We start from the raw sequence: 124,646 nt of genomic DNA, 5'->3' as shown, positions 1-124,646 counted from the left end.
GTGGTCCCCAGTTTGAGGATGCACGATAGCCCGGATGCCATACCTCCCCAGGTAGCGGGTGTAAGTGGCCGTTACCCCATTGTGTTAGAGACCCTGTACTAAATTATCTCCATATATATAAGGCAAAGTTGTAAATATGTGTGTCTGTTAAAAATGTTTAGCGTACGTCCCGATATGCAACAAACTTGAAATTTGCCATGTGGGTACTTTCCAGACTGTACACCATGCAACAATTATGAAAATACACTTTAGTTTTTTTTGGGGGGGGGAGCTCAATGTATATATTTTTTGCACAGCAAGTGAGCTATGACGTCACATCTGTCATGTGACCCGCGCACGTGGAAGCGTAACGCATTGTCGTGTAGCGGTTAGCGCACCGCGCTACGAACCCGGCGACCCGAGTTCGATTCCCGCTCATGGCCACCACTGGTGACGATTATTTCAACCGGCCCTGGGCCTCCCCTAGGTCGACTCAGCCTCAAACGAGTAACTGGTGTGGTGTGTGAACATCGCCACTGGGGAGACAAATGCAGCCGGGCGTGGTGGATCCAAGTCCCGGGCGAAGCCGGGTAGTACAGCTAGTCTGTTGAATAAAAGTGTTGCCTCAAGTACCGGCTCTCCCTCGTCTTTGGGCTCACTACAATAGTGACGGAACTAGGCATCAGCAAACTAAGCAACGTTTAAGGGCCCAAGCAGCTGAAGGGGCTGCTGGAGATTTATGAAATCAAGCAAGAAAAACCATGCATATGCATGGGTTTTAGAACGTTTTTCAACATGCGTTTTTCTTCGAAAGTGTTCACAGTTTAAAGGATTGTATATTGCATAATACCTGCTATGATCATACAAAAAAATGAACATTAACGAAGAAAATGGAGAGTGTGGTACAGAATATGAAAATGTATGAACTGGCTTGTGTTAGAAGTTGGCATCATGTTCTGGGATGTGACCTAATGGATTCATTTCTCTGTTGTAATAACTTTTTTGCTGTGTGTGCGTGTCTTTTGTTTGGCTGCTATTAATTTATTCATTTATATTTTCTGAGGGATTTAATTTGCTTGGTCGTTGATATATATAGGATCTGGCCCTTATATAATTAATGTACAGCGTGTTAGGCGTGCAATTAGCATGAACGACGCCGAATAAAATTAGATCATTTTTAAGGCAGCATGCAGCGGAGCATGTCTGTAATGATGTTGCGAGACAGAGGAATGCCTCGATTAGGGAACATGCACAGGTTAATGGCATCGATCAACCTTAAGAAAAGTGAGCGGGCTCGGGCAGGCCACAAGTCACTACTATGAGGGATGATGGCCGGTGATCAACAACAACGATGGGGTGGCGACCAAGGAACGGAACGGCGCCATAAAAGGACGAGGAGATGGAGCGATAAAAGCCATTCGATTGTGAGAGGTGGTGGTTGCTTTCAGAAGATACCAGCAGTGGATTGACCCTGGTGATGATTATGGTGATGATGATGATGAAAGGAAACAGAGTTTAACACTCTTTTGAGTGAATTTTCAATATGTTGTTTTTTTCACGTGTCAGTGACAGTTTTCCCATAAAATTACTTGGGGCCCATCCTTCTAAAGGATAACATACCCGGCGGAGTCCTAGTATTCAGGATGCGAGCCTCGCTCCACATCCTCTTCCTGTGGTGTGTGCTTCGGGTCAAAGTGTCTCTCACACAATGGAACGCTCGGGATTGTTCTGCGTATCCTCCCGTCGTACTTATTTCTGGAGTAATATCTCAGGCCAGCCACTCGGTGAATGAGCAGTAAAAGTTACAAACTTAAAGATTCCTTTACCTTAAAAGTATGGAATCTGTGCACTCCCACTGTTGCCAGATTGAATCCCGGGCACGGCTAACATTAGTGATGGATGATGTGGCAAATAAGGAATGGACCACTCTTTTAAGCATTTCCTCGTGCAGCAATCGAGTAAAGTGTGGTTTTGTGAAGGTCCGTATGTGCTGTGCCAGTACATCACTGCACTTGTGTACTCCAAACTGCGATACTAAGTCGGGCCTGTAGGTGGCTGGCAGGGTTATTGAGTAACCTGACCAGTCATATGGTTAATGGCGACTCAGTTGAAAATTGCTGTGTGACACACGTGCTGTTTTACAGATTACCACAATCAACATGTTTGCTCTCGATTTGGAGCACCTACCCATGTCCTTCATTTCGAGTGTGCAACAGTGATATCTGCTTCGTATGTATGTTGAACTTCTTTCGCACCGTGCGGAGCCAACCTCCCTCACCAACGCCATACTGGTTAAGAGGGATTGGGCCTCCTCGCTCTGCCAACTCGGCTCTTTGCCTGCATCATGAGTGGAGCATGAGGCCCCGGTAACTGTACGGGTCAGGACTTCAGCAAAACAACTGGAAAAAAAAGGCCAGGCACATGCTGTGAAGAAGGACCTTTGCCCAAAACCTATTAATCATCTTGTTTATTTTAAGACAGCGTTATTGACGAATGTGTTGTGTTTTGGTTTTGTTATTTGTGCATGTACACCACTGTCAAAGCAGCATAAAAAATGTTTTTCTTTAATGAGAAAATAAGGTACATGGGGAGGCTATTAAGAATGTCTTGGCAGGTGAAGTTTGGAATAGAGTGTGAAGACAGCATTGCAGATGTAACTGTTCATGACGGGTCGTCACAACACGCCACTGAGTCGACATCAGCAACACCGTTACAAAAGCCGTTGCCATGCCTGCACCGTCGCTCAAGGGCCTGCAATGCTACGGTGGTGTCAACGATTTAGAGACAGAGTTTATAGGAGGCGCTTTCTTTATTAACATCTTCCACAGTCTCGTCCGCACACTCTCCACAGTAGCTCGGCCTAGCCTGTACATTCACTAGCCGTCTAACACTGACGGCGCTGACTGAGATAGCAAACTACTATCCTTCGTAGCGCAATATCTAGTGGAGACGTTTAGCAATGACGGCGATGAGACGACAGCCCTGTGAGCCGAGGCTCTTGACTCGGGTGCAACCGCAACGACGAGACGAGTCCATTCCAAGAACCGGCAGCCCTGAGCCCCCCGCTCTCGGCTCCTTTTATGTTCCCAGTGCGGCCTGGCTCCGCTCTGACCGCTCCTCCAATCTCGAACCCGCTAGCAGGTTCCAGGGACCTCCAGATGGGATCCTCCGTGACCCTATCCTAGTTCCTCCTCTCTGCCAACACACCGTGCACACCCTGACCGGTGTGTGTCCTGTCTGTCCAACACAGTTGCCACTGCTGTCCACCAGCCACCGCGATTACACTACACTACAATTAATTATAGCAATAATGTCAACTTGTGACGTGCATTCGCTCACTCTGGTAGAGACAGCACGACTCAGGTGGGCAATTAATCGCAGACAAGCGGGAAGGCAGCCGCACAATTAGCCGGTGCCAACAATTTCCCAAGCCCTGTGGTCCTCTCTAAATTGAGGTGTTATCAGCCAATTAATGAGCGTTTATATGTGGGAGGAAACCGGAGCACTCGAAGAAAACCCACGCAGTCGGAACAGATGGGGTCACAGATGGGGCCCACATTTTGCTATAACGCCTTCTCGAAATCTAGGGTAAAGGAGCTCGACGCCCACGGGAAGTTTTGCAACATCAGCACGATCCACCACCCACTATCGCCTCCACAGTGCTGAATTAAAGGCGTGTGTAGCCACCACCGCCCGGCTAAATTAATTTAATCCACGGGGTCGCAACCTACGGCTCCAGGAGCCGCACGCGGCTTTTCTTAAGGACTGTTCCGCGAGACGTTATTCATCAAGGACCACCATCTCGTATTCACGTGCGTTGTGGCTCTTGAAATATTTATCTTTTTACCGAGTTGGAATTTTTTTTTCTCTACCTGTTATTTTGGTTGCCGACCCCTGAGCTAATCCAAGCACTCGAAGCTAATGTCATTTCTCCACTCTGCTCTCACCACTACAATACATTATCAGTGGGTTCCCCAGCCATTTTTATTCTATTGTGTTATTGCCCTTCCGCCAATCTCCAGCAGCTATTTTGTTCGTGCTGCATATCACTTTTACGCAGCTCCACGATTCGATCCGCGGCTCCACGATCCTTTCGGTAACTCCACGATGTAAATGCTCAGCTGAGGTCACATTTCAAAGAGAAGCCGGGAGACTCTTAGAAATATGCAGCACTTAAAACAACAACAACAAAACCTCCATGAAAATCAGAGTGAAATTATAATGATGATAATTTATTGACACTACCGACGTGGAAAGCAGCCGATGAGTGAGAGGAATTGAAAACCACGGGTAATCCACCTCTCCGGGGGAGTTTGAAAATTATTGGAAGGTGGATTTTTGCATTTTAAGAAGGTCCTACGCGAGCAACAAATAGCGGGCACTGGGAACCACCCCAATTGATCCTGAAATCAAGAGAGGAAACAAAAGGCCCAGGCCATGAGTATTTTTTTACTCTTTTTTTTATAGATGATTGAGGCAAATTAAGTAACGTTTTACAAAGATATATGTGTGGATATTATCGTATTGTGTACAGGACCCTGAAAGAGTGTACTGTTATAATTACTTCTGTCTAATCAAATACAATCACTCGTCAGAACCCACCGCATATGTTTCTTTTTAGTTTGCTAATTGTGTGATGTGTCCGGCATTATGGAGTCCATTTGTGTTTCCGTAAAGTCGAGAAAGAATAGAGGAACACATTTATAGAAGCAGTTCGTGGTTACGAAAATTGAAAACACCGCGTGGTTTGGAGGAAAAAACAACCATAGTACCGAACGTCAAAACACTTCCTTATCTGCTCTGTCCCCCTGCACTGGCTCAACTTGGGAATTCTCCTCCAATTGTGTGGTGCTCATATCCTGCTTACGGCCCTCAGCCACTGGTGGAAATTCCACGGTTCTATGGCGGGGGCGAGTCTTATACGTAGCACAGAAACCGTTTGACTTCCCCCACGAAGTGGTACTTAATTTATCAACCCCAGACGCTGTCTTCCCGACAGACCTGTTCTTCACCTGAGGACGGCTGCTTGCGTTGTGGCCGAAACGTCGTGAGAATTTTTTTATTATGTTTTATTTTTATTATTTTCCATCTACGTGACTTTACCGAAAGAACAAAGAAGATGAACCCCAGAGGAATTATGGGTAAAGTCAAAGTTTTATAACCCTGTTGAATTCAAAACTATTATTTTAGAAAGTAATACTTCTGCTTGTTGCTGGTAGTTTGGCGTTTTTAGCCTATGCTCAATACCCGTTTTTTACGATAACCTAACACGATATTACTGCTATAATAATAAAATTGTCACTCGCACTGCATTCATTACCACGTCCCAGTGTATTATTGTTTAATCTGGATTTCAATTAACCACGTCCATATTCGCCGAGATGACAGTGCGGCATTCGTTATAAGTTTGTGTTCTGGTAACACGAACACACGAAACAGCTGGGCCGCGAGAAGGCTCGCATCTACTACTTGCAAGTCTGTGGACCACACGGTAAACCTCTGGAGTCTGCACTCCTTCAACGGAAGAGGAATATCAAAACCACCAACTCTCTCCTGAAGCCCTCTCGTTGGCCACCGGATCTCAACGTTGGCATTCAGCTCTACGGCATGTGTGCACAGTATGTTGAACTTCTTTCACGCCGTACGTAGCCGACCGTGCTAATCGTAGCTCCTGAACTTCGTGCCATAACTGTTGCTTTTCTCATTTGACCTTTTATATGTCATTCTGGCACGCGTTTTGAAGTTACATGAAATCGAAAGCATTTATAAAAAGGAAAGGGGATGTATGGACTGGCGTTTGTGCTTGTGCTCTGTGCCTTTTTAAATAAATAGGTTTTGCGTTGTCAGCCAAGTTACATTGTTGAGTATAAATGGAAGGGAAAAAATGCATTTCCTCTCAGCTTCTTGTAAAACATCAATCTGGGAATAGCCTCTGAGAGGAGAAAAAACGAAATGAGGGGATTTCCTGAGAAGCCTGCAGTGTGATAGTTGCCTCGCTGCACTGCTCGAAATCGTAATCAGGAAATTCCAACCTGGGGTCATTGCAGCCACCGGCACTCCAGATTGCTTCGAGACGAGTAGAAGGTCCCAGCTCTTCGTTCTGCTCATATTTTACATTCAATTTGAGAAATTGCTGCTGTGGTTTGTTTTGTTTTATATATTATATGAGAACAGATTTGACCATCATCATCATCAAGCATGGATTTTTACGTTACCCACTGTCTTCTTCTTATCGTCGTGATTTTGGGTAAGGAATATGTATTCACTGTCACATTGCTTGATGGAAAATGTCAAAACAGTTTAAAGCTCTTGATTCGATCATGTGCACGCGACTTAAAAGTATAACCTAGGCTCGTTAAATGGTTTGTTCAGCTGACTTGTTGAAACTTGTTGAGAGTGAGATTACGAATCAGCGTCGCACAATCAAGTCGTACAAGATGAGCTTTTAAAATGAGCTTAACGTAATATTGGTGTGAATAATCATCAGATAGGTTTTGGTAACAAATAATATTGTGACTATAACAGCTGCATTAGACAGACGATAGTGGTTACTTTTTCACAGCCCTTCATAAATCCACATCCCAGCACGTCAGTTAGGGGGGTTGTTTTTACCATACTTCACCATGCTGGCCAATGTGGGTAGGGGCGCCCCAGAGGCGAGATGTTAACTACCTCACCGGGTGTGCAGGAGGTCGTGGGTTTGATCCCGACCCTGACGCCTGTATTTTTGGAGTTTGCACGTTCGCATGAATTTTTCGTCAGACCCTCTGGTTTTTCCCTGCACATTTAGAACCAAAGTTCGTTTAGAGTATTTGGCTGCTATACATTGAAACACACGAACAGCCACTTCGTTGAGCTATCATTTGTGATAGCCAGGTCGCGTGTGAAAAACAGCTATATAGCTCAGTGGGCCTTAACTGGTAAATTAAAAGTTTCGTTTAATTTGTTAGTTAGGAGAAGGAAGGCAGGAAACAGGGCAGAACCGTCTCAGATATGACTCGGCTTTTGATGCCAGCCTTGGGCGAGATTCGAATTCAGGTCGCCGTATTCGTATCGCACTGGTTATAAGCTGACATTCGGGGATCCCCTAGGCTAAAACAATGTGCTCTGAGACATTTAATTAATTTACGGACGTAGTATTAATGCAAGTAGTATTATTATTATTTTGGAATGATAACTTTAGGCTGGCGGTCATATGAACGTTGCTCTTGCGTCATTGTGTTTCAACTTATACTGTGTATTGTATAACATTGAACATTTACAAACTTATACTGTGTAAAGTATAACATTGAACATTTACAAACTTATACTGTGTACTGTATAACATTGAACATTTATAAACTATCATACATGCAGTGTTTTCCAAAACGAGGTGTGACCATATGAAATTAAGAAACACGACATTTCATATTTTGTTGTTGTTATCATTTTGGTGGTCAAGCGATTAAATGGCAATAATAATTATCAATCGAACGTGAGCGCTCACACAATGCAGCCTCTTCTCCAATAACGCCGCGTGTTATTTTCACGACACAAATGGGATATAACGCGATCAAGTGAACGGAGCTACATCGCGCGAGTAGGAATAAGCGGTTGTGTAGCATCATCATCGCCTAAGGCGGGATGCTGCTGGATTATTCTAGTTGCTACCCACGCGCCTCAGCATTTGTTCAGCCTGCGTACGCATCTCACGCGTTATCGCGGACTGCGCTTTACCCTATATTATATATAATTTATTAGAACGCGATTTTTCCATAACGCGGTGTTCTTAAGGTACTCAGCGACCGCGTTATTGGGGGAAGAGACCGCACAGGCGTTGATAAGTGTGTGTGTGCGCGCTGTCGCGTCATGTGTTCACAGTCAGAGACGCTGTCACCTCGACCCTGAGTGTCACTGTGCCACCGCTGGTGGAAACTAAGCTGGGCGGTGACATCAAAATCCCATGCGATTGGAGACTTGCAGATGGTGAACACCTGGACCAGTCGAAAATCACCTTGACGTGGTATTGCGTGAGTACTCGCTGTACACCGAGAAGCTGCTTGCCTCTGTTTGAGCCACGCCTGGTGGCAAATTCAATTGTATGAACACTTTTGCAGATGGTCAGTACAATTAAGGAGAAATTCCACTCCAACGAAAACATCATTCTTTCAGGAGTTCAGTCATATTCAACCATCAGCAGCTCCTTGTGAATTTGAAGACTGATCCGCGCCTTGGCAATCAGTTGCATACAACTTGGTTGCATGCAACTTGGTTTGCTTAAGGCAATGATCCATGAGGACAATTTTATGGTAATTATTGCTGGCAACCATCAACATATGAACAACGATCGACTATGGTAACTCGGTGGGCAACAGAATGGATTGACAGAGTTCACTCTTGCCAATCAGCATGTCTGCTTATCAATGCTGGGTCTACACTGTAAATTAGTCTATGGCTGACATTAATCTTTTGAAATGCCTAAAAGGCTCATCACACATCTCACCAAACACTCACACGATCTGACCAGACAATCTCACAAAAGAGTCACAGGATGTCACCACACCATCTCGCTTGCACCGTGACATCCACATCCCGCTCAATTTGAAGTAGCTATTTCTCAAACGCGGATGGCTCAATGCCAGGCAGTCCCGTTACCTCTGTGATCCGACTTTAATTTGAAGTTGCAGTTTTGCACGAGTGGTCGCTGGGATCAGATTTGTTCAGATTTTGGCGAACAGGATTTTTTTTACAATGATAATCGGTACCGATTTCCGAGAAGAATTGCCCTAAAGTTGCTACATTGGATCATTGCCTACACTTAGCAGCCGCAACCAGTTGCTTACGGTGGAGGCAAACTTTACTTTCAAGGCTCACATTATCTAGTGATACCGTGTTGGCAGTGCTGCGCAAGTACAATTCACAATGAACTCGGCACATTCGTCAATAACACTCGGGCCTTCAAAAAAAATATATAAATAGATTAAATATTAACTTTTCGGGCAATGGCCCTTGTTCATATCACATCAACTTGACCGTTTAACAAGCTATCTGTTATTCGATTTGCAGCGACACATTTAATCAGTTCAACACGTGCACACATTTGTGAACTACGGCTGGTCGTCACGATCCTCAGGACGTCGTTGAATTGCTTTCTTGCTCAATATCTCGCTCATGACGTGGGGCAAAGTGGTTGCAGGCGATTTGAGTTGCGCGATTATTTTGAGAGATTTTTGGTTGTGCAACCGTTCGGGCAAATACATGTCAAGCATAAACCCCACCGCCCTAAACCCTCAGTGGCCACTCTATCAGCATCCATGCTGTCTGTTCGGTTTGTAAGCAAATGCTAGTTTGCTGTGAGCAAGTTGAATTAATTCTATCAATATGAATAATGCGGCTGCTGGAAACAAGGTACATTTTTTTTACTTCGGCTCATGATGCCTATTTACAAACTGTATTAAAGAATGGCACTGTTGCTGATGGAGTAGCCAATGGGGGACTTGATAAGGAAGATTTAAACAGGCTTCACTGATTACAATCGTCTGAAATAGGAGTCAGTTTGATTGTGTAGTGGGTATTGTTAGCGTTACACGCGGTTACCACTACTCACCTGGTGTAGCGTCAGCCATTGGTCAACAGGGGGCAACGGCGAGTATGGCCTGTATCAAGTAACGCCGCTAGGCCACGGAACCCAGAGGGTGTTGGGAACCGGAGATACACACCCCAGGCCCCCGGTGGGCGCTGGGGGATTACGCAATAGTCCTGGTCCCTCCAGAAGGTTCTAGAGAGTAGGCGTGGCCATGGGCGGAGTGACCCTGGGAGCTGTAAATAAGGCGGGACCCCTGAACAGGTTTGCCAGTCGTCGTCAAGCTGAAGAACCGAAGAGCCAGCCTAGAATAGGACCCTGGGAACCCCCGGACCCGGCGTCCTTCTAAGGGCCGGGACTAAGTGGGCCAGTGGCCGGGACCCAAGGACCTTAGCTGGGTCGGGTCAGCTAGCCTCCCCTAGGTCCCCCTAGCCGGAGGGCTGATATATAGAGGAAATGGTCCCAATGAGTAGGACACACTAGCGCGGAGGCTATACCTCCCCAGGGTATTGGGTGGAGGGGCCGTTTCAACCTTGTGTCAGGGACCCTGTACTGTTATAGTTATTGTGTAAATAAACTTGTTGCCTCCAGAAGAAGGCTGTGTCTCCATCATCACCACTACAATTGCGCTGAATCCTAAAATGTCTCTGGGTAGTTATATTTAAACGGGAGGGCCATTTTTTGGTGTTGTTGGCAGTGGTAGGAGCTGTTAACAAGGTTATTTCCTCCTCAAATGAGCATTGAGGTCTGTTTACAGCCCTGAGCCAGTGGTGGAAACTCCACATTCCTCTGCCCTAGGTTATTCTATTGGCCCCAGATTCAACCCTTAAACAGGATGACAAACTCGCAATCTTTCCCAATGCCAGACGCTCGCTCTGCCGCCGAGCCACCTGACCAGTTGGTAGGAACTAGTTTCAAACAGCCGCGGAGGAATGCATCTTGAGACGCGGTGACATTTAGATAACACTCTGTACATTCGACGAACTTAGACAGATACGTGTCATTAAACCGTGTCTGTTTTGCAAACAATAACACGTGGGTGAATGGAGATATTTTGTGGTCTTTTGCCTCTTTATAGATTGCATTTGGTCTGAATAGGTAGGTTTCGGGGTATGTGAATCATTTATCAATGGTCTTTCGTCCAAATTTGTCAGATTTTAAAATTTACTTGCATATTACTGATTTCGGATTGCATATTGCAACGGTGTCCCCCTGCTGGGAAACTTCTGCAGACTCTGTGAAACATAAGCCCCTTTGTGTCGTGGAATTCCTTGCGCCGTAAGAATGACGTGAATACCGAACGAACTACGTCATCATTATTAATTACTATCTTTCAGTTGACGAATGTCACAGCTACAAATAAAGCTTAATAATATTTTGTCTGTCATCAACAGGTGAAAGACCAGAAACCTGCAACCAGATTATGTTACAGGCAAGGCCCCATAAAATTATTTGAAAATCGCCATATTTTATCTTTTGATGTTGACAAAGATTTCACCCTCATCATCAAGAGTGTGAGGTTTGATGATGAAATGAAGTTCACCTGCAAGGTCAGTTCTGGCAAGTTTGGAATATCGGAAGCCACTGCACAAGTCAAGGTGTTTGGTAAGTGAATTTAATGTAAACTATTTTATTTTACCAGGTAAGGCCCACTGAGCTAAAAAGCTCTTTTTCAGAAGCGACCTGGCCACAAACGATAGCTCAACTAAGTGGCTTATGGCGTGGAAATCTAGCAGCCGAATACTCTAAACGCACGTTTCTAAATGTGGAGGGAAAAACCGAAGGACCCGTAGAATAATCCACGGGACCACGGGGAGAGCATGCAAGCTCCAAATATACAGGCGTCAGGGTCGGGATTGAACCCAATAACTCCCGTATACCAGGCGAGGAAGTTAACATCTCGCCACTGTTATTCGTTCTAAGTTAAACAGCGGCTCTTTTTAAATCCTTTATATTAAGTTCACTTGCTTGCTTGCTTGCGCGCTTACGACCGTGCAAATCTTTCGGTCGTTTTTTAACCCACTTCCCGTCATCCAATTGAGCTGACATTTTGCACACAGACTCGTTGTGCGTGACAATTTATTTTCGTTAAAATTTTTTTCCAAAATTTGACACTTATTAGGAATTTTTTTTTTATATTTAATTACCAATTGCTTAATGGTGGCAGGCAACCATCTGACCCATAAGTGGCAGCCATCTCAAGCCAGAGGACGAGAGGACTCTAGCCGCCACGCATATAAAGGATTTATAGTGAAAAACTTTGATTTTACGGGTTAATTTTTTCATATTTTTGGATATTGTGACCCTCAATGGAGACCATTGGTCACTGCCCCCTCCCCCACACCCCCTCTTCTCCCCCCCCCGCCCCCATGTTACTAAGACCATGATACACAAATAGATCACGACTATCGTCAATGCATTGTCAGCCAGGCATTTGTTTCATGTGTATGAGTGTTTTTTTTTTTTGCAACCGCAATGCGGCAATGAAGATCCTTGCGAACATTTTACATTTCTCCTGCAAGGTATCCATGCCGCAGCCTGTGCCCCCCCCCCCTCCACAAAAGTCTGTCACGTGCCCCTGGATGGGGAGCAACACACGGGCTTGAGGACCACCAATGTAGAACATAACCATCATCCAAATCCTCATCATTTGAAACCCACTGATATCCAGTGTATGCCATATAGATGTAGATTTTTTTTTGGAGTGCATGTTAAAAAATAAATGTAACCCCCTATCCGGTTTCATTCTACACTTGGCTAAGGATTGATTCACTCGTTCTCAGATAAAATAATTACTTATCCAGAGAGAGTGAACTAATCCCGCTGAAATTGTGCGCTCTCACGAGGCCCTTGTGGTTTGTCGGGACATGCTTGTGTATTTTTTTATGCGGAGGGTCAAATATATGAAGGAGATATGTTAGGAATAGGGTTTTCCCCTTTAATCTGGCAACAAAACAGGTGTTAATTTGTTAAAACACCAAACTGAAACCTTTTACAAGGAATCATGTCTGCATTAACCACAATACTTGTGGTCAAAATGCAAAAAAACCTCAGATAATATACGCCTTTTGAGCCTCGTCTCAAACGGTGTTAGACCAGAGGACGCCAAAAGGTTTCGGTTTGGTGTTTTAACTACTTAACACAACTGTTTTGTTGCCAGATAAATGGGGGAAAAACTATTCTCATATTTTGGTACTGGCAAAGGAGGTCCCTTGATGAAGGAGATATATTGTCTGCTCGTTAATTTTGTTACTTATATTCTCCAAAGTGATGCTAATGATTGATGTTGTGTTATGAAGTAGATTAACAAGACGCTAGTAGTAAGAGTGCTTCCTTACATGAACAAACACGCTCCCTGTTTCGCAACCACACTCTGGTTCTCGTCTATTTTTGACTGGCAATGCTCTCATGTGACACTTGGTCGCATGAATGCCTTGTAAATTTTGAGCCTTATTTGACCCTGGCCCAAAACAACATTGTTTCCTCGAGTCCAGATGGGTTTCAGTCTGCCACTTACCTCACCCTAGGGTTTGCTGTCTGGGTTTGATCCGAACGGTCTGGGAAATTGGCACCTGTCTTCCAAAGCGGAGCTGAAATTGAGTTGTGTGCCACCGAGATCTGGATATCGGTTTTGTCTTGAATTTAGTTTATTATTTTTTTATCAATTAAACAAGAACCCGGTACAGAGCACGAGGGAAGGGGAGAGAGAGGGAGGGAGGTACAGAGCACGAAGAAAAGGGGAGAGAGAGCGAGGGGGTACAGGTGTTCCACGGACGACAAGCCAAAGGCCAGGGCAAGAGAAAGGGAAGGTGGTTGGGCTCACTGCTCTACTAACGTAGAGGCAATGGGTCGGGTAACGTGGTCTTGTTAAGGGAGAGGGGGTGAGGGGGGGGATTGTGTTGAACGTTATTACACTCTGTTCTGCTGTAAGGCGTGTTGTTTTCGTGACGCGAATCCCATATAACGCGATGAATGTATTGGGGAACACTTGTTTTTTTTTTATATAAAGCGGATGCGAATTGGATACAGCGCAGATGCAAAGTGGATATAACGAGATCGAGTTAACAGAACGACGTCGCCCGAGTAGCAATAAGCGGTCGTTCGGCTGCCTCGGCGTAGCGTCGCACAAGGCATTGGGATGCTGCTGGATGCTTCTAGATGCTACCCACGCGCACTCAGTCTTTGTTCGGCCTGCGGACGCATCTCACGTGTTATCGCGGACTGTGCCTTTACCCCGTATTATATATCATTCATTCTCGCGCGATTTTTCCATAACGCGTTGTTCGTCAGGAACGCAACTACGAGTTTTCGGAGAACGGACTCTGCTGTACATTTTTACGTGGAACAGGTGGGCAGCATCTACCTCGCCACGTGACTCGCAATTGCTGTCTCCTGAATGCTCTAATCAAATCCGTGCCTTCGCGTGCAGCCGAACCAGAATTTGAACACGAGGTGTCGGACCAAGTCGTTGACCTGACGCAGCTCGAGGCCAACGACAGCGTGGAGGTACCGCACGCGATGGCACGAAGATCCATCGCTCCCCGCGGCTTGCGACGGCACATTTTGGCCCAACGAGACGCCTACTTTATTCAGACATCGTCAAAGTAAACCGTCTGCAGTGGATCCTAAAAAAAATATTTTTTTAGTGTGCCGTGGTATAATAAATACCTCCTCACACGTGAGCCAGACAAGGTGACACACTTTCGCCGAAGATAATTATAATAACGCTGGAGGATGTTTTCCCAAAACTGTATTTGAGAAACAATGGCTCAATATAATTACCGGGGATTAATTTGTCTTCTTTTGAGAACAATGACAACCTTGCAAGGCAAACAATGCAAACAATTTATGGCATGTTTCCCTTCATCGTTCTTTGCAATTTTAACAAGCCTTTTGTGTTGTTTTAGGATAAGGATTTTGCATTTATAAGGGCACTTAATTGCTCAGCAGCTTAGAGTGCCCACGTCACATCTCAACCACCCCATTGCGCTGCGGCAGTCTTGCAAAGGGGCCCCCCCAGTGGCAGTTGTTCCTCTGCAGCAGCATCGGGCTGCAATGTGAAGGAGTCTGCTACGTAGTTTTCCACAATTAAGCAAACGTGCAAGTAACGTGCCAACTTTTTGGCAAATATGAACTGCAAGGCCAGAGCACATGGCTTCATCCATTTTGAATAACGTCGCAAAATATATTTTAGGTCCACTGCAAAGTAGACGACGGACATTCGTGTTTCACGCACCCCGATTAACCAGGGTGGCCGCGAGGTTTGAACTGCAAACCTCTGCCATAAGCAGCAAACGCGATTCCCCTCAGCCGTGCCACTGCCCTGAGCTGAGCAGCATAATAAGTGAAGTCAGATTTACGTAAAGCAGCTGTAGAACTTGGTAACATTGATGGCTTTATATTGCATTATCCAAAATAGCCTACCCTGCTCCTGGACACGTTTATTGTAGTAGGTACAGTATAGATTGTTGTAGATGCACAGTGTGTTTACATCATACCAATACTAATGCAACGTTGTAAAAGTATATTTATATACGTACTTTATATTATGTGGACACAAAGATAGATGGACACTGTAGTCTGTGATAGGTGGGCACAGCAAGGCCTCAAACTGTGACAGCCTCACATCGGTTCTCTGCTGTCCGCCCCCTCGGTGTGGAACTCTCAAATCCCTTTGCACGTCCGCAGCATCAAATGCACTCTGACTTTTAAGAAACATCTAAAGGCCTCTCTCTATCTGTTTGGTCAGGCTTTCGAGCAGCCCTGAGTTTGGCTCCAAACCTCTCGTCTGCTAAATCTGGCGCGTTACAAAGGTCATCATTATTATTTGGAAAACTTTAACAGCTCCTCCTGCGCTTTCATTTACAGATTGGGACATGCGTTTTGAAGAATGGCCACCCCAAGCCATCATCAGTGACCTGGTACAAGAGTGAAATCCCCATTCTGCACGGTGAGGCAATTCTATTTCTGTTTTGCTTGTACTACAACCAAATAACCCAAAACCTAATCTCTTATTCATTGAAGTAAACACGAGGTCGCACGTAGAAGAAGACAACCTGATGATGCAGGTAGTGGCGAAAAGGAAATTGGCACTATTTGGACACGTTATGTAGGATGGACAAGAACAGGAATATTGAAAAAGTGTGTTGTTCGGAAAAATGGAAGGAACCGGACAGAGAGGAAGAACCTAACAGGGAATGGCATGACGACGACACAAGAAATGATTGGTGCCAGCACGATGTGGCCACGACTTGAGCATGTTGGCACAAGACAGAGGAAGGTGGAGAACAAATGACGAAATGTGCAGTGGAGACCTACGGGCTATCTGCCCATGAATCATGATGATGATCTCATTGATGATTAAATTGTACAAGAAGTGGGTAAAGTCTATTGCTATTTTCAGGGTTCGTACAGCCACTGTGTAATGGTCAGCACAATGGACATGCAATCCAAAGGTTACTGGGTCGATTCAATCTCGCCGGCCTGGGCAGCTGAAACAATGGAGCAAGTTTCTTAGATCCTACCTCCGCGGTCTCTCAATGGGCACACGGCAGTTATGTGATTGTCATTTCGCGTGTGGTCGGGTAAATTGTGGGCACTCCTACCTCTTCCAAGATGTTTGGACCAGCGTGGAAGAGTAGGCCAATACACCATTTAGATCAGGGTTTTCAACCCAAACGACAAGAAGAGCCATTCATTTTCGAATTCGGTAAAACAATATTTCAAGCTCCGCAATGCATGTGATGACGAGACGGTGGGTTCTTAATAACTAACGTCTCACGAAGCAGGCCTTAATGAGCAGCATGCGGCTCCGGTGCCGCAGGTTGTCGACCCCTGCCCAATGGTGAACTGGGCTCCCACGGTAAACGGGACTTCCGTGGTCAGGGGTCTGCAGCCAAAGTAACAGGTCGTGCCATGTGTTTTGTTTAATTTCAAAAGCCGCGTTGCAGCCCTTAAAGAGCCACGTGGGGCTCCTGAGTTCCCGGTTTGCCAACTCCTGGTATAGAAGGAGCTCATGCGAGATCTCTAGAGCACCCTTTAGTGGTGGCCTTTCTGCAATCAGCGGTGCAAGCAAGAAATTGCAGGGCTGCACCTTCACCTTTTTTGCTGACAAACAGATGGCGTGTGGTGATTAATTCCCGCACTCAATCGCAAGTCACCAGTATGCCACGAGTTGTGATTGTCACACTGTTTAAGTTGGACTTAATTACGCGTAACTTTAATGCATCGCATTCTTGTTTTCTCCTTTGTCGTTTAGAGAATATCACTGAAATCGTGACCGAGGATTCTGGCAAGTGGACCGTCCGATCTACCTTGAGATACAAACCGAGAATATACGATCATGGATCGCACTTCTTCTGCAAGGCGTCGTACCAAATTCCTGGGGAGTCAATCTCCATGATGTCTTCCAAAGCGACTCTGACTCTGATGTGTAGGTGGCTCTGATGTGCATTCATGTTCCGCGTTGATTTGCGTGCGGGCACGCTACGTGTAAATCGGCGTGCGCTCATTTACACGAGGGTACGCCGTTTACACGGTTGGCTACGTAACAGGGCAAAATAGGTTAAAAATACATACATACATTCTTGGGGTGTAGTTTAGTGTGTGTATGGGCTTCTGAATAAAAAAAATACTAAATAGTTTCTGTTGATACTGAGTTCAGCGGCTGCACTAGACAGAAGCGAACCAAACATACGCTTTAAGCCCCAAGTAGCTCAAGGAGCCCTGGATATATGCAAAATATGGATGCAATAGATATCAGCTGAAATTGTAATAAATATGAAATTCATATTAACGTAAAAATACAATGAATCTCTCTTATCTATATCTTATCTGCATCGCAGGTCTCTCATCTCACCACATCGTTTTGTTGTTGTTTACTTCCTCTTATTTCGCTACATATTTTATCTCTTGTCTCTATCTCTTCTGTCATCTCACAAGGAATTTGATAAGTTAAAAGGGGCGTGGCAAGAGGGGGGTGGGACCAAATCTTCCAGGGGGTCTAGGCCCCCCCCCCCTCCACCCAGAAAAAAAAAAATCGAAATTTGAAAACAAATTTCCTGCCTCAAATATTTACAAAATTCACTAACACATGGGATGGACTTCTTATTCATTTTTTTACAATAAACAGTAATCTATGCATTGTTATATGAAGATAAATCCAGATATTGTGGCCAAGGTTTAGACATTTTTTTTTTTACATAGCATAAAAAAAAAATGTTTATAGCAATATATTTGGGGGGGGGGGCGTTTTGAGCATATTTGAATATTGGGGGAGATGTGTGTCCCCCCCAATATATATGATAATTACGGCCTTGGTTCCGGTTGCAATACAATTGGGAGACCAAGAGCGGACAGGCTTTGGGTGTTCGGTAGTGAACTGTTCACCAGCTGAGTATTCTAGCAAAGGGACGCAAATCGAGAGGTGTGGTGGCAATCTTGAATTCAAATGCGTTTTCTCGTTTTGTTTTATCAGATCCTCCAGCGAATGTGTTCATGGCAGTGGAGCCTCAACGCGGGAATGTTCAGGAGGATGGAAACGCCACGCTCACATGCAACGCCAACGCAAACCCTCCGCCCAGCTACACATTTTACAAGGTGAGCTCACACGTGGTCCGAGCCACGAGCCGGCAATGCTGAGGTCATGGGTTCGCAGCCAGTGATGAAACCCCGTTCCTCAAGTGTAGACGTTGTCTCAGCCTGATCGCCATTGACTGCACACATCAAAAAACACATCACATTCATTTCGGTTCTGCGATTTGGCTAAATTCGGATTGTCATGCAACGTACCACACTCCATATGCACAGCGAATGGGAAGTGCTGCCCTCTGCTGTGCATGGACTAGACATCACTTGAAGGCATCTCAGAGGTTTTACACTAAACTACTTTTTATTTTACCAGGTAAGGCCCACTGAGCTATATGGCTCTTTTTCAGAAGGGACCAGGCCACAAACGATAGCTCAACAACGTGGCTTTAATCACGTGGAAATTTATATCAGCCAAATACTCTCAACGCATGTTTCTAAATGTGGAGGAAAATACCGGAGGGTCCCGGAGAAAAATCCACGCGACCACGGGGAGAACATGCAAACTCCACATATACAGGCGTCAGGGTCGGGATCGCACCGACAACCTCCTGCATACCAGGCCAAGGAGTTAACATCTCGCCACCACAGCGCCCAAATCTACCTCCGTGGACCTTCATCCACTCACTGGTGGATTGACCATTTCTGACCATAATGATCATTCCAAAAGATGTGCATTCCACAAATGTGATGCGGAAAGTTCTCAATGGGGAGCTCAGTGATGCTGAAGCTGCTGCTGCTGTTGTTGATACAGATGCCGGATACAAACAAGCCGATTACAAAGGGCGTGAATGGAAGTCGGCTCCACCTGGCTGGCATCACGAGGTCACAGAGTGGCAAATACAGATGCCAGGTGACATGGCGAGATAGGACCATGACCAACCTGGAACCAGGCACTGCGTCCATCACTGTGTCCTGTGAGTACTTATATTAACGGTCTTCGCTTTTCTAACTAGATCTAACCGGTTGGTATATATATTATTGGTTCTTTCGGTAAAGTCACGTAGAAGGGAAATAATAAAATAATATAAATATAAAACAATAAAAATTATCACGACGTTTCGACTGCAACACAAGCAATCATCATCAGGTGTGAAATCCACAGCAATAATATGTTTTGGTATATGTTGCAGGCTGGTTGACACTGTGGTTACACGAAATACAGTCTGACTAGTTGGTGCTGTTGTAATGACTGGAAAATGACCCCATGCCAATGTGCAGCCTGACGGCTCTTCAAAGATAAACCAAGGTCTCCGATTGGCAGAAAGATACCTCCACAGGAATTGGTCGGGAGGCAGACTTTGGAGTGATGGAGAAAATGGTTGGAATGAGAATAGGCGGGAACCACGAGTGGAACCCAGAGGTCAGAGGTGACGGTTGGGATCTGTTAGAGGAGAAGGACAGGGATTGGCTCAGGGAAATGCAGTGAGGGGACAGTCGAGAAAGGGGACTGGAGCGATATGAAAGGGCAGCAGCACAAGGGGAGGGGACGTTCGAGGAATAGTCAATAAAGTGGCTCCGAGTACTTCTGTAGTGACACAGCGCCGACTGCTGTCCAGCGGCGGCAACTGCGGTGGACAGTTACCGCACACGCCATCGAGCACATACACGGCTGTGTGCCGGCAGGGCAGAGGAACTGGGACAAGGGTCACGGAAGACCCCATTGGGAAGCCCCTGGAACCCGCTAGTGGGTTCGAGAAGGGCAGCTCGGCCAGGGCAGAGCCAGGCCGCGCCGAGTAGAATAAAAGCAGCGGAGAGCGGGAGCTCCGGGCTGCCGGCGCTGGGAGTGGACTCGTCTCGTCGTCGCTGTCGTCTTCGCCGCCCACGTCGCAGCCGCCCTCGTGTGATCATTGCGCAGCCGGACATTAGTTGGGTGTCTCGGTCGACGCCGTCGGTGCAACGCGATCAGGGTTGTGTCTAGGCCGGGTTGTACGGCAACGTGGTCGAGAGAGGAGGCGATCTTGTGAGTGTGAACGGCCGAAGAGAGTTACAAATAAAGATGGAAGGTGCCTCCCGCAACTGCCTCGTCTCCGACTTGTGCTAGACTACACTTCGTCGTCCGAGTCGTTACACTGTGATTGGAGCGGTCAACTCTATATTGGAAATGTGCAGTTAAAATCCCGGTTGGGTGTTGACTCAGCTAATCATGTCGATGAAGTGAATAGAAGTGGGTTCCACTTTGTGTATATTCAACTATTCAACAATTATTGACCTGTGGAGAAAGAAAACACATGTACATGTACAGGCCGTTGTAAATTCACTGCTGGATGAATGCCTCCCCATGCAATGCAGATCATGGGGGTTAATTGACCACATTTCACCACGCTGGTCAGTGTGGGTTTTTGAAGGTGGGGAACAGAGACGTGTGAGCATAGAAGTACAGTACAGTAGTGGATTTAGTTGCACTGCTCTCTGCTGCCTCTCGCGGGACTTATAATAACCTATTTTGTGCATGGTGGTTACCCATCCAAGCACTATCTGGACTCAACTCTCCTTAGCTTCCCAGAGTTTATTAGATTGGGTACATTCTGGGTGAAATAGACACCGGTCACCCAAAATAAGAATGTGAAATTTCGATTTAAAGCTTTCGTGACTGCAGGGATTCATCTTCTTGGTTCTTTCGGTAAAGTCACGAAACCAAGAAGAAGAATGTGAAATTTGAAACCACAGGCTCTGGGATATTTCTTTGGGTAGGATTATTTTTTTCGTAGCTAAAGGGGAAAACCACCATTGTTGGAGTCTTCTAAAACTTGCTGTGTGTTCGAAGTCCTCATGTTTGCACTGCTGATGTTCTTTTTCAGACCAGCCGGTGGTCACTTTGAAAAATGAATCCACCGTTATGAACGGTTGGAAGCGTTTCTCTTGCACGGCCGTGGGACATCCCAGACCTACCATCGAGTGGAATCCCTCCAAAGAAACGGTAAAGTGTGAAGTCGTCTTTTTAAATCCTTTTTATTAAGTTCGCGTGCTTGCTTGCTTAGGACCGTGCAAATCTTTCGGTCGTTTTTTAACCCACTTCCCGTGATCCAATCGAGCTGACATTTTCCACACAGACTCGTTGCGCGTGACAATTGATATTCGTGAAAAAAAATTCCAAAATTTTACACTTTTTAGGACAAAAATATTATATTTAATTACCAATTGCTTACTGGTGCAATGCAATCATCTGACCCATAGGTGGCAGCCATCTCATCCCAGAGGACGAGAGGACTCTAGCCGCCACGCATATAAAGGATTTATAGTGAAAAACTTTGTTTTTACGGGTTATACTTGTTAAAATTCTCTTCGGCAGGAGTCTACTGTGGTCATGTGCACGTGTAAATCAGGGTTGCCACATGGCTGAGGCTGACCCGGAATATCCATGAATCGGCATCTGTGTGTTCAGGCAGCAGGAATCGATTGGTTCTGATACCGGTATTGTGGTGAACTTTATTCCAGTGCACTGCACAGTTTCGATAGACTTGGCCTGACTGAGAAATGTGTCTAGGCTTGACCCCTGAAAAAGATGCAACTTTCGAGTCAATTCCATATGTACTCGTTATCCCATTACTTTTTCCTTTTCAAATCAAGGCTGCTGATCACACAGGCCCAAAGGCCCAAATCACCAAGCTTCCAGCAGCGAACGGTCATGCTCAAGTGTTAATTGACAAAGAGTTAATGCATTTCTTCAATCGAGCAAGGTTACAAGACTTTGGGAAAATTTATTTTGGGTGGGGAATTCCATCGCAGGACAAAAAAAGAAGAAGAGAGGAGTGTTTTGACCTGCCTTGTGGTGGTCGGACACGGTGTGGGTGGGACGAGTCCTCACCAAAGGTGGCGAGATGTTAACTACCTCACCTGGTATACAGGAGGTCGCGGGTTCGATCCCGATCCTGACACATGTATATTAGGAGTTTGCATGTTCTCCCCGTTGTCGCTTGGATTTTTCTCCAGGACCTCCGGTTTTTACCTCCACATTTAATAATTTATATTTATTTGTAGAAGCAACGTCACACGTATAGAGTAATTGGCTGCTAGAAATGTCCACGTGACAAGCCGCTTCGTTTAGCTGTCTTTTGTGGCCAAGTCACTTCTGAACAAAAGCCATCTTGCTCAGTGGGCCTTATTTGGCCAAATTATAGCATAGTTTAGTTTGAGTTTTTAGCTTAACGAGTGAAGTTAATAGGAACATTAATCATGGAAATAGCAATAGAAGAGTGATGAGGAGACGATGTCAGCCCGTATACAACGTACCGGTGGTCAGGTGTCAACACAAATACGCCGTAACAAATATGCCGTATATGCACAACACTGCATTTAAATACACTGGTCAACATACTTTTTTCTGGCATAAGGTATTCCAACGGTTTTAAGGTAATTTTGGGGTGCTGATTCCAAATCTGGCATCAGTTTTTGTCTATCACATCAGGTTTTTGAGATATCAAATATTGCATTTTCAATAAAAACTGCAGAAGAAAAATATTAAATAAATTTGGATATCTACATAAAATGATATTATAAACACACTATCCTAAAAATACAGCACCAAATTTTAACACTAAAGCAGTCACTGACTCGCAACAACTTGCAATCATAAGTGACAGAGTTAATTTCGGGTAAAATGAATGAAAATGGGGTATGCCGATAGCATAAAATTTGATGTGATAGAGCAAATCTGAGATCAGATTTGGAATCAGCACCCTGAAATTAGTCTAAAACAGCTGCAAAAGTCCAGGCCAGAAAAAAATGTAATTTTTTTGTTGGCCAGTGTTATTGAACGAATTGGGGACTGCTCTGATAGTGGTAAAACCGATTCCCTGCTGGGTGACGGCCTCCCCACGTTGGTGCAATCCCCCGCGCCCCATCTCGCTTCTGCGCGTGAGCTGATTTCGATAATCCACGTCCGCGGCGGTTGTCCTCTGGGGCACGTCCCTCTCATTCGGCTGCCATTCTGTCACCGGTCTTGTCCACCGGTCGTCACCCCTCGTGCACGGTTTAGCATTTCACTGTTGTGTTTTGTTTGTCGTGCACCATTGCGTCTTCTGTGTTTGGTCTGCGATCGCTTCCTTACTGAGTAGTTATCTTAAAGACCCCTTGTCCTGGTGCCTCGAGATACTGCATGGGAGGTGCGGTATAATAAAGCAGTACATGATGATGATGATTGCGATGATGATAAAGAGGACTCGTTAAATTGATTGCGTGAGACTGGAGGGTCATCAGAGAACCTGTGAGCTAAGATACAATGCTCTCCGCATATACAGACAACGGCTAAAGTGATCAATGAAACGACGGTCATGGATACAATCGTGATTTCGGAATCAGCAGAGAGTGCAGGAGTCACTGCTTGCATCGCGAGGAACTCCATTGGGACAGCAAAAGGCCTTATCTTCCAAAAACGTAAGTCCACCATTATAATTACCTTGGCAGCATTTCCATTGTTAACACATGTGATCATATTATTGATTTTTTCGGTAAAGTCACGTAGAAGGGAAATAATAAAAGAATATTAATATGCAACAATAAAAATTTTCTTTCTGTGGATTTCACACCTGATGATGATTTCTTGTGTTGCAGTCGAAACGTCGTGAGAATTTTTATTGTTTAATATTTATATTATTTCCCTTCTACGTGACTTTACCGAAAGAACAAAGAATATGAATCCCTGCAGTCACGAAAGCTTTAAATCAAAATTCATATGATCATGTTCTTTGCACCTATCTATGTGACTTTACCGAAAGACCCAAAGAGTATGAATTCCTGCAGTCACGAAAGCTTTAAGTCAAGATTTAACACGTGATAATGGTGACAATTTAGATTGTGTAACATGCACAGTATTCGTTCACTCTCAGAAAGAGAAAGATGATGATTCAGACTGGCACTGAAAACTCACAGACAAGCGGAAAGGCGGCCAGCACTGATAACAACGATTACCCAAGCTCTGTGGACCTATATTGGGATGCTTGGCCCAACCCCATTTAACACATTCCTGCGGAGGGAGCTGGTAGGAACGTTGGGTTGCTCGGTCAATGGCCAGGGTCAACAGCGGCGTGGTGTATTCCGAAAATATGGCCGACTGTGAGGGCGGGCACAAGCCGGCGTGAGTAGGTTAAACGTTTAAGGGCATCACGGGGTAACCAGCCGCTCCCCACCCAGCCCCACCCCTCCCACCCCCCACCCAGCCCCACTCTCCCCACCCAGCCCCTCCCCACCCTCCCCTCCCCATCCAGCCCCTCCCCACCCTCCCTACCCAGCCCCTCCCCACCCTCCCCTCTCCACCCAGCCCCACCCCTCCCATTTTTGGATGCACGACGCACGGACGGACGGACAGAATAATCCCCTGTGGGCTGGTGTAACCAGGAGGTTCCTACCTACAATGAGTACAGCATTTAACATTCACATAGCTCCAGCCTTTGTTCACTTCATTTGCGTCATCTGCTGAGGACACGGACATCTCTGGCAGTTCTGGGCTTTGTCTGTTAGAATTAATTAAATTTAATTTCCGTGTAATCTCTGGGGCTTTCTCTTCCTCCAAATGCGTTTTTATTTTCAGAATCAGTGGATCGTTTGTCTTGGCTGAAAGATATGTGGAAAGAAGCATCAGCTATTGCCGGGGGAGCACTCATTGTTTTGGTGGCTTCCATCATAATCGCCGTCGTCTGCTGCAAAAAATGCTCTCGGAAAAAAAGCTCGGAAGCTGCTTCAACAATGTAAGTTAATCAATAAAGTCAAAGTCTTTAGTCGGACTATAGAATCCTCGCGCAGCGTTTTCTAGTGAAATGGACAAAGAATTACCGATGCACGGTTTGAATTGTGACCTTATTTTATGCACAGGTTCTCCCATATTTCATCTCTACTGTCCCTCTCTGTGCCTCCCTCGCTCTGCACCCAGTCTCATTATCTCGTTCCTTCTCCCTTCTAGCTCCCCTTCACCGGAACCAACTCCCACTGCAGCATACAGAGCAAGCATCTTCACCATAGCCTGTTGCCGTGCCTCCCTTACAATCCATCTCTTCGCCCGATATCCATCCCGCTGCTACTCCCTGCCCCCACCTTGCAGCTACGACCAGTCCTACCACAACCCCTATCACTACCCCTGTCGCTACCCCTATAACTATCACTACCCCAGCCCCTGTCACTATCCCAACTCATACCCCAACCCCTATCACTACCCCAACCCCTACCACTACCCCTATCACTACAGAAACCCCAACCACTACCCCAAACCCTACCACTACCCCAACCCCTATCACTACCCCAACCCCTATCACTACCCCTGTCGCTACCCCTATAACTATCACTACCCCAGCCCCTGTCACTACCCCAACCCCTATCACTACCCCAACCCCTACCACTACCCCTATCACTACAGAAACCCCAACCACTACCCCAACCCCTACCACTACCCCAACCCCTATCACTACCCCAACCCCAATCACTACCCCAACCCCTATCACTACCCCTGTCGCTACCCCTGTCGCTACACCTATAACTATCACTACCCCAACCACTACCCCTATCTCTACCCCAACCCCTATCACTACCCCCACCCCTATCACTACCCCAACCCTTATCACTACCCCAGCCCCTGTCACTACCCTCACCCCTATCACTACCCCAACCCCTATCACTACCCCAGCCCCTGTCACTACCCCAACCCCTATCACTTACCCCAACCCCTATCACTACCCCAGCCCCTGTCACTACCCCAACCCCTATCTCTACCGCAACCCCTATCACTACCCCCACCCCTATCACTACCCCAACCCCTATCACTACCCCAGCCCCTGTCACTACCCCAACCCCCTATCACTACCCTAACCCCTATCACTACCCCAACCCCTACCACTACCCCAACCCCTACCACTACCCCAACCCCTATCACTACCCCAACCCCTATCGCTACCCCAACCCCTATCGCTACCCCAACCCCTATCGCTACCCCAACCCCTACCACTACCCCTACCCTAACCACTCCCACCTGTTCTCCTGTCACCACAACTACACCACCACTTTTATTCACTCCACTCTTTAGCTCAACCACTACCCACAATCTTACGTGCAACGTTCTAATCGGTGTAAAGCGCTTTGTTCCAAGGCGCTTTATAAATCTGTATAAGATACGATGAGATATTTTTGATAACAAAAAAGAACACACGCACACGCACGCACATAAGCGTGGCTCTTTTTTCACGCGTTTCTATTTTCCGTAGGCACGAAGTGAAACCCGAAAGCAGCAACGGCAAGGAGGCTGCTGGGAACGGCGTCGCGGTGAACATCCCTCAAGACCACGAGCACTAAACAGCGGCAAGCGTCATCGTTGGGCCTTCGATGACTCGCTCGTCGTTACAATTCAGGGGCGTACGTTTCTTTGGAATAATTCATCATGAGTGTGCGCATTGCGACGCCTAAACTAGGCCGCGTGGGTGATTTAGAACTTAGACACAAAATAAACAACAATCGATGGTCAACACGCTTGATTCCACGCGTGCTTCGTGGGCGTAAGGGTCGATTTTAATCGGCGATTCGATGCTTCGTTATGCACCCGATGCAATGCATCGTCGTGGTGAAACAAACAACCACGTTTTGCCCCAAAAATTTGAAAACCTCAATTTGATAAAACCATCAGAGGAGCAGCAGCAGCAGTCATCACCCTCCTGCCGTGAAAACCTCGCATAGGGGTCGGCAACCAAAATAACGGCAAGAGACATTCATTTCTAATTCGGTAAATAAAAAAACCCTCAATATTTCAAGAGCCACAATGCACTGCGTGGTGACCACGAGTCGGTGGCCTCCTCCTCCATAAACGACGGCCACGAGGCAAAGTCCTTGAGGAGGCACACCGCGTGCGACTGCAGAGTAGCAAGTTGACGACTCCCTGACCTGGCAAGGACCCTCCTGGGGGGATAAGAAAAGAACCAGTTTGAGACTCAGTGAGGCATTTCTGGGTGAACAAGCGTGCTAATAAGGACAATTGACTGCCATCAAGGTGGGCCTGACAAAAATACAAACAACATCCCCACGGCACTGAAGGAGGGCCACCTTTTCTGCTCGTATTGCTGTGACATTCGCGAGACACAATTTGCTTGTGGTGGCCACATTCTGCAATCGTCAACGAGGTGTGGTGACACTTGGAAGGCGACGTTTTGCTGGTGTCTGTGCCGAGCACACGGGACTTCCACGGTAGAGGTTTTATTGGGAGGGGGTGAGATCGCGTAAATATATAAATGTGTCGTCAGACCCGCCACCACCCGACACAGCCAACTATTAAGGGTTGTCGCGTAAACAGAAGGTGGCCAATTCGTCACTAGTACAGCACGCCGGTGTGTTGGTCGCGAAAGCCTACATGTCACACCGGACTTGCAGTCTAGACGTCGCCGGTTCGTACGGTCTGTATGTGTGTCGGTGTTCTTCACGATATTTCAGAGTGCCGGATTATCCGAGTAGCAAAAGTAGCTACATGTGTAGTAGCTACGAGCCCCGCACTTTCAAGGGCTCCGCGCTAAATGCTTTCAAGCTATCAATTTCGGTTCACTGATTCTGCACTTGCTCTATTACTATAGTACTATACCGCCTGCAACTTTTATGAACGACTGGGTGTTTAAGGTTAGCGATTTGTCGTATTATCTGGCTGTATAGCAAATGAAAAAATACAATGACTTTACGATGCAAGTTACAAAAATGTATGTGTTTTAATATTTACGTGTTTTATTTTATTTAGGGACCCTTTATAAAAAAAAACGCTACAGGCCCCGCACTAGCTTCATCCGACACTGGTGGTGGGTGTTGACTTTCGTTGAAAGACATCGAAAGTGCGAGGTCGGCCACACCATTTGAAACCATTGGGGTTTGTGACAGATTGATGATGATGACGACGGTGGTGGTGGTGGTGGCGTTGTGTTGTCGTGGGGAGCGGTAGTGTAGCAGTTAGCGCGCTGCCCTACGAAACCGGCAATCCGGGTTCGATTCCCGCTCACGGCCAACACCAGTGACGATTATCTGAACCGGTCCTGGGCCTCCCCTAGGTCGACTCAGCCTCAAATTGAGTACCTGGTGCGGTGTGTAAACATCGCCACTGGGGAGACAAAGGCGGCCGGGCGTGGTGTTGGCCACCCACCCCCCTGTGCGCCGTGCCGGCCTTCATAGGTGCTCGCTAACAGCACTTGCCCCTACAGTCTGTTAAGGCTATACGGGGGATCTTTGTCTTTGGGGTGTGTTGTCACGTGTTGTGTACTGTCAGGGGCCGCACTTAAGGCCACTAGGGGCCGCACGGTGGCCTTGCAATGAAGGACTTCTTTCGCGCCGTACCTAAGCCAACCGTGCTAATCGGGGGATGTGCGGTCGATCTCGGGGCGCGGCAGTTGCAACTATGGGAACGTTTCTTGAATCCCTGCTCCCTCCCTCCCCGCCTCTCTGTTTAGCCAGGAGTGTAAATGAGTACAACCACAATCGATGGGCAGGTCGAGTGTGGTGGGGTAAAGTGTGGGTACCCTTACATCTTCCAAGACATCCGGTGCGTTTGTTGTGCTTTTGCCAGGAATAATTGCCATTGTAAGACTGTACATACTGTGTTCCTTATTCTATTTTTGTTGTTTTAAATTAATGTTTGCGATACTTGAGTACAATGAAATACTCAACATTGGCAGTAGGCATTTGCGTGTGTGTCTGTGCATGTAACAGAGGTCGCAAACGGTACGGGTAGCCGGGTATCGGGTAGGGTACGGGTATCGGGTACCTGATTGCGACCTCTGGCATGTGACCAGATTGGTATAATTTTATTGAACAGGGCATAAGCCTGGGGTGCGTCTTACTCTCCGTCTCCGGAGCATAATATGTCTCATCATCATACCGGATTTGACTGCTCATGTCTTAAAATTACCATCACCGGTGTTGGGCACCAGCACCATTAACGTGAGCAGATTCACAATATTTTGCTCGTACTGCTATTCACTTAGAATTGCTTTGTCATTTTCTAACCTATTCCGTGCGCCGTGTAACTGCGGCTGCACCGTTGGCCGTGGGTTCACGTGGTTGTGCTGTGCAGGTCTCCGATGTGCGTTTTCGGGTCGTGCCGCGCATTTGATTTGCTCGGCACGATGTCCGACGTTTCGCTGCACGTGCTAGGAGCTTCTTCAGGACGAAGCTGGGAGAGAGGCTCCCAGCACGTGGAGCGAAACGTCGGTTATCGATAATAGAGGTTAATGTTTCGTTAAAGCCGCCACCGCCCAATACAGCAGTAGTTAATAAGCTTTGTGACGAAAACAAAACATGCCTATTAGTCACTACTTCAGCACAACGGTTTGTTGGAGAGTAAATCCACAACATTTACAATTCGAGTGCGACGTTCATTCATTTCGGGTTTCACGACGCATTTATATTTACGCCATTATAACCCTCGGAAAAAAGCAACCCTTATTACGGATAATATTGGTTCGCGAAAGCCTACGCGGCAAGTTGGACATGTTGCCTGACAACGCGCGGTACGACGCGAAATCCACAAATATGGACAAATATGGAGAGCAACTTTTGTACCGTTTTAATGTTTTTCGCCGGGGTATTTACGATTGGGTGTTCCAGGTACCCTGGTGTCATCACCCTCGCAACAAAAAGAGTCTCGAAAACCAATGGAGCTTGCTTGAGTAAATAGTTTAATTAAGCACTGTACTTTTAGAGATAGTTCACGTCGGATTTTAGATTTGAAGCTTTCGTGACTGCAAGGATTCATACTCACGTAGGTAAAACAATAAATAAAATAATTTATTTAATTTTAATTTATTTTATTGTATTGTTTTACCTACGTGACTTTACCGGAAAAAACCAACGAGTATGAGTATTCACGTCAGATGTCGCTTCCTTCTTTGGCGATCTTATTTTCGCTCGTAAGTGCGGAAACTTGCGACCGAGTAAACACCGTCCAATTCTTATTTTGTACGCATAATGAGCACGTGCCGTTATTTTCAACGAAGTGAATAAATATGCATCTGTCACCACATTCTCTGTCATGTCTGATTTTGTTGAAGTCTCCGTGCATCCCCTGCCCCAGCCTAAGCAACAATGTTTTTGTTTGCGTCCGCGATGGGCAAGCTGAGTAGGCCCCAGGGCCCATTCCTGGTCCATATCTGTCCACACAAACCAACCACCGACATTCATTTCAAATTGGATCTTTCCATTCACACGTAAATTACCCCAGGTGGAAAGATTGATTGATTGATTGATGGTCAAGGATAACAACGAAGAGACAGTTAAGGGATGTAATGTGTTCGAGAGGACTTCGACTGAAGATATCGGAGTGAAGAAATCGATTCGTGTACTGATAATCATTACATTGCTGGATAGCAGAGAGGTGGCGCTGGCTTGGAAAGGTCTTCATCCAGCAGCGGATTGACCATGAATGATGATGTGAAAGGCATCATCGGGTGCATCACACTGGACTTCCGAGATGGAAAATTACTGTAATATCGGGATTATAAAACATTTATATGGCTTGATATTTGTTGCTATGTTTCATCCCTACATTTTTTATTACACTTTCAACAATATATTAAATATCCACTCAACATGTTTCATTATTGCCAACATATCCCATAATCGTTATGCAATGAGCATATATGTTTAATTATTGACAAAAAATAAGAATAATCAACAAGTCACCTCCGTGTTAAACTTATGGATATTTTCCAAAGTACATTGCATGATATATATGGATTAATATCATCATCATCACGATCCATGGGCAGATAGACCGCAGATGTACACTGCACATGTCGTCATTGGTTTCCACTTTCCTCTCTGTCTTGTGTCAATTTGCTCAAGTCGTGGCCACATCATTCTGGCACCAATCTCATCTTATGTTGGCATGAAGCCATTCCCTGTTCGGGTTCTTCCTCTCTGTCCGGTTCCTTCCGTTTTTCCAAACAGCACACTTTTAATTCTCCTGTTCTTATCCATCCTACATAACGTGCCCGAATAGTGTCAGTTTCTTAACATAAAGGGGCCCTTATTAAAACAAAAAACCTTGACATATCTGGGACCACCGTTACCACCCACCGGTGGAAATTTCGAGATCCTTCCATTGTGTACCATTGCACTGTTGCCCAGAGGGCCCTGCACACCACAGGTGCACCTGCCCCGTTCCCTCCCCTCCCCCCACTCACACGCGCTGAACGTGACAATGAATATTCATGTCGCGCGTGGCCACTCAATGCCAGCCATGTGATGTTGCGGGCTTCACGTGTCTCCTGACCGAGGGGGCGGGAAGCGGGGGGGAGGGTCGTGCCTATTCAATATTCACCGTGAGCGGTGCGGGTTTACTCAGGTATGGCTGCAGCGCGCGCAGTGGCAACGAGGATCATATCGCTGCTCGTTCTGCCACTATGCGTGACAGGTGTGTATGCCACTGGCGGTGATACATTCTCCGTTGTGCTATGGAGAAGGAACCATTGCCCGAAACGTCGACTGTGTATTTATATATTTTTCTTTTAAAGGCACGGCGTAATTGTTACGCCGTTTGGTAAATAGGCACACAGTGGCTGTAAGTGATCGTGTGCCACAGTGAAACAACACGATCTTAGCGGTGTTGTTATGTCGCGTCGTTCATGCGCTTTAGCAGCTGTGTATCGTTGTATTGTTGTTGACGTGACGTGGTGTGGTACTCGTACTAACACATTTATATATAAGCCACAGAAGACAAATGTAGACGTAAAGTACAATTTTAGAACGAAAACTTGATAATGTCCAAATATAAAAAAAAATTAACGCTGTACGGCATTGTGATGTATTTTCCATAAGGATGTTGCCTAGCTAAAAGTTAAACGCGTGTTTGTGTTAGTAGTGTATGTACTATCTATCTTGCCTCTTGTTTGACGGTGTGAACTGGCGTGCAACTTCACAATGCAATAGCCATTGTCCGCAATGGCGCCTATTTTTTGTTTTCATTTTGAGACCACGCAGTGCTACTGACGAATGCGTCGCTGATTGTCCCCCGTGCGTTGCTGCCAACCCGGCAGCGGCACGGCATTAGGACACACATCAACAGCGCGGTAATTGTGTTGTCCCAATATCAAATGCAGCACTGTATTTGATACGCAAGTTCACTGTTGTCTTGAGTCGCAGTCGCCACGGTTGATGCAAGTCGGCGTCTTCACCTCAATGTGCGATGAGCAGTCGATAGAAATTAGGAACAGGGAGGTGAGCGAGCCTTGAACAGGACACGAGGGATGATGAACGATGGGTCAAGAGTAATAACGGAACGGCAGCCAAGGAATGGAACGCATCCGAGAGGACGCTCAGCGCAGAGATGGAGCAATGAAATCGGCTCGTGTACAGGTGCCAGCCAGGCGGTCACATCGCCGGGTCGTGAGGGGGTGGCGACTGCTTGAGGAGGCCTTCATCCAGCAGTCGATTGACCGTGGCTGATAATGACGAGACACGCGGTGTGTGCGTGCATCGCTGCTGGCCGCTCTTGGCCTTAGTCCCTCGCTGGATAAGACACGACAGGAATTCTGTGTTGAGGCAATTGCCAGCAGCTTGTCACATTGCGGGGAGCGGTAGAGTACCGGCAAGCGCACTGCGCTGCGAACCCGATTCACGCTCACGGCCAACACCAGTGACGATTATCTGAACCGACCCTGGGCCTCCCTTGGGTTCGATTCAGCCTCAAATTAGAACCTGGTGCGGTGTGTAGACATCGCCACTCAGGAGACGAAGGCGGACTGGCTTGGTGCCGGACTGCCGGTCACCCGTCCCATCGTGTGCCGGGCCGGCCTTCGTAGGTGCTACTCGCTCACAGCACTTGCCCCAACACTCTGGCAAGGCTACACGGGGGATCGTTGCCTTTGTCTATTGAGCTTCTGCCATTGAGCTTTTGCCAAAGCTATGAAGGGGGAGGCGTAGGGATGGGTCTTTGACTAATACGTAGCATGGTGCTGCTGCACGTATTCCGGCAGGAGCAGCAGGGAGCCTGCAGCTGGACGTGCCAGCCACGGTGCACGTGCAGCTGGGGCAGACGCTGGAGGTGCCGTGCAAGCGGGCCGACGGCATGGAAGCCGCATTCGAAGCCGTGCTCGAGTGGTTCTTCGTAAGCCCAAAGACCACCAGACAAGTCCCTGCGCCGTTGGCCCAACCAAAAAAATATAAATATTGCCTTCTCGGTACCCAGCCACGGTGACGAATTACCGAAAGTGATTTTAACCGTAGAGCTTTTCAATCGCTGGGCAGTGGTGTCTACACACGCCCGTCATCCAGCACCGTGCAGGCAGCGAGCGTTGGTGGACCACACGCAGATGTTGTGAAACTCTTTCCAAGCTAAACTTTCTACCCACTGGTGGACACTGCCCACGGGTGGACATTGCCCACGGGTGGACACTGCCCATGGGTGGACACTGCCCACGGTGCTTACCACTCGCATTTGCCACACCAGGTAGTTGTCGGCCATCCCCCTTTGGCACGTGGGCAAAGATAGGTTCCACACCTACCATCCCGTGACGCAGGATTATTAAGTTACATTTTCCAGCAGGCCACACAGAAACATTTTGTATAATGTGATGGTGGGCCACATGACGTCACGACATCGTGTTGTATTTAATCACGTGGGGGTCGCTAATCTGTTGTGCCCCGTGCCTCCAGGTATCTCACCCCTTTGCGTATCTCTCTTTGACACCGATCATCATCTCTTTATTTCTTGGTGAAAGTGTATTGTTTATCTCGGCAGGTCATTCCAAGATGCCTTCGCTGACTGACAGTTGAAGAAGCGTCATACAGGATTTAATCATCTTTATTGACTTTTTTTATCGGTTCGTGCGAAAGTACTGGGTGGATTATTATACCGCAGGATCGTGAGAGGTGCGGTGACTTGGGGAGGCTTTCACCCAGCAGTGGATTGACCATGGCCGATGATGGTGATGGTTCCCTTTCATGCAAATTTTCTTGCCATCGAACGGTCAGAATTAGTTTTGGGATTTTAGAAATTTTAATCTTTAGAATTAGTTTGACTTTCTTACCACAATAATTGGCATTTCAGTATTGTTATTAATGTAGTATATAATTAGATTCCCCCTCTTAAATGTGGATATATTGAATCCTTATCATCTTTGATCTGCCTGGTTTTGCGCAGTGTTTTAGCAGTTAGGGGTTGACTCACCCCAGCCCTTGTTTCCCCTCTGGTAAATTAAATGAGTTGCACTTTGTAGGAAGTCAGCAGCGTCTATTCTTACTCATGCCATAGGACTTTGAAATTTCCATCACTGGCTCAGACCCATAAACGGGAGAAACCACTTTTGGATTTTAATTTCATAATATTTGATGGGCAGGGAGGGGTGAATTAGCAGTTAGCACATTGCACTACGCACCTGGCAGACCGAGTTAAATTTATAGCCACGGTTAGCATCAGTGGTGGGCAATAAATCAACCAGTCCCGACCCATTCCGCTTGACCAACCCACAATGACCAGCCTGGTGAAGTATGGTCAAACAACCCCCATAACCGACACGGCATGGGGAGCCTTTTACGAATAATGGTTTGAATAAGCATTCAATTGATGTATTCTTGGTGGTGTCCATATCTCACTCACCTCATTCTCTCTTGCATATCTGCAAATCACCGTCATCTGTGGCCTCCATTTGATTTGATATGTTTACGAGGGAATGAAAGAAAATTACGGACATTAAAAATACATTTGCCATCTCAACCAGGGGGACCCTGTAGCCATTCCAATTGTGTAATTATTTATTTTAAGAATGATGCCTGTGTCACAGAATCACAACATTATACAATTGAGTGAGTGTTGGCAGTGCAATTGACATCTTTTATGGGAAGGCTTTTATGCACTTATGTAGATTATATAATCAACCGTTTCGCTTTTAGTTAAATGATCAAATGTGGCAAATGCAACTCTGTCACTCCGATCATGAGATTTACCTATTTTCCAGTCCTCACCGTTGCTATTTCCCCAGCCATCTTCTTATACGAGTGCACCACCGCTTAGCGTCTTGTGCAAAAAGACGACCTCTATTGATTGCCGACGAATATGTCATGGCCCAGAGGAAACACATTCGCCGACTGTTGCTGAGGTTCGTGGTTCAGTCCCCATCAGCTCACCCCTGTTATTACTGTGGTGAGTATATCAGATGGAAAGAGGGGTGCCGTCCGCTTCACAGTGGACGTTAAAGATCCCACGATGTCAAGCGAAACGAGTCGGCCGTTATTCGCCAGCTTCATTGTTCAAAATGTGCCGAATATTTTTGTACGTGTGAAAAGTATCCGCAGATTATTTAATCTGGATTACACCTAGCAACCCATCGTCCCCTACCGGAAGCCTCCTAATGCCCAATCGCGTTGTGTCACACAGGGTGTCTGACCTTCGTGTGTGTGTGTGCATATGAGAAGCGATGCGAGTCACTGAGCGCGTGTGAAGTGCTCCGGATCAACAGCAACAAAAACGAACCAGTCCGGGCAGGCGATGTCGTTCATTTATTCTGCGCAAATCCATCCATCCCTCCCTGCCGCCCACGTCCACCTGTCTCCCTGCAAGGTGGACAATGCCCGCGGCCGAGTCCCCATCCTGTACCGCAGGAACAATTTCCGTCCCCCCGTGGACGCGCCCGACTACGTGGAGCGCGCGAGCCTCAAGCCCGGAACGTCGACGCTCGTGGTGGAGGGCGCGGGGCTCCGGGACGAGCGCACCTTCGTCTGCCAGATGACGGACAGCGCCGGGGAGAGGGGCGCGGGCGCCGCCAGTGTCCGAGTCTTCTGTACGGCGTCATCCTTGAACCGTTCACTTAACGGGGCCATCATAAAGGGGGGGGGGGGGGGTTAGATCGCGTTAATATAAATGTGTCGTGAAACCCGCCACCATCCGACACAGCCAATCAGCGAGGTTTGTCACGTGAATGGAACGTGCCAATTCGTTGCTAGTACAGCACGCCGGTGTGTTGGAGAGAAAACGCACGACGTTTACAATTCGAGTAGGACGCTTCGTCGGTAATGACAACTAGCATCATTAGGCGACAGGCAGAATTCAGGCAGCCGTTAACGCATGCATTCTCAGATTAACGTAATGAATGTTGAACTTTCTTCGCACCGTACGTAGCCAACCATGCTAATCTGTGTGTGCGGGGGAAGGACAACAAACAACATTTAAACACACAAAAGCATTCCACTGTATGTTGATAATTATCTGTAACCCAACCGATTATAGGTACAGATTAATATGAACCATTGTAATTTATATGACTGCAATAACCCCCCTCCAGTATTCGCACCTGATTGGTTCACAGCGATGACATCACCATTGCTCTCTTTAAGACTTAAACAGGAGGACTTCTTCACAATTCTGGCAAACGCCTGATGAAGCTGGTTGAAATCGCCAGCGAAACGTCGTACTGGAATTGTACATGTTGTGGATTTAGTCTCCAACACACCGGTGTGCTGATGTAGTTATTAGCACGTTTTGTTTACGTGACAACCATTACTAATTGGCTGTGTCGGATGGTGGTGGGTTAACGACACCTTTATATTTACGCAGTCTAACCCATAAAACATTTCTTATTAATTCTTATGAATCACCTCTTCGTTTGAGACGGGCCTTTTCCCACTTTCGATAGAGCAGCGTCACGGAGTCGTGGTGGTCTTATTTAAGTCTAGTCATCACTCAGGCACGATGATAGGGCCTATGGGACCATTTTGTAATTGGGCAATACTGGCTTTACGATTAAGTATGTTGCTTGATATTTGGAGATATTCAGCCAAGGTCATCCCAACCTTTTATTTGCCTTTGGGGAAATGAGTGTGCCGGTTAACTCTTTGAGGTCCATCAAAACCTAAACTCGTTTTCATTTCGACATTTTAAATGACACTTTCGACGGATTTCATTGCCGTACTTTTGACACTGCCGCAATAACAACGAGACCTGGCGCACGCTTTGCAATCCACCCGTTTGCCTCTTCTCAATGGAATGAGGAATGTTTCCTGTGACCAACGGTGCCAGGTTTCTCCCGGGAACTGTGCCACTTCGGTTAGGAGAGGGGGCACATAAGGGTTCATCTTCGTGGTTCTTTCGGTAAAGTCACGTAGAAGGGAAATAATAAAATAATAAAAATAAAACATAATAAAGTAAAAATATTTTTCATTAAAATATAAATATTTTTTTTTTATTATTAAATAAAACATAATAAAATAAAAAATATTTGTTATTAAAATAAAAATATTTTTTCTTTTATTGTTTTCTTTTTGTTATTTTATTATTTCCCTTCTACGTAACTTTACCGAAAGAACCAAGAAGATGAATCCCTGCAGTCACGAAAGCTTTAAATCGACACATAAGGGTTGTTTGCATCCATTACAAACACAAGATAACCGTGTGTGGTCATGGTCTATTTCAGCACTTGGAGACCTGGAAATAACTGCCAACCCCGAACCGATTGCATTAAACAACAAGACAGCATTGGTAAAACACTCTTGCCCGCATCATTCTTCCTGCATCGTTCCTTATCAATAGCTGCGTACGCGTGTGTGCGCGTGTGTCTTGCTTGCGCTGTTATGCCCTCAAAACCTTTGCGCATGCAATCTGATTCGTCTGCAAAGCTTACATTTATAGACTAGCTAGGGGTGCCACGGTGGCAAGATGTTAACTACCACGCCTGGTATGATGGAGGTCGTGGGTTTGCACGAACATGTTTGCCTGTATATTTGGAGTTTGCGTGTCTCTCTCTCTCTCCCCGTGGTCACGTGATTTTTCTCCGTGCCCTCTGGTTTACCTCTTCACATTTAGAATCGACACGTGTTTAGAGTATTTGTCTGCTTTACATTTCCACGTTATAAGGCACTTCGTTGGGCTATCATGTGTGGCCAGGTCGCTTCTGAAAAAGAGCTGTACAACTCAGTGGGCCTTACCTGGTAAAATATTTCTTTTTTGTTTAAATGGTAATAGATTCATCGGTGTCCACCGTATCAATGTTGAATTTCCAGCACTTCCTCAGGAGTGTATTTGTTGATATGAGCACCGCCTTCCATTGATGAGCAGGAAACCAGTTTGATGTAAAATTGTGAGTGTTTATTTATTAAATTTCCGATTTATTTACCTCGTGACAAAAAAAAACACGTCTGCGCATGAGAATTATCAAGTTATTTTTGAGTTCTAATTTATTATCATGAATTTCATCTGAATTGTCATCATCGATCTCATCTTCATCATCATCATCGTTCTCATGTTTTATAATGGGCAATAATGGGATCATTTCACTTGTGGAGTTGAGGGTCAGGTGACTTGCACGTGCTCGAGGCCACGCTGTGGAAGTGCTTCACGTAAAACGCGTTTATGGTGCCGCCATTGCTCAAGAGTCGGCATTCTAATAAAAGTGACATAGTGATGTAATTCTAGTTTATTTCTGTTTAAAGAGACATTCATTGTAATAATTCACACTGCCCCCGCCCCCAACCCCTACAAAAGAATTGAATTGGGGGAAGGGGATAGATCTTCGTCAACACAAATGAGGGAGGCTGTTTGCTCAGCAGTGTTTTCCCAAATATAACATTTCACGTTCCGACTGCGAGTTCGTATTACATTATCACCCGGTGTGGCCGTTTCGTTAAACAGGTCGCTACGTGTCGGACCAAGAACAGCTACCCTCAACTGCAAATCGGCTGGTACAAAAACGGAATAGAACTCAAGAGCATCACAGGTACCGAGGTTCGGTTCGTAACAACGCCGCCCTGGCTGGGTGGATCGGAGCACAGAGGCAGTTCTGGTGACGTCCTCGGTTTGCATCGGTGTTTCGGCGTTAATGTCGTCGGCACTTAGCCGGTGCGGTGGCGGCTGCGCGCACGTGGCCTGTGACCTGGCAACTCTGGGGACGAGTGTTTCGGGAGGTTGCACGAATGTTGTGACATTTACTTTTTGGTGGGCGTCGAGGATGTGCCCGCCATACCCTGGCTCGCCAGGAGAATCCATCGCAGCACAACAAAAATGTGGACTCCACCTGTTTCCGTCATCCGCATGGGATCGAATGTTTCCTCCTCGCACGCGTGGGGTATTCTCTTGGCACTCTGTTTTTCTCCCGCATTGTAAGCACCCATTAATCGGCAGATAACACCTTAATATATAAAGGACCGCAGAGCTTGGGCAATTGTTTGGCGTCAGCTCACCACGTGACTGCCTTCCCGCCTCTCTGTTGGTTACACCTCGTGCCTCTGAGAGTCATTCTTTGGCTTCTTCGAGAGAGAGAGAGAGCCAACACTGTACGCATTACAAGTTTAAATTATTCTTGTTTTATTTCAGTCAGAATCTTAGCCTAGTCAACGGTAACCCGTGGAAGTTTTAGTCAAAACCCAGAACCGTGGACTTCACCATGTCATTGCCTTCGTATGTAATGTGTCAATGTTGAAACGTTACTTGAACATCACTCAGTTGGAATTACACATAGCAGCAGCAACATAGCCCCCCCAAGGTGTAAGCTTGGCAGCACTCTCCTGACTAAAAAGAAAGTAGAGATTCAGTGATGCTTTCTTGGGTAAACGAACAAAATAAAAAAAACAGGACAATACATCTTCTTGGTTCTTTCGGTAAAGTCACGTAGAATGGAAATAATAAAATGATAAAAATAAAACACAATAAAATAATTCTCACCACGTTTCGGCCACAACGCAAGCAGCCGTCCTCAGGTGAAGAACAGGTCTGTCGAGAAGACAGAGTCTGACTGAAACACCCCAGGCTTGGAGCGTCTATTAAAGCTGGGTTCGAGGTGGAAGAGGAGAATAAAAAAAAATGTATGACAGACCAGCGGGTGCTCGTGTTTAAATGCAGGATATCAGCGGTGTCAGGGGGTGGGAAACGAGCCGGAACGTCGCTGTGAGAGGATAGTTCATTTTCGCTGATAATGATGTTGGCCTACGAAAATTTATATTCTTAGTGAATTGCCTAAATAAGCTTTATCTCGATTTGGAGGCCTCGTGACTGCAGGAATTACTTTTTGGTTCTTTCGGTAAAGTCACGTAGAAAGAAAAATAATGGAAACGCAATCGAAACGTCGTATTCTATTATTAAATTAATCTTTCTTTCTACGTGACTTGACCAAAAGAACCACAAAACTTTATCTCATCAATTGATCTCTCATCACTATATCCCATCACTTTCTCTCATCACATTCTCTCATCGCTTTATTTTTCTCTCTCTCTCTTTCGATGCAGTCGTGTAGCGTTCCAGATGCGATTCCCGGATAGCCAAAATCGCGGAAAGCAAGTTCGTGAATAACGAGGGAATACTGCAAATCTATCAATATCATTCGCAAGTGTCCGTCCGTCACGCTCTGGATCTCCCAAAGTGTACGTGGAAGGAAAACACACGTACAATTGTGTGGAAATTCTGCGAATATACATAAATATATATCTAACGTTGATTTATCAATGTAAATGAACATAAAATTAAATTAATGTCAGTTTAACACGTAGGCTTTTGCGACCACTCTCATCCATAATATAGGCTTGTTTTGGCTTAGATCGCGTAAATATGAATGCGTCGGTAAACCCATCAGTTAAAAATGCATGTGTCAGTCCATTGTGTGTCAGGCTCAGTTGGTACGGTCCAGATCTGGGGGAAGGATGGAATACGAAAGGTGAACGGGCAGGTGTGTGCGGGCGGGTTTCGCTTTGTCCCCGCAATGAGTTACCCCCCCCCCCATCTCATTGTGTCTCTGTTGCAGTTGGTACGGTCCAGATCTGGGGGGAGGATGGAACACGAACTGTGAATGGGCGGGTGAATGCGGGGGAGGGGTTTGGCTTTGTTCCAGGCATGCCTTACCCACCGCCCCTGTCTTCGCAGCGATGAGCATGAGTCTGCAAGCCAATGGGCTGTACACGCTGTCCTCCAAGCTGGTGTACGTGGTCACGAGGCCGGACCGGGGCGCCACGTACCACTGCGCCGTGTCGTACAGGGCCGACGCAGAGGCAAAGTCCGTCCAGTCGGACGGCGTGAAGATCAATCTGCACTGTGAGTATCGCCTGCAACCAAATTTGGAATTTAGGATAGAATAATATAGGGTGCGTATGTTGAACTTCTTTCGCACCATACGTAGGCAACCGTGCTAATCGGAGGTGCTGGGGAAGGACAAGAAATTGTTACGGAAAGGCGGATAATTATGGAAATGTGTACCTTGTATTCCAGTTGTAGTGCCTTACGCCGAGAATGGTTTTGATCTTCCACGAAACTAATGATCTACCCTAAACCGCATCCGCACAAACCATGGCGGATGCAGAAACCTGATGCACAAATGGAAAATGAAAACTCTCCAGTAGTAGTGTGCGACTGTGGTCATCCAGAACAGACCGTACAACGTGTAACGACGCAATGCCCCAATCCACAAACACGAAGGAGACGTCGCAGCGACGATGCACCACTCCACTGCTCCTGAATGTGACATAGTAGTCATTGCTCTGCGTCTACATCAGCCGTACAGAAGAAGAAGTTGATAAATTTTGACCTAATACTTTCATGACTGCAGGAATTCAAATTCTTGGTTCTTTCGGTAAAGTCACGTGGAAAAAAAAAAATTTACATTAATAAATAATAAACAATAGCAAAAAACCACGACGTTCCGATCGCAACACAAGCGGTCCTCATCAGGTCGGAGAAGCGTCGTGGTTTTTTGCTTTATGATTTTTTTTTTCCATCCACGTGACTTTACCGAAAGAACCAAGAATAAGAAGACGTTGCCGACAATCCACGGGCTACCAAACTGAGTGTTTCTTCTCGTCCATGCTGCCTTCCGCCACCACCCAGGGCAGGTCACGCACCGCTTCTCGTCGCGTTTCCTCCCTCGCTCTGCTCCCAAGCTCTGGCCGTAACCTTGCTCTATTCAAGTAACGCGTCAACTTCATCTTCTTGGTTCTTTCGGTAAAGTCACGTAGAAGGGACGTAATAAAATAATAAAAATAAAACATAATAAAATAGAATAATTCTTCAGCTGAAGACGGCTGCTTGCGTTGTAGCCGAAACGTCGTGAGAATTATTTTATTTTATTATGTTTTATTTTTATTATTTTATTACTTCCCTTCTACGTGACTTTACCGAAAGAACCAAGAAGATGAATCCCTGCAGTCACGAAAGCTTTAAATCGAATTTTAACGCGTCAACTCTTAAACCGTTACATCTTTCCACAGTGCCCTTCGCTGCTGGCAGTTTTGGGCCTTGTGCTCAGGAAATATTGTTTTCAAAAAAATGTTGATATTTTTGACAAAAATCCTCACTCCAAGCCAGAGAAAATCGCGTGAGAAACGAAGTCAAAATATGTCCTGTGGCTCGATGGGACTCTGTGCGGACGCGTGTTCCCCGTGGGGCAGACCCACCGGACAGAGTCGTGCTGTCTGTGGCGTCACCGACGGTGGCCATCAAGGAGAGGGATGACGTCGTGCTCAAATGCACTACCGATGCAAACCCCCCGCCCAATTACAGTTTCTTCAGGGTGAGTTGCTGCTGCACTTGCTACGAAAGCTGCACAGGCTGCACTTTCCGCACCAGCTGCACTAGCTGCTGCACATGCTGCTGCACTTGCTGCTACTGCTGCACGGACTGCACAAGTTGCTGCACGTGCTGCTACTGCTGCACATACTGCACATGCTGCACATGCTGCTACTGCTGCACTGAATGCACATGCTGCTGCATGTGCTTCTAGTGCTGCACATTCTGCACTTGCTGCTGCATGTACTGCTTGTGCTGCACATACGGAAAATGCTGCTGCACATGCTGCACATACGGCACATGCTAGTGTTGCACATGTTACACGTGCCGTTGGTGACGCACGTACCGCACAACTGCTGCACGTGCTGCTATTGCTAAATTTGCTGCACGAACGTCTGCTGCACGAGCTGGTACTGTGGTTGACACGTGTTGGGGTTCGCTGCTGTGTTATCATATTCTCAGTATTTAAAGATGCAATATTTTTTTTTCCGATGAATTTCTGCTAAAAGAGTTGGTGGTGTGTCTTCTAATCCGGCATGTGGCCACGAACAAGCCACCTGGATATGCAAGTTACAATTTGTAACTTTCTGACCCATCCCTACTGGGACACATGTGAAAAAGAGCTGCATAGCTCATCGGATTCCTCTAGTATAAATAAAGATTCTGATATCCGACAGTTGGGCTTCCCATCCAATCTTGATGCCACTCAAATGGATTTCGAGGCCGAATGTTCCCCCTCTTCGTAGCAACTCTCCGCCAGGAAGAAGCGCCGTGGCCAAAAACACCGCCGCCTTTTGAAACATGTTGTCTTTCTTTTTTTCCCACGGCGAAGTGTTATTGACGATTGCGGCGACCTTTTCGTTATTTGTGCTCGTGCCCACCGCTCGGGCTTGGGCAGACGTTTTTAATGTGCGGGCCGGTCGTCTGTGTGAATTACCGCGTGGGGGTTGAGATTGTTTGAAATGCTCAAGGGTTGGCTCGTCCCGGCGAGTGACGAAACACCGCAAGGGGTGCGCTTCACGACGCCGCGTTTGATTGCCTCTGGCCGCGCCGGCGCCTGCCGCAATTCCTGGCCTTCTTTTCTTTTTTCTGAGCAACGTCCCATGCGGACGGGCACTGTTTTTCTTTTCCTGTCACCTATTTTACGTTGTGGTGGTAAAGCATTGGAAAGAAGAAAACGAAACCCGGCTTGGTTGGTGGCACCGATGCGAATCTTCTCACCGCTGAGACGGCCTTCCCGCAATGGACAGTTCATAATAGAGGAGGTTTCGGGGCAAGATCGCGTCAATATAAATGTGTCGTTAAACCCGCCACCACCCGACGCAGCCAATTAGTATGGATAATATTGGTCGCGAAAGCCTACGTGTTAAACTAAATGGACAGTTGAGTTCCCATGGCTGCCAGCTAGAAAATTAGCATCGAACTTTCGAAGAAATCGTGACACCATTAAACAACGCCGATTGATTAAATGGTGGATTACTTTGATGTATATATATATTTTTTTGTTTAAGTCCAGAAGAGAAGGTAGCAGGGAAAACGTTGTTGTTGTTGTCGATATAATTCAGCAAAAACGGTTGCACTGGGTGGCACACGTGCTGGACTGGGCGGGGGGGGGGGGGTGGCGATTGCCTAAACCAGGGGGGAAATAACAAGAAAGAGGCATTTTTTTCAAATTCGGTAAAACAACTATCAATATTTCAAGAGCCGCACAAATGAATGTGAATACGAGACGCTGGTTGCCCACTGGCCTAGACAGACATATTGGAGTGATCTTCTGACGCACAGATACCAGATTAAAAGGATGCTGCGGACACGAATACACAACCCAAACATGTGCACGGTGTCAATGAGTTACACACACACGTACATGGTTATAAATACACACCCCGCCTGTTGCTTAGAGAAATGCAGGTGAAGGAGTGTCTTACCTGAACCGATCCTGGGCCTCCCCTAGGTCGACTCAGCCTCACATGAGTACCTGGTGCAATTTATAAACGTCACCACTACGGAGACAAAGGTGGCCCACCCCTCGTGTGTGCTGTGGCAGCCTTCATAGGTGCTTGCTCACATCACTTGCCCCAAAAGTCTGTTGAGGCTACACGGGGGATCTTTGTCCTGTCTTGTCTTATGGTTCATAGAATATGGTAATACTTGGCTGATCAAATGTTTTAAGTCACCAGTGGCTGACCGTCACGGCTGCCAATGGAGATGTGTGGTGCCCTCACTTCTCACTTGGTCCCTATACCATCTCTACCCACCCCCCTTGAACTCTTCCCCTCCCCCCCTCCATGCCCTCTCTTCCCCCCCCCCCCCGGGCCTCCCGTGCCCTTTGTCCCCCCCATGCCCCCTGTCCCTTATGCCATTCTGTCTCCCCTGTGCTCTCTCCTCCCCCCCATGCCCCTCTGTTTCCCCGGTGCCTCCAATGCCCAGGTATTCGCAGATAGCAGGGCGGAGGTGGCGGGTGCGGTGCGGGGCGGGCTCTTGGTGCTGCGCGGAGTCTCGGCTGACATGAACGGACTCTACATCTGCAGGGCGAATGCCACCGGGAAGTGCACGGGGCACAGTGCCACGTCCTCGCCCATCAACGTCGCCATCAACTGTGAGCTCGCCTAAACCTCCCCCTGTGCTCCGCTTACTGCAAAGACTCTTTAACAGCATCATCAGCATATTCTTAGGTTTTTTCGGTAAAGTCACGTAGGTAAAAAAAAATTAAATTAATAAAGGTAAAATAAAAAACACTTGATACAGCTATCGTGCTGTGACGGTTCCACCTGAAGATGGAAGCTTGTGTTGCCTCCGAAACGTCGTGATTTTTATTTTATTTTTTATTTTACTTTCATTAATTTAAAAAATTTTTACCTATGTGACTTTACCGAAAAAACCTAAGAATATGAATCCTTGCAGTCACGAAAGCTTCAAATCTAGAAGCATCATCAGCCATGATCAATCCACTGGTGGATGAAGGCCTCCCCAAGCAATTGCCATCTACCTTTTACCTTCACGCGAACGTAACCACATCGCCTCGTATCCTCAGTAAGATGTCCCATCGGACACGTTCAATTCCTGGTCAAGTCACAATTGAAAGCTCACAAGATCCAATCTCAGCTAAGGGTCACATGAGCCCCATTTTCATTGCTCCATGTTTGTAAAAAAAAAAAATTGTACGGATTGTGGAAAGTTCAACGGTGATGGTCTTTCATTGAAACTCACGACACCGGTGGTGGACTTTCCATCACAGGCTCATGGCCACCAAATGTAAATAATTATCTCTGGCCAAATGCTTCTCTTAGCAGGAAGATGGCATAATTTTCCAGGTTACTGACGTAGTCGTCGTATTGTGTCTGACCCCTGCTTCAGATATTGATCCGCTGAGTCTGGTTCCCTTCGGACCGCTGACCGTGAGGGCTGGGGTCAGGGTGCACGTCACCTGCCAGAGTTCGGGCTCCGGACCCCTCTCGTACCGCTGGATCAAGGTCGAGCTTGTGCCTGGTGTCAATACAGTTATACAAACCTGGTCTCACACACACTCCGCTTGCTTACTGGATCACAAGACGCAGCGCCCCAAAGGCGTTCCTTCAAATTACAGGCAACAAAGGTGCATCGTATACTCTGGGGAATACGGTATGGTTTTTATGCAAAGATAAAGTTCCTCAGACATAAGTCCCGTTCTCAAATGATTATAGGCAGAAGCTATGCCACCCTTGGTTTATACTTGCACCATTTTTTTTATTAATGTTGGAATTTTTCCTAATTTTATCCCAATTGTGCTCTTGGTGTCACAGCGCGGGAATGAAGTAACGTTTGAGATCTCTCACAGAGCAGCGCAACCCTTCGTGTGTGAGAACGTCCCACGGAAGTGAATGTCCCAGAGCTAGCTCTGGGATCCCTTCATCTGACTTCTGGTCCACACTCGGTAGAGGGCAGCGCTTTCCCACCCGCACTGCCACCGAGAGGAATGTTCGTCGTATGAGCTGCAATTTAGCCAAATTCAGTTCAGAATTTTTAATTTTCATTACGTATTTTTTTCACAAAAGTCGTTGGTTACCGGACCGAGACCATAAATTCATTGCACTAACCGAGGACCCCAGCGGTGCCAGCTCTGCACTGTTGCCTCCAAGCCACCCAAGTCCCTCACCCGCGCCTCTCGCTACAAAGGCATTCATGGTTGTTGACGTTTGTCTTCTCGGGTGTTGTTGTTGTCGTCGTCGTCGTTCAGGATGGCACGACTGTGTCAGACTCGACAAAGGTCGTCATAGAGAGTGCACAGTTCAGTGATGCTGGCGTCTACACCTGCAATGCCTGGCTGCTGGCTCACCCGCACATCACCGCCAGCGAGAGCGTCAGCCTGCTCGTACAAGGTACAACTGGCAGTAACAATAGCAAGGTGGCCAACGGCAGTGACAATAGCAAGGTATCACACAATCTCATTATCATCTGCTATAAAGAATGGCCGAGGCCCATTTTTGACAAATGTTTCAAGAAAGTTTTATTTTTGCTTGTGTACCACTGCCAACGTACCTTCACATTATGGGTGTTTTTTTGTGTTGCATTCTGGGTAAAAACATATAAGCAGAACTCCATCCTGTATATCTCGACATGTAAATTGAAAACCGTTTCATCCCATCAGCCTATTGGCTTTCCAGACGATTATGTACTACATGTATGTTGAACTTATTTCACGCCATACATAGCCAACCGCACTAATCGAAGGTGTGGGGGAAGGACAATAAGTAAGAAAACTCTGGACCGGTGTTACCCTTCTGGGTTCTCATCAGTCGAGTCACAAATTTGACGGTGCTTTTTGTTTCCCGCCATTTGACATGTTGGACCTTTGGGCCTGTGCTCAGCATAACAATATACATGTTGTGAAATTGAATCATGGTATCACATCGTGGCAGATGTTAATGGCTGGGTGAGGCCTTGATCCAGCAGTGGCACAATCATGGCTGATGGTCGTGTCGTGAAAAAATTTAATCGCTGCAATCCTATAAACAATTTTTATTTTACCAGGTAAGGGCCACTGAGCTCTTTTTCAGAATCGACCTGGCCACAAATTATAGCTCAATATGGTGGCTTATCATGTAGACATTTATCGTAGCCGAATACTCTGAACACAGGGTCGAGATCGAATCCACGACCTCCTGCATACCAGGCGAGGTAGTTAAGATCTCGCCATTGTGGCGTCCTGGTAGCGATACGGGCATCTTTATTGTGTGTGTGTGTGTGCACGACCACAGGAAAGCCTCACATCTTGCGTGATGAGGACGTGTACCTCCAGAATGAGGGAAGTGCCCTCACCCTGGTGTGCGAAGCAGTCGGCTTCCCCAAGCCCAACATCAAGTGGAGCCACGCTGGAAGGCCTGTACGCCCCCTCGTCCTTCTGTTTACATCTTTAAAATGTTTATTCTTTGGGTCTTTCGGTAACACAAGCGATCGCCATCCTCCTGATGACGATCGCTTGTGTTGCGATCGAAACGTCGTAGTTTTTTGTTATTTTCTTTGAACCTATCTACGTGACTTTACCGAAAGACCCAAAGAATATGAATTGCTGCAGTCACGAAAGCTTTAAGTCGATCTTTAAAATGTGTTTGATTCCAAGCAGCAGCAGCACATGTTAAGCGAGCAAACTCTGGACAGGTTTTGACCTTCTGGGTCTCAAGGGCAGAGTCGGCCTTGTTGACCAAATGCTGGTGTTGAGTTGATGCGAGAGGTGCGTGATAGCTCCCTGTTTTTTTCCTTGTTGACAGAGCAATACCGAGAGCATGAAAGACAACAAGCTCACAAGCGAACTGAAGGTCAGGGTAGCAGATGACCTGCGGTACGTCACGTGCAACGCATCGAACCAGTATGGAGCGGCGGTGAAAGTGTTTCATTTGCAACATCCGTCAGGTGAGCAGTGAGCAAGTGCAGCTCACCTGTAAGAACGCTTGCGTTGTTGTTGTTGTTACCGTTTCACATGCGCATCATAACCGTACGATGTCATGCTTTCCACAGCCGCAGAAGATGCGTATATAATCGTTCTGGCTGTCGCTGCAGCACTACTCACAATAGGATCCGTTGCGTACGTCATGTGGCGAAAAAGGAGGCATCGTTATAGAAGGTAAAGTGAATGAGTGGTCGTGACCGGAGCACTGCATTACGACACGTGGGCCATTTTTAAATCCTTTATATTAAGTTCACTTGCGCGCTTGCTTGCTTGCTTAGGACCGTGCAAATCTTTCGGTCGTTTTTTAACCCACTTCCCGTGATCCATTTGAGCTGAAATTTTCCACACAGACTCGTTGTGCGTGACAATTAATGTTCGTGAAAGATTTTTTCCAAAATTTTACACTTTTTAGGACAAAAATATTTTATTTAATTACCAATTGCTGAATGGTGCCATGCAATCATCTGACCCATAGGTGGCAGCCATCTCAAACCAGAGGACGAGAGGTCTCTAGCCGCCACGCATATAAAGGATTTATAGTGTAAAAACTTTGTTTTTACGGGTTATATTTGTTAATCCTTCGATTGCTTAAAAAATTTCGAAATATGAGACACAATTCAAAACATTTCATTCTCAGCATATATTCTGGTGAATAAAGGTCACATTTTATTGCATAGAATATGGACCGCTGTGTAACTGTCAAACTCTTGGTCATTATGTTGGACACTGGGCCAGTGCTTGCGAATAGAATAATAGAAACATTAACTTCTTTGAGCAAGCGCACGGAATGTCCTGTGCACCAGAAATATCGCAAAATTTTACTGTAAGCTGCCTTTCCATCCCACTGTTGACTTTGCTAAACTCCATGCGGACCCAATGGGGCTCTTCCTGATACAAACGATGCTCTGTCATTTGATCCAGTTGTATTTATTCGTGATGCCACTAAAAGATTTAGACTCGTATAGAGCTCCATTGTAGACCACAGAATCAAGTAAAATCCACTTGGCGAGAATTCATTACATTTGGGGAAACAAAGATGACATATTTAGGGGCCGTCCATAAATGACGTCACGCACCTGGGGGGGGGGGTCAGACATTTTTGACGATGTGTGACGAGGAGCGGGGGGGGGTTTGAGAAACGTTGCATCAAAATGCGCAACTTTAAATAAATATAGACATCACGTTCTACTTAATTAAATACACTTTTTAATAAATGTTTTCTCTTACAACATCAGAGTGCAGCGCCACATTAAATATGCACTACAATGACAATAGATTAAAGCGATTCGAAGCATGTTTTATTTTTTGGGGTCATATTTGAGGGGGGGTCTGACTTTTTGTGACGCCTTATGACGATGGGGGCGGGGGGGTCAAAAATCGTCCAAAATCGCGTGACGTCATTTATGGACAGACCCTTAGCAAATTGATACTGAATATAACTTGGAAATAAATTTGGATTTGATTTCACAATTGTTACGTTTTGATGGACACAAGTGTAACGGGGTGGGTTTAATCAATGTCCTTTTAATTACGTTTCTGAAAACATTCTACTGGTATATATTTCTTTTTTTTCTTGGTTCTTTCGGTAAAGTCACGTAGAAGGGAAGTAATAAAATAATACAAATAAAACATAATAAAATAATATAATAATAAAATAAAATAAACATTTTTTTTTTTTACTTCCCTTCTACGTGACTTTACCGAAAGAACCAAGAAGATGAATCCCTGCAGTCACGAAAGCTTTAAATCGAAATTTCTATTTTTGTTTAAATAAAGATACCTACATGCCAGGCAAAGTGTTTGGTGCTGCTGCTGCTGCATTGGCAATGGTGCACAAGCACGATTCGTCAATAACCCTATGGCCTTAAAAGTTATTTTTTTTTTATAATGGGTGACGTTTTGGGTAATGACCCTTCTTCACAGCATGTACATCTCACACTTAGGGATGAGTTATTTTTTTTTATATGTTGTTATTTGTAGGGACTTTTGTGTTTTCTTTTATCTTTTTTGGACGTTCTCATCACTTGCATGGTGCTACAAATTTACGGGCCTGCATGCCAGCAGAAGCGACGTCGCCCGATGCCACGTTACAATGTATTTGGCGGGAGAATCAAGAAGTGAAGTCATAATCGCGACGTCATTTCCTGGGTTTTCTGATAAATCCGAATGAAACAAAAACATGACATTCGGATAACCCAAAATTTCATATTTAGGCCTGATTTTCCTACGTATTTCGATATAATCCCAAAATTGGGAGAGCATCCAGACTAAATACCAAATGTTTAGCGGGGTGAAAGCCCTCCGGCATACAAGGCCCCCATTTTTTTCTCCAAAGGGCACCTGAATATTAACAATCGTGGGTACAGTGTAATCAAATACACTGTTCACCAAGAAAACACGGCGAGACAATTCACCACCGCACACCCACAGAGCAGGCACAATGAGCCCTATAAAAGCGCTCGTAAATTATACACACGTCGCTGAGTAAAGCAAGTGTCCATGTAAGTTATTGTATTTTTTTGTGTGAAGATAGTTGCTCGGTCTAGTACCGGGGTCGGAAACCAAAATAACAAGGAGGGACATTTTTTTTCATCAAATTGTCTAAAAAATATATAATAATTCAAGAGCCGCAATGCGATGTGAGTAACGTCACGACGTGGTCACTTAAAGAGCCGTGGAGAGGACAGCTTTTGGCAGTTGTCCGCTTGTTAGCGCGCCCAAAACAACATACGCTTCACACTCAACTCGTTAAGTTATTCCGCATATACGGCATTGCGTACATATACAGCCCCTTTGTCAATCCACTGACGGTTGGTGACATTGCTCAGTGGGCCGGCGGAGGTTGCTTGACCATGCTTCACCGCGTGGGTCGGTAACGCAAGGGCGGTACGTGTGGTGTACTCGCACACACGCACAAAAACAACCAACACTCATATACCCCAATAGCCTCTAACAAACCGCTGGGGGTGAGGGCAATGGGGGGTGATGCCCCCCCCACCGCCACCCCGTTTGCCTTTGAGACCATGAAAATTGGTGTTTGATATTCACCAATGAAAATACATCGAGCGTCTGTATATTATTGTAGTGTAAAAAAAAATAAACCGCTTGGGAGTTTCGGGACCTTCCCAGTCCTAGATCCACCTCTGCTGCTGGGACGACGACGGCTCGTTAGCGAGCACCTATGAAGGCCTACACGGCAGCAGGCGGGGTTCAATGGTGGAATCGGAGTCCTTAACATGCAGTCGGGGGGGAAAATCTCCAATTGTCACCTTGGGTCAAATTGTCCATAATAGAGGTTTTTCGGGTTAGATGACAAAAATATAAATGTGTCAAATTTCGATTTAAAGCTTTCGTGACTGCAGGGATTCATCTTCTTGGTTCTTTCGGTAAAGTCACGTGGAATGGAAATAATAAAATAATAAAACTAAAACATAATAAAATAATTCTCACGACGTTTCGGCCACAACGCAAGCAGCCGTCCTCAGGTGGAGAACAGGTCTGTCGAGAAGACTGAGTCATTCAGACAGAGTCATTCAGACGCTGTCTTCTCGACAGACCTGTTCTCCACCTGAGGACGGCTGCTTGCGTTGTGGCCGAAACGTCGTGAGAATTATTTTATTATTTTTTATTTTCATTATTTTATTATAAATGTGTCGTTAAACCCGCCACCACCCGACACAGCCAATCAGTAAGGGTTGTCACGTAAACAGAACACGCTAATTCCTTACTAGTTCAGCACACCGGTGTGTTGGAGAGTAAACTCCACGACATTTACCATACGAGTACAGTGACGTTTCGCCCGTAATTACAACCAGCCTCATCAGGCGACAGCCAGAGTTGTGGAGAAATGCTCTTGTCTTAAACAGAGGGGTAAAACTGTGAGCCAAGCAGGTGCGAAGAGAAGAGGGGGGGGGGGGGTTAATGCATTCACATAAATTACAATGGATCTCTGTTATTGGTTGGGTTATTCAGTTAAGAAACATAATGTGCATGCATAACGCGCATGCGCGATGCACGCACATTATGGTGGCGGGTTTAATGACACATTTATATTTACCCGATCTAACCCCAAAAACATAATGTGCATGCATAACGCGCATGCGCGATGCACGCACATTATGGTGGCGGGTTTAATGACACATTTATATTTACCCGATCTAACCCCAAAAACATAATGTGCATGCATAACGCGCATGCGCGATGCACGCACATTATGGTGGCGGGTTTAATGACACATTTATATTTACCCGATCTAACCCCAAAAACATAATGTGCATGCATAACGCGCATGCGCGATGCACGCACATTATGGTGGCGGGTTTAATGACACATTTATATTTACCCGATCTAACCCCAAAAACATAATGTGCATGCATAACGCGCATGCGCGATGCACGCACATTATGGTGGCGGGTTTAATGACACATTTATATTTACCCGATCTAACCCCAAAAACATAATGTGCATGCATAACGCGCATGCGCGATGCACGCACATTATGGTGGCGGGTTTAATGACACATTTATATTTACCCGATCTAACCCCAAAAACATAATGTGCATGCATAACGCGCATGCGCGATGCACGCACATTATGGTGGCGGGTTTAATGACACATTTATATTTACCCGATCTAACCCCAAAAACATAATGTGCATGCATAACGCGCATGCGCGATGCACGCACATTATGGTGGCGGGTTTAATGACACATTTATATTTACCCGATCTAACCCCAAAAACATAATGTGCATGCATAACGCGCATGCGCGATGCACGCACATTATGGTGGCGGGTTTAATGACACATTTATATTTACCCGATCTAACCCCAAAAACATAATGTGCATGCATAACGCGCATGCGCGATGCACGCACATTATGGTGGCGGGTTTAATGACACATTTATATTTACCCGATCTAACCCCAAAAACATAATGTGCATGCATAACGCGCATGCGCGATGCACGCACATTATGGTGGCGGGTTTAATGACACATTTATATTTACCCGATCTAACCCCAAAAACATAATGTGCATGCATAACGCGCATGCGCGATGCACGCACATTATGGTGGCGGGTTTAATGACACATTTATATTTACCCGATCTAACCCCAAAAACATAATGTGCATGCATAACGCGCATGCGCGATGCACGCACATTATGGTGGCGGGTTTAATGACACATTTATATTTACCCGATCTAACCCCAAAAACATAATGTGCATGCATAACGCGCATGCGCGATGCACGCACATTATGGTGGCGGGTTTAATGACACATTTATATTTACCCGATCTAACCCCAAAAACATAATGTGCATGCATAACGCGCATGCGCGATGCACGCACATTATGGTGGCGGGTTTAATGACACATTTATATTTACCCGATCTAACCCCAAAAACATAATGTGCATGCATAACGCGCATGCGCGATGCACGCACATTATGGTGGCGGGTTTAATGACACATTTATATTTACCCGATCTAACCCCAAAAACATAATGTGCATGCATAACGCGCATGCGCGATGCACGCACATTATGGTGGCGGGTTTAATGACACATTTATATTTACCCGATCTAACCCCAAAAACATAATGTGCATGCATAACGCGCATGCGCGATGCACGCACATTATGGTGGCGGGTTTAATGACACATTTATATTTACCCGATCTAACCCCAAAAACATAATGTGCATGCATAACGCGCATGCGCGATGCACGCACATTATGGTGGCGGGTTTAATGACACATTTATATTTACCCGATCTAACCCCAAAAACATAATGTGCATGCATAACGCGCATGCGCGATGCACGCACATTATGGTGGCGGGTTTAATGACACATTTATATTTACCCGATCTAACCCCAAAAACATAATGTGCATGCATAACGCGCATGCGCGATGCACGCACATTATGGTGGCGGGTTTAATGACACATTTATATTTACCCGATCTAACCCCAAAAACATAATGTGCATGCATAACGCGCATGCGCGATGCACGCACATTATGGTGGCGGGTTTAATGACACATTTATATTTACCCGATCTAACCCCAAAAACATAATGTGCATGCATAACGCGCATGCGCGATGCACGCACATTATGGTGGCGGGTTTAATGACACATTTATATTTACCCGATCTAACCCCAAAAACATAATGTGCATGCATAACGCGCATGCGCGATGCACGCACATTATGGTGGCGGGTTTAATGACACATTTATATTTACCCGATCTAACCCCAAAAACATAATGTGCATGCATAACGCGCATGCGCGATGCACGCACATTATGGTGGCGGGTTTAATGACACATTTATATTTACCCGATCTAACCCCAAAAACATAATGTGCATGCATAACGCGCATGCGCGATGCACGCACATTATGGTGGCGGGTTTAATGACACATTTATATTTACCCGATCTAACCCCAAAAACATAATGTGCATGCATAACGCGCATGCGCGATGCACGCACATTATGGTGGCGGGTTTAATGACACATTTATATTTACCCGATCTAACCCCAAAAACATAATGTGCATGCATAACGCGCATGCGCGATGCACGCACATTATGGTGGCGGGTTTAATGACACATTTATATTTACCCGATCTAACCCCAAAAACCTCTATCATGGATAGTATCGGTCGCGATAGCCCTACGACTATTACGTGTTAAACTGGGTCAAGTTCTATTTCCAGAGACAAATCACGATTCCATTTCTATTCCAGTGGGAGTCGGTTAAACTCACGCGCCGCATGGGTGCGTGACACCGGCTAGCAAAGTGCACGGGGAATGACAGGACCTCTCGGTGCCCAGAGTATCACCGGCCACGCTTCTTGATCCATTTAGCGGTTTTATTTTTGTCCAACGCTGGGGAGATACCACTATGTAACACGATTTTTGTTACTGGGTAGTAAGTGTTATTTCCTAATTGCTTATGCCTCAAAAGTATATAAAAGGCTGTTATTCCCCACAAACTTTGCTTTTGTGACCAGGACTTTGTGTGAAGGAGTAACACTAATGCACACCACGTTTTATCATTGAAAATAGGTAAATTTCAAAATATCACTGTCCTGGTCACAAAAGCAAAGTTTGTGGGGAATAATAGACATTTTCTGTTCTTTTGAGGCATAAGCAATTATGAAATAACACTACGCAGGAACAAAAAAAAATGTTGTTCGTGTTAATGTAGTCTACGATTCAATACCACAAGGGGGCGACACGAGGACGCGCAGGGCAGAGTGCTGGAGCGAGAAAGCCATCGTGGGCCTCACGTTGAACTTTACAGCAGAATAACAACATTTATTAAATTACTTTTATTTGACCAGGTAAATGCCCACTGAGCTGCACAGCTCTTTATTTTTTCAGAAGAGACCTGGCCGCCCATGACAACTCTCAACCGGCGAGTTTTAACCTGGGGGTGCACGCATCGCCTAGGGGTGCGAGATGCCCTTTCTGGGGTTACGAGACACGGCCAGATTGTTTAGACGGTGAATTATCGAAAACACAAATTACGAACGGGCACGTAAGTACAACTACTTTGTTTCACCAAACCTATCTATGTATTAGCATTTCTTTAATGGATTGACAACCAAAGGGACACGAGGCTGCAGTAAAGGTCAAGCACGACTACTTTAAACGCACGTTGATTCAAAAATGTGAAGGGAAAAACCGGAGGACCCGGAGATAAATCCACACGACCACGGGGAGAACATGCAAACTCCAAATAAACATGCTTTAATCCAGCAGCCCTATTGACATTCCAGATCAAGATTAATCGTCATCATCACGATCCATGTCCGCTGCACGTTTCGTCATGTTTTTTTTATTTCGCTTCCCTCTGTCTTGTGCCAATCTGCTCAAGCAGTTCCACACCTTTTTGGCACCGACCTCTTCTTGTGCCACCCTCAAGCCATTCTCTGTTAGGTCTTCCTCTCTTTCTGGTTCCTTCCATTTTTACTGAACAAAACACTTTAAATTTTTCTGTTGTCTACACACGTGTCCAAATAGTGGCAGTTTCCTTCTCATCGCTGTCCGCATCATCAGCTGTTCTTCTATGTGCAACCTTTTACTTAATGCTATGTTAGTCACTCTTTGGGTCCAGGTTCGATGCAATAACATTCTGTAGCAACACATGTCGAGTGCCAATACGATATCATATCTCTGATTATAAAGCGGTGTTTGTTTAAGAAAAGCAAACCCTGCGTCAATGGGGTTAGTGTACAGTATTCTTTTGCTGTTGAATGACGTTGCATCATTCAGACGGAGTGTTCTTCCCAATAACGCCAAGTTAATCCAGCTGGCACTTGTTTAACAAACCTGAATCTGCTGATGAGACCCAGAAGGGAAAAAAGTGGTCCACGCTTTGTTTTCTTGATCAACAAATGCTGATTCATGATTGTTGGTCTGGAAAACCAATAGGCCGAAGGACTAAGCAATATTCGTATTTATATGCAGAAAGAAAGAATGGAGCTCCGCTTACACTCAGCTTGGAGTGAGTGGCACGTGCCTTGTGCAATTTAAAACTGAGCAGAGATGATGATGTGTGTACTTGTACTGGTCAAACATATTTATTTCATGCCAAACATGTCCAATACACACTGCATGCAGTCACGAAATGCATCGCCTGCGTTGTTTAACAAATACTCATCAACACAAATGGAGAAAACTTGATTTAAAGCTTTCGTGACTGCAGGAATTAATCTTTGGTTCTTTCGGTATAGTCACATAGAAAGAAATTAAATTAAATAATGGAATACGACGTTTCGATTGCAACACAAGCAACCGTCATCAGGTAGAACTAAATTTGAGAGCGAGACAAAACACAGACACGGAAACACATAGACAGACACACAAGCAGAGAGAGACAACACAGAGACACACAGAGAGAGACACACAACATAGACACACAGAGACCCAATGCCTCTGTGTCGAGGCCTTAAATAGAGAGAGAGGGGGTGGGGCAGAGAGAGATGTGGATCTGTTGGAGCAGAGAAGTTAGCATGTCAATGAGAGAGTTGTGTGGAAATCCATCCCGCGGTGGCAGGGGGAGAGAAAGACCCAGCAAGACTGGTACATTTTAGAGAGAGTTGTGTGGAAATCCACCCCGAAGCGGCCGGGGGAGAGAAAGAGTGAATGGACCTATGAGAGCCTGGTAAATTTTAGAGAGAGAAATAGGCCGTTTGAATGTATTACAATGCAACACATAGAGTCGGCTAACACACAGTTAACGCATAGCCTGGTTGATTACGTTCTCCAAAGATTGCTAAATGGGAAGTTAAGTGTGAAATTTGACAAACAGATGACGATTGCTTGTGTTGCAATCGAAACGTCGTATTCTATTATTTAATTTATTTTCTTTCTACGTGACTTTACCGAAAGAACCGTGGAGTGCACAAATGGAGAATTAAGTGGATGTTTTAACACGAGCTGTTTTCAATGGGTTTCACCTTTGCGTACCACACAATGTGCTTTAGATATGCGTATTTGGATAAATAACTGCTAAATATGTTTTTTAAACATCTACCAAAATGCAAGTAACAATGCTACTGCGTAGGTTATTTTTTGTGGTTGCGTAGCGCTGTTATCTTGTTCTCGGCTTGCACCGCGTGCTGTTCAGCGCGATGTCTGACGTTTCCCTCGATGTGCTGGGAGCTTCCCCAGGAACTCACTCGCTTCACTCTTTGGGTGCTGGAGTGAAACGTCGGACATCGTGGACAACACGCAGTACAATCCAAAAACACGTCTCAGAGTAATATGAAGTGCAGTAATAATCATTCACTTTGTACACCGATCCACACCGACCAGTGTCCAGACTGGTGAAGTATGGTAAGAAAAATTTAGATTTAAAGCTTTTGTGACTGCAGGGATTCACCTTCTTGGTTCTTTCGGTAAAGTCACGTAGAAGGTAAATAATAAAATAATAAAAATAAAACATAATAAAATAATTCTCACGACGTTTCGGCCACAACGCAAGCAGCCGTCCTCAGGTGAAGAGCAGGTCTGTCGGAAAGACAGCGTCTGGTAAAATAATTACCTGCGTGGTGTGGAGAGCCCCTTATCAAACAGCGGAGTGACAAAAGAGAATGTACAACGATGGTCGTTATCCAGCAATGCCTCACTAAGTCTCAAGACTCTGTCGAGACAATTGTCATATTCTTAGGTTTTTTCGGTAAAGTCACGTAGGTAAGAAATTAAAATTAATGAAAGTAAAATTAAAATAAAATTAAAATCACGACGTTTCAGAGGCAACACAAGCTTCCGTCTTCAGGTGGAACCGCCACAGCACGATAGCTGTATCAAGTGAGAGAAATTCCAAGGAAACAGTCCTTATATATACTGGTTGAGGGTGGGAGGAGCCAAGGTAGGCCCTGAATATTATTTTTGTGAGGTTCGGTGCGGCTGAAGCACGCTATTTTTTGCATGGTTAATAACATCTTTCCAATGATTACTAAGTTTGTACCCATCATCACGGAGAAAACCCAACCTTGCGCACGAGGTGGCTGTCGGTCAATGTTCCACACAGGTGGCTTCAACTACCCATTGCTGTGCCGCCATCTCCAGGCCCACCTCACAGGCCACGCCTGGAACTCCCAGATATTCCCAGACACGCTCTCGCTCAAGCTCAGACCTGCCTTTAGCTCCTCTGTGCCACCTTTAGTAGAGCGGCATTGCTAACTTTGCACAATAAAAGTCGTGGCCTCCGGTCACTTGCCCTGGTTTTGTACTCGCCCTGCCTTGAGGAATCAGTAAAGCTGTTTTCTCTGGAAGGTTCGCGATTCCCATGGCCGCCAGCCGATGTCTTGAGTAGCACACGTGGGAATTGACACGTGAATGTGTTACATGTACTTTTTTGCACAGGCACAATGGGATGAATGGCACCAATCTCCACACGGTAATGCTGGGACTGGCAGAGATGGGTAAGTTGCCATCATCGTGATCAGCCATTGTCTAGCCACTGCTGGATGAAGGCCTTCCACACACCGTGACAGATGCTGCCACGATTACATTTTTGCACTCATTACACACAAAGCGCTCGTCACAAATGAACCACAATAACCTTGTTGATTTCGTCAAGGAGCATAAACCATCATCACGCGAACTGCGGTCATCCTCGCAGCAGCGGCTTTTGGCTATCCGTCGAACAAAGGCGGTCACCGCATCGCGCGCTTTCAGATGCGCTTCTGCGGCCGTCTGGAACGCTCTTCCGAAATAAGGAAGCCACTGGAACTATGGCACTTTTAAATCTAGACTGAAAACTAATTTCTTCAGAAGTCTGTTTAGTTTGTCGTCCTTCTCCCGCACCTCTGATTCGCACGGTTGGCTACGTACGGTGGAAGCGAAGTTCACCATACATGCATACATACATCATCCTGCACGCGGACTGATATAATCGATCCATCTGCACAGTGGTCACCCTCTGGGTTGTGTTCTCTCCTTCAGCTCACCCCAGTTACTTTCCTCAATTGTCAATCTGATGTCTCAGGATGTGTCTTTCATTTCCTGACCTGTGCATTCACTGTTCTGTCCCTCCACGTCACTCCATGCATGTACATCTCTCCGTGCATTGTGCCTTCTTCATCTTTTGCATTACTCGGAATGCTGCGCTGTTGCCAGCTTATATCCTTTGCACCGCCCATCGGCGTGGTTGGCTACGGACTCGTGCGAAATAAGTTCAACACACACACGTGTGCATCCTAGTTCGACGCAGTGACGTTGACCCCAGAGAGCTGTCGGTTCCCATCGAGGAATATGGGGAGCGGTGGCGCGTGGGCTTTAGCACGCTTGCGCTGTGAACCCCGGCGGCCTGAGTTCGATTCCCGACCACGGCTGACAGCAGCGGGTGACTGATCTCTGGACCGGTCCTAGGTCGCCTCCTTCTAGCGCTGAAAGCGTGCGAAGTACGGTTGAACACCCACTCCAAGCCGGCATGGCGTGGGGTCATCTTTGTCCAGCAGTGGATTGACGGAGGACTGTACATTACGAAAGATACATGTGTATGCAGCAAGGCCGTAGCCATGGAGTCAACATTGGGGGGAACCAAATCTTCCAGGGTGTCTGGGGATCCCAACCCAGAAAAATATCTAAATTTGAAAAGTAATTTCCTGCCTAAAATATTACAAAATTCACTAACACATGGAATTGACTTGTTTTACATAATGTCTAATAGTGTATTGTATTACATTGCTCTGTTTTTTCTTTTTTACATTTTTTGTTTCATTGTATGTAATGGCAGAGATTAGAGATTAATAAAGTACAACCATAACCACAATCATTTTAACATAAATCTATGCATTGATTTATATGAAGACAAGTCCAGATATTGTGGCCAGGGTTTAGCAAAGTGTTGTTTTAATTTACAATGCATTGCAATTATTCTTTTTTATAGCAATATATTGGGGGGGGGGACAATTTGAGCATATTTGAATATTGGGGGGGTGTGTGTGTCCCCCCCCCAATATATATTATAATTACGGCCTGGGTATGCAGCATGCTGCGGATACATTACATCTGAAAGCTGTTCAATAAAATGTTTACTGTGGGGTTTTGAAAACAGATGGGTAACATAGCCGACTTGATCTGTCTGATGTAATGTTACTCATGGCGTGAAATCCGTCCACTCTTGTCATGCGGCTCACAGACTGAATGGAGCAAGCAATGCATGCACACATCCGCTCCGTTTTTGTTATTAGTGGCCGTGCGGCACACGATGTCCCAGGCACATGGTGGGGGGGGGGGGGGCTCCAAAGACGAGCCGTGAATGGCGCACGGCGCATGCAGACCAGATTAGCGTTGAGTCGGTTTGCGAGAGTGGTTGAGCCGTTAGCCGCACAGGAATTGTGTGAATCGCTGCTGATGTCGGCTTCCCCCCCCCCTTCCCCCGTTGATTGAATTTGTAGTATTCCCAGGAGTTTTATTGAATATTGATTGCACAATTCAACTGGATTGGATATTGATGGTACAATTCAACTGGATTGAATATTGATGGTATAATTCAACTGGATTGGATATTGATGGTACAATTCAACTGGATTGAATATTGATTGCACAATTCAACTGGATTGGATATTGATGGTACAATTCAACTGGTTTGAATATTGATGGTATAATTCAACTGGATTGGATATTGCTTGCACAATTAAACTGGATTGAATATTGATGGTACACTTCAACTGGATTTAATTGAATAGTGATGGTACAATTCGACTGGATTGCAGTAGCTGCGTGGCTAATGCTCTAGAGAAGAAATGCTCCGCGCGCAGAGTCCCCGATCCGATTGCGAGCGGCAACGCCTTGAGTTGACCCTGTTGGATCGGGACGTTTTGAAATGCATTCAAGTTCCATCATTCTCTCCAGACTGACTCGGCTTTCGTTTGCCTCCCTCTCTCTCAGATGACGATGGGCACGAGGGTGATGAGTGTGACTTTGCCTACCCCGCTATTATAGTATCCTCCCTATAGCGGAAAAGAGGTGTTTACTGTGAGTATTACACATCACGTGCGATTTAAAATCACATTCTACTGTTATTGCGGTGAACAAGAGCTACGGTATATACATGCATCCTACTGATAGGAACCTCTGGTTACAGCAACCCACAGGGGATTATTGTGTCCGTCCGTCCGTCGTGCAGGGAGGGGCTGGGTGGGGAGGGAGGGGCTGGATGAGGAGAGGAGGGTGGGGAGGGGCTGGGTGGGGCTGGGTGGGGAGGGGTGGGTGGGGAGGGGAGGGTGGGGAGGGTGGGGTTGGGTGGGGAGGGGCTGGTCACCCCGTGGTGCCCTTATAAAACTCAACGTTTAATCTACTCACGCCAGCTTGTGCCCGCCCGCACAGTCAGACATATTTGTGGAATACACCACGCCGCCGTTGACCCTGGCCATTGACTGAGCAACCCAACGTTCCTACCAGCTCCCTCCGCAGGAATGTGTTTTTATTAGTTTCTTTGAGACCAGGGTTTTCACAAGGGTGCCCGAGCGAATGGCTTCACTTGAGTCTAAAAACAACACCAGAAGACGCTCATTGCGCAGATGCCCGTTAGTCCCACCTCCCCGAGTCAGACCACGAGCCCAGGAGTGACAGCACAGCAGCGTGATGTGAATCCCCCCCACCCCACCCACGGTACGCACGGAGCAGAAATGCCCAATGCTTAGCACTTGATGAGGGGGTGTAGAGCCCCCTTCACACAGCGCTGTCTCAAACTGTCGGCGAGCCCCTTCGCATTACCGCACGTGGCCGAGTTTGTTGTCATCGAACGAGCAGCGCTCGCCACGCCGCTCGCCACCGACCTCGACTTGACCTTTTGTGTCGGCGCATCTCCCGGCGTACGTTCAGAAAGTCAACAAAAAAAGGTGATTTCCTGCTCGAATGAGCATTGAAGCGGTGCGCACCTCCTGATTCTATGTCCCTGAGCCAGCGGTGGCAATTCCACATTCCTAATTTGTGGTGGTGGGGGAGGGGGCGAGGTGGGGGGGGGGGGGCGAGTCTATAGGAAAACCAATGTTGACTTCCCGACAAAGTAGTAGCTATTTTGTGGACCCTGCAGGGATGATGGGTTGAGTGAACCCCCTAGCAGGATTTCAACTCGTAACTTCCCCATAGGGAGCCGCTCGCCGTCCCAGTTGAACCGCTCGCTACTGACACTGATGTTTTGGCAGGGGACCGCCAGAGTATAATGTTACTATTACACTGGTCAACACACTTTTTCTGGCATAAGGTATTCTAACGGTTCTAATGTAATTTTGGGGTGCTGATCTGATTCCAAATCTGGCATCAGTTTTTGTCTATCACATCTGGTTTTTGAAATATGAAATATTGCATTTTCAATTAAAAAAACTGCAGAAGAAAAATATTAAATAAATGTGGATATCTACATAAAATTATATTATAAACACACTGTCCTAAAAATACAGTACCATATTTTAACACTAAAACAGTCACTGACTCGCAACAACTTGCAATCATAAGTGACAGAGTTAATTTCGGGTAAAATCAATGAAAATGGGGTATGCCGATAGCATAAAAATGAGATGTGATAGAGCAAATCTGAGATCAGATTTGGAATCGGCACCCTGAAATTAGTCTAAAACAGCTGCAAAAGTCCAGGCCAGAAAAAAATTTTGTTTTTTTGTTGACCATTATTATTAACCTGCTGCAAATGTCCCAACAGTTGAGGACGTTCCCAGGCAACTCAACGCTGCACTCAGCGGCACTCGTCAGCACCGGGAATGGCAGCGGTGTTCGCGAAGGACCTATCACTGTAATCGGTCTTTCTTTAATCAAGTGTTCACTGGGGTTGTTTAGTATTCTGAAGATCCAGGCAAAGGCTCGTGCAGCCCAGACTGGGGGGGGGGGGGGGGCGGTGGTGGGAGGACAAAAAGAGTTTTGGGAAGAGCGATGTTTCAAAGTGGAGTTCCCTTCATGCATTGGCTCCAGCAAGCAGCAAGCCAATGAGATGTTAACGGAAACAAAGAACACGGGCAGGTTCGTATGTGAACTCTTCATTGGGCATTCAAGGAACATTGCGAGTGAAGCTATCAGAAGCCACCTGCTTAAATAATGGGTTAACCCACCATGTGCATAGCAACAGCATGAATAACACCCAACTCAACCTTGCCCAATCTCAGACGTGGCTTGTAATTTTAAACACATAAAAACGTAATGTATCTTGCCCATCTAAGATTAACTTTTTACGATAATTCTGAAATGTATAACAAAGATGGGTATATTCTCAGGAAATGTATGTATGTTTATCCTCAATCTAAGCCTTTTATTTCGTGGTTTCCTCCAACATGTAAACACTCATGAATTGTATATATGTTGAACTTCTTTCGCACCGTACGTAACCAACCGTGCTAATCGAATGTGCGGGGGAAGGACAACAAACTAAACACAAACAGCAGTTTAAAAACGTTTTATTGGCCAATGATACCATTTTACATATATATGTAGGACCACAGAACTTGGGCAGTTGTTGTGGCCGGTTTATCACGTGGCTGCCTTCCTGCTCGTCTGTGCTTCCTCCTCGCACCTCGAGAGGCAAGTTCTCTCTCGACGAGAGCGAGTGCAGACTGTGTGCTTTGTCGGTGGAAATTGTTAGCAAATGAAGCTCTGGTAAATCAGAATCCGTCCCAATTTGTGTAGGAACAGGTTTGAGTCAAGTGGTCAAATGCAGAAGAAGGCCTTTTTAAATCCTTTATATTAAGTTCACTTGCTTGCTTGCTTGCGCGCTTACGACCGTGCAAATCTTTCGGTCGTTTTTTAACCCACTTCCCGTGATCCAATCGAGCTGACATTTTGCGCACAGACTCGTTGTGCGTGACAATTTATTTTCGTGAAAAGTTTTTTCCAAAATTTTACACTTTTTAGGAAAAAATTAATTATATTTAATTACCAATTGCTTAATGGTGGCAGGCAATCATCTGACCCATAGGTGGCAGCCATCTCAAGCCAGAGGACGAGAGGACTCTAGCCGCCACGCATATAAAGGATTTATAGTGAAAAACTTTGTTTTTACGGGTTAATTTTTTTTTTTTAAGGGTGAAGGTACAGCCCTGCAATTACTCACTCACTCCACCTCTCGCACAATGGCCTCCACATCTTAGAGGGAGGTCCAGAGCCCCACTCGAGGGTATTTGAGCTGCTCTTCCATGCTGGCCAGATATTTTGGAAGCAGTTGTTACGATGTAAGTATGAAATGAGTGATTAAAACATTTCTATGTCAGTACTCTAATCTATTTCTATAAAATTAAAATTTGTGAATATGCGTGTCTGTTCGAAATGTTTAGCATACTTCGAACATGCAACAAACTTGAAATTTGGCATGTGGGTAGCTTTCAGACTGTACACCATGCAAAAAGTATAAAAATAGACTTTTGTTGATATATTTTGCACGCCAAGCGAGCGGTGACGTCACATCTGTGTGTGTCACCTGCATGCGGCAGCATTACGCAATGTGCCTGCTGACGTCATCCCCCCACCCTCCGCGTAGTACAGTGTATGTATGTATTTGTGTTTTTAAAATCTATTAAATTACGATATTCGCTATGACCCTCTGCTGAAATGTTGTCGCCCTTCCAGAAGAATCCTTTGGTAATATTTTATTTAACAATTCAACAATTCTCCCCCACGCACGCGTGGGTTTACTCTTGAGTGCTCCGGTTACCTCCCCACGTGGAGAAAGACCGGTTAATTGGGATTTGGCAAAAAACATCTCAATATAGGACCGCAGAGCTTGGGCAACCGTTGGCGCCAGTTATGGCTGCCTTCCCGCTTGACTGGTTTTCTGCTCCTCTGCACTGTTCTCAGAGTGAACACAACCTGCCCATGACAAATTCCAAATGACTATCGATTAATATTTTGAATGATAATTTAGAGTCTGAGCTTGGCAACCCTCCAGCAGCTTAACACGTCTGGTCTACAATGCATTGATAATTAATTTGAACTAGTTTTAACAAAATATTAAAATGTTATTATGATTGGCGAAGTACAGTACATTTGCGATTATATTTTTCCGTGTATTCATCGTTTTTTTAAATTTACATTACTCCCTTTATATGCGTATGAGTTGGGCACATTTTTGGTCAGGGGCCGTCCATAAATGACGTCACTCACCTGGGGGGGGGTCAGACATTTGTGACGATGTGAGAAATGTGACGTCACATCAAAATACGCAACTTTAAATAAAATAGAACTGTTATAATAACACAAATTGTTATAACAACACTCCTACAACATCAGAGTACAGCGCCACATTAAATACGCACTACAATGACAATAGTTTAAAGCGATTCAAAGCATGTTTTATTTTCAAAATGAAATGTGGTTTTGGGGGGGGGGGGCAGAGCTTTGTGACATCATATTTGAGGTGGGGGGGGGGCTGACTTTTTGTGACGCCGTGTTACGAGGGGGGGGGGTTCAAAAATCGTCAAAAATCGCGTGACGTCATTTATGGACGGCCCCTCATTGAAAATGTCACAATGCTGGGCAAAGACCCCAGGACATGGTTTGGTGGCTGGTCTGTGTCGCTCGGCTGGCCAGGATGAGCTTGGGGAGTCTGTCGCCAGGAGATGGGAGGTCTGGACCGCCACTACTCAACACGCTGCCGCCGCGACCCTCACCAAGACAAGCGGATTGAGAAACGAACGAACGGACGATCTTGCTGATCTAGATATGGGGCCTAAAGCGACAGTGGCAAATGTTTGTGATTTATCCAGCGGCGCACTTCAACATCCCGTGTGGCAGCATGTTGACCCATCGGTAGATGCATGGAATATACGCGTGATTGAATTCATATGTGAGTGAGGATGATCATCAGGCATGAAGGCTTGACTGTGAGTTGTGAAAAAGACAAGTTGTTTAATAATTTCGGCTGAATGCTGTTAGGCCGCAGCCATTCACATCTGTAACAAATGTAAATGGCAGTACAATCCACGCACACATTGTATTGGGTTTTTGTTTCAATTAAAGTTGCAAGTGGCCGATTGTAATTACAGATGCAAGACATTGTGGTGAGGTAATGTCATTAATGTTAAGACTCTTTTTTTAAAGAATAAAATCTGTAACAGCTCTGTTGTCAGATATGGTTTTTTGAGGTAAAGTCCATTTCGTTACACTTGTAAATCCAACATCTTTGAAATGAATGTACCGAATTTATGTTTACAGGAGGGTTCCATTCTTCATTTTTGTGATATGTCACACGTACGTGCTTTTATATAGCGGTGGTTTTAAGTGAAAACGATGCTGTTTCATGGATACAAGATTATGATGAACGATGAAAAATAAAGAATGTTGCCGCTCAATTTGAATTTGTCCTCTTTATAACACATTGTCCTGCGGAGGGAGCTGGTAGGAACGTTGGGTTGCTCGGTCAATGGCCAGGGTCAACTGCAGCGTGGTGTATTCCACAAATATGGCCGACTGTGAGGGCGGGCACAAGCCGGCGTGAGTAGGTTAAACGTTGAGTTTTATAAGGGCACCACGGGGTGACCAGCCCCTCCCCATCCAGCCCCACCCCTTCAACCCCCCACCCAGCCCCACCCTCCCCACTCAGCCCCACCCCTCCCATTTTTGGGTGCACGACGGACGGACGGAAACAATAATCCCCTATGGGCTGGTGTAACCAAGAGGTTCCTACAAGTATTATTCCTATGATATGCATTGCGCTTCATTGGTCATGTCTTTAATGGTGATTTCTTGATACTTATTACAAAAAACTGCGATGGAGCACTAAAACTAATCAGATTTAATGTAACAAAATGCCAAGATATTGCGACGTTTTGTTTTATAGTCGCTAGGATTTAAAGAATATTTTGGTGAAATAATTTCATGAATAGCTCAAATAAAAACAAAGTTAAAGTTCAATTGTAAATTAACTGTCTCATTCGTTGCATTCGTTACTATGTAGTGTTAATGTTAAATACCTTCCACAATAAATTAATGATTCACGATTTATGAGTCAACTGCTGGATGAAGGCCTCAGGCTACTTTCAGTTTCAGTTTCATCTATTTGGTATAGCTCTCTTTATTCACTACATTAATTTTGCTGCGGCGGTTCCACCTGAAGACGGAGGCTTGTGTTGCTTCCGAAACGTCGTGTTTTAATTTAGTTGTTCTCATTTTTTTCGTGATTTAATTGAGCTGTTTTCATTTTTTTTTGTGACTTTACCGAAAAAAACAAAGATTATGTTATAGCCCTGTGAACCATTCGGCTCTTAAATCGGGTGCAACCGCAACAAACAAAAAACATGAACAAGAAAACATCTTAAAGTGACTATGTGACTAAGCGCAAACAGAAAATCCAAGAAAAGACAGCAAAATATTGCAGAAAAAACACCGTACACCAATGCTGTGTGCAAAAATCGCAGTGGGATGCAAGTCAACAACAACCACAGGACAACTTAGATTAAAACCCTCAGTCTAACTCCGTACTACAACAAACAAACATGGCCATGGGGATTATTTGACCATCGTCCCTTACGCGGGTCAATGGAGGTTGCTGAGATGGGTGTGGGGCGAAGACATTGGTGCTGGTTCAGTATCACTCGCCACCGATGTCAGGCCGGGGTCAAGGAATCAAACCCGAGTGCATTGACCTCGAGAGCGCATTTCGGCGCCGTGATAACCACAGCGCCAGCGATCTCTCTACCGTTCGACTCGACTATCACCAAACACCAGCGTGGGCTTCACGCGAAACACCAGGGCTGGATTCATCTTCTTGGTTCTTTCGGTAAAGTCACGTAGAAGGGAAATAATAAAATAAAATAAATAAAACATAATAAAATAATTCTCACGACGTTTCGGCCACAACGCAGGCAGCCGTGTTCGGGTTGTGGGCAGTGCCGGATTATCCGAGTAGCAAAAGTAGCTACATGTGTAGTAGCTACGGGCCCCGCACTTTCAAGGGCCCCGCGCTAAATGCTTTCAAGCTATAAATTCCGGTTCAGTGATTCTGCACTTGCTCTATTACTATAGTACTATACCGCCTGCAACTTTTATGAACGACTGGGTGTTTACGGTTAGCGAGTTGTCGTATTAACTGGCTAACAAATGAAAAAATACAATTACTTTACTGTGCAAGTTAAAAATGTATGTGTTTTAATATTTACGTCTGTTTTTTTTATTGAGGGCCCCTTTATAAGATACGCTACAGGCCCCGCACTGGCTTAGTCCGGCACTGGCGGTGGGTGCTTTGGTTTCTTATTTAAACAACAGCGAACAACAAAAAGGCCAACGCCAATGAAACGTCGACACCCTCCTGCACGCGTGGTCGCATCGGCGTTGCACAAGTGCAGCCACCGAACCCCCCCCCCACCCCGTGTGACAAGGATGTTTGTCGGTGCTAATTCTACGCGACGCGGCTTTTGGCTTCAGCGGCCCCATCCATAAGAGGGGCAAATCATGAAGCATCGAGGGGGGATGGGGGGATTGGGGGGGGGTGAATGGGGGGGAGGAGGAGGAGGAGGAGGGGGGGATGGGGGCGGAGGAGGGGGAAAGAGGAGGGGGGTCGGATGGGGGGGAAGAGGAGGGGGTGGTTGGGGGGGATGGGGAGGATGGGGGGATGATGGGGTGGGATGGGGGGAATAGGGGAGGGGGGGGAGGATGGGGGGGATGGGGGGGAGGTGTCGATGGGGGGGGGGGGGTACCGCCGCCACCGCCGTGTGGCAAAGTGGCAGACTCCGCCCCAAGTTCCCACACGGGACAGGCAGCACGCGGACAAAAACCAACCCCCTCCCTCCCTGACAAACTCCACGCGGTGTGAACGCAGATTCACCCACATGAGCTCGTCCCCGACCTGATGAGCGCCGAGCGAACTTCGTGAGAGCCGAGAGAGAAGCTGCCCACACGCTGCGCGATCACAGATCATCACATTTTGTTTTTACTCTCCCGCACCCCCACCCCATCACGCACACAGGTGAGTCTGGAGTTTGGTCCGAGGCCAGTTCTTTTCTCACCGCATACGCCAACGTAAGCCTCCCACACCTGATTCGCGAGCGCCTCTAAAACTATCGTAGAAGTAAACCAACTTTTGTGGTGGGTTGGGGTTGATTTATTTTTGTTGCACTCGTGTAAGTCTTTTTAAACGTCTTTGTTACGAAAAAAAAGTGTCTTTAAAAGGTGTGCTGGACTGTGTGATGCACTGACGGTAAGTGTAAAGGAGGTCATTGTGTGTGTGTGTGTTTTGTCAGTGATATTCAACAGAGATGTGTGTGAGAGGCGTTGTCCAACCCCAACAAATGCATTGTTCATTAAAAGTGTTACGCGTTCTTCTGCTTATATTTAACAATGTGATTGCCTATCAGTTTCTCCCATGAATAGAGATAATTGCTTGCGCATGCCCCCACGGGCTTTGATGCAATGTTGAACGCGGATTTACCTCCGCGTTTAACTGCGAATGAACTCGTGGGAATGGGATCATTCTCCCATCTCGGTGGTATTGCTTCGTTAATGGGCCATTGGTATGAGTGCTCTTCCCAAAAGCTTCACAACACACCGGTTTTAATACTTGTGTTTCTAACTGTGTTCAGGTCATGCTATTCGTGCTCAGGTTATGATGTCAGGTTATGATGTCAGGTTATGATGTACGTGCTCAGGTTATGATGTACGTGCTCAGGTTATGATGTACGTGCTCAGGTTATGATGTACGTGCTCAGGTTATGATATACGTGCTCAGGTTATGATATACGTGCTCCGGTTATGATATACGTGCTCAGGTTATGATGTACGTGCTCAGGTTATGATGTACGTGCTCAGGTTATGATATACGTGCTCAGGTTATGATGTACGTGCTCAGGTTATGATGTCAGGTTATGATGTACGTGCTCAGGTTATGATATACGTGCTCAGGTTATTATGTACGTGCTCAGGTTATGATGTCAGGTTATGATGTACGTGCTCAGGTTATGATATACGTGCTCAGGTTATGATGTCAGGTCATGATATACGTGCTCGGGTTATGTTCCACGTGCTCGGGTTATGCTGCTATGTGAAGGTGTGAACCGAACACTTTAAAAGTACCGCACTGACGGTGAACATGCCGCTCAGATCGTTATTGCCTGTCAATGTCACTCAGAACTGATTTAAAGTGGCATATAAATATTTTACTGTAAAGTTATGATCCACGGTTATTCGACCTTTCTCGATGTCAAGTATTCAAAGCTATGTTTTAAGAGGAATGCAATGCGGGCTTATTATTAAAGTGTATTTATAGATCATAAACAAGGCTTCGAGTCAGGACAGCAGTCCGCTAATGGGAGGAAATGCGGTTTATTACTGCATTTACAGCTGAACTAATATTTAAACAACAGTATCTTCAAAGGCAATACCAGCTAGTAACCCATTTACTACGGTCTATTGTCTTCAAAACAAAAGAATGCATTCTCATACATAATTGCTTTTTCAATTACATGATACCTCAACTTGTCACCTACCTTGAATGAAAGCTTTCGTGACTGCAGGGATTCATATTCTTTGGGTCTTTCGGTAAAGTCACGTCGATGGGTTGAAAAAAACCTATCTACGGGACTTTACCATGTATCGAGGCAAGATCCTATGAGAAAAAACATGCTTGTGATGCGTAAATAATGGTATTGTCTAAGATCCCTCTGTAAAAGTCACAATTGTGTGCGCACACGTATGACGATCACCCCGTCTGATTAATATTCAGTTATCACAGAAAACAACATATTGTAAACCTATCTACGTGACCTTACCGAAAGACCCAAATAATATTGTCACCCATACGTCTATTTCTTAGAGCGATTAATTTTTGTTTTTACATGCAAAGAGAACATCCGTTGTCGGAATTGTCAGTTTACAAAATGTTGTTGCTGTGATAACTGAATATTGATCATAGATGGGGGTGATCATCATACGTGTGCGTGCACAATTGTGACTTTTACAGAGGGATCTCAGAAAATACCATTATTTACTCATCACAAGTTTCTTTCTGCTTATATTTTGCTACGTGAATCTAAAGTGGTTGTGATCGGGAGGTAGCAGGGTTAGACACACTAAAAAGTACAAAAGTGGAGGCATCCAAAACATAATTCAAAAACACTTCCGTTCATAATAGCATCTTAATGATTGGGTAATGATATATGTGTGTACACACTTCACCACCCTGGTCATTGCAGATTGGCGAAGCGAGTGCTTAGAACCGGTTCAGTTACCTCTGAAGCTGTCGCCATGGCGGGGAATTGAACCCGGCTGTAGTGCAGTGTGCTCATGCAGCAACCCCAGTTCTTCTGTCCGTTCCGGGTAACAATGACACAATTTACGAGAATACCGTGAGAGTATATGACGTGAGAGGCGTATGTCGATTGATATCTGATGATAAACGATGCGAATGGTTGAGGTGTTGTTGTGCGTGTGCTGTCGGGGAGGAATTTTAGGAACTAAAACAATTGGGTGCTTTTCACAAAGTAGATATTCTAGCATAATTCAAGGATTGTTTGTGGAACAATAACACGTGTGGAGAGGAGACATATCAACACAAATCTCTGCAGCCACTGCCTTAACCCATGTTTCCATATAATGTTCGACTTGCCAACGATTCGAACGCATGTCATTGACTACGTTGCTTTTTGAAATTTAGAAACGGTTGTATTCTTGTTCCTGAGACACACAACCTCTCTGAACTTTGCCACACGTTGATCAATTTGTATTTTTCTCATAAGATCTCGCCTCGATACGTGGTGTACTTAACATACTTAACGCATGCATTATTCATTTACGGCAATGCCTCATTGAATGAATGGCGGCATTATCTCCAGTTCGAGGTTCATTTGCCCAGCAGTGATTTGTCACAGATACTTTGAAAACGTAATCATTACACGTAGGCTTTTCGCGACCAATTTCATCCATAATAGAGGGTTTTTTTGGGGGGGGTTAGATCGCGTAAATATATAAATGTGTCGTTAAACCAGCCACCACCCGACACAGCCAATTCATAAGGTTTGTCACGTAAACAGAACGTGGCCAATTCGTTACTAGTACAGCACACCGGCGTGTTGGAGAGCAAGGCCAATTGGCGTGTTCTGTTTACTTGACCCAACAATTGTGTTTGCACGCCGATTGTAACATTGACAAAAACAATATTGGGCACACCACACGTGACGTTGGGCAGATTTCACCTTCTACCCAACTTGGTAACGCCACTTTCAATTTCTGTGTTTAAAAAAAGATGTGGGTGGTTGGGGGAATGGGGGGAGGCAAACCCGTAAGCCAGCATGGCTAAGGCTCTTTTGTTATTTATATACTTCTCAGGAACCACCTCTGAGTGCACCTTTACAGAGCGCGGGAATGAAAACAAACCCGATTTAAAGGCTCAGATAGTAACCCGAGTCACTCACTTGGGGGGGGGCTGGATCGTACAGGTTTGATCTGGCATGTGCCAGACCAATGCACCTTCAACCTGAATAGCAACAGCAGGTCTTGGAAATGCAACCCAATGTAACTGTGGCATTTTTATGTCAAACGCATTTTTTTTTCAATTATTTACAGGTTCATCATCATCTCGCTTCGTAGGTGTCCACTTCACATTTGTTTCCACTTTCCTCTGCCTTGTGCCAATATTTTCAAGTAGTACCACTTCTTTCTGGCACCAATTTATTATGTCGTTGTCAAGCCAATCTTCATTTCTTTTCGGTTCCTTCCATTTTTCAGAACAACACACTTTTAATTTTCCTGTTTTTGTCCATCCTACACGTGTGTCCAACTAGTGCCAGTGTCCTTCTCATCACTGCCTGCATCATCCAGGTCTTCTTCTGTGTGCAACCATGTTCCTTGCTTCTGCATTGGTCACTGGACAGGTTATTATATCCAAATTTAGCAAGAAGTGACTTTAATAATATATTGGCTACCGTGTTGCCTTTATTATAACATGTTTAACTGGCTGTTCAATATCATTATGATGAGCTGTGGGATATATATAACCAGTGAAACATTTATGGTTTTTAAGTATTATTTATTTTGAATCATTTTAAAAATCACTTTTATTACTGAATAAAATTGTACTGGAGACCTCCATGGCTCTTTCAAAATGATCACTTCCAGATGCTACTTGAAGTCACCTTTTATGTAAAAAAAAAAATTCATCTTTTCGCCAAGTGCCAAAAAATATACTTTTTTTTATTTCACTGCTCAAGAATTACGAGTGTAAGGATGCATCAAATCGGAGATTAACATCCGTCCTCAAACTCTCCAGGCACGCTGCCACAGTGGTGTGACTGTGAGCGCCCTGGCCTTGCGATCCAGAAGTCGCCGGTTCGATTCCATCTCTTGTCGCGGCAATTTAAACTGACGGTGCAACTTACTTAAATCTTACCCGATGCTAGTGGTTCCGCAGGTCACGTGAGGTGGCGTAAAGTGTGGGTGTCCCTACCCTGTTCTATTATGGCTGACCAGCGTGGAAGAGGTCAATTACCCTCTAGAGGCGGCGTTCTTCATTGCAAGGTCCCACGGGCCGCTGGCAATACACGACACGTGACAAACACCCTCGCACTGACGATGTCTTATCGGCGAAAGTGGTTCTGCTCAGAAAATTCGCGAAGAACACCGATTTCTCCGAAGCCTCATTTTGTCACCAGCAGTGGCATGAGCAGGCAATCATGCAGGACTGCGCCTTTAGCTCCTTACGTCCAAACAACCTACCAGCACTGACCAGCACCGACCAGCACTGACCAGCACTGACCAGCAAGGAAAACTGTGGTAATACAAATTCCATGAACAAACGTGGCGACGTGGGGTAGCCTCCCATCAGCAGATGTCCTGACTGGACATCTGTGGAAAAAGAGCTTTATAGCTCACCGGATTCCTCCAATACATATTCTGATTCTGATCGGCAGTGGATTGACAAAGGGCGAAACATTGTGAACTAAGTTATAGAGTCACGTAAAAGGGAAATAATAAAATAATAAAAATAAATATAATAAAATAATTCTCACGACGTTTCGGCCACAAAGGACAGACATGTTCTTCACCTGAGGACGGCTGCTTGCGTTGTGGCCGAAACGTCGTGAGAATTATTTTATTATGTTTTATTTTTATTATTTTATTACTTCCCTTCTACGTGACTTTACCGAAAGAACCAAGAAGATGAATCCCTGCAGTCACGAAAGCTTTAAATCGAAATTTAAGTTATAGAGGTCCAAGTGGAGGTCCAGTTTTGTCACTGGTCCTTCCTCGGGCTACAGGCTGTGTTTTTTGTTTTTTGTACATTGTCGATAAGTTATTTGTGCTTCACAAAGGATGCCGAGTATGCCGTCTGTACCGTGGCACAGAACGACAGACAGTTTCTTATATTAACTGGCAAATGGACATTGTGGTTGGTAGCGTTTCACAAATGCTGGTACAAACTGCAACTTTTTTAAATTGTTACTTTTTTCCAGATTTGTTACGTAAGAAAATAATGTTACGTGTATTCAATTTAACTTAATATAAGCCTGGTGGTCGCATGTGTCTCAAAGGGTTTATATCTCATCTGCTGGTTAAGTATAGGATGCGAATACTAGGTAAGTGGCTGCTTGAGTTTGTGAGGTTTTTTTTCCACCGAATTATATTAACTTTGCAATCGGCACTTCGTTAAGAGATTACAATATCTGCGGGAGGGAACTCGTGTGCAGATAATAGCGAGCAACCTTGGGTGGCTGGGACCGATTCAGATGCCACTCACCACTGATGCCAGCTGTGGCCAGGAATCAAACCCAGGTGTCCGCCCGGTGCGTTATCCACTGCACCAGCGCTTCCACCCATCATTTGAATTTTCTACTGTTAGATGATGCCTTAACATACGTTTATGCATATTAACGCGACGTTAATAGATCTGTTTGTTGCTGGTCGCTTGGCGTTTTTTTTTGTGTCGGGGGGGGGGGGGGGGGCTCTGTGTCTGTTGCTAAAAAAATAACATTTAAAGTAACGTGTGATTTTTGACAAAATATTTGTAGGCCGGTTCGCCACTTTGAAAAAAAAGTGGGCTTCTTAGCTCCCTTACCCGAAATAGACGGACTGACTAACCTTTAGACCACTCGGAATTCGTTGTTATGGGGATGAATGCAGCACACCTGCCAGAACTCTCAACATAAACCACCTCATGCTGTGACTTTAATTATCAACTTTCTTTGCACGAGGTCCCACCTCATCAGTGGGCTCCAGCAACTGCAAGGGGCCAGATACACTCATTCACAGCCAACGCCATCCGCAGCAGCGGGAGGGAGACACTCTCTTGATGTCCAGTTTTCACCAGAACCGACCGGCCCCCACAGCTCCGATGTGTCCCTATGCCCTGCGGGTAGCAGAAGGACCACAACGACCACGTGGGCAATGTCGCAAAAGTGTCGAGCCTTCGCTCCGATTTTCGCAGCACGTGCACATTTGTGTGCTTCCGTCCGTGTCCATCACACGCGCATCGGTGGTGTTCGCACACATCAGAGGTGTGTGCACACTCGTATGTATGTTATATATGTCTATGTGTGCGTGAATGTTATGTGTGTGTGTGTGTTAACATGCCCAAACACGGCACTGGCTTTGGCGGCCTGGGTTTTAACCTTGGCCACGAGCAGCTCTCGTGTTGGTCTGTAAGATGCCCGACGTTTTGTTCCACGTCCTGGGAGCTTCCGAAGAAAGAAAACACACACACACATCGGAGTGCCATGTACGGTGCAACCGCGAAGGCCTACGTGGTTGTGATACTACAGCGCTGACGAGTGGTGTATGAACAATGATTGGGCCTCCCCTAGATTGACTCGGCCTGAAATTAATTCTTGGCGGAGAGAGGAAGCTGAGATGGCTGGGCATAGTGCTGCCCCCGCCCCCCCTCTTACACTCCCCCACCCAGAGTATAAATCACGCCGGCCTTAATAGGCACTCGCTAACACACGTGTTCGATGAGTTTATTCAGGTTAAGTAGAGGTACGGGGAGGCGTTTGTTCAACGTCCAGGGTTAACTGTTTGTACACGACGGCGTTTGAGGTGTGTGTGTGTGTGTCCACTGAGGAGTGGCGGTGCAGCGGTTAGCGCACTGCGCTACGAAGCCGGTGACACGAGTTCGATTCCCGCTCACGGCTAATATCGGTGACTAATATCTGAACTGGTCCTGCGCCTCCCCGAGGTTGACTTGGCCTTAAATGAGTGCCCGGTGCAATGTGTAAGCAGCAGCATTGGTTTGGCGAGACAAAGGCAACCCACCCCCTCGTGTGCCATGCCGACCTTCTTTAGGCGCTCGCTAACAGCACTTGTCCCAAAAGAATGTTCAAGCTGTACGGGAGTGTATGTGTCGATCTTTTTAATGAGAGATGTCAGAATGGTTAACTCCCAGCGAACAATACTCCTTTTTTTTGAAGACGGTAGCTTGTATTGCCTCCGAAACGTCGTGACTTAATTTATTTTTATTTAATTTTTTACCTACGTGACTTTACCGAAAAAAACAAAGCGTAAAGACTCCTTTTATCTGTTGATGAAAACCCATCAGCCCTTGCCTGCCCAGCTCCTACTAACTAGCCCTCGAGCAGCCAATTAATTAACAGCTGTGTTATCAATTAATATAAACTATGCCCAACCACTGTCCGCCGATCCATCGGGGCGGCCTGCTGGCATTCGAGGCCGACCACTTGTGAGCATTGGACCGGAGAGAACCACACAACTCTGTTACTTTCCCAGTAGAGCCGCATTCCTAAATACAGTCGCCCAATTGCGGTCTATCGTGATCAATCTACACCATCCACCGTGTGGTGTAGTGGTTGGCACATTGCACTTACAATCCAGAGGAGTGGACATGGGACGCTGGGCCAACCGAGTTAGAGTAATTGTTTTTGTTTTACCAGGTAAGGAGGCCAACTGTGCTGTATAGCTATTTTTATAGAAGCGAACAGGCCGCCACAAATGATAGTTCAATGAAGTTGCTTATCGCGTGGAAATGTATTGCGGCCAAATACTCTAAATGCACGTAGGATTATAAATGTGGAGGGGAAAACCGGTGGACCCAGAGAAAAATCCACGCAAGCACGGGGAGAGAAACACCGCAAACTCCAAATATACAGCAGGGCGTCAGGATCGGGATCGAACCCAAGACCTCCTGCATACCAGGCGAGGGAATTAACATCTCGCCACCATGGCACCTTGTAAGACAACCACAGACGACCTCCCACCAAGTGTTAATTCGTTTGTTTGATCAACACCCAAGGCATTATACGCCGAGTTAACCCACGACTGTGATTTGCATTTTCAAACTTTAATCACTGCGAAATCCACAATGAACACAAAGTGTTTACTTAATAAACACTGTGTAATTGTTTTAGCATCTAAAACCTTAATCCGCTTCAAAACGTATTTTAGAGGATCCTGTTTGACTAGAGCTACCGTCATACGGAACCCGGTTCGAGCACTGCTTTGTGGGACCTTGTTGCTATAGGGCTGATTTTACAGATTTATCCCCACTCGGATGAAGCTACTCGAATTCCTGATAAGTACCGAATGGCATTGTCAAGTTAATGTTCCAAAACTTCAATGCAAAGGTGCCGCCCTGCAATTTCTTGTTTATGCCACTGCTGGTGGAAGCGCCTGACAGACATTTGGAAAAAAGTGGGAATACCCACAATGTATCCCACCACACGTGACCTACCGATACATTGGTGTCACCATTTATACGGGGCGCCGCGGTGGCCCTGACGCCTGCTGTATATTTGGAGTTTGCGTGTCTCTCTCATCATCATCATCATAACGGTGGCTAGGAGATGTTAACTCCCTCGCCTGGTATACAGGAGGTCGTGGGCTCGATCCCGACCCTGACGCCTGCTTTATATTTGGAATTTGCGTGTCTGTCATCATCATCATTATGGTGGCTAGGAGATTTAACTCCATCAACTGGTATACAGGAGGTCCGTGGGTTTGATCCCGACCCTGACGCCTGCAGTATGTTTAGAGTTGCGTGTCTCTCTCTTCCCGTGGTCGCGTGGATTTTTCTCCGGGCCCTCTGGTTTACCTCTCCACATTTAGTATCGACACGTGTTTAGAGTATCTGGCTTCTGAAAAAGAGCTGTACAGGTCAGTGGGCCTTACCTGGTAAAATATATATTTTTTTAGTTTAAATAGTAATAGATTAAATTTAGATTTAAAGCTTTCGTGACTGCAGGGATTCATATTCTTGGTTCTTTCGGTAAAGTCACGTAGAAGGGAATTTTTATTTTATTTTATTATAATAATAAAAATTAATGTATTATTTCCCTTCTACGTGACTTTACCGAAAGAACCAAGAATATAATAGTAATAGATTAATTGTTTACCGTAGGAATGTTGAATTTCCAGCACTTCCTCAGGAGTGGATTTGTAGATACGAGCACCGCCTTCCATTGATGAGCAGGAAACCAGTTTGATGTAAAATTGTGAATGTTTATTTATTTAATTTCCGATTTATTTACCTCGTGACGAAAAAAAACACGTCTGCGCATGAGAATTATCAAGTTATTTTCGAGATTTAATTTATTATCATGAATTGCACCTGCATTCTCATCATCGTTTTCATCTTCATCTTCATCGTTATCATCATCATCGTTATCTTCATCATCATCGTTATCATCATCATCATCGTTCTCATCTTCATCATCAACATCTTCATCATCTTCATCATCATAATCATCGTTCTCATCATCATAATCATCGTTCTCATCATCATCATAATCATTCTCATCATCATCATCATCGTTCTCATCATCATCATCGTCGTCGTCGTCAATGGAAATGAATATATCCAAGTCCCGGTGCACTTTTTCAAAGGTTTTATCAGTGTTTGTGTTAAATGCACCTACTAATATAATTTATCATCTATTTTGAATAAAATACTCCGTGTTATTGCCTTGCACCTCCCGTAGTTTGTACCCTGTTCACATTAATTTGTTCAATATTTTCACTTAAAAACATATTTCTGCCTTTATAATTTTTTTACATTTAAGAAGATTTTTACATTATTTTGCTATAACGATCACGCATTTCAGTAGTTATTTTTGCATGGAGTTTCTTTTATTTTATTTAACCCAGATCTTGAAAAATAAAAGTGTATTCATCCGGTTGTAAGGAACAATATCTAGCTTGAAAAACTCCTGACGAGGCAGTCACCCTTCACAGTATTAATAACAATCTCTAGCCCTGTCCATGTACCGTTGGATCAAGCTCCCCTGCGCTGTCAGCCATGAGTGTCGTCTGACCATACCGGAAAGTATGGTCCAGATGTGTGTATGTTGTTGAACTTCTTTCGCACCGTACGTAGCCAACCGTGCTAATTGGAGGTGCGGGGGAAGGACCGGTGCAATACCACAGATGTCTTGCGACCCCCATTTAATTATCTAAAACGTCATATTTTTAAGGAACGTTTATTTTAAAACAGAAATGGACATTCAAAGGCAAAACAAATGTTCGGGGTGAATTAATTGATTTGAAGCTTTCGTGACTGCAGGAATCCATACTCTTGGTTCTTTCGGTAAAGTCACGTAGGTAGAAAAAATAATATCCCGACGTTTCGATCACAACACAAGCGACCATCTTCAGGTGAGAGAGAGAGAAAGCTACTGAAACAATGTCTCTTATGTAGGCTTGAGATAGGTGCAGCCTCAGGGTGTGTTGCGATCGAAACGTCGTGATATATAATTTTTTCTACCTACGTGACTTTACCGAAAGAACCAAAGAGTATGGTCACACTACATCTTGGATTACCCTGCTGTACTTTCCATTCCTTTGGCCTTGGACCGGTTCAATACCACGTAGCACTGCTCCTAGCTGTGGATGGGTGTATAAGTCAGGGTGCAGGGTGCTAACAATCTCGCCACCACAAAGGTCAAAGTGACCCCTTGCTGAAATGAGCAACGAGGCGGTGTTTATCGCCTGCTTCCGGCCCCTGAGCCGGTGGTGACATTTCCACGGTTCTATGGCAGGGGCAAGTTGATCCATAGGAGATGGTCCCCGTCTCCTTTTGACAGCCGTGAGCCAGCGGTGAAAATTCCCGATTCCTTTGGCGAAGGCAGGCTTCTCCAGAGGGACAACCGCTTTAGCCCACCTTCGCAAAGTGGTTCCTAGTTTATCAATCCCTGGAAGGGTGATGGGCCGGGTCGACCCCAGACCAGGATTTTTAATTCGCGCGGCCTTCCACCCGTGAGCCGATCGCTCTGTAACTCGAGCCAGCCACAATGTCTGCGCGTGACTAAATACATGAAGCGATTCCGTGTTTGCCCCCTACACCATTTAATTGGGATGACTGAGTGGCACTCCTTGTCCCTGAACAACTGCACGTTTCCTGTTTTCAAGGGTGCTGTAAAAATTAAGAGCTGTGAGCCAGAACTTGGCGAATTGCGTGTAAAGTCATTAGGTTCGGGTTGTAATACTGGTTACTTATTAAGTACCTGATGGCTTCGGGGCCCGGTGTAAATACTCGTGTTGATTTAGCCTCTACAAATGTTTAAACATTTATTACCAATCAGCAGGTGAAGAATTCCGTAGATTTGAATTGGAAAAGGTTTCTCGAGTGACCCGGGCATAATACGGGACAAAGGGAAACTGCCCAAAGCATGTTTACTGGGTGGATAGTGGAGCGATTTAACGCGTAAGCTTTCCAGGCCACTTGAAATCAAGTGTGGTTTTCCCGGTTTGGGCCGCGTGTTAAGCGGATTTTCTGTGAAGCTTAGCCACGGGCTACTGCAGGGATATTCAGGGGCCGAGTCGGAAATGTCCCGCAGGTAGTGCGCGGAAAAAGTTTGAGAGAAGAAATCACGAACTAAATATTGACTTAAAGCTTTCGCGACTGCACGAATTCATATTCTTTGAGTCTTTTGGTGAAGTCACGGAGATAGAAGAAAAATAATAATAAATAATTATAATAAAATATCACGACGTTTCGATCGCAACACAAGTAATCGTCATCAGGTAAAAAAATATCAGGAGAGCTACTGAGGCAGGAAATGTTTTTATATATTAAAAAAAATTCTAATGTTGTTGTGTTGCGATCTAAACGTCGTGATATTTTATTATTTTTTTAATCATTGTTTTTCTTCTATCTACGTGGCTTTACCGAAAAACCCAAATAATAAATCATGAACTGACCTCCAAGCCCAGAGATATGACACTTGCAATAATGCCACCTGCTCTCCTGCTATCAACGCTTAAGACACGAGCTCATAATTCGATGCAAGTTGTATTGAAGTGAATTAAATTGATTGTTTTTTTTTTACTTTTTTTGTTTTGCCATCCAGTTGGATGTTTTGCTATTAATATTCAAAAGAACCGATTCCACCTTCGCGTGTGATGTTGGGGACTGTGTTGATAATGACCCTAAAAACACCACTGCTCGCGCGCCTTGTTCACACAGCTGATTTTTACAACAAAGTTAATCTTAGACCGGACCTAATGTGTATGTAGACAGCAGCAAGTACAATCCAAGCGTGCTAATCGGAGGTGCGGGGAAGGGCCACAAACAGAACACAAATAGCCGTTCAATCTAGATTTAATAGTGCATGGCTCCAGTATGTTCCTGATATCGGAAGGAAGAGCGTTCCAGACGGCCTGCAGAAGCACATCTGAAACATATTATTTGGCCTCTTCAATACAAATAAAAACACATTCTCAATTAGCATTTTCAATATTGTGGGTGCATATACTTGTCAGCATTACTCTCGCCAACACAAATCAAAATGTACTTACCATTGCATTGAATAGTAAGTAACGTGGCGACGTTATACTTTTAGCGTGGCGCTGATTGCTCTGCTGCACGTGGCGTGTGATCCTGCACTCTGCAGGCAGCAAAAGTCGGTGGATCTCACATTCGTGAAGCTCCCTCCCTACCCGTGGGCATCAAGGTTCTATCTCCTGGCTTGCCAGGGACGCCGCGGTGGCAAGATGTTAACTACCTAGCAAGGTATACAGGAGATCGTGGGTTCAATCTCGACCTTTGACCCCTGTATGTTTGGAGTGTGCATGTCCTCTCTACATGTGGTCACGGGGATTTTTCTCCGAGTCCTCCGGAAGTTCCCGGAGTGGGTGAGTGGGTGAGTGAGTGAGTGTGAGGAACGTTAGTGCAATAAATAGCACTCTGCGTTACGAACCCGGTGACCGAGTTCAATTCCCGCTCACGGTCAACACCAGTGACAATTATCCAGGCCCCTAGGGGGACAAAGGCGGGTGGGCGTGGTGTTAGCCACACATGCCCCTCGTGTGCCATGCCGGCCATCATTGCTGCTTGCTAACAGCACTTGTCCCCTGCAGTCTGTCAAAAACTAAACGGGGGGATATTTTGTCTTGTGATTGGGTGAGTGAGTGTGGCATGACCGGCAGTGCAGTGGTTGGACACAGTGAGGATTGAACAGTCCTGCTGATAGACAAGAGTCTTCAACGTTGGTGGAGTAATCAATGGGTTAAGTTCACCAACAGTGACCACGGGAGTCTATAGTCAACAATTTGTTGTTATTTTATCAGCTAAGGCCCACCGAGCTATATAGCTCTTTTTCAGAAAAGACTTGGCCACAAATGATAGTTCAATAAAGTAGCTTATCGCATGAAAATTTAGAGCAGCCAAGCACTCGAAACGCACGTTGATCTAAATGCGGGGAGAACATGCAAACTCGAATTATACAGCAGCAAGCATCAGGGTCGGGATCGAATCCACGACCTCCTGTATACCAGGCGAGGTAGTTAACATCTCCTGTATACCAGGCGAGGTAGTTAACATCTCCTGTATACCAGGCGAGGTAGTTAACATCGCCTGTATACCAGGCGAGGTAGTTAACATCTCCTGTATACCAGGCGAAGTAGTTAATCTCCTGTATACCAGGCGAGGTAGTTAACATCTCCTGTATACCAGGTGAGGTAGTTAACATCTCCTGTATACTAGGCGAGGTAGTTAACATCTTGTATACCAGGCGAGGTAGTTAACATCTCCTGTATACCAGGTGAGGTAGTTAACATCTCCTGTATGCCAGGCGAGGTAGTTAACATCTCCTGTATACCAGGTGAGGTAGTTAACATCTCCTGTATACCAGGCGAGGTAGTTAACATCTCCTGTATACTAGGCGAGGTAGTTAACATCTTGTATACCAGGTGAGGTAGTTAACATCTCCTGTATACCAGGTGAGGTAGTTAACATCTCCTGTATACCAGGTGAGGTAGTTAACATCTCCTGTATAACCAGGCGAGGTAGTTAACCTCCTGTATAACCAGGCGAGGTAGTTAACATCTCCTGTATAACCAAGCGAGATAGTTAACATCTCCTGTATAACCAAGCGAGATAGTTAACATCCTGTATACCAGGCGAGGTAGTTAACATCTCGCCACAGAGTGCCACCCAAGGCAAACCCCAAATATACCGAGTCTCGGTGGCCATTTGCCACTCCAGGTGGTGTTGAGAGTACTCCACTTGTCTCACGTGAGGCTTGTCCACACGAGGAGGCACAGACCTGGCCATGCACCATGGAGAAAGACCTTCCCCTGTCGATGTAGCAGAGAGCAGAGGTGCGATTCGTTAATTTATTTCCCATTAGGCTTAAAACGGCCGCATTGGCAATTGCGGTCCATTTTTTTTTATTTTATTTCCACCAGCGCGTACGACTGGGCCCGCTCAAGGACAAAGCGTCAATAAAAATTCATTTGGTCGTTTAAAAGGTGATTTAAAATTTGGCATCAGTGTTCCGTAATAATTGAGGTGGTCCGGCGAGGGGAGGGGGGGTGGAAATATATGTGGAAACAACATGTTAATTTACGTGTCCAAGCTAACTTGTTTTTTGTGAGTTGATAACGGGCAGCGTGCCCTGTGAGGTAGGTATTCCTATGACTCAATCATTTACAGACCTGCTGCTGCATGAGGGCCCCCCCCCCCCTCCACTACATGTCCGTCAAGCGGCGTGGAAGGAGGGGGGGGGTAATTTGACCATACTTCACTGCACTTGTCAATGCGGCTTGGTGAAGGGGGTGCAGGGGACTGGGATCTAAGCTGAATAAATATACACAGGGTGGCCCAAAAGTTAGGACACATAGGGTTATATTTCTTTTAACAACTCTTCAAACTGACGTCCATAAAAAAAACCCAATGCACGCATGAATTATCTTTCGAAATTGCGTAACATTAAAGCTTAATTGAACTCGTTTGTCCTGAGTCGATTTCCTTTCCATTTTTAAACGTCATCTGAAAGGGAAGAAGAAACATCGATATGAACAATGATAGTAGATAACATGTTACCTTTTGAAAAAAGAAGAAATTCAAACTATGAAATGCCAGTGTAAAGATAACATAAAGAACCCTATATGGGTCCTGACTTTTGAGCCACCCTGTGTAACTGTACGAGTGCGCACTGGTTCAGTTCGCCCTGCTTTCCACTCGGCAAGGGTCTAAACTAAAACACTACACTTTCTATTTTATAAGTGTAAGGCCCACTGAGCTATGAAGCTCTGTTTCAGAAGCGACCTGGCCACAAATGATAGCCCAACGAAGTGGCTTATCACGTGGCAATGTATAGCAGCCAAATACTCTGAAATGCGTGTCGATTCTAAATGTGGAGGGGAAAACCGGAGGACCCGGAGAAAAATCATGCGAACTCCAAATATGCAGCAGGCGTCAGGGTCGGGATCGAACCCACGACCTCCTGCATATCGGGCGAGGGAGTTCACATTCGCCACCGTGGCCTTCAAGGGTCACTAGGGTCAAGGGTCACTCAGTGGCCACTTAACCATGAAACTTATTGGCGACCACTTTGAGAAATAAAAACAAACGACGCACTCCAGGTGATCGATAAGTACGCTTTTACAACCTAAATTATGTGGTTGCAGTATAAGTGTATTTATAGCCCTCCACCCCTTGAACAATAATATAAATTATATCGGGGAACAGGAGTCGTGAATGGTGGTTGTTGCTGTCGTGTGTGTGCCGCTATGTGTCACTGATGAAATAGTGGGGAGCGGGTGTATGGTGGTTAGCGCGCTGCGCTCCGAACCCAGCCACCCAAGTTCGATTCCTGCTCACGGCCAACACCAGCGAGGATTCTCTGAATCGGTCCTGGGCCTCCCCTAGATCAGAGCAGCCTGAAATGAGTACCTGGCAACATTTGTAAACATTGCCACTGGGGAGATAAAGGTGGCCGGGCGTGGTGCTGGCCACCCACCCCCTCGTGTGCCGTTCCGGCCTTCATAGGTGCTTGCTTACAGCACTTGCCCCAACAGTTTGTTAAGGCTATACAGGGGAATGTTTGTCTGTTGTTTTGTCACTGATAAAATATGAACATGTATGGCAGTGCATGCATTTTTATGCAAGGACAATTGTGTATTGCAAGTTCCGATTTGCGTGAAACAAAAAATACCCCAACGGTATAGAAATACGCACAGAAAAAAATCACCTGCCGAAAAGAGACTCTGATATCCTTATACTTGGGAACGTTGACGCGTTGCATGCATCCGCATTTGTCTGCGATGAGAAAGATAGTTTCGATTTAAAGCTTTCGTGACTGCAGGGATTCATCTTCTTGGTTATTTCGGTAAAGTCACGTAGAAGGGAAGTAATAAAATAATTTTATTATGTTTTATTTTTATTATTTTATTACTTCCCTTCTACGTGACTTTACCGAAAGAACCAAGAAGAGAAATATAATCCCTTGTAAACCACAATCCTGTGGGCCGGTTTCTCAGCGGTGGAGCGGGTGGCTCGCAGTCACAAGGTTGAGGGTTCAAGTCCTGGTTGGGGGTTGACTCGTCTCATCATCCTACTGGGGTTGATAAAATAGGTACCACTTTGTGGGGTAGGCGATGTGGTCATCCTCTGGAGAAACCGGCCCTCGACCAAGGAATGAGGGATTTCCACCACTGGCTCACGCCTGTAAACAGGGGACGAGCACCAATGCCTCAAGGCTCATTTGAGCAGCAAATCACTCTGACGTCAACTAAGCAACAAAAACATAAAGATACTTAACAGTGACCATTCACTATTGGTAATATTACTGATGCGAAATCTGATCCTTAAGCAGTTATGCTCTTCAGCAGTGCAATAAACCAAGTTGCGGTTTGCTTTTATTGTCACCGTTAATATAAACCCGACTGCAAGCTTTCGAAATAGTTCATGTGACGGTGGAAGTACAAAAAAACATATTTTATTTGTCTTTGATCAAGTGTAATACAACAACAACAGCAACAACAAAACATCGCTGAGACACGACGTGATTAATTTTCGTCGTCGCTGCTGTTATTTGTCCATGGATGCCCCCCCCCCTCGTTGTTACGCAACTGGACGCGTGACAACGCAGGCCATTGGGAATGCGACCGAGAGGGCCCAACGCGTGAGCCGTGTGGGCCCAACGTGTGAGCTGTGTGGCCCCAATGCGTGAGCCGTGAGGGCCCAATGCGTGAGCCGTGAGGGCCCAATGCGTGAGCCGTGTGGCCCCAATGCGTGAGCCGTGTGGCCCCAATGCGTGAGCCGTGAGGCCCCAACGCGTGAGCCGTGAGGCCCCAATGCGTGAGCCGTGTGGCCCCAATGCGTGAGCCGTGAGGCCCCAATGCGTGAGCCGTGAGGCCCCAATGCGTGAGCCGTGAGGCCCCAATGCGTGAGCCGTGAGGCCCCAATGCGTGAGCCGTGTGGGCCCAATGCGTGAGCCGTGAGGCCCCAATGCGTGAGCCGTGAGGCCCCAATGCGTGAGCCGTGAGGCCCCAATGCGTGAGCCGTGAGGCCCCAATGCGTGAGCCGTGAGGCCCCAATGCGTGAGCCGTGTGGGCCCAATGCGTGAGCCGTGAGGCCCTAATGCGTGAGCCGTGTGGGCCCAATGCGTGAGCCGTGTGGCCCCAATGCGTGAGCCGTGAGGCCCCAATGCGTGAGCCGTGTGAGCCCAATGCGTGAGCCGTGAGGCCCCAATGCGTGAGCCGTGTGGCCCCAATGCGTGAGCCGTGTGGCCCCAATGCGTGAGCCGTGTGGCCCCAATGCGTGAGCCGTGAGGCCCCAATGCGTGAGCCGTGTGGCCCCAATGCGTGAGCCGTGAGGCCCCAATGCGTGAGCCGTGAGGCCCCAATGCGTGAGCCGTGTGGGCCCAATGCGTGAGCCGTGAGGCCCCAATGCGTGAGCCGTGTGGCCCCAATGCGTGAGCCGTGTGGCCCCAATGCGTGAGCCGTGAGGCCCCAATGCGTGAGCCGTGAGGCCCCAACGCGTGAGCCGTGAGGCCCCAACGCGTGAGCCGTGTGGCCCCAATGCGTGAGCCGTGAGGCCCCAATGCGTGAGCCGTGTGGCCCCAATGCGTGAGCCGTGAGGCCCCAATGCGTGAGCCGTGAGGCCCCAACGCGTGAGCCGTGAGGCCCCAACGCGTGAGCCGTGTGGCCCCAATGCGTGAGCCGTGTGGCCCCAATGCGTGAGCCGTGAGGCCCCAATGCGTGAGCCGTGAGGCCCCAATGCGTGAGCCGTGTGGGCCCAATGCGTGAGCCGTGAGGCCCCAATGCGTGAGCCGTGTGGCCCCAATGCGTGAGCCATGTGGCCCCAATGCGTGAGCCGTGAGGCCCCAATGCGTGAGCCGTGTGGCCCCAATGCGTGAGCCGTGTGGCCCCAATGCGTGAGCCGTGAGGCCCCAATGCGTGAGCCGTGAGGCCCCAATGCGTGAGCCGTGTGGGCCCAATGCGTGAGCCGTGTGGGCCCAATGCGTGAGCCGTGAGGGCCCAATGCGTGAGCCGTGTGGGCCCAATGCGTGAGCCGTGAGGGCCCAATGCGTGAGCCGTGTGGGCCCAATGCGTGAGCCGTGAGGCCCCAATGCGTGAGCCGTGTGGGCCCAATGCGTGAGCCGTGAGGGCCCAATGCGTGAGCCGTGTGGGCCCAATGCGTGAGCCGTGAGGCCCCAATGCGTGAGCCGTGAGGGCCCAATGCGTGAGCCGTGTGGCCCAACGCGTGAGCCGTGAGGCCCAACGCGTGAGCCGTGAGGCCCAACGCGTGAGCCGTGAGGCCCAACGCGTGAGCCGTGAGGCCCAACGCGTGAGCCGTGAGGGCCCAATGCGTGAGCCGTGAGGGCCCAATGCGTGAGCCGTGAGGGCCCAATGCGTGAGCCGTGAGGGCCCAATGCGTGAGCCGTGTGGCCCAACGCGTGAGCCGTGAGGCCCAATGCGTGAGCCGTGAGGCCCCAATGTGTGAGCCGTGTGGGCCCAATGTGTGAGCCGTGTGGGCCCAATGTGTGAGCCGTGTGGCCCCAATGTGTGAGCCGTGTGGCCCAATGTGTGAGCCGTGTGGGCTACGCTCACTTGACTCGGGGCCTGTTGTTCTCACGGTCTGCAATCTCTCCTGGATGCCTGAGCGAGGCAACGAGAAGTGGGATTTTTCCACCCAAGCTTTGTTGGGGAGGAGAAGAAGAGAAAGGGGTGGGGGGGGAAACTAAAAAGCCGTGCCTCTGTCAAAGAGGAGTTGAATGTCGGTGCACCGCCCTTGTGTGTGTGTGCGTTGCATAACTGCGTGCGAATTGACCACAATAGGCCGCTCAATTCGTACCTTTTGTGTGCCCCCGAGAACAAAAACATGTATATATAACGTGGAAATAATATTGTGTTTGTTGTTTAGTCCTCAGAGCTGGAATGCTCACACGTAAAAAGAAAAACAACATCGAATAATTGCACGGGTGGGGCAGATGCATTTTCAATTGCTATTCAGAGAGCACGGTTTAAAATATATATATATGCTAGATTGTTAATACGAGCTGAATCGCTACAATAAGCATCGTCAACAGATCTATAAATTCTGAATGGAACCCTACCCACACACCACACTGTCTCACCATCTCTCATGGTAGCGTGATGCCTCAATCCTAATTTCTTGAAAACTCATATCTTAAGCACTGCTTTTTGTGTGTTTAGTTTGTTACCTCCCCCCGCACCTCCGATTAGCACGGTGGGCTCCGTACGGTGCAAAAGAAGTTCAACATACGTACGCGCATCAATATAGCTCCTGCGCCTGAGCTACGCTCATCGCTCCACCAATATCGCATCTCCTACGATCGATTCACCAGCTGGCAACTGACGCGGCTGAACGGCTAAAGAACTTGTACATCGATCGAGAGCAATTGTTGCCGTTCAAAATATCAGTTTCTTATCCCTGCAACGCGGAACACAACAGGTGGGGGGGGGGGGGGCACGGAACGTTGTCGCCAAGCTTCCGGGGGCACCAGCGATCGGTTTGTGCTCGTTCCACCTCGTAACGAAAGAAAGAAATATTGAAAAAACAACACGGATCAACTGCACCCCCCCAACACCCGCCGGAACGCAAAAGAGCAAATCTCAGCTGAAGTGAGCGCTTGCCTGGCGCTTGCTGCTGCGTCCGTCTGACGTAATGTACGGTGCGCTGCTCCGACAAACAAAACAAACCCCCGTGGTGGGTTTGTTCTCTCTCTCCCCAGTCTCGTGTGGGTCCCCAGTCTCGTAGCAAAAGTCTCCCCCCCCCCCACCCCCCGTTTACGTGATGGGGGGCGACCCACACTTTTTGTTCGAATGCCACCGTCAAATGCAGGGGTAGAGGGGGGGGTGACCTCCGGTTGCACCGATCCGCGCGTCTCAAGGGTCTCGGTGTTCTTGATGTTCAGCCCAAGGGTTGTTGCGGAACCGCTCGCAAGTGTCCATGGCGATGCGTCGTGACGTGGCACTCGTTGGAACAACAACAACAACAACAACAAAAGAGTCTTCAAAGTCTCCCCTTCCAAGGCGTCCTTCGATTTAGCACGGTTGGCCACGTACGGTGCGAAAGAAGTTCAACAGTTTTTCAGTTTTCAATTTAATTTATTAGGTATAGCCCTGTGAGCCATTCGGCTCTTGAATCGTGTGCAACCGCAAGAAACAGAAAACTAAAACATGAACAAGAAAACATCTTAAAGTTACTATGTGTGACTATGTGCAAACTGAAAATCCAAGGAAAGACAGCAACATATTGCAGAAAAAGCACTGTTCACCAACGCTGTGTGCAAAAATCACAGTGGGATGCAAGTCAAACATACATGCATATGTCTGGCCAGCATGCTTCTCATCATTAGTATGATTATCACTCTGCGTGTTTACTCCGGGGAAAGTCTCGCCGAGTCTCAAGACTCTTAATTCTAGATTTTAAGCTTTCGTGACTGCACGGATTCATATTCTTAGTTTTTTTCGGTAAAGCACCGAACCTCACAAAATTTATATTCAGGGACCACCTTGGCTCCTCCCACCCTCAACCAGTATTTATACAAGGACTGTTTTCTTGGAATTTCTCTTACTTGATACAGCTATCGTGCTGTGACGGTTCCACCTGAAGACGGAAGCTTGTGTTTCCTCCAAAACGTCGTGATTTTTATTTTATTTTTATTTTACTTTTATTAATTTTAAATTTTTTTATCTACGTGACTTTACCGAAAAACCAAAGAATATCTCAAGACTCTTCTCCAGGGGGGTCACACGCACGACGTGCCGATCGAGAAACCCGTGGCGCACCCCGTTCATGACGCCGAGTGATCGACAGAGACGAGACTGGCTCTCGTTGCTTCAACTGCCTAGCCCTCGGTGATCGAAGCGACGTCCTCTGGGTCGCAGCGCCACGAGCCGCGAGTCGAGTGCGATAACCGCGCACCACGGTAGCATCGTCTACAAATGCAACACAAACACGCGCACAATGCAAAGACAAAGATCACCCCGTGTAGCCTTTAACAGCGTGTAGGGGCAAGTGCTGTGAGCGAGCACCTATGAAGGCCGGCACGGCACACGAGGGGTTGGGTTGATCAACACCACGCCCGGCCGCCTTTGTTTCCCTAACGGCGAGGTTTACACATTGCACCAGGAACTCATTTGAGGCTGAGTCGAGCTAGGGAAGGAGGCCCAGGAGCGGTTCGGATAATCGTCACTGGTGTTGGTCGTGAACGGGAATCGAACTCGGTTCACCGGGTTCTCAGCGCAGCATGCTAACCGTTACACTACCGCTTCCCACAACGTCCAATACAACTTACATTGACACAGCATGGAAATGCAGCCGCATTGCACGAGGGCATGTAATATCACACCGTTGATTATGCCACAATAACAGACTTGTGCGCCTTGGGGTCTCGCCAGAATAAATAAGAAACGTGCCCTCTGTCGTAGACACCTATCCTCCCACGGCTTTCTATGTCACCCTGCATACACCCAGAACTGCAGCGTTCAAGACCCAGCAAAGGAACGAGATATGCGTTGTTTTTTTAAAGTCTTGACACTGCAGGAGCTTCAATGGGGTGGGGTGGGGGGAGAAAGGTGACCCACGTTCAATCACGATGACACTGCTACCGAACAAAAATCAATGATAGCCTCTCGCGGCACATTGGCGAGCAGCAATGCGTCCTCTTGTCACGACCCTGGCTCTGGTCCATCTCCCGCAACTCGCTTTTGTTTGATAACAAAGCGGGCGGACGCGGCGTTGCTGGCGGCGGCGGCAGCAGCAACAAAAGAGGGACTCCTTGGGAGGAAATTATTTATTTTTTGATAACGTTGAAATGAAACCAGAAATGATCCCCATTCCAACGCAACAGAGCAATAGAAAGAACAGGGAGGCTACGGGGGCCGGCGGAACGGAACGGTGGGGGGGGAGTGGGGGGGTGTGTGGGGGGGTGTGGGGGGGTACCCAATAGGCGTGAGCGCCTATAAGGCGAGAAGAACGTGTGTGTGTGTGCGCCCACCGCTTTGTAGCCGCCTCTCAATGTGAGAGCACCATTCATGAGGGCACCCTTTTTTTAATACGGCGCTGCCAGTTTCCTTTTCACTGGAGCCAGTCGCCATGGAGAGCGGAGAGAATTACAGATTGCTGAGCTTTCACCAATGTTTCTGCGGTGAAAGTGGACCGGTGAAAAGCAGAGCGCGCTTTTCTTTCATTCTTTCATTTCTTTTCGCCGTGTTTTCGATTTCTTTTCCCAGCCCTGAATGAACAAAGAATATATTATTTTCTCTCTCTCTCTAATTCCCCCGTTAAAAAAAACATCCACAGCGTTGCGCTTAAATGTCACTGGAAAGATTAGACAAGGAGGGGTAGGGTGGGTGGGGGGGAAACACCCACGACAAATGGTCATGGTTATTGTCAGATACTGGTGAACGGTAACAGTGAAGCGACTGTTGTGCCTGAGGTAATGTTGTCCACACATGATTTATTACCTCACGAGACAAATGGGACGTTGCATAAAAGGGGCTCTTGGGTGACTTTTTGGCCAGTGCCTGGACTGGTGCTGGTTGCAGTCGGTCAATAAGCTGGCGTTTTAATTTAACAATCGGTTCATCAATTGATCAAAGTGCATTTTTTTTTTCACGAAACGCTCGTACACAAAAGTAAATCGGGATAAAATAGATCACGTGTTTGAAGATATTCATCAGTTATCCAGCACCAATTAAAAGTCGGGAAGAGTGTGGATAAAAATGTGGGCGTTGAGTGCAGATATAAACACTTCCTCAACGGGCAACGATTGTGTGATACCTTACGTCTTTAACAAATTAATGCCTAATAGTAAAACGTGTTTTTTTTATATGTATAAAGTTGCTGAGCACAGTGCCTAAAGCGAGCACCAACAAACAGCACAATCATAATGGCAGTAGCTTAGGGCAGGCCATCATCCAGCAGTGGATTGACCATGGCTGATGATGATGATGATGCAGTTTGCTCTCACACCAAGCCGTGCGAGTTGTATATCAGCTGTAGAAGAGTGACGTCCATTGTCTCTTGAGGTCACGGCTGATTTGAATCACGCTCAATTAAATCAGCGTCCCGAAATCCGAAGCGAGGTTGGGGCACCCCCCTCGAAAATGAAGCCCTTCTCGCAGCCCGCGCAAATATTATCAAACGAACAAATAATAAAGAATCGCGCCGAATCGCTCAAAATAATACGCACGCGGGCGCAGCAGAGTGACGCTGGTGTTATGTAATCCGCGAATATCACATTCGCTGCCCGCCGCGGTGATCCTGCACAAGCTATGCTTGTCATTTGCTCGAACTGGGGAACATTGATTTGTCAGCGCCCTGAGTAGCACATTGCGGGGGCTTAGAGTTTTAAGCCAAACGAGAGGCAAATGGTTACACGTTGGGTTACAGCCAGCTGAGACAGCCAGTTCGTCAGGGGTCAGAGGACGAAGCCCCCAGCGCCTTCTGAGAATCGTGGGCTCGCATCCTCGCATCCACGCTTAGTTAAAATGGGCAAAAGCGCGTATGAAGTAGAATTCCCGTCTAAGGTCCCGCGTACACTGTATATATGAATGTTTCAGTCTATCAGCCCCTTGGCTCTGCCGACCAATATTGCCAAACAGCAATTCTTCAAGCAAGCAAACTGTGGACTCACTTTGACCTTGTGGGTCTCATCAGCAGGTTCAGGCTTGTTGAACAAATGCTGCTGGATCAACAAAATATTGTTGGCAAGAGCACTCCATTGAAATGATGGGGCCCTGTTCAATACAAAAAGCAATACCATTGAGCATTGTGGGTAAAAGCATTCAGTAAATGATCGGTTAAACTGGCTCCTGGAGGGCAACAAGTTGAGAACTCGATTACCAATGACTGCACTCAAAAGAAGCCATCGTATTTAATATTGTTTCTCTTTATGTGGGAGCATTCCAGCTCTGAGCAATGAATAACAAATACAATTATTTCCACATTTTTTGTGTGGGGGCGCACGAAAGGTACGAATCAAATGGACCTATTGTAGTCACTTCACAAGCAGCTATGCAACGACACACAGGGTGGTGCACTGCTCACTGCAAGAGTTTCGAATATAAATGTATTTTTCTCATGACGACATCACAGAAACAAAAGGTAAGGGCGCAGCCCTGCAATTTCTTGCATACATTAGCCGAAGGACCTCCAATAAAGATAACTTTTGAGGGCCCCTCTAGATATGATGTTTGGCCTACTCTGCCGCGCTGGTTAGATGTCTTAGAAGAGGTTGAACAATGATAGCACAACTGAAATAGAGAAATAGGCAAAAAAACAAATGCCATTTATTTTCTTAGGTTTTTTCGGTAAAGTTACGTAGGTAAAAAATTAAAATTAAAATGAATAAAAGTAAACTAAAAAATAAAATAAAAATCACGATAGCGTGCTGTGACGGTTCCACCTGAAGACGGAAGCTTGTGTTACCTCCGAAACGTCGTGATTTTTATTTTATTTTATTTTTATTTTACTTTTATTAATTAAAATTTTAAAAAATTACCTACGTGACTTTACCGAAAAAACCTAAGAATATGAATCCTTGCAGTCACGAAAGCTTCAAATCTAGAACAAATGCTGTTGCGATATCCTACCACTTGTTATTCCATGACATCACTGCCCGGCTTGGATTGCTTGGCGGACAATGTACGAATTGGATAAGCTGATGGTAAAGTTCATATCTACAGGCTACAATAATTACTGATGTTTTTTTTTTTAAAGCGTTCTGCGTTTATCAACGATAATAAACCGGCTTGCGATGCTGGACGTCAGTTGAACATTTGCAACCTTCACATTTTGCAAATGGCAGATATGCGTGGCCAATCGGCGGTATTTTTAAACTGGTGCTGCTCCTGCTTAAAAACAAATATTTGGAAGAGCATAGATTAAAGCCCTCGTAAGGTGCTAAGGTATTGACAGTTGTTTTTTTTTATCAGCTTTGCTGAGCACAGACCCAAAGGTGCCAGCAGCACGCGAGCACTATTGAAGGCGTAACGGATGAGAGTCGGTGCGTGTTTCTAAAATTGAGCAACGTTATTATAAGATCTTTGGAAATGAGACGATGGGAGGGAATTCCAAAGTCGAGCAGCGCGAGGGAAGGCGCATCAAGATAAGTGTTTTGAGCCACCGTGTGGCGAGGTGGGAGAGAGTGGGTGTGTTGCGGTGAACTTCAGTGTGGTGGTTAAACGCCTGCCAGATGAGACGGAACGGTCGGTTGGGTACGAAGAGGCTTCAATATGGGCGGAGGAACCGTAGTGCAGCTCGCATTGACATAAACTATTAAAGCTAAAACTTAACCACTGAAAACGTCACATTTTACCAGGCAAGGCCCACTGAGCTATACAGCTCTTTTTCAGAAGCGACCTCGCCGCAAAATTATTGCTCAGCGAGGTGGCTTATCGCGTGGAAATTCAGAGCAGCCAAATGCTTTTCAGGCACGTGGAGTTTAAAGGGGGGGGGGACCCGAGCACCCGGAGTACAATCCACTCAACCACGGGGAGAACATGCAAACTCCAAATACACAGGCCTCGTCGGCGTTGGGATCGAACCCACGACCTCCTGCATAACGGGCGAGGGAGTTAACATCTCCTAGCCACCGTGGAACACCCCTGTGGTAATAACAATAGAACATTTCGATTTAACGCTTTCGTGATTGCAGGGATTCATCTTCTTGGTTCTTTCGGTAAAGTCACGTAGAATGGAAATAATTAAATAATAAAAATCAAACATAAGAAAATTATTCTCACGACGTTTCGGCCACAATGCAAGCAGCCGTCCTCAGGTGAAGAACAAGTCTGTCGGGAAGACAGCGTCTGAATGTCCAGTGTCTGAATGTCCATTCAGACGCTGTCTTTCTGACAGACCTGTTCTTCACCTGAATGTCCATTCAGACGCTGTCTTCCAGACAGACTTGTTCTTCACCTGAGGACGGCTGCTTGCGTTATGGCCGAAACGTCGCGAGAATTATTTTATTATGTTTTATTTGTATTATTTTATTATTTCCCTTCTACGTGACTTTACCGAAAGAACCAAGAATAACAATGGAACACTCTTAAGGAGGCCACCGATCGCCAAATGAGGGAGTGGCTGCGGTGAATGGGCGAATGCCGGATCATCAATCAAGCACAGGCCACTTGCGGCTAGCATCGATCAAGTATAGGGAGGTGTGAACTGGGTGCTGCACCCCAGATATGACAGCAGCTGGATTCCAACTTCGGGCGAATCTGTGCTTCGTACAGCGGCAGTGGAAATTGCTCGGAGGTAACGAGACTTTGGCAAGGGAAATTAAGCGTCTCCGATGCCTCCTTAAGCAGATGCGTAACACAGCCATAGCATGAGAGGTCACGTGGGATTGTGCTAAAGCAGATCGATGCTTTTGGTACGCATAAGAATATATCGCTGTTAATATGATGGGGAGAACTGTGGAATTGTGACATTGCCAGACAGGTAGCACGATTGCCGTGTGAACAAAGCACTTCAATTGTTCCGCCACTTTTACAAGACGCGCTATTGCACAAGTGGACGGCATAGCTTCGCTGATTGACGTCACCAAGTCATTTTGATGTATATGTCTCGGAGCATAAACACAACGGCGCTCTGTGTTTGCATCGTTAAACGCTGAATGATTCACGGCTGCGTGAGTTGGCGTGTAGCCACGGGGGTAAATCTGACGGTGGCGTGTTGCACAGGAGCCAGACTCAATTGTGACTTTTCACATTTGATGATTGACTGCAAAGGAGAGTGCATATTTTGTTCCAGGTGATATTCTAATTGTTTACTTATTCTGTGTGGCATTTATCCTCCGATACTCGTGGGTTTGGTACGGTATAGGCATTTTGTCCAATTTCGATTTGAAGTACATAAATTAGAGGTACCGTATAGTGTAAGCCCTGCGAACACTTACTCGGATAGAGTGCGCTTTAGAAGTTACTTGGTTTGCTCGTCCACGAGTCGTCAGTCGTCTTGGAAGAGGTGTGAGTACTTACACTTCACCCCACCACATGGGACATTCCGATGGACTCACTCTGCTCTTACCCATTCGTGCTCCTGCTGGGTCGGCGTTTAAGAAGCCTGCACAATTGTTTCAACTGCCACACCAGGAGATCAAACGTGCCAATTCGTTACTAGTTCAGCACAACCGGTGTGTTGGAGCGTAAACTCGCAACAGTTACAATTGCATGCTAAACGAATTGGCATGTGCAGTTTACGGGACAAACCTTACTAATTGGCTGTGTCGGCTGGTGGTGCCTTGAACGACACATTTAAAATTTACGCAATCTAACCCAAAAAAAAACTCTCATGGCTAACCATTACACCACTGCAGCATTCCACTGTTTAATTATTCAGCCACAGATGTGATACCAAATGACTGCCACATCGCTGTTTGCCTTGTGTTAAATGTAAGTGTGCACATTTACCGAGGAATGGCCGCACGAAATTGTAGCAAGAGCTTCCCCGGCAATGTCGGTTCTCGACTTCGTCCACGTCATTGTTGAGAAAGGAAGCTGGGGGTAGCAAGGCTTTGTTTTAATCGCCCCTCTGCCAAATTCACTTCGATCAGCTTTCCGTCAATGTAAGAAACCCGATGCTTCTTGAATGAAGTGAGGAACCCCGCAGAGTCTTATTTTATTAAAAAAAAAACGGCGCTGCCCTTAAATTCCTCGCTCGCCCCACTTCTGATCGGGTCGGGTGGGGGGGGGGAGTGGCTTCGCGAACTTGAGATGGGTGTTTGGCCTACTCTTCCACGATGACCAGACGCGTTGGAAGAAGCGGTTGGGGGGGGGGGGCATGCCCCGCATTGTACCTCACCGCCCGCTAACTGCCGGTCGACTAACCGCGATGAATCCATTGCTGCTGCCGGGTGCATAGAGGCGGCAGGAGGGATTCAAGAAACTCGCACCGCTGTTCGAGGTGAGCTCACCGTTGTGCCATTGAACTGAAAAGGACACACAGGCGATCCGTTGCGTGTGTTTCCCTCCTGCGCCCAACACTCTCTGGTGAAAAACAATTTATGGTGCCATAAAGCAACCCTTAAACCCCCCGTGACCTCAAATTTCGAGGTAGTCAAGTCAAGATAACGTTGTATGCACCCCACAAACGCACCTCATTGTAAACCTTAACAGAAGAAAAGGTCATTGTGTCCGTGGGTGGCTTGGCTATCCAACAGAACAACGTTCATCTATCCCGGTTACCCTGATAAGAAGTTTGAGGGACCGTCTTGATGAGTTCAGGACACTTGCGTAACCCTTGTTGAGGCTGCGTTTTTCTTAAAAGACGTGACATCGCAATCAATAATAACGCTTTTAGTAGGTTAGATCGCAAAACATATAAATGCGTCGTTAAAGCCACCACCGCCCAATACAGCCAGTTAGGAAGGTTTGTCGCGGTTAACAAAACACGCCAATTAGTCACTAGTTCAGCACTCCGGTGTGTGTTGGAGAGTAAACTCACAACGTTTACAATCTGAGCAGGACGCTTCGCTGGTGATTACAACCAGCTTCATCGGGCGATTTGCCAGAATTGTGAGGAAGTCTTCCCGTCTTGGTAAGGGTGACACGGATTGATGACTGGCATGGGTGCTGCAACCCTGAATCGCAGAATAAACAAGGGGGCAAAGTCAACTTCACGTATCCATCACTCCACGTGAAAAATAAAAGTTTGTCTTGAACAACCCATCAACCGCGCACAGCCTTCTGGGATTGCATAATATCAGCAGCATTGTTTTTCAGTCGATTTCGACATACAGTGTCTCGTCAGCCCGTGTGTCAAGGCAGCTCCCAGGTTGCAGAAGATTGACGACATTTTAAAGAAAAGTTTAAACCAACAGGGTTTTCTTCTTGAACAAATGCTGCTGCAAAACATCGGTTCAGGGAAACTAAAATAAGTAAACATAGCAACTTCACAATGTCAACTATTGTCGCTGAAACGTTGTTTTCACCAGTCTGGGGTGCTTTAACTATTCAGCTTCATTTTGTGTCCAGCATTGGACATGTTTGTTAAGTCCCTTTGACAATGTCCTAATTGACACGCGTTAAACACGAGACTATAGGTGAGTGTAAACAGACACGATGTTTTTTTAGCCATCCAACTACCAACGTTTCAGAGGGCCCATTTAGCGGCGAAGTGTGAGTTAATGTGTGACTCGAAAAAAAATCGGAGGTCGCAAAAAAAACATTTGAAAACGCAGTTAAGGCATTCTGCACTTGCAGCTGAGTTTCAGACGCAGCTCACGGATAAATAACACGTGACGGACATTTAAATGTTTTACAGTGGTTTTTTTCTCTCTCTCTTTTTAAATGCCGGTTGAATGTAAGCAACATTCTTACGAGGCTATTACATTTAGTAACCCCGATTCAGCAGAAGTCTTTCTTGCTGTTGTGTGTCCAGGTCGCTTAACGCTTGAGGTAGCTGCTTAATCTTTAGCCGAGCGAACTGCACCACTTGGTTAAGATTTTCAGCTAAGTCAACAGTTCAATTCCCGCCACGGCCTCGTCATTCATGACAGAGAATTACCTTGCCGTCCTGTCGTGATCATGCGTGCAACGATTCACTCCCCCTGGTGCTTTTATAATTTGTCCCAGATTCAAGAATCAATTATTGCGTGTTGTCTCGATAACGCTGCCTCGTTTGCATTGTCCGTCTGACCATGATCCGTTCTGTTTATTCCGTCCCAATGAGCCCATTCGTCTAAACTCTAAAGGGACATTCGCATGTAATTTGCATGCGATTTGCATGAATTTAGGATTTTGTTTAACGCACAAAGGGCATGTTTCTCACGCTGAACTTGTAGCCGACAGTTCGCCGGTTTTCCTTTCGCTGTGCTGCACGGCAGTTGAAACAATGGTGCCAAGAGTCTTAACCCACCACCCTCCACCGCTTCCTCTACGTATGGTGTCGTGAATTGTGGGTACTCTTTTTACGTTTCATTTTCATGTCATTGAATTTATTTGGTATAGCCCCGTGAGCCATTCGGCTCTTGAATCGGGTGCAACCGCAACAAACAAAAACATGAACAAGAAACATCTTAAAGTGACTGCGCGCAAACAGAAAAATCCAGGAAAAAAACAGCAAAATCTTCCAGAAAAAGCACCGAATATCAATGCTGTGTGCAAAAATCCCAGTGGGATGCAAGTCGAACAATAAGTGACTTTACCGAAAGAACCAAAGCGTGCTCTCCCACCTCTTTCCGAACTAAGGACGGTCACTGCATCGCTCGCGCTTTCAGACATGCTTCTGCGGCCGTCCGGAACGTTCCTCTTTCCAATAGAATGAAGCCACTGGTGGTACTGTGCACTTTTACATAATCTCGATTGAAAACTAATTTATTTAGAACCGCTTATTGTATTTAGTTTGCTGTCCTCCCCCCGCACCTCTGATTAGCACAGTTAGCTACGTACGATGCGAAAAAAAATTTAATTTAAAGCTTTCGTGACTGCAGGGATTCATATTCTTGGTTCTTTCGGTAAAGTCACGTAGAAGGGAAATAATAAAATAATATTAATATAAGTTCCACATAAAGTACATACGTACAGATGTCTGGCCAGAGTTGAAGAGCAGGCCAAAATAGCCTCTAGATGGGTTCCCTGGATCGCCTTCTCGTGGAGGCTATTCTGTGGCATGATACAGCAATTGCAGGGCTGCACCTTTATCCTTTGACAACAAAGCTAGATGTGTACGATTGGAGGTTGTGACATCAACACGAGCTGACGACACAATGGATAGACAATGGACAATAACCATCGTGACATTGAGAAATGTCTACTCAAGGCAAGTTAGCCAATGTCACCAGTCGTCACTCTACTCTCACAACTCTGCCCCGTCTACACATTCTAAACCCTTTTGTTAAAACAACCTAGAAATATAAAAACAACACGCACCGCAAGTGTACATTTTGTCCGATTAATATTTAATCTGCGTCAAGCCGACTTCAGTTTCGCTGTGTGCAGAGGTATGTGCCACGGGGTGGTTCAACTTAACACGTCGCTTTGTGGCCAAAGGTTCATTCGTCCCCGTTGCTTAAGTGTGGTGGTACAGCTGGGGTGCAGGGTACAAAGGTGATAGCGCAGGACCGCTGAGTCGTAAAGGAAACTTTTTTTTTAGTTATTCTCCCCAGAGTCGTCTCGCAAGACACAATTGCTCCTCGCTATTGATCGAGGAGAAATAAAATTTGAGTGGGGGAGAGAGAGAGAGGGGGAGACGGTCAAGACACCCGAGGAGTACACCGGTAATATTCTCCCGCGATCTCGGTCGAAGTCGCGACGTTGGTGCTCTCGCAGAAAATGTCCCCTCCTCTCTGTCTCGCTCGTGTGTGGTGGCGGTGGCGGCCTCGTCACGGAGAGACCGAGTCCTCGTTGTTTTCCGTGCGGACTTTTTGGGTTTTTATCGCTCGGCGCGCAGTTTTATTTTGTTCGGCGCATCGGCCACGTTCGCCTGATGTTTGTTTCGCGGAGGAACTCGCGGCGTCGCGACTCGACCCGGGGAGTGGACTTCTAGAGGCTCGGTGCTCATGATTACGAGTTCAGCGATGCACAAATAATGAGTTGCGCTGAAGTGCATCGCCCAGCCACGCCTGGCTCGGTGGTAGAGCGAGCGGTTCGCGGTGGGAAGGTTGCGAGTTGAGCTCCTGGTTTGCTGGGGCAGTCAACGGTGGTTTTCCTATGGACAGCCTCAGTCCTGCCATAGGAATGAGGAATTTCCTCAATTGGCTCAGGGCTGTAAATAGGAAATCGAGCACTGCGTCTTTGCTCATTTGAACAGAACATCACCTTCAATTTGACTTTTGCTCATCAAATTTAAGCTGTTTCTTAAATACTTGATGAACTGTAGACTTCGAAAACAGCAATAATTAAATCGCACGAACGTGCAAAATAACGCGTAAAAAGACCAAAATTGCTAAATGCGTGGGCGCTTCGCGTCTGCTTCCGTGTATTTTTTTCATTCACTCGCCTATTCAAATCATAAAGCAATACCCTGCAATAAGGCGAATGATATGTTTATTTAGCCGCACGGCGGTGGCTATGCACGTGGCCGATAATCCAGCACGACGGAGGCGAGGGCTGGTGGATTGCACGAATGTTGAGTACCTCCCTTCCCGTGGACGTTGAGGGGTGTTCTCACCCTGGTCCGCCAGGAGAAAGCAGTGATCTTGACTCCAGCTGTTCTCTCCGTATGGGATCGTGTTTGCCCCCCTCCCTCCCCCTTCGCACGCGTGGGGTTTTCTCTGGGTGCTCCGATTTCCTCCCACCTTGTAAACACTCGTTAATTGGCCGACAACACCTTTAGTATGTAGAGGACTGCAGAGCTTGGGCAGTTGTTGCTGCGCCGGGCTCGCCACGTGGCCGCCTTCGCCGCTTGTCTGTCGGTTCTTCCTCCCACCACGGAGTCATTCTCTCTGTGAGAGTGAGCGAGTGACGGGCACATGACAAGTTGAAAATATAAAATTATTAAAATAAACTAGCGACCCGCACGTCCTTTGGACGTGACCGTCCGTCCGTCCTAGCCAGCAAAATGTGTAATCTTAAATGGAGCCCCGTCTCTCTCCACCTTTTTCTTGCCTTCTCTGTGCTCTATATCACAGTTTTGTTGATCTCAATTTCTCTATCCTCTATCCCTTCTTCTAACGCTCCCTCCTTCAATTCCTCTCCTCCATTATTAGGTCACGTGATTGTGAGAGGTGGCGGTGGCATGGGGGGGGGAGATCTTGAATCCTGAAGTGGATTGATCGTGGCTGATGATGACGATGATGACGATAGTAAAACTGCAGCATGCTTAGTTGAATTAACGTGTAAACAAATGGGGCCGGTTTCACAGGTGTCTCCAGTGTCATCCAGGTCGATATTATCAGGCGCGTTCTCATGGTCGGAGTCTACCATTTCAATGACCATTACATGCAATCGTGCGTGGCAATGGGTGTGGGCAACAGATATAAAGCAGTGGGTGTTCCCGTATTTTGAACTGCAGAGCAACGGGTACCTGTGAAGGTGCATGTGTTTCTATACATATACAGTAACCGTAAACAGGCAAGTGCTCATCTTCTTGGTTCTTTCGGTAAAGTCACGTAGAAGGGAAAAAATAAAATAATAAAAATAAAACATAATAAAATACAGTTCTCACGACGTTTCGGCCACAACGCAAGCAGCCGTCCTCAGGTGAAGAACAGGGCTGTCGAAAAGACAGCGTCCGAAATGCTTGCGTTGCGGCCGAAACGTCGTGAGAATTGCAAGAATTGCAATTTATTATGTTATATTTTTATTATTATATTACTTCCCTTCTACGTGACTATACCGAAAGAACCAAGAAGATGAACCCCCGCAGTCACGAAAGCTTTAAATCAGACAAGTGCTGTTAGCGAGGACTTACGAAGGCCGGCACGGCACGCGAGGTGGGGTGACCAACACCACACCTGCCCGCCTTTGTCTCCCTAGTGCTGATGTGTATGCACCACAGCAGGCGTAGCGATTTAAGGCTGGAGGTGGCCACAAGGCCGGTTCAAATATTCGCCACTGTCATTGGCCGCGAACGGAAATTGAACTCCGGTCACGAGGTCCGTAGGGCTGTTGCGAGTGACGGCAGCTGCAGCACATTGCAGGATGGAGGGACCGTGTAAAATGAGAAAAATAACAAAATATTTAATAATAATAACAACAACATATATTTGTAAGGTGCATTTCATCCGTAGATCCCATGGTAAAACCCCTACTGCAAACCGGATAAACAATAATCAGTTCTTAAATACAAATCAAGAACAGTGTCAAAGAAATCCCGTCCCAGACGTCCGTGTCAATAAAGCGTGCACACAGCCTCCGACATCATGGGGCTCGGGCGTAGCGCGCACGGAAAATTGTGGCAGAGGTGATCCCAACGCTCAATCCGGGGCTGCGTGTGTCTGTGTGTCGCCACAGGCATCGCAAGCGCCGCTGGGGCAGGAGAATGGAATCCGACTCGGAGGGCAAGTCCTCGTACGGGGTGAAGTCAAAGATGGACGAGAACAGCACCCTGGTCCAGCGCCGCTTCCGTAGAGTCGTGACCAAGGACGGCCGGAGCAATGTCAAGATCGGTAACGTGGAGGACAGGAGCTCCCTCTACATGCGCGACATCTGGACCACGTTTCTTGACATGAAGTGGCGCTACAAGCTGGCGCTGTTCAGCATCACCTTCGTCGGCACCTGGTTCGTCTTCGGGATCTTCTGGTACCTGCTGGCGCTGTCGCACGGCGACCTGGCGGAGTTCAACCCGCCGAGCAACCACACCAAGTGCGTGATGAACGTGGACACGCTCACCGGCGCGTTCCTCTTTTCGCTCGAGTCGCAGACGACCATCGGCTACGGCTTCCGCTGCATCACCGAGGAGTGCCCCCTCGCCATCGTGCTGCTCATCGTGCAGCTGGTGCTCACCACCGTCATGGAGGTGTTCATCACGGGCACGTTCCTCGCCAAGATCGCGCGGCCAAAGAAGCGCGCCGAGACCATCAAGTTCAGCCAGCACGCCGCGATATGCAGGCACGACGGCAAGCTGTGCCTCATGGTGCGCGTGGCCAACATGCGCAAGAGCATGCTGCTGGGCTGCCAGGTGACGGGCAAGCTGCTGCAGACGTACGTGACCAAGGAGAAGGAGACGGTCCGGCTCAGCCAGACCAACGTCGACTTCCAGGTGGACACGTCCACCGACACGCCCTTCCTCATCCTGCCCCTCACCTTCTACCACGTCATCGACGAACGCAGCCCCCTCTTCGGCCTCACGGCCTCGGGCCTATGCAGCAAGGAGTTTGAGATCGTTGTCTTCCTCAACGCCACCGTGGAGTCGACGAGCGCCAGCTGCCAGGTGCGCACCTCGTACCTGCCCGACGAGATCCTCTTCGGGTACGAGTTCGCCCCCGTCGTGTCCCTGTCGCCCAGCGGGAAGTACGTGGCGGACTTCACGCTCTTCGACAAAGTGACGCGCACCTCGGGCAACCTCGACGCCTTCAAGCCGCCGCCCAAGCTCCCCAAAGCGGAGAAGGAGGAGGAGGAGGAGCAGCACCTGCCCACGTTCGAAGAGGTCACCGCCTCGTCCTGTTACTCGGGCAGCGAGGACCTATCCGAAGAGAACCGCATTAACATGCGCATCAGCAACGTGTGATTGCCTGCCGCCGTCGGCCGTCACCGATGCATTTTGACGACGTAGACTCTCGCTTGCACTTGCGCCGGAATAATGGGCTCATGTTACAAAACTACGAATGATTGTCCGGCTCTGAGATTTCCGTCAACTGCCAGAATGCGTGTTTTTTTTTTTTTAACGCTTCTACCGAATGGTAAGAACAAACATGTTTTTAATGGTAACATTAACCCTTGCACATTTTAGTCCAAATGACGCTTGGCCTTGCTGTTTGGCTGTATGAATGACGTAGGAGGTATCAGCCCTGTTTGTGTGATGCAATTTGGTGCCCTATGCATATGTGCCACCGTGAACAAAATCTGTAATTGCACACGAGGGAAACATTGATGTTTTACAGCCGTCTAATTACACTGTTAAAATGTAAACAAATTAATTTACACCTCCTTGGGAAGCCACTGCTGGTTAAGGCCCTCCCCCATGCCACTTGGGTTACGGTGGTTGTTTGGCCATTTTTTACCACTCTGGTAACAGGGACTGGTGAGCGAAGGGAGGGGGAGGGTTGGCCCAGGACGAGTTTAGATATCACTGAGCCACTGCCGTTAGCCGTGGGCAGAAATCAAAATCAGGTCGGCAGATCCGTAGAGCAGTGTGCAAACCACTACACTACCACCACTACTACTGCCACCAAACCATACATCAAATTGTTATACAAATGTAAACAAGTGCGACTGATAAAAAACAAATGGATAGTAATCACATCATATCAAGAGCTTTGGCATGTATTAATTTAAGTGTGTAATCTCTAATCTCGGTGATTTAAATGAGACGTTAAATTGTATCACTAAGATGCCCACGATGGTTATGAATGGGGAGTGTTCTGATCATGGTACAGGTATCCCTCGATTTAAGAACGTTGTGTTTGCGAAATTTCGCGGTAACGCGATCGACAAATTACGGACGATTTTCGATGAACGAAATCGAATTTCCGCGTTCACGAAATGTCACTCCGTGCCATGCGCGCCAGGGGAGGCTGCTGCATCATCATCCACACGCAGCAGCAGCTGCAGCAGCAAACGCCTCCACCACCATCATCACCACCCTGGCAGTCATTCCAACATGCACATGTTTTGGTGCGTGCACTGAAAAGGTCAATTATTTCTTTTTTTAGTTTTAAATTAATTATTATGCAATCGTTGTAATATTTATGTTCCGTATTATTATTATTTTTATTATGTTTGTATTGTTAAAAAGTGATGAAGGTGTATATTGTTAGGTTAAGAGTTGGAGTGACTTTCCGAAACACACCCGCTCTCAATTTCTCTATATTAAATTAATGGGGGAAAAGCCGATTCCGATTTTCACGAAATTTCGTCTTTCGCGCGGTCTTTTTTCTTCCCAAGACCGGCATCTCCTTTCGTAAATCGAGGGATACCTGCACGACTTATGCATCATACAGTGTACACACTCGTCATGTTCACCACAGGCAAAGGACACGTTTTACGAAGTGTGTGAGACACCCTCAGCGGTGAAAAAAGGGGCTGCCAATGGCTGTCATCTGTGGCCCACTTGTGGCCAAGGGAAGTTGCTGCAAGCAAAATTGTCCTTTGCTTTTCTTTGGCTCCACTTAAAGAGGGCCCCTGTGAGTCAAGGAAGTGAGTTGGGTCGGTTCCGCAGATGGTGGGAACCGCTCTACTCGTGTCGTGCCACGAGTAGACACACGCGTCTAATTACTGTCGATGTCAGAGTCGGACTTGCTGTTTATTTTCATGTGTCGCCCAGGTGACTCGCGATCACATTCGTTTTTAATTTCCTCGAACGATGTTCTCTCTATCAAACGTACTATGCTTTTAAACAAAATTTGTTTTTAGCAACCTTTTAAATTATGATTTTTTTTAACTATCAATAAACGCTACGACGGTAGGTAGTTTGTAATGTGCAGATTCAAAGTTTGACGTAAATCCTTGTTAGCATTTTTCGCCCTCGGTGGTACCATGAAGCCGTTGGGCTAGGCCAGGAGTTCAAGGACAATGTAAGAGAGTGCCATTGTGTGAGGCTGACCGCTTGCCAGTATCCGTAGGGCAGTTGGCCTCTCTAAACCAATGAGACACAACTGCGGTTATAAATACGGTGCGGTGAACACGCCTGCATTGCTCAATGCTGGACCTCTCCACGCCTCTGCTCACCTGTCCCTGTGTGGGATGATTGGTGATGTGCCTCCTTCACGCGAGTGTCCACTTGCAGGTGCTGTAAACAGCGGTGCCTGGTAGCGATGAACTTCATAGAGGCGACGCGAAATATACTTCTCAATTCTGGTTAAATTTCGATTTTAAGCTTTCGTGACTGCAGGGATTCATCTGGTTAAATTGTTATTTTTTTATTGTAGGGAGTTTTTCCCACACCCCCCCCCCTCCCCAACTGATGATACAAGCACAAATCTGTGGTTAATCACTCAATGATTCGATGACTAATCAGCGATGTTTCGTGATTAGTTGAGAGAAGGGGTCAATCATTGATTCGGTGTTTTGCTGTTTTCTTGCGTGTGTTCCGGGCAGAGTGTCAGGGACGTGACTATCTCTCTCAGAGTTGGCAAATCGCGCCATTCCAACACCCCCCCCCCCCTATCACAGCTGAGTCATGTCTTTACAACGTAACACAATCGAATCTCAACCGCAGTGATGTGTTTGTAGACCGTAATGCCGCAACTACGTTCGTGATTTTAACTTTGCGTTCAAATCTACGTTGAGATCAAAACCACAGGAATCCGTGACGGTCTCCTTTAACATTTCCACGACTAAAAATCGTTACAGCAAAGTGTTTTTTTTTTATTTCGTCTAAATTGTGGCTTTAAATAATGTTGGCCACTTTGCAGCGGATGTGAAGTCGAACTTGTACAGAGCCACGGTGCGATGTGAGCTGCGAAGAGCTTTGGCACAGTGCTAGGGGCATAGCACCTATGTGCGCAGAGTGGTTTGTGCCATGGGCTCTCGTGTGTGTGTGTGTGCACGTGTGGATATACCGGGGGCGGTAGTGTAGTGGTTAGCAACGCTATGCCATGCCGGCGACTAGAGTTTGATTCCCGCTCACGGCCAACACCAGTGATGATTATCTGAACCGGTCCTGGGGCCTCAAATGAGTAGCTGGTGCGGTGTGTAAACATCGCCACTGGGGAGACAAAGGCGGCCGGGCGTGGTGCTGGCCACCCACCCCGTCGTGTGCTGTGCCGGCCTTCACAGGTACTGGCTAACAGCACTTGCCCCAACAGTCTGTTAAGGCTATTCGAGGGAACTTTGTCTCATACCCAGTGCTTAATTTCAGCCGGAACAACTCTAGAACCACGTCTATGTCATCATTTTTTGGACACGCCGCATCCATCTCGCCTTTGTTCTTATGATGCAATTTATTATCGTGTTCATAGAATTGCAGGAATATATATTGCTGTAACGATAATATAGGATTCTTATAAATATACGAACTTTGCACTCTCGTGGTAGTGCCTTATCACACCGATAACCCCTACTCCAAGCCAAGCCTGGCAGTGCTGTGCAAAATATCGAGTGAGAAATTGAGCCCTGGCTGTATGGGACTGCTCGATACAATAGGTTTGTAAGTGTGTGTGTGTGATGTGTAGTAGCGTACATTTTATACACGCCAATATACGGAGTGCGTTAGTGCCATCGGATGTGTGGTGCCAAGTGTATAAAGGCATTAAGGTTTGTATCCATCACCCTACGCAATTTATGGATGTTAATGTGTAATGCATTGACCGTTGGGGCTGCAGGTGATGCTGAGTCTGTGCTTGGTGCTTGAACAGACACCGACTGCAAGTCGCCGAGAATGAGAGCAAGTGTTGAGCAAGTGGTATTGCTTCAGGATTTCTAAATAAATTACTGTCGTGCTTGATATGAAGGAGGTATATGGGAAAAGCAGCAGGTTTGGGAGGCTGTTACATTGGATGAACATTCAATAGGCCATGAGCACAGACCAGATATTATTTCACTTTTCAGTACCACCTCAGATGGTACAACTTTTCGCGTTTCTGATTTATTTGCGGTCAAAAACTTGGGTTGCCACATGTCCAGGTCGAACCTGAACAGGTGGCACTTCAAGTGACAAATGGCAAGATCCGTATTGGTTGGCTTTGACCTGGAGAGTCTTGAGATCGGGTGCCGGTTTTGTGTTGTGGTCAACTTCATTACGGGAGACTGTAGAGTTTTGATAAGATCTAGTTGCTGATTGACAAAATATGTTTCCATTTGGTTTGCTACAGTTTGGAAAAGGTGGTAGCCTTAAAAGGTGGTAACCCTATCCACAAACAGTGAATTACATGGCAATCGTTATAAATTGAGTGGCTTATTAGATGTATTTACTCGTATTAGCCACATGGATTTTTTTTTACGACGAAAGATTTGCTTCCTTGGTACCAATTCCTGCTCTGGTTCATAGACTATAATTCGCTAAATGAAAACCAGTGTAAAAAATGGCTTGCTTATAACAAAAAACATCTCGGTAATTTCCCACTATAATTCGCTATAAATGAAAACCAGTGTAAAAAATGGCTTGCTTATGACAAAAAACATCTCGGTAATTTCCCACTATAATTCGCTATAAATGAAAACCAGTGTAAAAAATGGCTTGCTTATAACAAAAAACATCTCGGTAATTTCCTACTATAATTCGCTAAATGAAAACCAGTGTAAAAAATGGCTTGCTTATAACAAAAAACATCTCGGTAATTTCCCACTATAATTCGCTAAATGAAAACCAGTGTAAAAAATGGCTTGCTTATGACAAAAAACATCACGGTAATTTCCCATGGTGCATTCAGGGAGCATCGATTGTGCACTCGAGGCGCGCGCACCATGTTACACGAGTGGTCAAAGACGGTGGTTGCTCCGAATAACATGGCAACGGAGACTTGGGAAGGGTCGACTTTACCTGCCCCCACCCCCCCCCCAATAAATTGGCCAATTAAAAAAAAAGCACAACCCTTTTAAAATAAGAAGGCTTCTCCTTAGAAGACAAATAAACATATTTTAATTATTATTATTATTATGATTAATAAATGGCCATATTGCATCGTTGCAACATTGCTGTATAATTGAAGTAATAAGGAACGTATGGTATTTTAATATTGCTGGGTGCTTGCTGATGCATAATATTTAATATTTTATTTGGATTTGATAAACGTGCACAATTTATCCAAATCTCGGATTAAATAGGAGCTTACTAATGCACATTTCCAAAGGGAAGTGAATATTAAATTAGCCAAAAATTTATTGTACAAATGTGCACATTGTCAAGACTTGGAAAATCTAAAAATTGGGAATGAATGAACGTTAATACTTAGAGCACAAGTATCAGCGCAAGTATCGTCTTCACATTTGGAGTGTTTTAATTAAATTAAATTAATTATCTTGACTCTTACAGACTGCATCGTTCTTTGTGATCGAAACACTGAGGATGGACTCTTTCTAGACTGTTTACCTGCCCATCGTTTGACTGTAACCATTGCAACCCAAATCTTTAAATATAATTCGGGCATCATTGAATTGTTGAGAGGCCCTCAAAATGACTCTTACCAGAATCCATCGTTCCTAATGCTGACCATATCTCTCTACCTTGCGTCTTACGGAAACAACGTCTCTAACTCACGCTTGAACTGCCAAGGTAAAACTCCTTTTGGGAACCATTAGTCTATTTGTGATTTTAATATACGGTCTATATATTTTTTTATTACTTTTTTGTATAATTCATAGTACTCCTACACAGCCAAATTAATTCCAAAGTGGGACATCTGTACGATGACACACAACTAAAAAAATCTTCATAACAGGGCTACAAACAAACGAACATATCTTCCTAATATATCAAGTAAACATTTTAATTATAATTTAATATATTAGCTCTAACCTGATATTGAACAACTTGCAATGTGTATTTTTGAATTGTCATTTACTCATTTTTACCCAGGTGCCTTGATATCGTCAGAAGGAAATATTACACGCTTTGAACGCCGAAGTCACTGTACGTTGTTGTTGTTGTTGTTGTTGTTTAAGGGTGCCTGTGTTTGGGTAAATCTTGAATGTAACTGTCGTTGGTAAAAAAAAAAGAAAAATGCGCACGATGTGTCGTCGAAATGCACGAACCTTTTTGTAAAAAGAAGATCTAATTCGTTTTGGTTTGTTATCGATAAGCGCCGGAATACTGTACGCAAAGGGGAATGAAGAAACATTTAGGAATGAATATTACTGGGATTGGTGCTGCCTTTTTCTCAAAGTCCACTACGTCACTTCAAATAAATGCCTACAGTTCGCGAAACCACACACACACGCGCGCACGCGCCTATACCAACCAGATCCACTTCTGCCCTCTTTGTATGGCTACGAGCATTGACAATTGCATGTCAAAGGGTAATTTGACAGCCACTTAAGCGCACCGTGTTTCTGCGTGTTCCCCATTTCTTCTCTCAAGCTTTTGCGACACACTCCTGTGAGCATCTTCCGTTCGAAACACAAGCGGTTGCAGACGCACATGAGCCGGGATTAACGGCATCCTATCTACCATGATAGCAATCAAATGATCGTTATTATGAAGGAGCATTGCTCCCCAAGATGGAGTTACGCACCGCTGTTCTCTCTGAGTGAGGGGCTAAAGTTCAGATTGACTCCTGAGTGTGACCCCCCCACTCTCAACCAGTGTGTCTGCCCCAGGGGTCCAACTTTATTGTTGTTGTTATTGTTGTTTTAGCTGCCACCAACTCACCCAGCCCCCCCAAGGGTTTCGATGGGCTTATATCAACCGAGACAGGGTGGTGGCCACTGGCACGCTCTTTAACCGGGTCCACACCTGAGTGATCGGTTGAACGCAACTCCGTCGCATGGAACTCCATCACTCATGCGCAGACAGCTCTGCGACCGGTTGCGAGCAGTTGCGACAACCGGTTGCGAACAGTTGCGCGATCGGTAGCTCACATTAGAGACGGGCGGGGGGGGGACCGTGCCTTCTATGATTTGGCTGTTGCTGTGCTGAATACACAGTTTCATTTCCTTGCGAAAATACTAATAATTATATACTGATAAGTCCGATTCGTAGCGTCGCGCCGAATTCGTGCACGAAGCAGTTGCAAGGCGATTTAAGTTGTGCAATGTCAGGAGAGATTTGGGTTCCAACTGGTCGCTCGGGTGTGGTCCCGACATTATGGTTTTCAGAATTCACCGACAAAACCCACTGACACGTGGCTCCAAGACACCACTAACATGTTGCTGTTCTAGAAAGTGTACTGCACGTTGATGTTTTTTTTTTAAATAAGTCATCCCATGGTCAGCAGTAGTTACGGTTTGGTAGTGGTTGTCTCGGTTGTAAGGATGCAATTTCCACATGTTTATGGCCATGACTATTTTGTCCATAAGACAACCTTGCTAGTATTCTTACCAAGCAGTACATGTTTCACTACGTGGTGTTTACTTTATTAACCGCTGAAGGGTGGTGATGAGTCAACCCTTATTGGAATTTGAACTCCAAAACATATGAGCATATTGCTCAAATATTTGCCGATGACTGCCAGACTTAAGGCCCACTTGCAGGCCAGGTGCTAAGTGTAAGTTGCCTTGTGCCATACAGAGGCGTCTGACATGGGGGAGGGAGGGGGGGTAACCTTCAAAATGTTTGAGATTAGATGTGAGTCGCTTAGTGCTCTGAAATGCCTCGGCATAAAGGGCACCCTCATCAAAGTCAAATCTTGTTAAGGACTTTGACATTGCAGCCATAGTCACCCCACTGCCGGATGAAGCCTCCCCAAGCCACCGCCATGGCCACCGCTACCCCTGTGCTGTGATAATCCCCCGCGCGCACCTTCACGCGAACCACATTTAATCGCCCTCATATCCTCAATGGATGTCCTGTCGGACGTGTCCCGTGTCTAATGCCGCCACTCTGCACACAGTCAAATTAGTGGAGTTCCTTTTACATAATCCTCCTCGATATCACTCCAGTGCCTACCGCAGTCACGCGAGCCGTTTGTCCAAATCACACGACTAAGACCGTCCTTGGCTAGAGACCAATTCTTCTCGCACTACAGTGATCATCTTGACCCAAAATGCCTTTGGGACAATTGCATCGTCCTGCAGTGAGCGGTTATCCTTGTTTGATGTATCAGCCACACATTTTTATGGAACCTGGAACGCTGTGTTCATGCAGTGGTCCGTAACAACGGCATCTTGACCATTGCGGCCCTTGCAGATACATTTTGAATGTTAAACACGCTCTACTGTCTATAGTTGTAGTCCTTACACAGTTTCCATCAACTACATTGTCTAGCCTACAGGTTATTGCAGCAGCTATATTTTAACGCTGCAATGTGACATTTATGGAGTAAATTCTGCTCCCTCTTGTGGAGGGCCCTTCTACCAGCCGTGGTTCGAGTGGGTGCCGCAGTGGCGAGATGTTAACTACCTCGCCTGGTATACAGGAGGTTGTCGGTTCGATCCTGACCCTGACGACGCCTGTGGAGTTTGCATGTTCTGCCCGTGGTCGCGTCGATTTTCCATGTGATAAGCCACTTCGTTGAGCTATCATTAGTGGCCAGGTCACTTTTGAAAAATAGCTACATAGCTCAGCATGCCTTACCTAGTAAAAAAAACGAAATCGTTAAGTTGAGAGTGAGCAATTGCAGGGCTGCGTCTACTATGCGGCGTCATTCAGGTTTGACTTCTGCGTTCCACATTGAATCTGTGAATCTGCAGGATAGCAATTTATTTTTTAACGTCAATCAACAATCGTAAAAAAATTTGAACAAAAATGCTCTTGCTGTCGCCACGTGAACTTTCGTACAACAACCAAGCTCGCGCGATTGTCCGTCTGTTTGGCGTGTCACGTGATGTCGCTATGGGTCTTCTGATTGGCTGCAGCTGGAGCGTTGCCAATGGGCAGGGAAACGGTGCCTCGATCCACAAACCCAAAATGTGCACGTATGCTTGCGACACGGAACCAGAATATGTATTTATCCTGGAGAAATCCCATGAGCTATGAAGTTCTTTTTCACAGATGTCCAGTAAAGGGGGTGGTGGGGGGGCAGAAACTTACAACAAACATGCATTGCATCGCGCCCGCAATTTAATCCGTACCTGCCGCATACGTTCGCACGGCACCTGCAGCCACTGAAAGGTGACGCACTTGACGATGGTAGATGAGAGAATCAATGCATGGCAACCTCGAATCGTGACAATTCAATTAATTATCAAGGGGTGTGGGTGGCGAACAGTTCTATGGGTAATTTCCTCCCCTCTCCTGCACAAGGCTCCAAGTTTTACATACAGGGAGGCAGAGGGAAATAGTGGGGGGGGGGGGGCATAGAGGAATAGTAAACTGAGCCGTGATATGTTGTTCTTCAAACACAATGCTTCTAAGGGAGTATTCCTCGCTACACCCCATGCCGGCATCTCGCGTCTATCCGTCTCTTATTTCAGCATCGCGTGTGTAAAGCAAACGTAAGAGGTTCGATTGCATAGTGATTTGGCCATTCAATCGCCTTGTCTGAGAGTCGGTGAATTACAGATACAACCAACCCACCCACCCTAACACATTTATATTGGGGGCAGCGTGACAATGATGGGGTCCGTGGTTCAATGACCCTGACCGCAGTCGGCACACAGGAGAGGGAGCAGCAGCAGCGTAACGAGCAGTGCTGGCCAAAGCTCCGAGTTGGGGCCCCCTTGACACAACCCCCCATTAGACATGTTAAATATTCGAGACCACGAGCGTGATGATGTGATTGGGCGAGAGGAACCGCGCTATATAATCGCGACCATTCGAGACAAATTCAATAGATGGGGACCCTGCCTGACTAATGTCCGTGCTCTCAGAGCTGATAATGTAGTTGACTCCGCCACGGACAGGGAGTCTCTGAGATTCTCCACTTTGCCCATCAGGTGTCCGCATCCTCCGCGGTTTGTGCGGGATCCGGTGGAGGTGCTCGACTTTGTTTCCTTGGGGATGGAAGCCGAGCAGCGTGGTGGTTGGCTCGCTGATGAGCTGTGCTGTGTGTTGTTGAACTTCTGTCGCACCGTACGTAGGCAACGGTGCTGATTGGAGGGGGGCGGGAGAAGGACAACAAATTAAACGCAAAAAGCAGTTCTAAAGAAATCCGTTTTTTTTCAATCTACATGTTTTCAAAGTGCGGTGGATTCATCGTGTCGGAAGGAAAAGAGCGTTCCAGACGGCCGCAGAAGCGCATCCGAAGGCGCGCGCGATGCGTTGACCGCCGTCTTTGTTCGGCGGGGTTGCGGACGCAGGGCAGTTGCGATGGTTGGGCTCGCCCACCAGGTGTGTTCGTTGGGCACTTTGCCAAGAATCACCGCGAACCTGGTCCGTGCCGCTTCGATGCTGACACTCGCGCCACGACGCAGTCGCCCGGGTCTTCTCGACGTTTGCACGCTTCGCATAAAAAAGGCCCCACGTCGCTGGAGGGAGACGTGTCAATCGGCGATGTTGGCAGTGGCATTTACGAAGCCCACTGCCATGTGCCCTGCCCAAATGTCTACGCCGAATAAGTGCTGCTAGGAAGGACTGGCTGACAGGAGGGCTGATGGATAGGCAGCCGTGCTAAATGGCACTATACCTCCGGTATGAGCTCACGAGGCGACGATTGGTTAAGGTCATTGCGGCTTTGTTGCCAGTAGCAATGCAACCTACGTTCCACTAACTGTGATGGACTAGAGTATTAGCATGGGGCGTTGGGAGTCAAATGTGAGGATGAAGAGATTGTGTGACTACTGACGTGCAAGCCCATCATGTAAGAGCGTGCTGTTGGGACGTGTTTCTACCTTGCTGCTACTGGGGTAAGGTGCACAGAAATAAACGACTTTAGAATGTCTGCAGAAAATAAATTGACAGAATTTTGGTAACGCATAGCCAAGAAGAGGCTATACTGTACTGAAAAAGTGTTATCGTTCATTAAGGGGTACTTGTTAAAATCAAAGCCACGTTGATTGCAAACACTGCATTCGCTTACATTGGTTTGCACTGATGAATGTAACATTTGAAGTGTGGGGCTGTCGCTTGATTTGGTGCAACATACACGCGTTATTAACTTTAACAGGTACTGTAAATTCCGCATTTCTGTGAACCACAGTCAACTTAAATCCCCCCCCCCTAAAACATCCAGGTAGATTATGTAAAAAAATCAAGTTGAAGCGCTCAATATAAAATTTCTAGTCAACTTTCCCATCGGGCTGTGTAAGGGGACAGTAACTGTAATATAAAACGTGAGTAAGTGTGAAGCAAACTGCTGCTTGTGTGACTCGTCATGGAGATTGAAGGCCATCCAGCAGTGGATGGATGATGGTAGATTATGATTGCTGCTGCTGATGATGAAGCCATCTTTTAAAAGTCAATAATTGCTGAGCACTGTAATCTCTTAAACCATCACAAAAGTATTTGTCGTCGTTTTAGATCCGTCCCAGACAAACGTCATGTTTTACATATACTGTGCGTACGTTCGATATAATAACCTGTACACTGTATACAAAATCCAAGCCCTGATTTTTTTTACTGAATTGTAAAATTAGCTTTACTAATGTTATTTTAAAGTTTCCGTAATTGATAAAAAAAAAAACTGAACGTGGTCAGTTGTTTTAATAATTGTATAATTATAATAATGTGTTCACGAAATTGTAAATCTTTTAACATTTTATTTTCCGAATGGTAAAAAAATAGGTTGTTAACTTGTGTTGCACAGACGTATTGATACAGTAGGCATACAATTGCACTTTAGATATACAAAGCGAGATCGTCCTGTTTATTTGAATTGTGATTTTACTCAAGACTATTGCAATAATGTTAATAAAACTCTATTCACTCTTGCTCTGATTGTCGTGTTTGTTATTGATACACAAAGAAAGTCTTTGAGTCAACCTTAGCATTGCTGCACAAAGACGAGTCACAACCGCGGTTTCACATTTAAGAAAAGCACGTGGGCAAACACTGCACCGGTGGTGGAAATTCCATATTTCTGTGGCAGGGTTAAGTTTACACAGGTCAGTCACTGTTGATGTTCTGCTTTGTCTTTTTCTCCCACCCAAGCCGGATGAGTCTATTCCTGATCAGGAATTTAATTCATAACCTTACTTCGTTTTTACTTTGGGGCCGTCCATAAATGACGTCACGCACCTAGGGGGGGGGTCAAACATTTGTGACGCCGTGTGACGTGGGGGGGGGGGTCAAAAATCGTCCAAAATCGCGTGACGTCATTTATGGACGGCCCATTTCCCGTGTCTATTTCCCAATTCATTAACGACGTCACGACACGAGCCAATCCATTCGGAAGTCTCGCAGAGCATTGCGAGAGAGAACGCTCCACGAAAGAAAATTTTAGCTTCACCATTGTAGAAATTAAATCTGTAAACGAAGATTAAAAGCCCCCCACCCTAATAGTCATCATCATCACTATCCACTGGCAGATAACCCGTAGGTGTCTACTGCACATTGTGCCATTTGTTTCCACTTTTCCTCTGTCTTGTGCCAATATGCTCAAGGTAGTACCACTTATTTCTGGCACCGATCTTTTTTATGTCGTCGTCAGACCATTCTCTGTTAGGTCTTCCTCTCTGTCCGGTTCCTATTTTTCCGAACAACACACTTTACATTTTCCTGTTCTTGTCCATCCTACACGTGTGTCCAAATAGTGTCAGTTTTATTATCATCACTGCCTGTGTCATCAGGTCGTCTTCTTCTATGCGCAACCTTTTTCTAACTTCGACTGTTGGTCACTCCTTGGGTCCGGTTTGGATGCAGCAACCTTTTACAGCAATACATTTAGAATGGACAGGCTGGAGAGAAAAAAAAAACAAGACACAAGATTGACACAATGTGTAAAACGTCTGGGTAAATACAAAAAAACCCATCACCAACTGGTTTATAGTTGATTTGAAGCTTTTGTGACTGCAGGAATCCATACTCTTTGGTTCTTTTGGTAAAGTCACGTAGGTGTAAAATAAAATAAATCACGACGTTTCGGGCGCAACACAAGCGTCCATCATCAGGTGGGAAAGCATGGTCTGCTGCGTGACTTTACCGAAGGAACCAAATTGTATGGTTTTAATATCGTCATCTACCACTGCGTCACTCCCTCTTTCAATTGATGACATTTGCTCAAATTTGATTTTAATCGTTACGGTAATACCCCGGTTAACGTCGGAGATGCGTTCCTGAAAGGTGCGACGACGAATATCGAAACGACGTCCGACAAAGCGACTTGCAGGGTAGGAGGGGGGAGGAGGCGAAGGCTGAGAGGCGATAGATAACGAGAAAGGACGGACGAACGATGCTGTCAGCGACGTAAGTGTGGGGAGTTGAGGCGACGCAAAGCAGGTATCGGTGTTAATAAAGTGACGACGTATTTGCGAAACGATGTGAAAGCAGGAGACGTGCCTGTCCCGCACCTCCGATTTGCACGGTTGGCTACGAACGGTGTGAAAGAAGTTCAACATGCCTTAGACCGGTGGACCACAATGCACCTCTTCAAGAAATTATGATTTGGTTTTGTTTGTGCGTAATGCACAACGGCCGTGTGCTTCTTGCACGCGGCTGCGTCTTGTTCGAAACTCACTGCGGGAGCACGTCGGGGGCCGTCCATAAATGACGTCACGAACCTGGGGGGGGTCAGACATTTGTGACGATGTGTGACGAGGGGGGCGGGTTTGAGAAATGTGACGTCACATCAAAATGCGCAACTTGAAATAAATATAGACAACACGTTCTACTTAAATTTCGATTTAAAGCTTTCGTGACTGAAGGGATTCATCTTCTTGGTTCTTTCGGTAAAGTCACGTATTATTTTATTATTATTACTTCCCTTCTACGTGACTTTACCGAAATAACCAAGAAGACGTTCTACTTAATTAAATAGACGTTTTAATAAATGTTTTCTCCTTCAACATCAGAGTGCATCGCCACATAAATACGCACTACAATGACAATAGTTTAAAGCGATTTGAAGCATGTTTTATATTTGGGGGGGGGGGGGGGTCAGAGCTTTGTGACGTCATATTTGAGGGGGGGGTCTGACTTTTTGTGACGCCGTGTGACGAAGGGGGGGGGGGGTAAAAAAATCGTCCAAAATTGCGTGACGTCAATTATGGACGGCCCCAAAACGACCGCATGTCAAGGCAACCCGCGGGTGTTTAATGTGCGGCACCTGATTGGTGGCGTGGAACGGGGCGTCGCGTGCTCTCCGATGCACGACGCTCGCTGATTGCCCCCCGCCATGCACTGGGGCGGGGGGGGGGGTGGACCCTGGGTCCCGTGCAGAACATCAGGAGTGGCTATAAATATGCACCGAACCAACCGAGCAACTGCACCGCATGAACTCTTTATTCCTGAGACGTTTGCCTGGGTCGAGTTACGCGTGGGCATATTCTGAGTGCCACGAGACCGCTCCTGGGCCTCCCCCTAGGTCGACTCGGCCTCAAATGAGTACCTGGTGCGCTGTGTAAACATCGCCACGGGGTAGACAGAGGCGGCCGGGCGTGGTGCTGGCCACCCACCCCCTCGTGTGCCGTGCCGGCCTTCACAGGTGCTCGTCTTTGTCTTTGTAGGGTACAGTAAAAAAATCAACATCATGCATACGGTTGGAAAAGTTAAAAGGCGCAACGCTGAAATGTCTTGCCCTTGCCACTGCTGGCGAAAGGCCCTCCACTAGAGGGAGCACGAGAGAGCCCCTTAAGATGGCATTTGGCCTACTCTTCCAACCTGGCCAAACGTCTCGGAGGAGTACCCACAATGCAGTGCGCATGATATAGTAAAGAAATACATAAACACGTGTGCGGCTCTTATTCAATCCACGGATGGGATGAAGGCTTCCCCACGCTATTAGTTTCACCATACTTCACCGTGCTAGTCAATGCGCGTTGGTGAAGTGGAGGGGGGGGGTGCAGTGGTTGACTGGATATTGGTCACCCGACCGCTGTCGGCTGTGAAGAGACGACTATCGAAAGCGGACCCCTACCGTGTGGGACAAAATCTCGGGAGAAGGCGGAATCTGATTATAATTGCTCCACTCGTGTTGTCATTCCATCTCGCGTTCTAGTTCCGTCTCGCTTAATCATCAACGCGAGCTCCATCACTGCTCACATCCCCCATCGCCTTTTGTGGTAATACGTCGTGTTCGATTTATATTCTCGTCCTTTTTCTCGTTGTTCTAGAGACTGCGTTTTTTATCTATTAATATACGTTGTAGATTATAAAGATATAATGACGGCTGCATTGCGGCAGACATGATGAATGTAATGAGATGGTCCCTCTTGTGAACAAACACAGCAAAGTTTTAGTTTGGTGTTCACACAAAATAGTTGATGGCCGTGGCGTTCATTCGCGGCTTGCCGCAAATTGCCGTTCCAAAACAGGCTTCTTCTTCAATTCAATTATTAACGCTGCTGCTGTAAAGTTGAGTCGCTACAATTTTTTAAATGAATGTTTGATTCGTACATTCTCTGGGTTAAAAGATGAAACTTTCCCTCTCCCCCCCACTCACGACCCCCCGCAGTCGAAATTAAATTTTGGGATACATTCATCTTCAGGGATACCAGTGTTTGAACCTAGTTGTTCAAAATCATCGATACGTGACCAGCCAGAGGACACCGCCAGATGTGCTATAATCATCTTCCCAAAAGCCATCCCTCCCGATTTTAAAGCTGTGGGTTCATGATGATCATCCGCTGGAAGACTACTCGTCGGAGCATTATCGACACCCAAAGCTTGTGGTGAATCTTACTCTCCGGAGTATGTTATCGTTCGGATAACAAGGTAATAGTTTATTATACCGGCCCACTCTAAATGCTTGGGAAAGCTCAACGCTGATTTATCACATGATTGGCCATCGCCGAGCCAATTTAGTGGTGGGTTCATGCCAACCATCACATTGCAGCATGAAGCAAGCTGATCGTCTAACACGCCTTCAGTAATGCATCCGTGACTCATTGTCTCGATTGGAAAATAAGGCAGCACAAGAGGCACGCGGCATTGGCAGGGGTAGGCGAGAGACTATTTTATTAATGATGCCATTTTCATTCATATTTTCCAACCAAAGATAAAAGCGCTAATGCGTTATCTCTGCTCATGTATCAGAACGTGTGTCCGTCCATCTGTCCGTCTGTCTGCCTGTGAAGGCGGGTCACGATAACTCGCGTAAAGATGGGCCGATATAAATCAAACGTAGAGTTGGGTTGCTATAGGGAGGAAACCCTATAAACTCATGAGCAGAAGGGTTAACCAAAACTCTGCAAAAGCAAAACCCCCGACTCGAACAGCCTTTCTAGACAATCCCATGACATCATGCGCCGTGCCGTCTCATGCGATAACGGAACAGAACATTTTCATCATCAGCCATGACAATCCACTGCTAGATGAAGGCCCCCATGATGTCTTGTCTCTTCATTAAAATCGTCACGGCGCCCCGTGGGCAGTTAGCACAAACTAAAATAAGAATAAATAAAATGAGAACTCTGGCATACAACCCGTGCCAGTCCTCCAACATTTGCTGCGTGAAAAGGTCCGACGGGTGTTTGTTTGTATTTGTTATCCGTCACCAAACGATTTTTTTTTAAAAGTGTGAAATGTAATACCAGAAAATGTCAACCAAGAAGCACGATCGGCTGACATCCCCCCACGTGGGAAAGGTACAGTGCGTTCTTGTGATCCAGCATCGAGTGCTTCTCGAAGGACAGCCACCCTCAAGAAAAGCTAAAAAACAAACACATTTTACTCTATTAAGAGATGTTCATCTCTATGACGAGGGCTTATCTTAAGCCGGAACAGTCCATAACGCTGTTCCGGGAATTATTTTGGCACGCAGTATCCACATCACCGTATTTTTTTCCGATAAACAAGTTCGCGAGATTACGGCAATATAGCGTATACATAAACACAGGGTGATTATGCATAGGCGTGCCATGTCCTCTGGTGGTAGTGCCTTACGCCAATCATCCCTACCCTCAGCCAGCTAAGCAGCATTTACGAGACTATCGAGTGGGAAATAAATCCTTGCTTACTACCAAATGACCTGGAATGTGCCCGATCTCACCAGATCTCAGAAGCTAAACCGAGGTAAACCTACACAGTGCTGTAATGTATGACCGCCATGCAGCAGCAGGAGGCTGCAGAGGCTACTGAAGTAAAATCCATTGTTGTACCGTGCTTCGATGCCACCAAATCCATGCTCCCCGCCTTTGCCATCACGCGCTGACTAGCGTGTTGGGTGAAGTATGGTCAACTCCCCCCCTCCCCCCTCATGACTGACATGACCTTCGTCCATTGGTGGATTGAGAATGGATGACATTGATTTTTTTGTACCTGTTTATAATGCCATGCTCCAGGATCACCCTTTGTCTCCTTCTCATTCGGGTATTTATAAACCGGGCGTGAGACCGTGTATCTGCAATTGCTGTATCACTCGCGCACCCCGTGGGACCATTGCAAGAGCAGCGAGTGCCGGTTGCCGGGTAAGCCCGTCGTGAATGTTAGCACTGGAGCCATTGGCTCAACAAAAAAACAAAAAAAAATTCTGGGGTGGACTTTTGCAGCTGTTTAAGACTAATTTCAGGGTGCTGATTCCAAATCTGATCTCAGATTTGCTCTATCACATCTCATTTTTATGCTATCGGCATACCCCATTTTCATTGATTTTACCCGAAATGAACTCTGTCACTTATGATTCCAAGTTGTTGCGAGTCAGTGACTGCTTTAGTGTTAAAATATGGTGCTGTATTTTTAGGATAGTGTGTTTATAATATCATTTTATGTAGATATCCACATTTATTTAATATTTTTCTTCTGCAGTTTTTATTGAAATGCAATATTTTATATCTCAGAAACTTGATGTGATAGACAAAAACTGATGCCAGATTTGGAATCAGCACCCCAAATTTACCTTAATACAGTTGGAATACCTTATGCCAGAAAAAGTGTGTTGACCAGTGTTATCAGTACCACCCAGTGTGGCAAAGGCCCACGTTGCTTTTTAAAAAAAAAAATCTTTCGATCATATTCCTGTATTTATGATAGCACGGTTACTGTGGTAGTTTGTTTTTTTACAAATAAAATGTTGTTAAAGTAACGGGTGCAGCAATGCGTTCCATCGAGGATATTGTTTGGAACAAACAAACAAAAAACTGACGTCATATCAGTTTTGGGCCGTCCATAAATGACATCACGCACCTCGGGGGGGGGGGGGGGGCAGACATTTGTGACGATGTGTGACGAGGGGGGGGGGGTTGAGAAATGTGACGTCACATCAAAATGCGCAATTTAAATAAATATAGACACATTCTACTTAATTAAATAGACTTTTTAATAAATGTTTTCTCCAACAACATCAGAGTGCAGCGCCACATTAAATACGCACTACAATGACAATAGTTTAAAGCGATTTGAAGCATGTTTTATTTTCCAAATGGAAATATGGTTTTGGGGGGCAGAGCTTTGTGACGTCATTTTTGAGGGGGGGTCTGATTTTTTGTGACGCCGTGTGACGAGGGGGGGGGGGGTAAAAAATCGTCTAAAATCGCGTGACGTCATTTATGGACGGCCCCTTTGACTTTTTTTACGTGTTTACCGGATGGTCCCGCTTTGCCAGTTGCCCGGCTTTTTTTCAAGGGAGATATGTGGTGCCGCAGGCACAGCAGCGGAAGCAGCACAGCAACAACAACACAACACACAAGAAGATCGACATTGCAGAGAACGAGTACTGTCCATGGTGCTTAAAGGGACATTGCACAACCAACAAACGAGGTCGTAAACGAAACATGAAACATGGACGAAATGTGAAAATAAATAGCAAGTTTGCATATGAACCAGTATCTACCCGAAATGAATACGCGTTTTATCCCACGGTGAACACGACCCGTGGGGGATACCGATAGCATTTGCTACACCGGTGGTA

At 46.3% G+C, this 124,646-nt stretch overlaps 3 protein-coding genes across 4 annotated transcripts; all 3 read left to right on the top strand.

Moving 5' to 3' along the window:
• Nucleotides 1-6,049: 6,049 nt before the first annotated feature.
• Nucleotides 6,050-26,804, top strand: LOC144728648 (basal cell adhesion molecule-like). Its single transcript, XM_078608220.1, has 12 exons — nt 6,050-6,226; nt 7,840-7,988; nt 10,936-11,146; nt 13,971-14,047; nt 15,410-15,491; nt 16,800-16,973; nt 18,018-18,139; nt 18,882-19,044; nt 20,929-21,047; nt 23,368-23,503; nt 24,657-24,813; nt 26,317-26,804. Exons 1-12 carry the CDS (start codon nt 6,178-6,180, stop codon nt 26,402-26,404), a joined length of 1,527 nt encoding a protein of 508 aa, XP_078464346.1. The 5' UTR covers nt 6,050-6,177; the 3' UTR covers nt 26,405-26,804.
• Nucleotides 26,805-31,418: 4,614 nt separating this feature from the next.
• On the top strand, nt 31,419-63,842 carry LOC144728647 (basal cell adhesion molecule-like). The gene is made up of 16 exons (XM_078608219.1): nt 31,419-31,487; nt 33,049-33,179; nt 35,631-35,850; nt 37,480-37,544; nt 38,694-38,778; nt 40,914-41,081; nt 42,431-42,552; nt 44,979-45,147; nt 45,906-46,021; nt 46,765-46,906; nt 47,786-47,910; nt 48,296-48,437; nt 48,543-48,648; nt 59,353-59,411; nt 61,885-61,971; nt 63,656-63,842. The coding sequence occupies exons 1-15, from the start codon at nt 31,421-31,423 to the stop codon at nt 61,950-61,952; spliced, it is 1,785 nt and encodes a 594-aa protein (XP_078464345.1). The 5' UTR covers nt 31,419-31,420; the 3' UTR covers nt 61,953-61,971; nt 63,656-63,842.
• Nucleotides 63,843-69,709: 5,867 nt separating this feature from the next.
• Nucleotides 69,710-117,573, top strand: LOC144728645 (ATP-sensitive inward rectifier potassium channel 10-like). Of its 2 annotated transcripts, none has more exons than XM_078608218.1 (2): nt 69,710-69,898; nt 104,524-117,573. In XM_078608218.1, the coding sequence occupies exon 2, from the start codon at nt 104,552-104,554 to the stop codon at nt 105,737-105,739; it is 1,188 nt and encodes a 395-aa protein (XP_078464344.1). In that variant the 5' UTR covers nt 69,710-69,898; nt 104,524-104,551; the 3' UTR covers nt 105,740-117,573. The 2 variants fall into 2 exon arrangements, with proteins under 2 accessions (XP_078464344.1, XP_078464343.1); XM_078608217.1 differs by lacking the exon at nt 69,710-69,898 and adding an exon at nt 101,621-101,846.
• The last annotated feature ends 7,073 nt before the right edge of the window (nt 117,574-124,646 follow it).

Source organism: Lampetra planeri, chromosome 29, assembly GCF_965212315.1.
Source record: "Lampetra planeri chromosome 29, kcLamPlan1.2.h2, whole genome shotgun sequence".
Taxonomy (NCBI): domain Eukaryota; kingdom Metazoa; phylum Chordata; class Hyperoartia; order Petromyzontiformes; family Petromyzontidae; genus Lampetra; species Lampetra planeri.
This window is presented reverse-complemented; position numbering and strand designations above follow the sequence as displayed.

What these genes read in the sequence shown, in the direction of transcription:
- LOC144728648 (XM_078608220.1), top strand. Translation starts at nt 6,178, where the DNA reads ATGGATTTTTACGTTACCCACTGTCTTCTTCTTATCGTCGTGATTTTG. An exon ending in TCACCTTGACGTGGTATTGC is followed by an intron (nt 7,989 to 10,935) that starts GTGAGTACTCGC and finishes TGTCATCAACAG; the next exon opens with GTGAAAGACCAGAAACCTGC. An exon ending in TGCACAAGTCAAGGTGTTTG is followed by an intron (nt 11,147 to 13,970) that starts GTAAGTGAATTT and finishes CTTCGCGTGCAG; the next exon opens with CCGAACCAGAATTTGAACAC.
- LOC144728647 (XM_078608219.1), top strand. Translation starts at nt 31,421, where the DNA reads ATGGCTGCAGCGCGCGCAGTGGCAACGAGGATCATATCGCTGCTCGTT. An exon ending in CGCCAGTGTCCGAGTCTTCT is followed by an intron (nt 35,851 to 37,479) that starts GTACGGCGTCAT and finishes GGTCTATTTCAG; the next exon opens with CACTTGGAGACCTGGAAATA. An exon ending in TAAACAACAAGACAGCATTG is followed by an intron (nt 37,545 to 38,693) that starts GTAAAACACTCT and finishes TTCGTTAAACAG; the next exon opens with GTCGCTACGTGTCGGACCAA.
- LOC144728645 (XM_078608218.1), top strand. Translation starts at nt 104,552, where the DNA reads ATGGAATCCGACTCGGAGGGCAAGTCCTCGTACGGGGTGAAGTCAAAG.